Raw genomic sequence first — 144,179 nt, forward strand, 5'->3', positions numbered from 1 at the left:
GCACATGTGCACATGTGTGTGTGTGTGTGTGTGTGTGTGTGTGTGTGTGTGTGTGTGTGTGTGTGTGTGTGTGTGTGTGTGTGTGTGTGTGTGTGTGTGTGTGTGTGTGTGTGTGTGTGTGTGTGTGTGTGTGTGTGTGTGTGTGTGTGTGTGTGTGTGTGTGTGTGTGTGTGTGTGTGTGTGTGTGTGTGTGTGTGTGTGTGTGTGTGTGTGTGTGTGTGTGTGTGTGTGTGTGTGTGTGTGTGTGTGTGTGTGTGTGTGTGTGTGTGTGTGTGTGTGTGTGTGTGTGTGTGTGTTATTTTAAAAAAAGTACATAACAAAACTAAGTCATGGCATTTTGGAAGAAATTGGTGAAATTATTTATAAGAAAAAGGAATGGTTCAAACCTTTCTTATTAAGCACAAACATGCTTCTATTGAAAGTAATTTAATGTGAGTAGGTAGTTTATTTAAAAATATACAAGTCACAATCTCCAAAGTCAAAGGTGAACATAAGAAGAGAAGAGGTTAGTTGGTCGGAACATAGAAAGTAAAGTGTACCTCATGGTGCATGACACCATAAGTAATGCTTGGAGGTCTAAGTTCAAGGCATAAGAACTAACAACCAAAGTTGAAGTAAGCAAGCCATGATGAAGAGATGAGGTTAATATTTGCACAATCACCCATAATTGTGTTTTTGGGATGTAGCTATTGAAAGCTAATATAACTTATTATCCTTGTTGCCTCTTGCAAAGAAATGGATCTAATCATTAGGTGAATCTACCTTGTGTTGATGTTAGTGAAAAGTGTGAGTAGTTGGTTGGAACGTAACGAGTAAAGTGTAACCATGGTGTACAAGACCATAAGTGATGCTTTGAGCTCTAAGTTGAAGCACAAACACTAAAACAACCAAGTCAAAGTAAGCAATTCATGATAAAGAGCTGAGCTCAATACTTGCAAAACCACTCACACAATTGTGTTAGTGGGAAAGTGTTGAAAGTTTGACTAAATTACTATCCTTATCATATCATGCAAAGAAACTAATTTAGCCATTGGATGAAGCTATCCTATGTTGTTGTTAATGTTTCAAAGTAAAGAGTGGGAGTAGCATGTAATACCAACCAATGCCCCAAAGGAATACCAACCAACAACCGAAAACGAAAAGTTGATTTATTAGCTAAAGCAAAAGTCCAAAAGTATAAGATAGCAAATATATGGTATTTAAAATTATCGTGAATTATTGAAAATCATGCAAAGAATGGTTAATGGGTCTTAGCCACTAACAATTCTTAAACATTGTGAAGTGATGCCATAAAGGATTTGGAATGGTAGTGCTACATGGAAGGGGCCAATAGAAATACAAGTATGAGCCCCATCATGTTTAATAGCAAAGGTATCTTCTATTCTTATTATTCAAAGCTTTTGGGGGATGGGCCATGTGTCAACCTTTTGCATGTCCCCCTCCCAAAGCATTAGGGATGACACATGGTACCCCTGGCTTGCCTCGACCTCTTTCCTTCCCTCTCCCTCTCTCTCCCATGAGCACTACCTCACACACACACACACACACACACACACACTCTCTCTCTCTCTCTCTCTCTCTCTCTCTCTCTCTCTCTCTCTCTCTCTCTCTCTCTCTCTCTCTCTCTCTCTCTCTCTCTCTCTCTCTCTCTCTCTCTCTCTAATCTCCAATGTGTAGTTTGAACCCTCTCTCTTTTTCAAATTTCCCCCTTTGTCATCATCATCGTCTTCCTCCTCCTCCTCCTCCTCCTCCTTTCTCTCTCTACTACAACAACATCAACCATTACCACATTAACTAGTACCACTATTGCACCTTCAACATTAACAAGAGGATCAACATCACTGCTTATGTCCTAACTACTAAGCTCCATCATTGCAAGTGAGCCCCCATGATTTGCACCCATAATAAATGCTTTGTCCCCCTCCCCCTTCCAATCACACTCTTTGCCCCCTCAATACATGCCCTTTCTTCTGCAACAACACAATGCAATTGATGGCAATATTGATCTTCACATCCCAAGCACTTGGTTTGGGTAAGTTCAACCCTGCAAATATACCCTTTGCCACTTTTATAGAGGATCAGGATTGATATAGTTATATGTTGAAGGGGTTTCTTGACGCATATTAATATTGTGTTACATATAGGAGTTGGCACCTCCACTTGGGCCTCCTCCATCACCCCTTTTAGGTAGCTCATCAATATCACCAATATGGCTCCTCTCTCTCTCTCTCTCTCTCTCTCTCTCTCTCTCTCTCTCTCTCTCTCTCTCTCTCTCTCTCTCTCTCTCTCTCTCTCTCTCTCTCTCTCTCTCTCTCTCTCTCTCTCTCTCTCTCTCTCTCTCTCTCTCTCTCTCTCTCTCTCTCTCTCTCTCTCTCTCTCTCCATGTGGACCATTAGGATAGCACTGGCAGGCTTGATGGAATTGGTGGCAATGAGACTAGGGATAGCTACTACAAGTAGGTAGACAAACTAGACACCATCTCTCTCTCTCTCTCTCTCTCTCTCTCTCTCTCTCTCTCTCTCTCTCTCTCTCTCTCTCTCTCTCTCTCTCTGGTAAAGATTATACCAAATCCATTGGCTACATCGTGCAATGTTGTTGTTGTCCTTGACTACAAAATTTGGGCATGGCTTTTTCCCATGCTTCAGTTGCTAAAATTCTTAGAATTCTATGGAGCCACGGTCTAGGGCCAAGAATTTGTAGATGTGCATTGGGGGGGGGGGGGGGGGGGGGGAACTCTAACATGTCATTATCTAATGCAAAGTAGACCCAATTGGAGAAATGGAAGCATGTTCATTTGTAGGTATATAGTAAAACTGGGGAAGAAGAAACCATGAGCAATTGGTTCTTTGGATGCATGAAACTTTTCTGTCTGTACCTAGTAAAGAAGTGAGATGAAGGTGCAAGCTATTTGCTAGATCTTCAATTGAATAATATATACATAGATGATAAGAGAAAAAAGCATCTACGTGCTAATCAGCTTGAACAAACCAATGATTATTGGATACTAATCAATCATGCAAGCTTTGCACTAGACTAGATCTAAGTAGAAGAATGTTGTGTTAAATAATGTGGATCTAGGACATGACACAAGCTATGGTGGATCAAAGATGTAAACCAAGTTCATAATGACATGGACAAGTAGAGACAAACTATTACACAAGTGAATTAGGTTCCAAGGTAGATTAGCTTAGACTCATAAACACAAACTTGTGTAGAATCGACGACAGACACTTAACTGAAAGTACAAAGCATCATGATATTGTGTTCATTTCATAGTCAAGTACAATGCTTTATAGGCTTTGAGTTATTCCACTCTCCTCACTGTGCATATGGGATTCAGGACAGCTCCTCTTGGAGCATACATCATTTTTCTATTTCTCAACACCCCCCTCAAATGATGAGTCTCTACACTTGCTGGCTTTTGCCTCCCCTTCATGATAACATGGCCTGGAAGACTAGCTCATAGGCAGCCTAGTCAAGTTAAAGCTTGAGACTTTACATCTTGGCAAGGGTTGTACAAATCAAATTCACTAAGGAAAAGAAAGATCCACTATGGGAAAAACATATGAAAGATACAATGAAAGTTCTCCAAAACAATCTGTCAGAGTTGTTGATGGTAGTGGAAGCATATTCTTCTTCTTCTCCTTCTTCCATGAATTGGTTCTGGTGATGATCACTTTGCAATTGTTGGGCTCTCTTTTTGTGGAAACATTCACTGGCTACATGGCCAGTCTTACCACAATCGATCCTTGTTATTGTTATTGATGAATCCTCGACCTCTTCCTTTAGGTCCAGCAGCTCCTTTGGTGTACAAAAGATTGTCCCTAGATGATGAGACATTGTCTTTTGCATTCTTGGTTTTTACTTTGCCTTCTTCATCGATTAGTGAGTGCTCAATATCTTTAAGTGTGAGGCTTGGAACATTACTCAAAGTGGACACAAGATTTTCATATGGATCCTTGTTTACACTTGCAAGCAGTACGGCTATTGCTTCATCTTCCTCAATATTCTTTTTAAGAGATCCAAGTTGAGTTTTTAAACTCTTAAACTTATTAATGTGTATGGTCATAGAAGCATTGTCTTTGATATCCAGTTTAAAAAACTGCATGAGAAGTTTTACCTTTGAATTCTTTGCTTGAGTACCAAACATTTTATCAAGTTCCTCCCAGGCGGTTTTAGCATTTCTAATGCCAGATATATGATGTAGCACATCATCACTTAATCCCCAAGCAATGATGCCTAGTGCCTTATCATTCATCTTCTTCCATTCTTTGGATTTGAACTGGCCTTCTTCAACGAACTCGTCTTCATCATCTTCCTTCTTGTTATCTGCATCATCTTCAAACAAGTCCCATAAGTCCTTTCGCATCAGGTGGTACATGGTCTTTTCCTCCAAGGCATGGAAGCCTTCTCCATTGAACTTTGCTATTTGCTTAAGTTCTGCCATGTTGAGCAGCTCCAATTAACTGAGAAAAGACCAGCAAGGGGGATTTGTGAAGTGTCACAAGGAGGTTAGTGTCAACTGACACTAGTTGAGTATCAATGGATACTATTCTTGAGCTTAGTATTGAATGTCAGTGCTTGATCTTCTTCTTGCTTGTTGATTTGAAGTGTTAATCTTGTTGGGAACTGAGTTCAAACTCAGATAAGAGTGGCAGTGTGTGCCCTAAGTTGAAGGGAATGAGAAATTGAAGAAAAAATGAGCTTGCACCTTGATGGCTATGGCTTCCTGGATTAGGGTTTTGACCCAGGCCTGGTTTTTTTCAGATATCTAGAGCTAGATTTGATCATTTTGAAAACTTTTTTTTATGGAAATGTAGCTTACTCCATGCTCTACAAGAGCCCCATGAAAAATTGTCAAGATTGGGTACAGCAGTATGTGCGCAGATCAACGAAACGTAACCATGCACAGTTATGGCAGCGACGTCGAATTTCACCAATGCCAGGCTTGTAAGTATCCAATGTCAGGCTTAGATGTGATAAGTAGAAGCTCTTGAGTAGAAGAACAATCCTCCTGAAGAAAGCACACTGAAATATTGCCTGATTTGAGAGATATGAGAGCTCAAAGTGAGGTATGTCCTGCAGGCCACAAACTGGGGCTATGGTAGCAACTGACAATAGTGACAATGCTGAGGTCCAGATAGCCAAATCTCATGGATTGATGTGATACAAGTAAGCTTTGTGAGGTGGGGAACAACTTTCCAGAAGGAAGCTCAGAGAGATTTGGTATGTGGAGTGAGATACAGGAGCTTCAAGATGACACGGTGCTGCTGGCTATGGCTGCCACAAGGTCCAACTGAGATTTGAAGTTGAAACTGAGGATATGAGCTGAATGTGGGCTAGTTAGAAATCACCAGAGATGAAGGGAGACTAGAGATTCAGAGTGTGAGGTCTGCCATACCCAACTGGGCTCTAATACCATGTTAAATAATGTGGATCTAGGACATGACACAAGCTATGGTGGATCAAAGATGTAAACCAAGTTCATAATGACATGGACAAGTAGAGACAAACTATTACACAAGTGAATTAGGTTCCAAGATAGATTAGCTTGGACTCATAAATACAATCTTGTGTAGAATCGACAATGACAGACACTTAACTGAAAGTACAAAGCATCATGATATTGTGTTCATTTCATAGTCAAGTACAATGCTTTATAGGCTTTGAGTTATTCCACTCTCCTCACTGTGCATATGGGATTCAGGACAGCTCCTCTTGGAGCATACATCATTTGTCTATTTCTCAACATGTTGACCATCGTTGGATGTTTCTTTATGAAGCTCGAAGCCCTTGATGTTTCTTTATGGGGGGGAGGGGGGCTGTTGAATTGTTTGCAGCCCTTGATCTTTCATATAGAATTGCAAAACGGTTTGTGGCCCAATCTAAATATGATAAAGAGGTGGATGAGATTGGTCTTGAGCTAAGACATTTGTGGAAGTAGCGAGTACATATGGACCTCCCTCCTCCCTCCCTCCCTCCCTCTCTCCCTCATGGCTAAGGCCAAAAAGTGCACACAAGTGATGACGTTTTAATTAAGGATAGAAGTATTTACAACATCCCTTTTGGCCAATCAACAGGTACAAATGGAGCCACAAAGCTACATTAATGCCATCACTTGCCCAAGAGTAGATCCACACTCAACTAGACCATCTTGCACATCCTTGAGGTCCATATGAACATGTAGAGCCGTGTGTGTGTGTGAACTTTCAAGCTAATGTTGGTAATTAGGAATAAATATTTTTTCGAAAAAATAGTCCAACAAAAAACTATACCACATCAAAGTGACCTCAAGGCCCATATTACAATTATTCCCTAAGATCATGTCATTATGATTGTTTAGCTTTGAGCAACATGGCATTTGTTCAAAAGTCAAAAGTCTATGGTGAAGCACTCTCCATGATTAATGAAATGTATAAAACTTGACAAACCATGCTATATTCATTGACCTAGGACTCCATAGTGTGCCATAAGGTTTCAAGGTGGGCAATGTTTGCAAGGTTTGATTGGGGGATTTTATAGGGAAGTTAGAGTTGAAGATTATGTTAGGAGAAATGCATTGGATGCTAGGCTTAGGATCACACTCACTCACTCACACTTTCTCTCAATGCGAGTATATATTATGAACCAACAACAACCTCACTCATTATAAAGCTAACCTTTGCTTCTTAATCTACATCACTGTTGTGCCGCTACGCGGACACAGTGTGAAAAACATTGGAGTGCATCATTGTTCGGATTTTTAATTAATGTAGAGAGTCAATGTTATATTAGTCATTAGTGCTAGTGTTCATTGTATAGATAGTTCCAAAATACAAGATATTTGGATAGTGATATTTTGGATATTATTTCTTGTAAATATCCTCAAAAGGCATAGTAAACTTCTAGAATAGGGTGAATACAAAAGCAAGCTACTTTTCAACCAATTTTTGAGAACTCATGAAAAGAAAAGGACTCTCAAATTTGCAAGGCATGAGATGATGGTTTTCAAGTAGCAAACAACTCTTCGAACAAAAAGAAGGTGAATGAGTGATCCAAGAGAATTCTAAGCAGGTGTCTTAGGGTTTTACCCCCCATTAGGAGAAATATAGACTCCCTTTTTTTCCCCTTAAGGGGTTTCTCTCACCTCTCTCTCTCTCTCTAAAAAGAGATTCCAAAATAATATTAGAATAAGAGATCTTTTATAATCAAGCAAATCTCGTATTTGTATTTTCAATAGATTTCACCTATTATTTTATTCTCAAATTGTAGGATAAGGTCACTTTTTCTCAAAATCCTCATAACTAAAAAAATACAATTTTATTTTTTGTAAAAATGGAGCCAATCATTAATATACGACTCTTTAATACTCTCATGACTTCTCAACATGAAAATATATTAGAATCATTCTCATTCTTGCTTCTTAAAAGGGCGGAAGTTGAAAAACGATATAAAATGACGTACACATCATATTTTAAGATTATTTTTTACCCAAAGACACCTTTTTGACTTGAAAAGTTTCCTTGTAAATTTTTATTGTTTTTGCACAAGTATATGCCCATTTTTGGGCACTTCTTCATTCCCTCTCAAAGCTCTAGTTTTGTCTAAAATTTTGTGTACTCTTCTCCTTCCCTCTAGAATATTTTTTCTTGCATATGAATTCTTCTAAAGTAATACTCAATACTATCTACAACACTCTCTACCGTGCTACAAGCAATCTCCCTCTTCAGTACTGTGCTATAAGATATCTTCCTCTTCAACACTCTATACTGCAAGCAGTCAAATGATAATGGAGGTATCTTTATTTTTTTAATCTCTATGGTGTTATTATTCTTCATAGTTGTTGTTTAATCCTTAAGTGTCAATTGAGAGAGAGAGAGAGAGAGAGAGAGAGAGAGGGGGGGGGAAGAGAGAGAACTATGTGAGATGAACTAAGAAAATAAGTGATAGAGTGACAGATAGTAAATTAGGGTAGAAGATAAGAAGATGTTATTGTTCTCCACTAGCCCAAGCTTCTATATATAAATGTCTTTAAATATCTTTGATCAATTCTTATTTTTTTTCTGTGTGTGTGTGTGAGAGAGAGAGAGAGAGAGAGAGAGAGAGAGAATATTTTGGATAGAACAAAAGATAAGATTGGATGCTAATTAGAGGTAGATTAAAAGCTAAGATTACAGGAAGATTAGGGGTTGATTAGGGTCTATCATGACTGAAATCAAGAGAAAGAGACAAGATCCAACTGGGTAAAAAAGAACACAGATATGGTGAATCAAAGGGGTGTAATTGTGTTATTTGAGCCAATCCATAATTAGTTGCATGCTACTGGATTGATACTGACTTGCTGCTCCCAGATATTTAGACGTCCTTGCTATTGATCAGAAAATTGGCATCGACTCCTTAGCTTACTATTAATCAAAGGGGTGTAATTGTGTAATGTTGAAATTGGCATATATTTTTCTTTACAGGATACAGGTGCAAGACGCAAGTCACTTTCAATTGGAGGATGAATATGCACCAATGTTCAAAAGAACTATAGACAGGGATGATACAATTGTTGAGATATCGAGCTCCACTCGTGATATGCCAGGGTGACCGTTGTGCATTTATGTCACCGATGTGTCAGTTACGGATGCGGTTGGTACACCGCCCATGAATAATAGCTAGATGACAGCTATCCTTATCTACTCAAGTTCGTGGCTCAGTTAGTATGCCACCTTAGTTATTTGAGTTTGGTTTGAGACCCATATATAGGGTTCTTCTATTTCTTTGTATGAGAGTTCTTTTTGGCTTACACAACTAAGAAGAGGAAAACTGTTTTCAGCCTCCACCCTTGTGTGTATTCCCCCATTGTGCAAGCAAGAAAGCTACAAGTGAGACTCCTTCCTTCTCTCCCACAATCTTGACATGGTATCAGAGCCTTGCTCGTGGTAAGGAGCTCAAGAAAGCAAGCCAAGCTCGCGATGTTCTGGTAAGAGGAGCAGTGTTGCTTTCATTTTCTGTTTTGGGAGCAGATCTCTGCAGGTAGCACAGCCGAAAATTGCAAGAGTGCATTGTCTCACGTTGAGACGCCCTTCGCGGTGAAGCAAGAGGGCAGTATATGTTGCGGGAAAGGGCTTTAGCCCTTGGCAACCCAGTTTTTTTGATTTGAGGCCATTTTGGGGCCTGTTTTGGAGGCGGAAGTTTTCTGCATGCACTCAGGAAAAGGCCTTGTTTTATGCTGTGCGACCACTGTTCTACAGGTTGGTGAAAAGTTACCACAGAAATTGCATCGTATGCTTGTGTGCAGAGACATTGGGAGTTACAAAATCATCCTTGGTTCCTGTTTATGCAAAATCGTCACTAGGAAGTGACTGTGTGGTCAAATACCACTTTCGCCAGTTTTGCAGATTTGCCCTTGTGAGGGTGAAGCTGTGTTTTTTGCAGTTACAAAATTTTTTGCAGTGTTCTGTAATGGCATCGGATTCTCTTTCACAGATTGTCACTGAAAAGCTTGACAAGAACAACTTCCAAGCATGGAAGTTTAGAATGACGAATTTCCTTATGGAAAAAGGATATTGGGAATTTGTTGCGGGAAATGAAGAAGAACCAGTTCTTCCTGATGTTTCCAATCAACAGCAAATGCAGGCATTCAAAGCATGGCATGAGAGAGCCAGGAAATTTATGTATTGGCTGTCTATCGGCATTTCAGACTCTATGATTGTGCATATTCAGGATGCAAGTACGCCAAAGGAGGCATGGGATACTTTGTCAAAAATGTATAGCACAAATACGCAAGCCAGGAAAATGCAGCTCAAGCAAGAGTTGCATAATGTGCAAAGAGAAAATATGACCATCAATGACTACCACATGAAGGTGAAGAAGATTGCAGATGCACTTGCGTCCATTAGGTCACCAGTGGAAGATGATGATTTAGTTTCTGTGACCTTGAATGGTCTAGGAAAGGATTATGCACAGTTCCGAACATCCATTTCCGTCCGTGAAAGATTTCCTGATTTTGAGGAGTTGATTGCTCTTCTAATTTCTGAGGAGCAGAGAAATGGTGGTGCATCTTCTTCAGGAGGAACTTCAAAAGAAGCTGTCTTCTACTCAAATGCTGAAAGAGGTAGAGGCAGAGGTAGAGGAGGCCGATTTGGAGGCCGTGGTAGAAATCAGAATATGCAGTAAACTCAAGAAGACCAGTCCTATGGAGGAGGACGTGGTAACTCTAGAGGCAGAGGGAGCCAAAGAGGTCGTGGTGGATGGCAAAGAGGTCAAAATGCAAACAGCAATGTTGAATGCTACTACTGTGGTAAAATGGGTCATATGGCTAAAGACTGCTATAAAAAGCAGAATGACATCATGAATGGAAAACTGCAACAAGAAAATTATGCATCTTCTAGTAGACAGGGTGATGACAGAAATGAGCATTTGTTTATGGTGCAGCACATGAACAATTCTGTGACAAGTGCAGAAGAAAGCAACGATGTATGGTATGTTGACTCAGGTGCATCAAACCACATGATAGGTCATGCAGAATGGATGGAGGATGCAAGGAAAATGGAAAAACTAGGATTTGTGGAGACTGGTGATGATACTGCACATCCTATTGTGCAGATTGGAAAAATTCCCTTGTCTATGCAGGATGGAAAAAATAAATACTTGTCCGATGTATTTCATATCCCGAATATCACCAAGAATCTAGTTTCTGTTGGTCAAATGGTTGAGCAGGGCTTGCAGGTCAGATTTAATCCTCATGGATGCTTTGTTGAGGATATGAAAAATAAAGGTCGCTTGATAGCAAAAGGAAAGAAGAAGGGCAGAATGTTTACGTTGGATGCAGATATGCCTGAATTGAGTGCAGCAATGTTTGCACATGGGACCAATGTAGTTGCAGATATTGATATCTGGCATAAACGCATTGGTCATGTTAATGTACATCGACTTAAATCAATGCAGGCCCAAAATATTATTGCAGGATTGCCTAAATTCAAGGTTGCAGAAATGCATAAGGTATGTGAAGCCTATCAATTTGGAAAACAGGCAAGGAAACCATTTCCTAGACATGTTCAAGAGAGTAAGAAGCCATTGGAATTAATCCACTCTGATGTGTGGACTACTAAAGCTGCATCTCTTGGAGGCTGTCATTATTTTGTCACTTTTATTGATGACTATAGCAGAAAAGTTTGGGTGTATTTTATGAAAAAGAAAAGTGAAATTTTTGGGCATTTCAAAACTCTTAAAGCTATGGTTGAAAAAGAAATAGGCCTGCAAATAAAATACCTAAGGTCAGATGGAGGGGGAGAGTACCTCTCAAATGAGTTTGCAAGGTTCCTGCAGGAGCATGGCATAAAGCAGCAATATTCATGCAGTCATACCCCACAACAAAATGGAATTGCAGAAAGGAAAAACAAGCATATTGGAGAGGTATCTCGTGCCATGCTCAACGAAAAAGACTTGCCAGATTTTTACTGGGCTGAAGCAGTTGCTACAGCAGTCTATATAATGAACAGGACTCCCACTACAGTAATACATGGGATGACTCCAGAGGAGAGGTATACTGGTAGGAAACCAGATATTTCTCATTTGAAAATTTTTTGTTGCATTGCCTATGTACATGTGCCAGATGAGTTGAGATCCAAGTTGGATCCAAAAGCTGAGAAGTGCATCTTTATTGGTTACTCTCTGGAGCAAAAAGGGTATAGATGCTATAACCCTTCTACTCGTAAGTTTACAGTGAGCAGAGATGTTGTTTTTGATGAGATGAGTAGCTGGTATAAACCAGTAAATGTGATTGATGATGTAGATGCACAAAATGGTAATGCTGCACAGAATTCACAGCAGCAGTCACAAAATATTAGTGGACCTGGAGCGTCCTCTAGCAGTGGTTCACATTCTTTACCATGGATAGGCAGATTGAGATCAGGAGAATCTTCTCAAAGCAATGCAAATAGTGGTATGTAGGTATCACGAAAAGGAAAAGAGAAGGTAGATCAGCCCATGTTTAATGTGAATGCAGGTCACTCTTATGTGGATGGTGAATCCAGTGGCTTAGAACAGAGCATTGATGATGAGTTGGGTATTCCTTCTATTGTTACACCTGGAGTAAGGAAGACCAGGGATGTTTTGAGAGCACCTGGGAGTGAACCTATTTTGCACAGGTCTACGAGAGCTAGGTATCCTGTGGATAGGCTAAAATATGATGGATTTACAGCCATTCACTATGCATATATGGTCAAAGTGATACAGGAACCAGAACCCACTTCTTTTGAGCAAGCCATAGGAAAAGAAAAATGGGAGAAAGCCATGGATGAAGAAATGGATGCCTTGGAAGCAAATGCTACATGGGAATTGGTACCTTTGCCTAAAGGTAAGAATGCAATTGGCTGTAAGTGGGTTTATAAGGTGAAGCACAATGCAGATGGTTCTGTGAACAGATACAATGCAAGATTAGTAGTCAAGGGGTATGCACAAACATATGGCATTGACTATGAAGAAACATTCAGTCCGGTTGCAAGGATGGCAACCGTAAGAGCAGTCATTGCTATGGCTGCATCAAAGGAATGGTCTTTACATCAGATAGATGTAAAGAATGCCTTCTTGCATGGCGATTTGCAAGAAGAGGTCTATATGGAGCAGCCACCAGGTTATGTGCATGCTATTCATCCTGAGTTTGTTTGCAGGTTGAAGAAAGCCTTGTATGGCTTGAAGCAAGCACCTAGAGTATGGTCTGACAAGATAGGACAGTATCTTGTCACTATTGGCTTTCAGATTTCCAAGGCAGATTTCTCACTTTATGTGAGAAAAACAGAGAAAGGTATTATGCTACTTGTCATTTATGTTGATGATTTGATTATGACAGGTGACAGTGATGAAGATATCCTTCATGTGAAAATGCTATTGAAGCAGAAGTTTGAGATGAAGAATTTGGGAGAGCTGCGTTATTTCTTGGGCATTGAGGTGATTAGATCACCAAGTGGGATACAGCTCTTGCAGAGGCAGTATGGATTGGACATGCTGTCCAAATATGGGATGACAGGCTGTAAGCCTATTTCAATTCCTTTGGAGCAGAATGTGAAGCTGAGCGCAGATGCAGGTGAGCTTCTGAAAGACCCTACTATGTACAGACGCATAGTAGGAAGCTTGATTTATATGACTATTACCAAGCCAGATTTGAGCTATGATGTTGGATTGTTAAGAAGTCCACATTGCAGTATGGACTATTTTATGAGACTGGGGTTCAGATACAGTTGCATGGATACACTGATGCTGATTGGGCTGGTAGCATTTCTGATAGACGATCTACCAGTGGATATGTGTTCTCCTTTGGGAGTGCTGCAATCACTTGGAGCAGCAAGAAACAACCTACAGTTGCCTTATCTAGCACAGAGGCTGAGTACAGGGGCGCAGCAATGGTTGCATGTGAGGTAGCTTGGTTGCACAAGCTACTTTATGATATGCATCAGCCTACAGATGGGCCAGTTGTCATTTATTGTGACAACATGAGTAGTATACACTTGGCAAATAACCCAGTCTATCATGCTAGAACAAAGCACATTGAGGTGCATTATCACTATGTGCGAGAGAGGGTTTTACTAGGTCTTATTGATCTAGTTTATGTCAGCACAGAGGATCAGGTAGCTGACATATTCACAAAGGCATTGGGCGTAGAGAAGCTGCGCAAGTTCAGAGACCTGCTTGGTGTGCAGGAATTGGGATTGAGCTCGAGGGGGAGTGTTGAGATATCGAGCTCCACTCGTGATATGCCAGGGTGACCGTTGTGCATTTATACGGATGCAGTTGGTACACCGCCCATGAATAATAGCTAGATGACAGCTATCCTTATCTACTCTAGTTCGTGGCTCAGTTAGTATGCCACCTTAGTTATTTGAGTTTGGTTTGAGACCCATATATAGGGTTCTTCTATTTCTTTGTATGAGAGTTCTTTTTGGCTTACACAACTAAGAAGAGGAAAACTGTTTTCAGCCTCCACCCTTGTGTGTATTCTCCCATTGTGCAAGCAAGAAAGCTACAAGTGAGACTCCTTCCTTCTCTCCCACAATCTTGACAGCAATAAGATACAAGATGCAACGAGAAAGAAATGCAGGGAAAAAAAATATGGACCTTTGGGTTGATGGGTGCATTTATCCACTCGATCCAGTCACTCAAAGGCCACCACAATTTGAAGGTCTTACATCATTTGTAAAGTTTGTTTGTGAAGGCAATGAAGGATTGTATGAATACACATGCAAACTTGTCATACAAAGATTAGTAGGGGTTCACTAAGCCTTGACAAATATGCAAAAAAGATTACAAGGGAATATGCAGTCTTTGATGGAAAAGGATAGATTATTGGCTGAGAAGGATAGGGAGAACCATAGCCTACAACAAGCAATGTCTGTCATTGAAGATACTGTGTAGGCTACACATGTCCAAAATACAGAGTTACAGTCTAAAGTTATGGACTTGGAGAAGAGAATCGAAACATAAAGAGGAAGCTAAAAAAAACTTTGGAGATTAGGCCCAGTTTAAAAACCAAAGAAGTACGTTGGGTGCATTCGATTAGTTAAACCAATTCACCAATTAACAAAAGAAAGTTGACAGTATCATAGACGGATATATGCTCAATCTGCTACAATGAGAAATATGTTCTCTCATGCAGAGAATGATACTATTGCCAAATTCCTAAGCAAGGATATGGTAAAAAATGCATTGGAAAATCATAAATTTAGGGACATTGTAGATGGTGTCACAAGTGAACATCTTTGGGATGTGAGCAACTTGTTTACTGCTATAGATGCTCAGGGATTATGTGACAAGGTGGGAATGAATTCTGAGAGTCATATAGTATGCTCTATCAACAATTGGATACATGATTTAAGCAACTCTTCAAAACTAAGCAAGTAATGCCTCTGCCAAAACCATTTCACGTGAAGAAGGCTCGAAAACAACTAAATGAGAAATTTTTAGAACTAGTTGTTGAGCCAATGCATCTGGAAAATACACACATATTGAAGTATGGTTCCAAAGAAGTTACATTTGTATTGAATGCATCCAACAACTTTGTATTGGATATATGTAGGGTTCAGATTGCTATGGTCAAGTTCTACAATATGTCTATGGAAAAATGTAGAGGCAAGTTTGTCCTCAAACTTGATGATAGTGAGATTAGTAAGGGGCAAAAACTTGAACGTGTGAGTATAACACTTTTGAATCGAGCATTGGATCCTAACATGGATGAAAACCATCCTTTATACTTCAGTGTACAGTCAAAGAATAAAATATGGTGGCTTGTAGCATTTGAAGTACCAAAGGAGGACCATGAAGTACTTAAAGTTTTTTTAAGCCTCACTAATATATCCAGTGTTATTCAACAACAAAATAATGGAGCAATTTTACACATCGAGGGGTTTGGGGACTATCAAGTTGAATGGCATCTTGCATGTGATTTAAAAACATTGAAGTGTTTGTTTGGTTTATCAAATACAATGAATACAAAATTTTCGTGCATATACTGCATGTAAACTAGGAAGAAAGGGAAAGATGGAAAGAAAGAATGGCTTGCCAAGGCAGGACAACAAGGTGCTCCAACACGTGATCAAAAAGTCATGAGAAATGGAATACTAGTTCCAGTGGATCCAAACTGGCGCCCTATTTTGGAAATACCACTAACAAGGGTTCACCTTTTGCACATTGCATTGTTTGGTTAGAATAAATGAGAAGCTAGTATATGAATATATATGCTTTGCATACAAGATGCAACGTGTCAGAAGCTGATGCTATATGCAATAAGGTAGAACGAGTCCTCTTTGAAGTTGGATTGCGCGGGGGCCAAATAGAAATAAAAAAGAACGAGAAAAAATCAGGAAAGAGTGGAAATATCCCTTGTAAACGATGCGTTGGTGGATCCAAGGCTAGGAAGTTTATATCTCTATCTCGATATGAGGAAGAAGGCAGTATACTTGTAAAACAACCAGAGAAGTATGAAGCATGGAAAAAGTTGTACCTTGCTATTCTGGATTGGAGCAATGGGGGACGGACGAGGATTGCAAAGGCAGAAGTGTGGATATACCTAGATAGATTAGCAGCTCTCTTACAAAAGTTGAGGTTTAGGGATGATGATGCCAATACATTTAAAGAGACAGTTGCTAAATTTTATAAGTCCATAGTGGAGGCATGGACTACAAATAGTCTCAGGTAAGTTACTCATGAATATATGTGTGCATTATGTGGGTTCAAAATAATGTATTTTTTAAATACCAGTTTTATAACTTTTTTACATACATAAGGGTATAATATAAAGGGGTTATTTACAGATTGAATAAAAAAAGGTTATGTTTTATTCAAGAAAAATTCACAAATAAGGATATTTATAAATATGCCATGAACACACATGATGTAGATGATATACATAGAGTAACTTCCCCGAGAAAATAGTATAATACACTACATGGTCAGTATTGTCACCATTACAAAAAAATATCATCATTTCGAATTATTTTGTGTTTCTAATCTCTCTTCTTATGCAACATATGCTTGAAGCACATAGTCCATACTTTGCAGATCAATGAAATTTGGTAGTATGGTCAACTCAAGGCATGGAATGATATCATTGGCAAGCTCGCTGTGCTTTTCAAAAGGCAATTGATCATGGAGGTGGCATCAATGATTCCAATTCTATAAGACAATTATTACAATGGTGGTATATGAAATTAGAGATACGATCAATATATGAAGTGAGAAAAGCAAGATATGAAAACAACATAGCTAGACAACGCCACACAGTATGGTTGGCAACCCAAGAGAGAGATGGCAAGAAATGGAGACCTAGATAAAGATAATACTTTTGATGCATTTAGAGTCCACGAGAGAGCATAGGTACCCAGGATATGACACATCAGTACTCTTATCTTTAATATGAGATGTCTTGCAAATTTTGTTTAAAATTTTGAAGGTTTGTCACTATGTTTTTGAAAGTCAATTTCTAACTATGTTTTTTAATTTTAAATTCATTTACACCATAGTAAGTTTAAAAGTTTTGTACTTAAGTCAAGTCTCTCCTTTCATTTTTTCCCATTACTCTTCACTCTACCCTCCACCTTTCTATCCTTCATTATCACAACCATGGCACGTTCCAAGCTTCCTATCAAGAAGGTGCCTGCAAGAGCAAGAGCTCAACACTCTTCTGAATCTAGTGAGCGTACTGTGAGTGACAAAGGTCCATTGGTGGCCAACAACGGTGGCCCTACTGTAGCTAATAATGGTGGTGCTACTATGTCCAACAATGGTGGCCCTAGTATGGTCATCTCGACCTTCTCCTTTAGCTCCTTGTTCTCTTTTTGATACATGGTTACTTGACGGGTTCTTTCTAATTGAGAAGCTACCATCGTCTCTCTTTCGTCCTCGATCTTAGCAATGGCTATTTTCTTGTCTTCTTTCGTCCACTCTAGACTATCTTTTGCCTTTTGGGGTCCCTTCTAGATTCTGTATACGTAGCCTATCATTTTGCTTCTATCACAGGGGTTCCTCCATTTACGCCTTGAGTTGTCTCTTTATTGACCAAGAACTACACCCAAGCCACAAGATTGCTAGCATTCCCATTGTTGTAGAAGAGCCTTGGGTGGGTACAGTGACTGGGGTGGTGGGCAATAGGACGGGTGGGATAGGGTTGATTAGACCCTTGCCCTTACCCTTGATTACTGGGGGTGGAAGGTTTTTGGGTGCTTGGGAGATGGTGCTTGGGCCTTCGCATCTGGGTGGTGGACTCATGGTAGCCAGCTCTTCTTCCCTTGAAGGCTGCTCCACACTGAGAGGTAGATGGCGAGGGCTATGTTTTCTTCTTCCTTCCTCCTTAACTCCTTGGTCTCCTACTTTTCTTTCCTCCTCCTTTCCTCTTCAGCCTTCCTGGATTCCTCTTTTACTCTTTTCGTCTCCTCCTTCTCTCTTCTTTTTGTTTTTTCTTCGGCACTTTTGGACTCCCTTTGGGCTTTTGTCAGATCTACTTTTTCTTTCTTCCCGCCCTCTTCTTCGGCCTTCTTCTATGGAGCATTTTTCTTCGTCGATTTCTTGGCTCCTCCTTGACTAGATTGTTCTTGCTGCTCTCCTTCTTCCTCACTCACCATCTTCTTGGATTCCCCTTTTACTCTTTTTGTCTCCCCCTCTCTTCTTTTTCTTTTTTCTTCGGCACTTTTGGACTCCCTTTGGGCTTTTTTCAGATCTGTTTTTTCTTTCTTCCTGCTCTCTTCTTCGGCATTCTTCTGTGGAGCCTTTTTCTTCAATTTCTTGGCCCCTCCTCGACTAGATTGTGCTTGTCGCTCTCCTTCTTCCTCACTCATCGTCCTTTACTATTCTCTCATTGGATTGCTCTCACTCATGGTGGGGAGGCAACCTATTTGGTGCTTCATCAACTCCTTCTCCTTCTTCATTCTGTTCCTCTTGGATAAGAGCAGTCAACACACCACCATATCCAATGAACAAGCCTAGGGAGTCCACCTTATAGAACATGTAAGATACCATGTGAGTTCAAAAGAAAGGGTATATTTATTATTTTGACTTATAATTTTCTAAAAACAAAAGGGGATTATAAATGTGCCTAATGTAAATTCATATTATGGGTGTTTTTATTTGAAAATTCTCAGAGGCATAGTGGAGGGCGATTGGGGGGAGAGTGGGGGAGGGGGAGGGGGAGGGAGGGATGTGCCCAAGATGTGTCTATTTGAGAGCCCCAAATAAAATTCGTATCTCCTTTACCACCACTTTCTCTCTTGGTATACAAAGTGTTGATTTATTTTCAAATCACTACATGTTTTCTTGGGATCTCTGTACTTCATAAGGAGCCTATGCCTCTTTCAACATCCACTATTAGCTATTAGTTTATACCTTTCTCATTCAAATGAAAAGCATATGGTCTATAAGAAAAAAACTAATACTTTCTCTTTGTAAACTCCTCAATGGAAACTCTCAAATAGCATTGCACCTTCCCTCCACAAAAATACAAAAGAAAAATCTATGCCTACAAAATCCTACCATACGATTTTGTTGATGTAGACCTCACTTTTACCAATGGGTGGGTGCTTTCTCCTCTAATCCAACTCGAGATTTTGAAGAGCTCATAAAAACTACATCAACGCTAACACTTGAATTGGGCAAAGCAAAGTCTCAAGAGGAGAAAGGATCTCCTTTCTATAGAGGAGACTGCTCATGTTGTGGGACTTTTAAAGGCTTGTGCAAAGAAAAATGATCTATTCAAGGGCGCAAGTCTACATGAGGATATTTGCAAACTAGGGTTTCTTAAAAGAAGCCTCTATGTTGCAAACACTTTAACTATGTATGTTAAATGTTTGGTTCTTACAAAAGCACAACAAGTGCTTGACGAAGGTACTATTCATGATATATTCTCTTGGCCTACACTGATTGTAGGATATGCACAAAATTGCCATGGCAATAAATCTCTAAAATGCTTTGATGAGATGCGGCACAAAGGCCACTTTCTTGATTTAGTCACCCTTTACATTTGCATTGAAAGCCTATAATAGCATAGCAACACTCGATAAGGGCAAACGAATTCACGATGAGATTGTTAGATTAATGTTGTTGGAGAAATATGTTGTACTTGGCAATGCTTTGGTGAACATGTGTGCTTGTGTGGCGCATTGGGAAAAGCACAAGGAGTGTTGGATGAGCTCCCCGTCCAAGATGTAGTCACTTGGAATGCAGTAATTGCACGATATGCACAACATGGGCAAGGCAAAGAAGCAATGAAATGTTTTGATAAGATGTGACACGAGCAACACTCCCCCATTGCAGATAGCCACCTTATTTGTGCCTTGGATATAGGAGTGCTTGGCAAGGGCAAACAAATTTGTGATGAGATCACTAGGGTAAGGGGGCCGATAAAATGATGGCCCCCAATTTAGTGACAATCTATTGTTGCACAACAATGCCAATTCAAGGACATTATCACTTGTTTTTTTCCTTGAAACTAATGATGTGTTATTCACAGATTGGAGGAAGGGGCTTGTCAAACTATCACTAAAATGGTGCTTTTTTTTTTGCAAGGCTCACTACAATCACAATTCTCTAGGCATTTTTTGATACATGGAAATGCAGAGATATGCAATCTCCATACGAGCTACTCAGGTGCAGACAGTTGATGCCTTTGATGATCCTTTTCTGATCAATGGCTATCGTTTGAAGAAGTGCTTCCCTCCTTGGGGATCTTGACAATCATAGTCGACCTACCCTCTCTCTTTTGGGCGTCGCACTGTCATTCTCTTCGTGCTTCTGATAGCCCTTATGATCTTCCTCATGAGGCGGTCTCATTCTGCTAGCCTCTCATAGATACCTCTCAACCCTACCTTATTATCTCCTCGTCTGATCCAATAAGGTGGCGAGGTTGGTCTTAACACATGGAATTTCTACCATTCTCTTTATTAACAAAAAAAGAGAAAAACAAAACGAAAAAAACTGTTGTGGGAGAAAAGGAAGAAATTCCCTGTCATAACAGGCCTAGTTCCAAGAAAAGGTGCAAACACCCTTGGGCGGGAAGCTGACTGTGGAAAAGGTGGTAACACCCCGCAGTTCAAGATAGCTGGCCCACCAGCAGAACCTTTCCAGCAAGTAATTTGAAGCCACCTCCCTTGATGTGTTGTTTCTGCAATATTAGTCTGTCTGCCCTTCTTAACAGACAGCCTTTCTTACAAATCATTGAAGTACTAGACTTGTTGACTGCCTCCTTGGGTACGCCTCATTTTCAATATCTTGATGACAACAATAGCCAACACAATCTTCATCACCAACCCCTTTAGTGATGTGAGCTTTTATCCTAATAGAATGGGGACATGAGTATTGTCAAGAATCGCGTGGTGGGGGGACTTGCTTGAGCTGCTACGCCAAACACACACTGTATACACAAGAGGAAGCTCACTCAAGAACACAAGAAGAGAGATGGATGCCAAAAAGTTTTCTTACTAGTTTTTTTTTCTTCTTCCACACACTATACAATGTACACAAAGTATAGATAAGATCCAACATAAAGGAAAGTGGCCTACTAAGTCAAACAGTGCATAACCAACTATACTAATTGATTGGCGCTATGTCTTTGCCAACTGTAAGTAGGTGTAACAAACTAAATATAATAAGGGATAAGTTAGTGGCCATGTGAGTATCATAATGACCACCAACGTGCTAAGTGTAGACGTGCGGACCCATCTAGCCAGGCAGTCCATCATCAATGTCCACACCTGTTGAGCTTGCCATCTCAACAAGTATGGGCTGCCCTCTGTATCTATCAGTGAGCATGAGATAGAGGGTGGGCTGAGTGACTAGTCTTTCCCTTCAAATCAAATGAGAGATGAGATGTGGGACTTAAGTGTTGCATGCAGGGGATGGGCCTCTCAATGCACAATGCACGATCTGTTCCTATTCACTGTACCATAAGGCTCCCTAGCCTTCCTTCTTGCACTATATGCCGACACAGGGCGGGATGCACTATGGCACCATCAAATGCACACAAGATATACAACCTCTGCACAAGTGACAGTGAAGATTAGATCAATGGGTTTCAGGAACAGGTTGCCCTCCTACATCTTTCAACAAAGAGTGAGACAAAGGGTGGATTGAGTGTGACCGGTGTTTCTTCAATCACTTATTGAGAGTGAGGCTTGAGGGACATTACGACAATTGGCATCAGGTACGTTCCTGTTTCCCTATGCAACCACGGGATGGGTCTTTGCCATCATCACAGGACATGCCACTCTGTTCAGTGCACTGCACTACAAGGCTCCCTGGCCTTCCTTCTTGCACTTATGCAAGATGGGTGGAATGCATGAAGGAATGCATGAATGCACCATCAATTGCACACACTGACATACTCCCTCCAAATCAGTTTCCCCTTGTTTAATTCTACACCGGCCGTGAGTTATAGGATTTTATGCTTATTCATTAAGCGATGTGTATCATGGGGTGAGCGACTATTCTATCATCCTCTTGAGTGCCCGTGAGTTGAGTGACTATCCTTCATCAATGACACCTACCTCGACGGGCTTCATCAACCAGCTACCTCCCTGGGTGCTGCTGCATGGTCCCTGCCATGCTGGCTGAATGCTGGAGCAAGCTGTGGTACCTCTTGCAGTCGATTTCAACCCTTCTGTAGCAGTGATGGTTCCTTCGACCATACGCGAAACGGGCCAAGTCTTTCTAACCTTATCCTTATGATTGCAAGTGTATGTTATGTTTTAAGTGTGGGGACACCATAATCCCAGTCGGTTGATGAGTCCTACATTATGTTGTTGCATCTAACCCTGTCTATTAAGGTTTTCAATGTGGGAACGAGTCCCTGCGCGTCTATGATGCATACCCCCTGCATATTTCTCACTTTAGTCATGCATGTATGCCATGACCTGATTTTTCCCTGCTGGGGTCCCTTCCCCACCCACCCGTCCATGTTCACCCCACCTTTGGGACTATTCCTTCTCTTTTTCCCTTTCTCCCTTGTGACATTTTTTCATGTGAACGCCTCCTACATTCACCGAAACCCCCATCTAACCTGACAACCCTGTTCGTCCCTTCGAATGATACACTTTTCCTTTTTTCCAACCCTTGTTTCCATTGCCAGTTTTTGAGTTTTTAATTTCTAAAGCATTTTTCGTGACTTGGACGGTTTTCCATGTGAACACACCTTTATTATTTTAGACCTCCCTGTCCTTCCGATGCACGGTTCATCTGCTCTTACTTTTTGCGTGTTTCCCACATCATAGTCCACTCCCCCCGGAAGCTCCATACGAGCCCTCTTGAGAAACTATCTGCAATGCTAACACCCTTCCCAGATATGGGCTACATGGAGTGCCTTAACGTTACGGATCTAGCTCTCTACAATTTTCCCGCCTTGTCTCACTTCTTTGCCATGGCCTTTATCGCAAGGCCGTGCCTCTTGTAGCTCACGAGCTTTATGATGCACTGGGATAGGACCGAGCTATTCGTTTATTGGCCCCCTTGGGACAAGTTGCCCTTCCGTTGGGATCGAAGATGCCATGAAGCAGCAGATTGGTCCCACATGGTGGTTGATTGCTTCAAGCTCACAAGTGCTGCAATACTGGACTCGCCCCCTTGCCCACAATCATGATTGAGGTGGCCTGTGAAATTGACTCCATCGAGGAGGCCTCTCAAGGAATCCATGGAGTGACTCGAGATAGGGATGTGGGATCCTTTGATGAGATTCTCAAACAATACACAGATTTTACCGAATATGGATTGCTTCCACCAACTGTCCGCACACAACAATTTCTTTGTTGCATATTTCTCGACCTTTCACTAGCTATCACGCAAAGGTACATGGCAATTGTCACAATGCAGAGGCAACAAGGAGCTGACGCTCCAAGGGAACATTTAGCTCGACGTTCCCATCCCTCCCCAAGGCACCGAGACGCGAGGCTTCCACTTCTCCTCCAAGTACATGCCACCCTTCAATCTTCATACATGATGCGTTCTTGCTCTTGTTCAAGGACGTTTCCCTTTCCTTTCCTACATGCCAACAACATCATTGCTCCATCCATGATATGTCAACAAGCTCAAGTGCAAAAGAGATGTATCAAGGTATAGCACCCTTTGTCTCTCACATTGTTGGAAACTAAGTCTTGGTGATCTTTTTTTTAATGAGCGCAACAATGGCATTACACGCAATCTTTGGCATAACACCATGCTTTTGAATCCCACGGTTTTTAGGTGTTGTATTACCACAAAGCATCTATCGACATGCACATGTCCTTCAATAGTTCACCATGTCAAGTTGATGATTGAGACCATGGTAATTGTGCAACACACGCGGTCTTGCTTATGACAGCCAACTTGGGCATAGCACAACAGAGTATCGTCTTGGTGCCTTTATCATCTCAACCTCTAGCTCTTTGACAAAGGGCTTCCCTTATCATTTTCGTGTCTTTGGGTTGGTGTATGGGATGAGGAAATTTGATTTGTAGGGTGATAGTCGCTCTTGCCATGTACCATGCCATGCTAGATTTGATATTTGGGGTTTTTGCTCGTGTACATAATAGTGTCCTTTGAAATGTAAAAGCCATGCTTCATGGATCATGTTTGGGTGATTTTGCCAACCCCACCTAATACATACATTTGACCACGAAAACACAAAAAAAACAACACCACAAAAAACCCCAAAACCAAACAAAAAAAAAAACCACCACACAACCAACACCAAATCCCTAAACAAACACACCAACAACCCACAAATGACAAAAAACAACACAAAAGAAAAAAAAAAGAAACAAAACAAACAAAAGAAAAAACAAAAAAAGGGAAAAAAACCAAAAAAGAAGACAAAAAAAAACAAAAGAAAAAAACAACAAAAAGAAACAACCAAACAAAAAAAGGGAAAAAACAAACAAAACCCAAAACAAAAAAAAGAAAAAAAACCAAAAAAGAAAAAACGAAAAAAACAACAACAAGAAAAAACCAAAAAAAGAGGAAAAACCCAACAAAGGAAAAAACACAAAAAAAGAGAGAAAAAACAAAAAAAAAATGCAAAAAACAAGAAAAAAAACTAATAAACACAAAACAAGAGAGGCAAAACACCATTCAAAAAAAAAAAAAAAGCCTTACCTACCTGTCGAACCGCACGGGTCTCCTCCTCCTTTATGGGCCTTCCCTCCCTCTGTGTCGTGGTCCTCCCTTTCCCTCTGTGCCCATGATCATCCTCCTCCCCTTCCGCCGCGCCCTCCCTCCTCGCCCTCCTCCCTCTCCCTCTACGCCCGTGATCGCTCTCCTCCCCTTCCGCCGCTCCCTCCCTCCTCGCCCTCCTCCCTCTCCCTCTGCGCCCGTGATCGCCCTCCCCTTCCGTTGCGCCCTCCCTCCTCGCCCTTCTCCCTCTCCCTCTCCCTCTGTGCCCATGATCGCCCCCCTCCCCTTCCGCCGCGCCCTCCCTTCTCGCCCTCCTCCCCTTCTGCCATGATCTCTCTCCTACGCCCTCCCTCCTCCCCTCCGGCGGTGCCCTCCCTCCTGCGCCCTCCCTCCTCCCCTCCGGCCGTGCCCTCCCTCCTCCGCCCTCTCTCCTCACCCTCCTCCCCTTCCGCTGCGCCCTCCCTCCTGCGCCCTCCCCATGTCTTCCTCTTCCTCTGCTCCTGTTGCCCGTGGCGCCGCCGCCTTCTCCCTCCCTCTTTCTTCCCTTCCGCCGTCGCTCCTCCTGCTCCTCCTCCTCCTCCTCCTCCTTCCCTTAACCTAACCTCCCCTCCTATACCCAACCAAACCCCCCAACCAAACCTAACCCTCCTTCCCACCGATAACCAGTTTCCCCCACCCTAATCCCCCTTCACACTGCTACCCCATTACCCCCCTCCTAGCCCTCGTTCCCACCACCTCCACCCGTAGTCCCACACCCACACCTCCCGCCAACCCAAAAACTAACTTCACCCCACCACACCACCGCCCCCCACACGCAGGCCCCCTTTCTGCCCGGTGGTCCCCTGTGTGCGTGTGTTCACGTGGGCGTCGAGGTGTGCCTATGCGTATGTGAGCTGCTAGCGGGGGTGTTCATGTGCGAGGACACGCATTTGGTCCTATCCATGAGGTGGTGGGTGCCGTCCCTTAGCACACATAGCTAGCTGTTCACAGGCAGTCCAGGTATCTCCTTTGATTTTCCACAAGCCCACGAAAAATACCTAAAAATACCTACAAACACTTAAAAACATTAAAAATTCAATTAAAAAAATTATTGAAAAAATCCTTACTAAATTGAGTACTTTTCTTTACTAAATTGGGTTTTTTTCTGGTCTATCTTGCTGATTATAATACATAGAATTAATTGCAAAAAAATACAATCCTTTTTAAAAATTCACTAAAAATTGAGAAAATTTCATTAAAAATCCCTAAAATCAGAATTAAATTTAAAAAAATCACAAAAAATTCTATCAATACATTTGATTATTTTTGGAATATTTTATAAGCTGAAAAAGCCTTGACACATGATCACCCTATTATTTTCAGACCTAAATGATAAACTTTTAATCTAAATGCATAGAAAATTCATTTTAAATACCAAAAATAGGCTACAAAATTACCAAAAAATTATAGATCCATTGTTGAAGCTTGATGGTTCAATTCTCACTTAGGTTTGATTGGTACCCTAATAAATCAAACATTAATAATAATAATAATAATAATAATAAAAATAAAAACACACCTAAATTATAATTTAATAATAATAATAATAATATCACCCACACACTAATCAACATTACCTAAATCAAATGTGAGTCAATTAAGATTGCATTGATATTTCTTTTGTTTTTTCTTAAATAATAATGTGTTTTATTTTTTCCAGTCAGTGGTTTTTGCTTTTTTGTTGGATTCCTTGCATTTGGGACTACTTTGTGCCCCCTTAGTCTCTTGCATACACACCCCTACCAGGTATCTATCTTTCGTGCTTTATTTATTTTTGGTCTATCTCTTAACCACGATTAATTGTTAAAATGAACTTTATTTACTCACTTTTTCACGCGTGCTCGCATTAAACACACATTTTTCTAATAAATTAAAATCAACCTGTCGTTCACTTTGCACGCACTACGTGCGCTTCAAAGGCACTTTAATTTTAAATAAAAATGAACCAATCATCACAAAAATGCACGCACTGAAAAAGAAGAGTGCCTCAGACACATTAAATTTTTAATCAATGAATATGCATTTAGAGACCTGAGTCTGGGTATCGAAGTCCGGGCTTCGTTAAAACCACCATTTCACATTAATAAATTGTAACTAACAATTTAAAAATGAACTGTTGTTTTCTTATTAAGATTTACAACCTAATAAAATTTCAACTATTGTTAATAGTTTATTAAAACGAACCCTTCACTAAAATCATTCCCCTCACTGCACTTTTTTTCCCTTTTTAATAAATACGCTTCGTGGGATAAGCACATGCAGACCTTTAAGCTGTCATTGTTTATCAAAGTTCTGGTTGTCTTGATTAGGTTATTGAGAAATTATGATTTGATTGTGTGATATGATTACGGGTGCGGTCTGTAGTTTTCTTTTCTGCCTTTGATACAGGGTCTTGGGTGTCTTTTTGTTGCATAGCATGAAGTTTTCGGTCGCATATATGTAGGAGTTATGCTGAATTTTTTCTAGGATGTGGGTTGTTTGGGATGCTCAGTTGGTTAGTTACGTTTGTGTGTGCTTATTTTGATCAATTTCTTTTTTATAGATATTTTGTTGTTTTGCAGGCATTCACTATGATTGTATGTGTTTGTGGTATGTGTGTATATTCCATCTGAATGGCGTCTCAAGCTTCTCCTCCTGTTCGAAGTATGTTCCATTGATCAGTAGGGATTATTCTTCCCTACTGACTTTTGAGCCTATTCCGAAAGTTGATCTTGCATCTTTTGTGGCTGCTTCACTCCCTCTGATTCCAAATGACAAGTACAACCCTTAAACCTTAGGGTTGCTAGTGTGTGTTCACACCCGAAAGGTGTAAAACACAATAATTCCCCAAACTGTGTAACATAGGCACATAAAACAAAGAGAATAAATTTGGAGAAAAAAACCTCTCGTAAGGAGAGGCCTTTGTGATGAGTTTCTTGTGTCATACAGTAAGAAATCGGGCTTGGTGCATGGTACTTCCATGGTCCTGACACCTAGAGGGTTAGGAAAGGCTTTGTCTTTTCCTTACAAAGGAGAACCCTTTGTCATAGCTAGACAATTATTCTCAAATGAAGAGATTCTCAAGTTGTTGCAGAAGCAGACTAAAGAGGTCCTCGATGTCAAGAAGGTGATCAACACTTCAGCAGCGTCTTTCTCAATGATCATTGATCCTCTCTGGAAGCTAGTCTGTCAATTTCTCAAGGATAGGTTCATGCGTGCCAAGATACCATCTCACTATTTGTCCAAGGAGCTCTTCACAGCTTCCAAGATGGTTTTAAAAGGGGTTGCCATTGATTGGAGTACTTACCTTCTTACTACGAAGATGGACTAGCTTTTTGTCAAAATGACTAGAGGGAATGTTACCAATGTAATCTATGGTTCATATTTATATGCTTTCTTGACATATTCAGGCCTTAAGAAGGGTGTGTTACCTCCTTCTCCATCTGATCATGTTCCTCCCCCTCCACCTTCAGAAGATTCTGAACCCCTTGACATAGAGGATATTAACTCCCCTCCTCCATTGGTCATTCAGCGAAAGTGCTTGAAGTGTGTAGTAGAGAAAATTCCACCAGTTATTTCTTCAATGTCAGTTCATGCCACCTTTGGAAGTGACCTCCTTGCCTACCTCACATGCAACAACTTATTCAGGGCACATCGAGAGGGATCTTTGGAAATATCAATTCCTTTGTTGAATAGCTTAGTGTTACGGAATGCCATTCCTTTCCTTTGTCACGACATCGAGAGTTCTATTGAACTCTCAGTGACAGCTCATATTCAATAGTTATATGCTTCTTTCTATATGAAGAATTGATGCAATCCAAAGACCATATGCATAAGGCGACCACAGAGTTAGCCTATGCTAAAGACACTCTTGCCGATCTATTTAAGTACATGGAGCAGCAGTCACAAATGATTGAGACCCAGAGAGAATAACTATCTTCTTTGAAAACTCAGTTAGCAGAAGCTCGGTTAGAGGTCACTAGAGTTTCGAAAGAGAAAGAGAAAATGTCCAAAGAAGCTCAAGAGTTTAAGACTCTTTTAGATACGAAACTGTCAGCTTTGCAGAGACTGCTCACAATACAGTGGAATCCCAAGCTTCCTAGATTAAACAATTGAAGGACCAACTGGCACAATCACGTCCATTCCTCCAAGTCCTAGTGTCCCCATGATTCCTTCTATATCTCAACAGGACTTGGCAATACTCCAGAGACATGCCACATTATGTCCATTGTTTCAAGATAAAGTGGAAAGATTGCAGTACAGGATGGATTTATTATGGTCTACATTTGAGCAGTTTCAGGAGTATGTTCCTCCTGACCATTCCTTTTTTGTCCACTATCAACTATAGAAGTTGGCCTTGTATATTAATCTCTCAACGATGGATCTCCCTCTTCCAGAGGATGGTTGGAGTGGGGCTTGGTCTTCTAATTTGCTAATAGAAGTTTTTCGTATGGTCTTTGAAGATTCTGTGACAACGGATACCATGTTGTTGCCTTATATGTATCTACGAGGTGATCTGTTAATTTCAGATGATGTCGATCTGGCTTGGTATGTGGGGGATGTGGTCTTACAAGCTGTCTTATATGTCAACCATTTGGAGTTGAGGATAGATGAAATGTTCCAGTGCTATTCTTCTAAAGTGGCTACTTTCCCTGACACTTTATGGCATTCAATGATTGATTTTGTAGTCTTGAACCAATTCCAGAATACGGTATTCATGTTCACTGATACCCCTAAATGTATCTTCTATGCTTCTTAATGAGATATTTTTTTGGAGGTGCCATTCAGATGGTTGTGTTTGTGTTTGTGCTATAATAATTTGTATGTGATGAGTTCGTGTTAGTTGAATAATTTATTCGAGAGCTTTCTTTTCAACTATTGATGGTGATGGTGGATGGCAAGCCTACAATGCAAAGCTGAAGAACCTCTTACATCCTTTACAAATTTTTCATGACTTTCTATTGTTTATTAGATGTGTTAATGAATAACGAGGTTTTCCTTTAGTAGTATTCTTTCCTAGATAAAGGTGATAAGTTGGGGTCATGGTTTTGGGGTGATTATTAAAGATAATAAAGAAAATCAAATTGAGCTCTTTACTGAACTTACATTCTTCTTTTCCTTAGGTTGCGAGGACGCTTCCTTTCTAAGTGTAGGGATATGTTGAGAGTGGAAAAAGACTAAATTTTTGTTGTTTTTAAAGGTTTGAATGGTTGATTTTTGATGGATTTAGAGCGTTGTTTGGTTTTTTTTGGAAGTTTTTGAGAGTTTTTTGGATTATATTGATTATTTTTTGGAAGCTCATGATGATTCTTAGTGGAAATATGGAGCTCTATGATGTTCTGATAGGTTCTGTTGAGGTTCAGATTGGTTCTGATACCTTCTATATAGCTTCTATTTTGTGCTGATTTTCTTCTGTATGAAGCATGGATTGATGATTGATGAAGGATGAGTTCTTTTGGAAGTTTATTGAATAGTTTTTGATAATTTGGAATGGTTTTAGTATAAGTTATGAGGATCTGTTGTTCTTTGATGACCTTCTGTAACCCTCTATAGAACCTCCGTAGAGCCTCTGTCTCTGTTTTGTCTCTACTATGTTTCTATTTTGTTTTGTTCTATAGATCTTCTGTAAGTGTTCTATAGAATGAATGTGTGACTTTGGGAAAGTTTTATAACTTTTGGAAAGGATGAATCTAAGTTCAAAAGAGCTAAAACAAATGGAAGAAGTAGCTGCTGAAGGCTGAAGTGACAGTGATAGCAGTGAGCTATGAAGAGACACTGTAGTGGCTCTGATGCCCTTTCATACCTCCCATATCTCTTGGGATGTGCATCCACAACCTCAGAGGGATTATTAAGTGACATTCTTGAGTATTGTAGTGAGGAGATGATGTACTATTGAGAGAGAGAGAGAGAGAGAGAGAGAGAGAGAGAGAGAGAGAGAGAGAGAGAGAGAGAGAGTTAGAGATAGTCAATTCTATCAAAATAATGTATCTTTCTATGAGAGATTGAGAGGGAAAACTATGAAGACATTGAAGATGAATACTATGTGATTGATTTCCATTCAAAAGTAGTGTATTCTTTTATTTTCTTTGTTTTATTGATGGATTCTATGAAGATGTTAAAGATTATGGTTGATTCTATCAAATCCGTGGGAGATATCTACTATGATGATGCATGAAGAATTGTTGTTTTCTTTGTTTTGGTCATCAAAAGAATGAAACAAAAGCTTGTTGATGTTACAAGATAGATTTTCTTGCAGTAGAAACTCTTTTCCTTGGTGTTCCTCTTGGGGCTCCACATGATATAGCATCATACGGACCTTATCATGTATGGTCCAATTCATGCGCTTTGTAACTCCATTTTGGGGTGCATTATGAGGGGTAGTGAGCTCCCTTTTTATCCCCTTGCTATCACAAAATTCTTGAAAGGCTTTGGACACATGCTCCCCACCATTGTCAGAGCGAAGACACTTAAGTGTCTTATCAATTTGATTCTCAACCAATACCAAGAATTTCTAAAACTTGTCAAGCACTTCGTCCTTACTACGAATACGGTAAACCCATACCTTTTGAGTAGCATCATCGACAAACGTGACAAAGTATTCCTTTCCTCCTAGAGATAATCCTAGCATATGACATATATCGAAATGTACTAACTCTAGAGGCAAAGATTTCACTGAAATAGACTTTTTGTGAGATGTCTGCGGATGCTTACCATAAACACAATGATCACAGTGCTCAAAATCAGCATAACGAAGACAAGGAAAGTAACCCAAACGAGAAAGTACTTTCATTCTTGTTTGACTCATGTATCCCAACCGGCCATGCCACAAGGAAACACTTGGCTACTTGGTCACAGCAACAACATGGTCATGTACACTAGATACATGAAGTGGATACAAAGTATCACTCTTGCAACCTCTGGCAATAACCTTGGATCCCTTACAGATCTTTCATTTCCCATCACCAAAGGTGGTATGAAAACCATTGACATCTAGTTTTCCAGTACTAATCAAGCTCTTCGTGAGCTATGGTACATGCCTTACATTCTAAAGAGTGAAGATAGATCTATGCTGAAATTGCAGTTGCACACTCCCAATGCCTGCAATGTCACATGCATAATTGTCCCCAAGATGGACAACACCATGTCGACCTCCTGTATAGTCTGTAACCCACTCACGATGAGGGTTAACATGAAAATAGGCACCTGAATCCAAGATCCAAGTATGCATGTCATCATCCGTACAGCTATCAAAGCATGTGCACTGAAACATGAAGAGACAAAGGGTACATCATTCCAACTGTCACTCTCATGGCTGACTACATTCACCTCTTTGATCTTTACACACTGCTCTTCTTAGCAGACTGACTCTCTTTCTTCTCTTCCTTACTGTCATCTGTCTTCTTGCTCTTCCCTTTCTCTTTCTTCCATTTATAGCAGTCACGTTTGAAGTGACCCTTCTTGCCACAGTTGTGGGAGCTTTCGCTCAACCGCCAAGACCCACGGACCGCTTATTGTTTCAAGTGTTCCAAGCGAGCTCTAATAGCTATCTCTCACCTAGCCGACGCGCCATCGATCCTATGAGTGTAGTGAGCTTACATTGATGCCGATATGAGTTGCCTCCTCTCTCATACACACCGGTAGCTCCACGATCCTAGATGCAAGCTCAAGTATCCTCAAGCCTCCTCCACCTCTAAGCTCCATCCTCCATAGCCGCGCGTGCAAGAAAAGAGAAGAGAAGATAAGAAGAGAAGAGGAGATGGCGAAGAGCTTCACCCTCTTGATCCCTCACTCTCACACACTCACTCCCTCACACTCTCACACTCCCTCTCTCAAGAGCTCACCCAAGCAAGAAGATGAGGAGGAGAGAAGAATAAGAAGACTCTTGTTGCCACACACCAAAAGAATGAGCTCTCATTCACTTTTTGAACTTTATGTATACAAACCCTAAAATCCCATGGGCACCCATCCCCTTTTTTACATGACCGGCCCTTGTGGCAAGGTCTTTTTTCCATTTCCCTCTTCTAGTCTTATGCCTCTAGCCTACACCCAACTAGTATTTTACAATTGGCACAGGAGGGAGCCTGGCGCTCTTTTACAAGAGTTTTTCGAGTTTTTCGAGGGGCCCTTCATTTAAACTTGTGCTTTTTGCCTTGGCTTGGTTTTGGAGGTCGCATGCGTGTCTTTGCTATTTTTCCATGTTTTTCCTGCTTTTTCTTCCTTTTTCTGCCATCTCGACCTGGGGCCATGTCGATTTGGGGTTAACATTACCCCCCCTAGATGGGTGCCAGTCCCATGGCACTTTTGTGTTGTTGTAGGTTGGTAGGCAATTGGCCAAGTGATGCAATGGTGAGGGACACTTGGAGATTTAGGTGCTTGTAGGAGATGTGACATTGTTTGTCGGAGGAGCCAAATGGGCATTGCATGGTTGATGGGCCCTCCGAATTCAGTGGTTTTACTCTCTGATGGTTGGAAGGAGAAGGTGCAGTGCTATTCCTAAGGGGAGTGCTTATCTCAACGTGTTAGTGTCGTGCCAAGGGGGGTGCGGTGCAAGTGGCTTAGGGTGACAGGTCTAACCATAGGTGAGTGTTACCTCCCTAGGTGTGTCCTGCCCTTGATGTGCCCTAAGCGTGAAATGGGGGAGCAAAAAGGGCTAGGGGGTTGGGAGTGGAGCCAGTCGACTGAAGCCACCGGGCACGCCTAACTTAAGAACCCCTAGGTGCAGTGATCGTGCTTCATGTGGTGGTAAGTGCTTCTGCAAGTGGGTGATGGTGTCCCATTAGTTTTTTTTTTTTGCCACTAGTGGAATGAATGACAGCTAGGCCTAATCTTCTTCATCTGAACGAGGGGGGAAAGGAGGGTGGATGGATTTGCATAAAAATTGGTGGCTTTGCATGTACCCTTTCAGGTTCATGCGGACTTGAAGAGAGGTGGTGAAGAGGAAGGGGTGATTACACCTAGTAAATTGGCTGTCACTCATGTCCTTTAGGAGGGCTAGGCAAAAGGAGGGGAGTAGGCTAGCTCTCATCATTAAGCGTGCCCCATAGTGCAGCTATCAATAGCATTGGGATAAAAAAAGAGGGGGGGCAAGCCATTCTCCTACGGTGCCGGATCTTACTTGAGTAATAGCTTAAGAAGCCTAAGGTAATTACATGTAGTTATAAATGCGGGATCGGGACAGGAGGAGAAGTCTGCGAGAAAATGCATCATGGAGTCAGTTAGGATTCCTAAATAAAAAAGGAGAGCATTCTCGAAGGAGGTGGCATTGGAATTGTAGATGATGGGGAAGTCATGTCTCCCATGGAGGGTGGCCACAAAATCCACACCTACCCTCCGAGGATACGCCATAAATGTGGGGTCGTTCCTCTCGTAGGGTAGGGTGTTGCAAAATGCCATCCAGGCGAGCATGTTAATATCGCATAGCCGCCTTCTGCAGAGAGGTTGGCAGTTGTAACCCCTTACAGTGTGTGGCACCTCGAACACTTTGTCCTGTCCGTGCCCCACAGAGTAGGGGTCTTTGCCCTGTCTTCCAGCCATTTTTGGCCTAGTCAGGGCTAGCCGTGATCACCTCCTCCATTACTTTAATCGGGAGGACCCTTTTCAGGCTACTAGGCATAAGGAAACTGAATGAAAAAGGGTTCTTTTCGATTTCTTGCCATTCCCAGATCACCAGCTCTGTGTGGAATTGCGTTGGGAGGTCATTGGGGCATGGTGGGAGGGATGTGGATGGCCGCACAACTGGCTTGACTTGCAAGTACCTTCTGGCTTCTTCCACCAATTTTCTCCGTCGCTCCTTGAGCATGGCTTGTCTATCCAGGGGCGGGTCGAGTTGTTGCTATTCCTGATCGCGCGGCGAGGGGTTTTGTGGGATTATTTCTTCGCTGGTTCTTCTCATGATGAATTCAATGTCAGTGTCCTCCCCCTGCTGGTCGTCTAGCTGCACCCCTTCCTCGAAGCCGAGTGCATCCGCCTCTTGGGGGGTTAGGCCGGCCAATAGCAGGTACTTTCGCTGTTCTTCTAAGCCCAGCCTAACCTCTGCACGTTGGGGTGGCATTTGTAGCCCCGCATGTGATGCTCAGTTTCTTCTGCACCACCTCCAATGACTCCTTTTCCTCAGATTGGGTTGTGTTAAGTAGTGTGTTGAGGAAGGCCTGTTGCTGGGCACTGAAGGCTATCTGGGTGGCGTTTGCTTTGCTTTCTGTCGGGATTTTTTCTTTCTCCACCAAGGCGAGGTGCCGCGCCAGTGGCTTCACCCGTTTCTCATTCTGCGTGGCCCATTCCTCGGCCCTTTTGCGCATTCCTTCCATGCTCTCCCCCTTCTTTTGTGCCAGGGTTACGAGCTCCTACTCCTGGGCTCTGAGTTCTTTGCTTATGTTCTCTTTCTCTTTTCATTGTTGCTCCCTTTCTTGTCTTCTCTCCTCTTCTTTGGCGTTTAGTTCCTCCATCATCTGCTCAATGGTGGCAGTTTTTGCCTCTAGTTCCTTATATTGCATCAGGAGGAGCTTGTATTCCCGCTGCATTTGCACAAGTTCTTGATTCTCGTCCTCCAGTCGTTTCTTGTAGCTTTCTTCCGTGTCCTCTTTTGCTTTCAATTCCTGCTTGAGTTCAAATATTTGACGTTGTTGCATGGCGATGATGCGGGTTTTCTTTAGTTGAAAGGCCGCCACTGACTCTTTCTCTGCCACCAACTCAGCCATCGCCATTCTTTTTTTCTCCTTCACCCTCTTCAGTTGGGAGAGCAGCTCGGTGACGTATTCGTCGTAACTGGCTGGTGGCATCATTGTTGCGTGGGTGGGGGTGGTTGAAGCCTCCACACGCAGATGCTTCTGGTCCTGCCTCGATTCTGCATCTGCAGCAGCTGGCCTTTTTGTCCCTGTGGTCATGGTTTCCGTGCTCTTCCCTTGGGCTATTTCTTTACTGATGAAGTATTGCATCCATGCCACCAGGTTGGAAACTTCCAAGCTGGTGGGGATGCTAGGGGTGAGCATAGTGGGTTTAGCGGAGGGTGCCATGAGGGTGGGGATAGGATGGAGCGGCGCTTTGTCTTTTCCCTCCGGAACTGCGGGCGGTGCGGGTTCTGGTGCCTGTGTGCTGGAGCTAGGCCCCTTCTCCCTCGATTAGTTCCAGGTGTCTGGATCATCCGCCCTGCATTGCTGCTCGATGGACTGGTGTGTGGCCTCGGCCAAGTCCTCCTCTTCCTTTCTTCTTAACTCCTCTTCCTCCTCCGCAAATCTTCTTTTTCTTTCCCTTTCGGCCTTTTTGTATTCTTCCTCTAGTTTCTCTTTTTCTTCCTGCTCTTCTCTTCTTCTCCTTTCAGCCTCTTACTTTGATGCCTTTTTAGATCGCTTGATTTGCTCTGTTGTTTCTTCTTCTTCCTGCTTCCTCTTCCTCTCTCTCTCTCCTCGGCCTCCCTGAGGGATTGCCTTTTTGCTTTCTCCAAGTCTTCCTTCTCCTTCCTGCGGCCTTCATCCTGTTTCTTTTTCTTTTGCGCTGCCTTCTTCTTAGTTTCCCTGACCTGCTTTTTGCTTTTTAGTTCTTCCCCTTCTTCCTCGGTCTCAGTCCTATCACTGGACCTCTCCTGATGTTGATGAGGGGGTGACCTGTCAGGCGTTTCCCCCTCTCCCTCTTTTGCTTCCTGCGTCTCTTTCACAGCCTCCTAGATGAGCGCCGTTAAGATGCTCCCGTAGGCGATGAACAAGGCTTTGGAGGAGGCCTTCTTTCTTTCTACGGCCTTAGACGCTGGGGATTCTCCTCCTACGGGCATGCTTCTTAAGGCTAGCGCTCTAGCTGCTAGGTCGATGGTTTTGCACACGTAGCCATTCCAGTTGACTTCATGTAGGGTATGGGCCGCCGCATTCTCTAGTATCAGCACATTGATCCAATGCATCAACATGTTGTAGTGCTGGCTGGAAAATAGCATATGTATGAGTTTCACCTGCAACCTGGTCTCTGCATCGGGGACGTCTTGGATGCTGATGCCGTCGTTTGTCAGCACATCCTCCTTTCTCATCCCCAGCATGGCATACACATCCCTCTTCTGCTTCTTTTCCACTTTTGGTTCTAGTCCCAGTGCCTTCTCCACCAAGGCCGAGGTTAGGCAAACCAATACTTGCTTGGCATTCTGCCCCCTTCCCACTGTGACGGTGCTGCATTCATTGTCGGGGTCGTAGGACCTGAGAAATTCCACACAACTCGTGTGGTCGGGTTCTTGTGCGAATCTTTCCAGGTACTTCTTGAAGTTGCAGCTTTCAGCGATTCTCCTGGCCGCCTCTTCCTTGGCCACTAATCCTTCTATATTATAAATAGTTTGGAATTTTAATTGGTTGTAGGCGTGGCTCTCTAGGGTGATGCTGTACTGCGTTCTCTCCTCTTCCGTGAATGGGATCCGGTGGGCTCGGTCTTACTGCGATATTTTTTGTTCCTGTCATAAACCAAAATTTTCATTAGTGCTTTCCACATCGTAATTTGCTGACTGTTGAAAAAGAGAAACTTTATGCTTTTTGAATGAATTCATTAAGAACCATTGTAGATTTTCCTTTTCAGCCTTTTAATTTTTTGCCTGTTTTTCATAATATATGTTAATTTTTTGCCTGTTTTTCATAATATATGTTTATGTATTTCACTAATTTTGATTTGGTTGGCCTAATTTGATTCACCTCACTCATTCCCCCTCCCCTTCTAGCTTGAGAAGAATCCTTCTTAGGATTTAGGGTCAGAAAGGCAAGGGCGTTTGGCATGGTGGCGTAGGAGTTACTTGTGAAGGAGCCAATCACAGAATTGGGGGTTGTACTTTAAGTGAGAAATCCTAGATCTCAATGGTAGCCTAAGCAGCTGGAACCGCCGCCTAGGAATCGCCGCTCCTATCCTCATAAAACCAAAAATGCTAAATCTAAGAGGCCAGGACGCAGTCACAATAAGCGCCGCATGATAAAAAAAAGATGGGTTCCTAAAACCTCTTGCACGCGCAAGGCTACTACATAGGCAACACCTGGCTGTGGATCCCTAAGGCCTACACGGCCAAAGGCGCTACTCATATGCCACCCTCAAGCTTGATCAACCCAAGTCCCATAAACCCTCCAAACCATTCGCCGCAGCGCCCTCCAAAACCATAGCCATTCAACCCATCCACGTCTAAACCCAAGGAAGTCACGCAAGCCTATCGGCCCAAACAACAGATTCCGTCACATGAGTCATCACCCGACCAAGTCAACCCGACTCCTCAAATCCACCTTGAATGCAGCAACCCGTCCATCAGGGCTGCCCCTAATCTACCCATAATCTGAGCAGCTCAACCCTAGACTCAAAACATACACCCAACCGCAACTCATCGTTGCCACCAGCGCTAGTTCTAGTAAACCGCGACCACTCGTCGGCCTTATGTCCTCCTATGAACGCAAATCCTTTTTAGCACTGGCCGTTGACCTCACAGAGGACACCAGGGATGACGTGGTGGAATGCATTAAATGACTAGACACCACCTTCATGTCGTTAGCACTAAGCTACGACCGCTTGGACTTAGGATTATTGGAGGAACCCTTTGCAACTGAAGTTCAAACCATGCCCTGCTCCTGGGAAACCTTTGAATTCACGTTCGCAAATGCTTCTCGCTCTGCTGCTAAATTGCTCAACAGCGAGATATCTAGGGAGCAAGCCATCAAGCAGCGCCTCATCATGTCATACAATCAGCGAACCACTTCTGCGATCACTGAGTAAGAAATCACAGACTTATCAAAGCTCACTGATACCGACTCCCCATTCTTGAAGCATTGGTACACTCTTAGGCTACAATGAGAAGTCGAAGGGTGCCGCATAATGACCAACGCTGAGCAGTGCCGCGTTATCAAAACAGCGGAATACGACCCCACATATGTCGCGCCAACCTCATATCTAGTGTTAACCACTCTTCGGGGCTGTCCCATAGAAGAACACATCAAAGGACACCCCTACCTCGACCGCTTGTTGACTAAGGAAGAGTTACACATTGCTAGCCATGTCAACTCTAGTGACTTCCTAACAAATGCTCTCACATACATCACACAAGTGGGGATTAAACCCTCTGATGTGGACTGTGACATTTAGGTCTTGCTGTTGCGGCCTGTGATTCATGAAATCTGGGTAGTGGCGGTGGCGCACTGTCCCCCTCCTTGGTGTTGGTTGCAGACATTTCTACTAGTGGCATTGTGGACAGTGATGAGGTCGTGCAGCCCTTGCTGAAGGCTGTGACAATGCGAACGTTGCCCATTGTAAGGTGGATGTGCTGCAACTCATAATCAACATTGTAGTGAGTCTTCTTTTTGAAAGTTTGCCCCAACAGCGACTCCGTGCCTACGTGTTTAGCATTCGGCAACACGTAAAGAACCATTAGAACAGTCTCAGACTCGATAGAAATGGCGGCTCTGCACTTGCCGAGAAGTGCGTAGGAATGGGTCCCATATGGGCTTAATTTCGCATTAGTGGATTGAAGTTGTGGTCTGCCAAGTTGAGTCCAATGATCGTGAGTTAAGACATTGAAGTCTGCTCCCTTGTCGATCAAGGCATTGAAGGCGCATGTTTGTTTTGCCGTGATCGTAATATGGAGGTATGCTGGCTCTACGGCTTCCTCATCCTTATCATCAACCTTTGTGATTGCGGCCACTCATAATTTGACAGGCGGCTCTAGCATAGGGGGCTCGTGCAAAGGATGGGTGGGGGGGTAGTACTTCTTGATATACGACTGCCATTGAAGAAGCCTATGCCCTCACCATCTAAGGTTTCGAGCTCGACATTACCTGTGCGGCTGATCGCACGAACCTTGAAGGGTCCAAGACCTCTAAATTTCATTTTCTGCTTGTGCCCCTTAACCGAGTAGAGGAGCACTAAGTCGCCCTGTTCAAAGTCGCGCTGCTTGACATGCTTGTCAAACCAAGTTTTGCATCGCGCCTTCTCATATATAAGCACACGGGTGGCTAGAAGGTGAGTCTCTGAGAGGCGCTTGAGTTTGACCAGGCGTTGCGTCCATGCGTCCTTCCCTTCCCATAGTTCTTGAAGTGCTATTCTTAGGCTAGGAACGGATAATTCTAATGGTAGAACCGCTTCAATTCCATAGGTCAGCTTGAAGGGGGTTTGACCGACAGCCGTTTTATAAGCTGTGCGGTAAGCCCACAGAGCTACCATTAGCTTGTTGTCCCAGTCGCTGCGCGTGAGGTTGAGACCACCTTAGTCAGGATGTTGATAAGAATCTTATTCGTGGATTCTGCCTGGCCGTTTGCTTGAGGGTAGTATGGCAAGGATTTGCGATGGATGGTGAGAAAGGTGGACAGGAGATGTGCTATCACTTCGTTGATGAAGTGCGTGCCTTGATCATAGACCAGTTCGATGGGGCAGCCGAATCGTGAGATTTGATGAAGTGCGTGCCTTGATCACTGACCAGTTCGATGGGGTAGCCGAATCGTGAGATCACCTGCTCCCATAAGAGCTTGGCAATTGTCCTAGCATTGTTTTTTTGTGTCGCTCTTGCCTCTGCCCATTTCGTGAGGTAGTCCGTGGCCACAATGATGTACTTGGCCTGTGAATACTGGGCAGCAGGATTGATGGGTTCGATGAAGTCAATTCCCCATTTTTTGAAGGGTTGTCGTGTGATAATAGGGGTCAATTCCATCTGGTCCTTGCGAATCGGGACTTTTGTCCATTGGCACTCGTCACAATGCTTGACGAATCGGGTTGCATCGCGGAAAAGCGTGGGCCACCATAGTTGAGATTGCAACACTTTTCGTGCTGTTGTGTCTCCACTAAAGTGCCCTCTAGCAATGCCACCGTGTGCTTCTGAGAGCACATCGTGCATCTCATATTCGCATACACATCTGCGTAGCAATCTGTCTTGTCCCAGTCTATAGAGTTGGCCTGCGATCAGCTGATAGGGCTGGATCTTCAGGATTAATCACTTAAGTCGGGCTTTTTCTATCGGTCAATCAGGTAGTCCGTGTTCCAACACTTGGACTATATCATCCGCCCAATATGGAGTTAGATCAGCCTTGAATAATTCTCTCTCTCTACATGGGTAAAAAGATGGGCATCGGGTAATTTGTCAATAATGCCTTGTCCAACGGCCTCTCCTGTGGGAATGCGTGACATATGGTCAACCATGTAGTGCTATTTTCCTTTTCGTACAACCATGGAGAAGTCGAATTCCAAGAGCAGAAGGAGCCACCAAGCTGTGCATTCTATAGTGCAAGGTTTGTTTACTAAATAGAGCAGGGCTTGATGGTCCACAAAGAAGGTAAAAGGTATGACCAATAGATAGTGCCGGAATTTCTTCATAGCAAACACCATGGCTAACCCTTCGTCGTTCAGTAGTTCATCTCCATCTCAGTGAGTTTTGTGCTAGCAAAGCTCACGGGATAGTCTAAGTTGTGTTTGCCAGGTTGGCACAATACTGCCGCCCCCACGGCAAATTTAGAAGCATTGATATGCACGTGGAAAGTAATGGTCCAATCTGGGGCTCGTAGAATTGGTGCTGTGATTAGAGCCTTTTTCAATTCTTCATATGCTCGTTCGCATGCCTCGGTCCATTCGAAGACGATCAGCAACTTGTACAAGGGTCTCGTAATCAATGCATAGTTCAGTACAAACCACCGATAGTACCTCGTATGGCCTAGGAAGCATTGAACTCCCTTGTAGTTGATTGGGAGTGGAAGGTCGACAATAACCCAGACTTTCGAAAAGTCAGTGGCAATGCTGTTCTTCGACACGTGCCCTAAGATGCATCCATGCTTTACCCAAAACTAGCACTTTAAGGGGTTCAAGGAGAGACGATATAAGCAACACCGCTCAAAGACTACGAGGAGTTTGTCTAAGTGTTCGGTCCAAGTCGAGTGAACACAGAGGTCGTCGACAAGGACTTCCAACTCCTTGTGAAGCATGTCTTTAAAGATGGTGCACATGAGACGTTGAAAGGTGGCAGGGGCATTCGTCAAGCCGAAGGGCATGACTATGTAAGCAAAGACACCCCACTTAGTGGCGAAGGTAGTCTTGTGCCTGTCTACAGGATGCACTTGCATCTGGTTGTACCCTGAGAAGCCGTCCAGAAAATTGTAAGCTTCCTTGCCCGCCACTCTCTCAAGCATGTGCTCGGTGTATGGCAATGGATAGTTGTCCCTCTTAGTAGCAGCATTCACCTTCTTGTAATTGACGCACACTTGGATTTTTCCATTCTTCTTCATCACAATGACTATGGGTGACACCCAATCTATGTGTTCAATTTCGTAAATGAATCCTGCTTTCATCAGCTTATCAATCTCCTCTTTGATACCATGAGCATATTTTGGATTCATAGGGTATGGTTGCTACTTGACCGGCGTCGCGTCGGGCATCATGGGTATGTTGTGAGTCACCACTCGGATCTACCCCTTAAGCTCATCTAAGGACCTGGTGAGCACGTCTATGTACTCTCGCAAGAGAGTGACAAGACTCATTTCTTCTTCCTCAGTCAAGTCATCGGCAATGAATACCGGTCGGGGTGTTTCCCCTTCTTGGGCTAGGTTCATCTCCTTGACCTTGACTGGTCCCTCAATTGGTTCGCTCGTTTGCCCTTGATGCTTGACACCTAACAGAACTACTACCCTATCCCCTTTTGTGAATTTCGTAAATCGTTTAGGGAGGTCCTGCGGCTTTCTCTATTCTTTCGTTTGCATATCCCTAGGTTGTTTTGCTTTTTTCTGCCTTAATCGTCTGTGCCTCAGGTGGACGGGTAGATCCCCCTTGGTGTGTCTAGCCATAGGCGGCCTAGGGATTTCTGGATCACTATCCGAACTAATCTTTGACTTAGAGTTGAACTCCTCGCCATCGCTAGAAGAGGTGGTCTCCCCTAGTGGGCGTAGTTCGGATGATGACTCTGTCCTAATAAGCACTGATGTCGTTCCTGGATGGGCTAGGCCTGCTTGCTCAAGATCTATGGCCCCTACGTGTTCCAACTAGGCACGGTCGTATTCCATGCACATGACTTCTTGCTCTATCTTGAAGATACTCTTTTTCTGCGGCTTGGAGTCTGCTCGTATTTGCTCTATTTCTTGCCCCTCAGTGTCGTATTCCATGGTGTCTACCTCGCCCTCGCTTTCGTCACTGAAGGATTGTCAGTCTTCATATTCGTCATGAGAGTCCTCTTTGTCAAGCTGCTTGTCGTCTCCTAGGGCTTGGTATATCTCTTGTCGTTGGTCAGGAACTAGGGCCCAATTATACATGAGGTTTAAGTCATGCACCTTGGTCCATTGCCACTTGGATTCACCCAGGAGATCCTGGAGTGGTTTGAAGTTGGTAGCTGGATTGCTAGCTAGTTTGTCCGTCAAGTGTTCCAGTATCTCCTGGAGTTTCCTTTTGTTGGTTGGGGCTTGGAAGTTGACAGGTTTAGGTTTCCCCTGAAGGGTTCCTGCCATCATGCAGACTGGTGCGAAGGGTGTGTCATTAGGCTTGCCGATTGTTTTGATGGCTTGCTCATACGCCTTGTGATCATAGAACAGCAGGTCGATTGTAGCGAGAACGTGCATCCAATCCCACTCGTCCTTCTGGGCATGACATATACTTGGTCAGGGGCCCATAGGACTTCTTAACCCAGGTGTTACCCCTAAGCATAGCAGAGATGGCATCTAAGTTGATTGGTGAGGTCTCCCAAGTGTCCATCTCTATTCTTATGGCGTTTGTTCTATTGCCAAGGAAGATCAAGCCGTTACTCCAATCTTCGACGACTCTAGCGTTGCACATCTAGGGTCGGCCTAATAGGATATCCTAGTGCACTCCCTTCATGACTATAAAGTCCACAGAGAATTGGACACCTGCGATCTTCACTGGTCAACTCTTAAGCACCTTGAATGGCTTGACTCTCATACCATTTGCTAATGTGACATTAAACCTAGTAGTTTCGATAGGCGGGTTTTCCCAAGTCTGAAGCACCACGTGGCTAAGTACACTAACCCTAGCTCCCGTGTCCACGATTCCCTTTCTCGTTGTATCACCTAGGGCTAAAATCGGTAAGACCGCATGCATCTCGGAACCTTCCCAGAAGGCATTGACGTGTAAGGATTTAGGCATAGAGTGTACCATCAAACTCGGTATTTGCATCTCTACATCATGGTCATGAGGGTTTGCCGTGACCTGCTCTCGTCACTCGTCAACCCATTGCTTAAGATCTTGCCATAGGGTGGGGTGCTACCTAAGCAGATCTCCCAGGCTAAGTGTTATAGGGGTAGTTACCAACGTGGTCAGGAGATCGTTGGGTGCTCATCTCTCTCCTAACTTGGATCGTTCTGACCAGTGGCCGTGTGACTGAACCGCGGCCCCGTAGCACCAAGGCTTGGCCTTAGTGGCACTGCTTGTGATACATTTTCTTCTCCCAACATTGGTTGAGAAGGTGAGGTTGGCATGATTATGCTGGAGAGGTCATCAATTTCATCCTCTAGGATGGGCTCAGCGTCTTTTAGATGCTCTTGAGCCTCCTTCACCCATTCCTTCACTTTTTCTATGGCCTCTAACTATCACTTCGGATGCGGGTATTCCCCTACCTTAGCGCTTCCCTTTTCGGATGTCTTAGGGGCTAAAGTCTCCGCCTCTATGTCAGAGACTTTCTTTCCAGCAGGCAAAGTTGTGGCACTCTCCGTTTTTAGTGCGATTTTAGCTTTCGACCTCTTCTTCTTCCGCCTGCGACTTTTCTTCCCTATTGAAGCTACGTCAAGGTTGCTAGATCATGGCAGTGATATGCTAGCTTGCTTTGTCTGGGCACGTGTCGTGACCCGTAATGGAATAGGTGTTGCCTCCCCATCAAGGTTCTCGACTCCAAATAGCCCCAATGGGACAGATGGGATGTTGGTTGAGCTAGAGGACAGCTTTCGCTTTTTGGGCAATCGATGAAGAGATGGGTGATTTCGCACTCAGCACATCTTTGGTCAACCTTGTCTTTGTTTTGTTGCTCCCTTTCAGGGTAGCGTGATGAGACATGACCAGGGTGACCACAAGTCCAACAGGTGATTGGATCTTGCGTCTGCCCTCCTAGGCCTCTACCTCATCCTCTTCCTAATGCCATCACCGGCACAAGGCGATAATCCATGAGGACAACGTTGCCCTCATCGTCATGTGAGACATAAGGGTATATGTAAGCTTCTTCCTCATTTGGTTCTTCCACATAGTGGACTAGTGCATTGCTTGGTGGATGGGTCACGTAAGGACCAGGTGGTCTGGGTATGCCAGTAGGGTTTATGTCCATCCTAAGAATAGTTGGCTTAATGTCGTTAGGCGCAGGAAGGGCTAATGGGGCTCCCCTCCCGAAGAATGGCTGCGGCCTGGTTGATAGGTAAGGTTGGCGGTAGGGTTGCAAATACGAAAGTCTTCTTAGTAATCTACAATGCACGATGTCATGACCGAACCTACCGCAGTTAGTACAAGGTCTTGACCTAGGGTCTTGACACTCGGCTCGCAAGTGGTTTCCGCCACAATACACGCATTGGACATGTGGGCATGTTGGTCGTCTCAGTATGTCTTGCAACCTGGCTAACTCCATCTTTACATCAGCCAAGTCTTCGTTCGTCTCGATGGCCTTCCCCTTATCTTGGGATGATGGACCGATCACTCACTAGAGGCTGACGCTCTCTCTGAGCTTCGCGAGTTGGTCTCTTCTAGGTTTGCGCTTCTGGAGCTCCGCTCCTTTAGCTGATCATCGACTTTGATGGCTTCCTCAAACAATCTAGCTAGCGCGTCTCGCTGCAAGCTCGAATTGCTTGCCAAAGCCTTATATAACTCCTTATCTTGGATTCCGCTGATGAATACAGTCAAAACTGCTCTTTCAGTCAGTCGCTCGCCCATAGGGATTCTCTTAAAGAGACTCCTCACGTGGGTTACGTAGTCGCGAATATCCTCCTTCTCTTTCTATTTGACGTTCATCAAGCACACTAGCAGGTTGCCGGAGTATCCAGGCTTGGCAAATCTCTTAATGAAGAGATCCTTGAGGCCATTGAAGTTGGCTCGTTCTACGGAATCTAGGCTTGTATACCAAGTCCTTCCCTTGTCACCTAAGCAGAGCCCGAATGCTTGAGAGCATTGAGTCAGGTCGTTGAGGCCGTTGTCTTCGCATACTTGTTCAAATTGCTCTACAAAGTTGTATGGATTGTCGTGGGGTTGGTATTTGTAGAGCTGCTTGGCAATGATAGGGATTTTACACTGGCTCTTTGAGCCTTGGTTCGCTCCTAGTCCTGTGAGCAGAGATGTCGCTAGTGCCGTAGCACTTTGCTCTGCTGTCGTGTTATCTAGCAGCTGCTTCATGAGAAGCTCGCTCAACGTCAAGTCTCCTTCTAGGGCTCTCTCGTGATCTGTTCGATTTCTTCCTACTAGGTTCAGCACTCCCTGCGCCTCATGCAACTTCATGCTTTGCCTTTGGCTCCTAGCCTGCTGGTCCCTATTGTATTCGATTATGCTTTGCAAAGCCTTGCGGGCTAGTTTCCTCTCTTCTTCTAGGTCCGTGATGATAGCGTCTGCCATCCTGCCGCGGTGCTCGTATCGGGCAAGTGCATCGTAGCCCGCTGACTAGTTGCTGAATAGTCTCCGGGAAGATGTTCAAGTCGAGTTCCTCGTTAGACCTATGGTCTAAGCCTTCTTCTGCCATAGTCGCATTGTCGTGTTCCGCCAAGTTGTTGATCAGGGTGAGTGGATTTTCCAGATCCACGTCGTTGACGCCACCTGCTTGGTCCTACCTCGCGCGTTGATGGTTTGTCTACGTCTTGGGTCCTCTCCTACTGATGGGTTCCTTGAGTGGTTTATCTGAGTGAGTTCCTTCAGTTATTGAATACAATCCTCAATTTATGGTCACTTAGCGTGCGTGTCTCCCTTAGTGCACTTGTGCTCAACCAAGCTTTCAATTTCTTTTAGTGCATTCAGGTGTGGAAATTCAAGGTGAGTGTAGTAAACAATCTCGAAGCGTCTTACGCACTCTCACTTGTTTTGGGCCTGATAGGCTTATTAGTCAATTTTCTAGCCGCCTTGATAGGGTTCAGGGTTTTTCTAATATGTTGCCTCATTTATTCTTGGCCAATCAGATTTTAACTGCTCAGCGCTTTGCGTCTGGATCTCTGGGCCTTGCTGCTGCCTACTTCAAGCTGCCAAGTGGCTGCTCCCTACGATTCCGTCTCTTCCAAGTGCCAGAATCGACTTCTGAGCGTTCGAAGGACTTTAGACTATTTGCACTGCTGAGCTTCAGTTGGGTCAGGTCAAATTTCAGAGATTTTGATAAAAATTTTCACTCGACCCAGCTGGTCCGAATTGTAGGGTCCGAGTGGGTCACTCGACCGGGCTGAAGCACATGGACCGAGGGCCGAATTTAGGACTTGGATAGGGTAGGCTCGGATGGGCCGAGGCGCGAACTTGGACGAAGTCGCTCGGACAGATTGGCTCGGACAGGCCGAGTGGTCATTCGGACGAGGTTACTCGGAGGGTCAAGGCACTGGGGCCAAAGGTCAAATTTGACACGTGGCAAAGGGCTGAATTGGTCGATGGTTCGAATGGTCGACTTGGACGGACCGAGTAGGTTTGGTCGAGGGCCGATTAGGGTTTCAGGCCGAGTGGGCTGAGCGAAGTAGGGCCGAGGGCCGATTCTGGGACTCGGCCGAGAAGTGATCGCTCGGACGAGTCGAGCGCGGTGCATGTCGACAACGAGAGTTTGATTTCGATCGTTTCTTGGATTTACTCAATCGTATCAAGCACAAACCTCCAGATCCTATTTAGGGGGATAGGGAAAGGGATTCATATACCTGGATAGAGTGGCGGGCTCATCGATGGTGCGATCGGATCGAATCAAGCGGTAGCTCTCTCTCTCTCTCTCTCTCTCTCTCTCACTGGAATGGTCACAAATGAACTCTATCTTGGCCTCTTGGCTCTTATGCCCCTTCCCGGGTATGGTGTTGATGCCCCCAATCACTCACTTGCCGATCTTAGGCATCACAAGCAAGCTTTTTGCCAAGTTTTGCATGATTTTTGCCTTGCTTTGTAACAGTAAACCCTACCCTTCTCCAATGCGATTTCCTAATCCTAACCCACCCTAAATGCAACAAGAATCGAAAGCAAAGAATTGAACTACTTTCTCCATGTTTCCCAATCATGAAACAAACAAAATATACCAAAATACTTACTTGTTTTGAAGATTAAAAACACCCAAACTTCCTACCTATCTCAAGCTCCGTTTCGGGGATGAATCCCTTACTTCGATGCTCGATATGAGGCGCGCAAGTGCTCAAGCTTGAGTCCATTGGTCCCGATAACAACGGAACCAAAATGTGGGAGCTTTCGCTCAACCGCCAAGACCCATGGACAACTTATTGTTTCAAGCGTTCCAAGCGAGCTCTAATGGCTATCTCTCACCTAGCCGACGTGCCGTCGATCCTATGCGTGTAGTGAGCTTACCTTGATGCCGATATGAGTTGCCTCCTCTCTCACACACACCGGTAGCTCCACGATCCTAGATGCGAGCTCAAGTATCCTCAAGCCTCCTCCACCTCCAAGCTCCATCCTCCATAGCCGCGCACGCAAGAAAAGAGAAGAGAAGAGAAGAAGAGAAGAGGAGATGGTGAAGAGCTTCACCCTCTTGATCCCTCACTCTCACACACTCACTCCCTCACACTCTCACACTCCCTCTCTCAAGAGCTCACCCAAGCAAGAAGATGGAGAGGAGAGAAGAATAAGAAGACTCTTGTTGCCACACACCAAAAGAATGAGCTCTCATTCACTTTTTGAACTTTATGTATACAAACCCTAAAATCCCATGGGCACCCATCCCCTTTTTTACATGACCGGCCCTTGTGGCAAGGTCTTTTTTCCATTTCCCTCTTCTAGTCTTATGCCTCTAGCCTACACCCGTCTAGTATTTTACAATTGGCACAGGAGGGAGCTTGGCACTCTTTTACAAGAGTTTTTCGAGTTTTTTGAGGCGCTCTTCATTTAAACTTGCGCTTTTTGCCCTGGCTTGGTTTTGGAGGTCGCCTTGCGTGTCTTTGCTCTTTTTCCATGTTTTTTCTGCTTTTTTCTTCCTTTTTGTGCCATCTCGACCTGGGGCCATCTCATTTGGGGTTAACAACAGTGATGGCATTCAACATCCATACCACGCGATTTACTGTGTCCCTTGCTATCAGATTTGCCTTTCTGTTGTGATTTGCCTCTAGTATGCAGACTTACTAGATGCATTGTTTTGTCGATTCATTTCTTCCATGAGTAGAGCACTCTCTACATCAGAATACAAAAGCATAGCATTAGAATTGCTCATAACACTCCTGAAGGTATCCTAGCTCTTTGGCAGAGTGCAAAGCAAGAATGTAGCTTTGAACTCATCATCAATATTGAACTTCAAAGCGGCAAGCTAACTGAAAATGGAGTTAAACTCACTAAGGTGAGTAGACATTACAATACCCTCTTTCATATGCAAATCCATGAGTTTCTTTAGCCAGTAGACTTTTCTTACAACACTCTTCTAGGCATACAACTCTTCTAGTCGCTTCCAAATGTCCTAAGCAGGATCCAACCCTTCAATGTTAAACAACAAGGCATAAAAAATCAATAGCTCAATGGTCAAGCATGCAAGCTCATTTAGCTCATCCTAGTCATCTTGCTCTGTATCAACTGGTTTTGTTCCCTTTACTTTAATCAACTTTGCTTGCTTCTTCTACAACAAGATATTATAGCACTGCTTTGTCCAAACTACAAAGGTATGTGCTCCTTCAAGCTTCTTGATATGCATAAGATGATTGTCACTGCTGCTAGCCATGATTCACAGCCAAATAACTATATGACAGGAAATGAAAGCTAATGCCAAGCAATGAAAGCTCCAAAATCCACTTAGTAGTATGTTAGGAATATCCCCAAGTATGTACAGCAAGAACATACATCAGTTCATTGCCCAAAATGCTTCAAAATAATTCAATGATAGTAAACATACCAATTTCTTGACAAAAACAAAGTGCAGTCCTGAAATCCTTGCCAATACAGGTGGCTATCCTACAAATTCAGGAGTGCAATCCTAAAATTCTTGATATTACAAGTGGTTGTCTTGCAATTTAGGAGTGCAATCTTGAAATTCCTAACAATACATGTGGATGTCTTGTAATTTAGGAGTGCAGTCCTGAAATTCTTGATAATATAGGTGGTTGTCTTACAATTCAGAAAATTGTCCTGAATGTACACCAGTAGACCTGTAAGTAATGTTGATCCAAAAGTGAGCTCTAATCACTACTCAAATACATTTTAGAATGAAATCCAAGCATGTAACATCAACCATAATCATGAATACATAGTATAGAATGCTTGAGACCAAGTCTAGAAGCAAGACATAATGCATATCCATTCAAAATGGCATTCAACCCTGTTATTCTAGTAGCCAAATCTCTGTCAAAACTGAGTGAAATCTCAGTCAAAATCAATCCAAATGAACTTCAATACATAGGCATATCATTCCTCAGTGTCTTGGCATCACTTGAGCATGTATATGCATCAACATGCATGCCCAAGGACCAATGTCATTAAAAGACAAAGAGCTGCTTGTAAATTGTAGGTTATGGACTGTGTATTCCAGCCACAAGCATGTCTACAAACTGAGCCAAATCTTTGCCAAGATTAGCTCAAAATGGCCTCAAGACAATGCCACATGATTCCTAAAGTATCCAGCATCATCAAGATATCCAATAGCCATCAAATGAGCATCAATATCAAGAGAGAAGGTGATGCCCTGTTTATTATAGATCTAAATATTGTGTATTTCAGACCTAAAGTTAAATGTATATCAGTCCCAAGTGTAATACTACAGTTAAATGCTCAATGCTAAGCATTAGATGCAAAGTCTAGAGCACAACCATGATGCCAAATGAAGAGGAATAGTTGTTGTAGGTCTTGAGCATGTTGAAAAAACAGATTTGCATACACATGTTGATGGTGCCTTCAGTCTTGAAGGGATTAAAATGTTGGTCCAAGTTTTGGAGATGATGGGGAGGGTCCCTAAATGGCCAATGATGGCTGCCAATAAGCTCGAATGAAGAGGACAATTACAAGCTTCAAGAAGAAGCTTAAAACCTTGTTGCCCTGCACGCAGACTCTTCACACTGAACTCTTCTTTAACTTCAGGCTCTTGTACATGAAGAAATGACAAGCTCCTAATTGCCTAAACCAAGCTTTGATACCAGTTTGTTGAGGTAGTTGTAATGGAGCTTCTATGTAGAGATGCAAGTTGAGAGAGAGAGAAGAGATAGAGACACACAATTTGTGGTACTGAAGAGTGTTCCTCAATAATGTTTTAGATAGGTATATGTACTATGTATAGCCTGGCCCTTACAGGTGGACACGGGTACTACCCTTTATTCCAACACAATGGAGGCTTGTGTAGTGGGTGTGTGGGAGGGTAATACTTCTTTATTTGGCTGCCATTGAAGAAGCCTATGCCCTCACCCTCTAGGGTTTCGAGTTCTACATTACCAATTTGGCTGATTGTGCAAAATCTAAAAGGTCCTAGCCCTCTAAAATTCATATTCTATTTATGACATTTGATTGAGTACAACAGTACTAAGTCTCCCTATTTGAAATCTTATTGCTTGACATTCTTGTCAAACCAACTCTTGTATCGTGCCTTCTCACATATCAGTGCATGGGTGGCTAGAAGTCGAGTAAGCATTCTAGCTCGATTAGGCGCTCCATTTATGTCTCCCTTCCATCCCATCTCTCTTGAAGAGCTATTCTCAAGCTCAGAACAAAGAACTCTATGGGTAGAATTGCTTAAAATTCATAGGTCAAATTGAAGGGAGTCTGTCCTATAGTTCTTTTATAGGTTGTTCAATAGGCCCACAAGGTTGCCATTAGTTTGTTATCCCAATCACTGTGCAAAGTAGAGACTACTTTGATCAGGATGTTTACTAGAATCTTGTTTGTGGACTTAGCATGGCCATTCACTTGAGGGTAGTACGGTGAGGATTTTCAATGGATGATAAAAAAGGTGGACAATAGGTGAGCAATCACTTCATTGATGAAGTGTGTGCCTTGATCACTAATCAATTCCATGGGGCAATCGAATCGTGAGATGACTTGATCCCATAGGAACTTAGCTGTGGTCCTAGTGCCTTTTTTCCTCCTGGCTTGTGCTTTTGCCCATTTTGTGAGATAATCAGTGGTGGCAATAATGATGTACTTGACCTGCAAGCTGTGCTGCAGTACTAATAGGCCGAATGAAGTCAATCCCCCACTTCTCGAATGGTTGTCTTGCAATAATTGGGCTTAACTCCATTTTGTCCTTGCAAGTAGGTACCTTGGTTCATTGGCACTCATTGGCAGTACATCTCGGCCTTCCACACGAGGTATGAGATCTTCATTCTCACTTAATTTTCACCTCAACAGGGTTTTCACAGGTTGTGGGCAGCCATAGCTCACACCTCTTGGAGCTTCCTTCACCTGGATCTTGCTTCCAGCCTATCAAGGCTTGCTGAGGCTTGGTGTAGGCCTTCTTTGGCTCCCATTTATGCCCCCTTTGCACCCCATTGTTGACACGTGGGACAGCAGACCCCCCCAGCTAGCTCACGTTTTTTTTACACCTGTTTCAAAATTTGACCCAAAAATCACTCTTTTTGTCATATCTCGGGCGTTCGAAACCCGATTCAGGCAAGGTAAGAGTCTAAGTTGAGATTTTGGCATGCTCCGGACGGAATACTAATGTTGGATTTGCTAAATTTTGATGACAAAATATTCTACAATAGATTTCAGGTCTCAGACAGCATATATTTGTATGCCTATGGCTTATGTGATGCTTCTACTGATGTCTATTGATACCGGATCACTTGTGGATGTTATGCCTCTTATGTGAGACACATTTGGAGCTGATTTAGCTCAGCCATTGACTATTTTGAACAATTCCAGATCTGTCCAAAATAGGGCAGCCACCTGTTACTTCAATTTTATGCTTATAGGTCTTGGCATTATATGCCCGATTATGCTTGATTGGTGCCTATACATACGAGAATATATGCCTATGGTTTGCCTATGGATTTGAGCTTGGATTGAGCACTGAATTGCTCAGTTTATAGAAGTTATATACTGCTGGAAACTTCAGGGCTGAAGCTATTTATGCTATAGTTGGGTTATACCTATTAGTCACGAGGTGCTCCCGGCTACTCAGTATGATGTCATGATGTATTTGGACTATGCCACATATCTTGTTTATGCTCCGGAATGCTTTTGAGCTGAGATTAGAGATCGATTTGGATTTGACTGTCACTTATTTGCAGCTGGCATTTCATCTATGACATGGTTTATGCCTAGGCTACCCAGTACGGGTTATGATGTCTTGGTGAATGCTTTATGCTTTGGCTATGGATGGCAGTTGTTTGAGCTCGTCTCGACATTCATTTGAGTATTCCCTTGAGTAGTTGGACATTGAATCGGCTTTTTCCGTTACAACTTAGCTTTTTCCGTTGCGACCTTGGATGCTATATGGGATTTCATGCTCCGATTATAGATCTTGGCTATTACTTGGATGCACTTACAGGTATTGAGAAGTGAGCTGCTCCCTTGTTTTGGTAGTTGCCTATTGAGCTGTGATTGCTCGTTTGCATTTGATATGCGGGATACTTACTGATCAGTGGACTTGGATAGTGCTTGGGATTTACAGTTGTGGCTTTCTTGCTCCTTTGTTATCTAGCTTCTATGCTAGTTGGGCTCCTGTTGCCCATCCATGTTAGAGAGCAGATGGCTTACCCGTTTATGCACATGGTCTACTGTTGTATACCTTACAGAGCCACTTATTTTGATATTGTTGTATAGATGTTTGGGCTTCACCTGGAGCTTGACTCTTGCAGGATACTTTGCCACTTGTCAGTCTTTACTTGACTTGGATGTTCCTTGGTGGCATGATATACTATAGAGCTATGCGTATGCATATGGTTATGGGCTGATTTCATGGCTGAATATCATATGCTCTTATGACAGATGTCTTATGCTTTACTATATTGTGGTTGGTTATGCCATGCAATTGGCTACAACTCTTCTTCATGTGGGAGCTTTTGCATTCTTGATTGATGCCTTTATGTCCTCCCATCCATTGAGGTTTCATGAGCATTTGCAGCATGCTTCTACCACTGATATACTAGCAGATGATTGTCTTTATGAGCAGGTTCCCTATGTTGGGATAGCCCTCGACTGCTTGAGCTCCATGGATGCTATGGAAAGCCCTATTCATGATGACTTGGATTCCTTGTCATCTTCTACAGGTTCTTCTACTTCAGATGTTGTTTGCTTCCATTGTGGGAAGCTTGGGCATGCTCAAAGAAAATGCTTTATACGGATTAGAGAGCAGCAAAGACAGAGACTGGGGACTCGACATGAGCAGAGAGTCAACGATGCAGCAGGTATTACCACTCTTTCTAGTGGTGAGGTACATGTGCTTACCCATGATGATGCAGTTGAGCATGTCCTCTTGTCATCTAGTTTCCCTACAGCTTACTTGCTCAATGATCAGGCCCATGCCTTTGATTGGATTTTTCGACTCTATGGCATCTTATCATGTTACCCCTCATAGAGCATGGTTCTCTTATAATGAGGTTGATGGATGTATTGATCTGGGCCTTGAGTAGACTTATGCTACTGTTGGTACAGGGAGCATACACCTAGCTTTGCCTAATGGGACTTCTCTTATGCTCAGGGAGACTGATTTCTGTCAGTCAGTTGTATGATGCAAGTTACTCTGTTTCTCTTCAGGATAGGTCATGGAAGATCTGTCATGGTTGCTTGGTTTTGGCCAGAGGTTCTCGAGTTGGTTATCATTACCCAATGCATGTCTCTCATGTGGGAGATTCTATGGTTATAGTTATTCGAATACCACATACATTGTTATGGCATTATCGCCTAGGCCATATGCACCACAGAGAGATGGAGATCTTGTCTCGTTCAAACTCATTGTTGCCTCCTATGTCACTTACAGATCTTGATGCTTGCCCTGATTGTACTCTTGGTCCTTGCAGAGCCCCCTTGGCTTATGGCGATCATATGAGGCATTCTCCTCTAGATCTTATCGATTATGTAGTATATGGACCTATGCGTTCCCATTCACTTGGTGGAGCATCATACTTTGTGACCTTTGTTGATCATGCTTCCCATCGTGTTTCGGCTTTTCCCTTGACGCAGATTGAGGATGCTGCAGTTATGCTTGATAGGTTTATGGATTCTGCTAGTAGCAGGCCTAGGTGCTTGCAGATGGATTATGAGAGTCATGTTCTCTCTCCCAGCTTTCAAACCTCTTTTCAGTAGTATGGCATTGATTTCTTGTGCCCACGGTATTATGGGATTGCTCATGGCATGTCTCCTGACCTTACAGGCAAAGGTTGCTTCTATGCTTACCATAGCTGGGTTATCTTATGGCTTTTGGGCTGAGGCCCTTATGACAGCAGTCTGTTTGGTTAACAAGATGCCGTGCTTGACCTTGGATGGTATTACACCCCATAAGACATGGAGTGGCATACATCCCTCCTATGATTACTTGAGAATGTTTGACTGCCAAGCATCTATACAATGCCACATGAGCCTATGTCACGTAGATGTATCCTCCTTGGTTATGGAGATGGAGACTTTAAGGCCTAAAAATTATGGGATTTGGATGCCCAACAGGTCATACACAGCCGTCATCCTATCTTGTATGAGACACAGACACCTCTTAGCCCTCTTGATGAGCGTTCAATATGCTGATTTTACAGCAGCTACAGTGCCATTACAGCAAGCTATTTATGCTGAAAATGAGGCACTTATTGGCCCAGATGACGTAGCCATGCACAGTAGTCAGGGTCAAGATGTTTGTGGTTAGTTACTAGACCTCTTGCAGGCTTATGAGAGCCGTTTTCTTGTAGTTTTGCAGGCCAGACAGCCAGCCACATATCAGTCTTCTGCTTCGCTGAGGCCACATATAGTCTTGAGACCCCTTTGGACGAGTGTTCGCAATGTTGGCCCTCTTTCAGTGATTGACTCTGGAGAGTTTGACTACTCTCCGTTGTCTTATATGCGCCACGTTGATGCTATGCGTGTCTTTGATGCTTTATAGCCGTGCATTGATGAGTTGTGCTTGCTTCATGAGAAGCATTCTTGGATTACTCCATTGTGTATGGAGCTACGGGATCATTTATCTCGTGGATGTCATGGACTCGGGGATGCTTGACTCTTCTTCTGTAGAGGTTCCTGACACTTCTTGCACAACTCGCTTTTCGATTGGGTGTTGGGTGAGATGTTATGATTCCTCACCTTGTCTTTTTTTTTCTTTTCTTTGTTTTCACTCCCTAGCCACATTGGCCTTTTAGTGGGAGGTTGTTGGGGTAAAAGGCCTCTAAACCTACCCGTGTATACTGTGACCACCCATTCTTTATTCATATATAATATGATAGTGCAATACGGCTGCCAGTTCAGTTAGAAAGCACCTACATTGTGTGTGTTCTTCTCTCCCGCATCTTCCTCTTCTCCTTCTCCACTGCCATTGCATCCCCTTCATGTCAAAGTGCAATATGGCTGTCAGTTCAGTTGGACAGCACCTGCATTGTGTGTGCTCTTCTCTCCCGCATCTTCCTCTTCTCCTTCTCCACTGCCATTGCATCCCCTTCATGTCATTTGCCCAATATGGCATCAAGTGAGCTCCAAACAGATCTCGTTCACTAAATAGGTTAAACATATGTGCATCTGGCAATTCGTCCCCATAATGCCTTGTCCAACCGCTTCTCCAGTGGGTATGCAAGACATATGGTCAGCCATGTAATGTTACTTCCCTTTGCATACAACCACGGAGAAGTCAAATTCTAAGAGAAAAAGTAACCATCGAGCAGCGCAAGGTTTGTTAACGAGATAAAGCAAGGCTTGATGGTCAACAAAGAAGGTAAAAGGCATAGCCAAATGATAATGTCAAAATTTCTTTATAGAAAATACCATGGCTAAACCCTCCCTCTCTATCATTGAGTAGTTTATTTCTGTATCTGTAAGTTGTCTGCTAGCAAAGCTTAATGGATAGTCTAGATTGTATTCACTAGGCTGGCACAACACAGTTCCCATGGAAAAATTCAAAGCGCCAATGTGAATGTGGAAGGTTATGGTCCAATCAGGGGCTCATAAGATTGGTGTTGTGGTTAGAGCCTTGTTCAATTCCTCATATGCGCATTGGCATTCCTCGGCCCATTTGAAGATTATTAGCAACTTGTATAGAGTTCTAGGAATCAATGCATAGTTTAGTACAAATCTCCGATAATAACCTGTATGGCATACTGAAAGTTAGGATTATTGTCTCCCCTTCTTTAGCTAGATTTACCTCCTTGACTTTGGCTAGCCCTTCTATTTGTTCACTCACTTGCCCTTGTCATTTGGCTCCTAGCAAGATCACTACCCTATCGCCTTTCTTAAACTTTGTGAATTGTTTCGGCAAGTCATGTAGCTTTCTTTGCTCTTCGGCTTGCAGCTCCTTCGATTGTCCCCTTTGCTCCGCCTTCAATCTTTGGTGCCTTAGGTGGACTAGTAGGTCCCCCTTGGTACGTCTGGTCTTAGGCGGTTGAGGTATCTCAAGATCACTATGTCTAAGCTTATTTTTGACTTGGAATTGAACTCTTCATCTTCACTAGAAGAGTGAGTCTCTTCTAGTGGTCATAGCTCAAATGGTGACTCTATCCTGAATAATGAGACACGTCACTTGGTTGGGCTAGGCCTTCTTGCTCATAGTCAATTGCATCTATGTGCTCCAACCATATGCATTCACAATCCATGCACATGACTCCTCTCTCAATTGTAAAAGTGTTCTTCTTTTGAGGTTTGAAGTCTACCCGTATTTTCTCAATTACATGTCCCTCAGTGTCATATTCTATCGTGTCAATTTCCCTTTCGATTTCCTCGTTGGTAAAACAATAGTCTTCATACTCATCATCTGAACTATTTCCCTTTGACTGCTCATCATCTCCTAGGTTCTCGTCTCTAGCCTCACTCTCATCAGTGATGACTAGGGTCCAATTATAGATCAAGTTTAGGTCGTGCACCTTAGTTCACTTCCACTTAGGTTCATTCATGAGATCCTTGAGAGGTTTCAAGTTAGTGGCAAGGTTGTCAACTAACTTGCCCATCAGGTACTCCAAGAACTCATGGAGTTCTAGCCTACTGTGGGGACTCTCACTTGGGGTTTTCGATTACCCCATCTAAGTTTCAGGGTCTTCTCCTACCTCGTCTAAGTTTCAGGGTCTTCTCCTATTGGTGGGCTTGTTTAGTTTCTTAAGTCTGAATGAGTTCCTTGTTATTTACAAATAGTTCTCAATTAACCGTCACTGTGTGTGTGTGTGTGTGCATGTTCTCTTTCCCATGCACTATGCAAAATCAGGCTTTCAACTTTTCTTCAGGTGCACTTCAAGTGTCGAAAAACAATGTGGGGTGCAATGCAGAATGGTAAATGCAGCTTCAACACTCCCATCTACATTCTCCGCCTAATAGGGATTTAAGCTTGGTCGTGCTGGCCACTCTCACTGGTCTCTAGGGTCTGTGATGTGTCTAATTCACTGGTTCTAGCATTTCCTGCACAAGAAAGGTATTTTGTTTGTCTGTATCTCTCTTGAGGGTTTGTCCGGCTATAGTTCCCAAGTTAGTTAGGGTGTATAGATGTCAAATTTGACAACTTCTAGATTCGGCCCAATTGGTCCAATTTACAAGGTCTGAGTGTTAGATTCGGCCCATCCAAGAAGCCTAGGGCCGAATGATATCAAGGCCGAATCTGAGGGCGGAGTGTCCAAGGGCTGAGCGTAAGGCCATTGCATGAATGCCATGTTAGCTAGGTCGTCCGATTCGAATGGGCCAAATATTGTGATTCAAGTGGATAGGGCCGAGTGGGCTGAATGTAAGCGGTGGGATCGAGGGCCGGCTCTGGGGCTCCTCAGTCTAGAGTGGCTATTCGAATTTGGGACTTGGATAGGCCGAGTGTAACGGCACGTGTTGTGGGTAGGGGCAACGATTTTGGTTCAAATCAATCGATTCCTAGCATCCTAGGTCACAAACACTTACAGAATAGATCAATGGGCAAAGAATTATAGAATAGCATCCTAGGTCACAAACACTTACATAATAGATCAATGGTTCAAATCAATCGATTCCTAGCATCTTAGGTCACAAACACTTACAGAATAGATCAATCGATTGATTTGGTTCAAATCAATCAATTCCTAGCATCCTAGGTCACAAACACTTACAGAATAGACTTGGCATGCTCAAAAAGCTTTGAAACAAATTGATCAATCCACTACAAGGGTTTAGTCTCACCAAGATCTCTCTCTCTCTCTCTCTCTCTCTCTCTCTCTCTCTCTCTCTCTCTCTCTCTCTCTCTCTCTCTCTCTCTCTGCTACTATTGCAAATGAGCTCTCCCTTGTCCTCTTGGGTTTTAAACCCTTGCCCAACTAAGGCTTTTGACCTTCCCGATCACTCCCCTTGCGACATTAACACATCTAAGCACTCTTTTCCCCCATTTCTTCCTTGTTTGTGCCCTATTTGGGCATTTTTAATAGCAGCAACCCTAAAGCTTTTCACTTCAATTTCTCAATCCTATCCTACTCTAAATGCAACAAAAATCAAAATCGAAATACTGAAATGATTCCTCCTACTTGTCTAATCATAAAAATTTTGAAATACTTACTTGTTGGAAATATTAAAACCCCAAAATCTCCTACCTATCTCAAGCTCCAGTTTGGGGATGAAACCCTTACTTCGTTGCTTGATTTGAGGCATGGAAGTGCTCAAAGCTGGAATTATTTGTCCCGACAATGGAACCAAAATGTAATGGGAGCTTACACTCAACCATGGGGGATTCACTAGTAGTAATAAGGAGACGTCGCCTGTGTGCAATAAATATATGAAAATACCACTTATTTATCCCCTATTTATGGGACCTTAGCTTATAAAATGTGCATTCCTTCCCTTAAATAACCCCCCTCCCTTACACTCATGTGGTACCATACGGTAAACCCTAGTGGACCCCCCGGGCACTCAACTGCCAAGACTCACGGATTGCTTATTGCTTCAAGCATTTCAAGCAAGCACCAATGGTTATCTCTCACCTAGCTGACCTGCCTTTCAATCCTGCAGGGGTGTAGTGAGCTTACCTTGATGCTCGAACGAGTAGCCTCCTCCCTCAAGCAACCTAGTAGCTCCACAATTCGAGATGCGAGCTTGAGCAACCTCAAACCTCCACCTTCAAGCTCCATCCTCCATAGCCACGTGCAAGAGAAGAGAAGAGAAGAGAAGAGAAGCAAAGAGAAGAGAAGAGAAGAGAAGAGAAGAGGAGACTGTAGAGAGCTTCTTCTCCTTGATCCCTCACCTTCACACACTCACTCCCTCACACTCTCACACTCCCTCTCTCAAGCATACACAAGCAAGCAAGAAGGAGAGAAGAAGAGAAGAAGACGAGTCCACTTTACTCATTCACTTTTTGAGTTTATATACAAAACCCTAATCCCTTTTGGGTAGTCATCCCCTTTTTACATGGCTGGCACCCTCTTTCCTATTGTCCTCCTATCTTCCTAGCTTCCTTTTTACTGCCCATTTATCTTTACAATTTACACAGGAGGGATCCTGACGCTCTTTTACAAAAGTTTTAGGGGCATCTTGCATTTAAAAATGTGCTTTTGCCTTTGACTTAGCTTTTGAGGTTGCCCTTATGCTTTTGGCTGTTTCCCTTCCTGCTTCTTTCTTTATGTTCGATTCCCTTCTAGGCTGCCTCTTTTAGCTCTCGACTTGTGCTTTTCCACTTTTTTTGCTTTTTCTTGTGCTGAGGTTAACAATATTTAAAATTTTTAATTGATATATTTTTTACAAATTATTTAAAATTAATTAATTAAGTTTTAATTAAAATTAATAATTAATTTATTTACTAAAAATAAGATAAAATAAAATTGAAGAATGATATAAATGATGATGTTAGAAATTATTAATACATTTGTGTTAGTTTGCATGCATTCTCTGCAAGCACCAACTTGTTTAGGATATACGTTATATGTTGTTGTATATGCAATGAGGAGAGAAAACCATACTCACAACCCAACGAGTGAAAGCAAAGGAGCAATAATAGATCTATAGGCTTTGATTGAGAGAGGATATTATCAAAGAAAAACCAAATGAGTAACCCAACAAGGGTACTTGAGAATATGCCTTTAATAACCCAAGGTATCACTTTCACCTTCCACTCAATGCATGCTTAAGGAAAGTCCTCTTCCACAACTTAATTATCTTGACAAACAAACTTCAAGCACTCTATGCAAAACAACACTATTACTAGTACAAGAAGCTTTCAATTGCAAGAGTGCTTCAACCACAAAACCTAGCAATCGTTACATTGAAAACTCAAAACTTTGAAAGAAAGGTAAGCCTCTTCCTTCACTATTTAAAAACCTTTTGGTTGAGCAGAAAAGATGTAAGAGAAACAAAATATTTTTAAGTACAAACCCAAAAGTACCTTCCTAGCAATATATGTTGAAAACCTAATTTTTATTTAATGCCAAAGCAACCAAGAATGATAACTCTTACCAAGTTTAGTTCTATACCAACATCAAACTTCACAAATGCTCAGCAAAATAGGCACCAATCACCTTAAAGAAAACATCTAACAACAATGTGTATTCAAGTAAATAAACATTGCATAAGAAAACTTTCACCATGGTGAGTGGAGAATGAGTGGAGAACTTGCACTATGAACCAAAAAAAACTTATGATAACTGAAGGGGAACACTTTTCTTATTGCTTAGGCCCCAAGTAAGATATATTGCAACTATAGGCACATGGGGATGAACCTTGAATGTAAAAGACATATTCTAAGTGATTAAAACATGAGAGAGTAGAGAATATTTCCTTTTAAGTTGTCACTCTCTACTATGTGTTGTTCACCTAGAGGAATCAGATGTTTACAACAAGAAGGTTAAAACTTTGTTAGCTCTTATGGTGCTGAACAAACATGTTGAGAAGGAAAAGATTCTTAAGACTCTTACATGAAAGTTTAAATATTAAGTGTCTTAGTAACTAATGAAGATTTGAGACGTTGTAGGACATTTTTATGAAGGAAATTGAATAATTCTTATCAAAGGCTACCTTTACAGATATAAGAAGGGAGAAGAAAGTGATGAAGAAAAAATGGTGTCTGCCTACAAGAATGTTGCTTGCCTACACTTAAATTTCATGATGCTTGCACGCTACAATTTTTATGATGTTGATCTTGTCAATGTTGATTTAGATTTTTGCAAGGGAAGGCCTTTGTTTCTCAACTTGTTCTTCTATCGATGTACAATTAAATTAAGCCCATGAGAATGGAGATTTAAATGCTTTAAGAAAAAATAGGCATAGTATGAAAGATAATAAAACCTACTTGCCAAGTACAAGTTCCTCTATGTGAAAATAAGAAGAGTCTTCCAATCCTATGTGCGAGATACTTCAAACATTGATAATAAAATACATGGAAATCCCCAAGAAGAGTTTCGGGACTTTAAACATTTTTTGAAAGCACTTGTTTGAGATATGTGGTACACCTAATTAAAAGAATGTTGTAAAGATGTAGTTATGCTCAATCAACCATGATTTGCTTATCAATGCAACATTTGAAAATGATGTGATGCATGTCAGACACTAGATGTATGCATGAAAATTATGAATATATTAAAGATTGCACCAATTCTATCTCAAGTGGACATGCTGTTGGGGTAAAGGCCAATATGATCGGTTGCCCATCTTGCTCACTAACCCTCAGTATATATACACACACTCTTGCCTTATTCTTTCAGTGTAAGAGAATAAGATGCTATCCACAATGAGCTATTGGAGGCACTATTAATATATCACCCTGTGTGTGTGTGTGTGTGTGTGTGTGTGTGTGTGTGTGTGTGTGTGTGTGTGTGCGTGCGTGCAATTTCCATTATCCTTTTAGCTCCAACAACTAGTATCAAAGTGGAAGGGAGTCTCTAGCCAAGCATTGGCAACAAAAATCTTCATAAACTCCATTTTGGACAAGATTCAATATTTGTGAAGATGTTGAAAAATTATCACAATAACCTCTCAAGGGCTTAGTCTACTCTATTTTTTGATTGGAGGTTGGTTTAGGCTCCATTTTTTACATTTAAGAGTGGTGTAAGCTATTATGTGTGTTGAGATATTGAGCTCCACTCGTGATATGCTAGGGTGACCATTGAGCATTTATGTCACCAACTTGTCAATTGCAGATGCGGTTGGTACACTGCCCATGAATAATAGCTAGATGACAGCTATCCTTATCTACTTTAGTTCGTGGCTCACTTAGTATGCCACCTTAGTTAGTTGAGTTTGGTTTGAGAACCATATATAGGGTTCTTCTATTTCTTTTGTACTAGAGTTCTTTTGGCTTACACAACTAAGAATAGGAAAACTGTTTTCAGCCTCCACCCTTGTGTGTATTCCCCCATTGTGCAAGCAAGAAAGCTATAAGTGAGACTCCTTCCTTCTCTCCCACAATCTTGACATGGTATTAGAGCCTTGTAAGTGATAAGGAGCTCAAGAAAGCAAGCCAAGTTCGCGGTGTTCTGGTAAGAGGACCAGTGTTGCTTTCATTCTTCTGTTTTGGGAGCAAGTCTCTGCAAGTAGCATAGCCGGAAAGTGCAAGAGTGCATTGTCCCAGATTGAGACGCCCTTCGCGGTGTAGCAAGAGGGCAGTGTATGCTACGGGAGAAGGCTTTAGCCCCAGGTTGCTCTGTTTTTTTTATTTGAGGCCATTTCGGGGCATGTTTTGGAGGCGGAAGTTTTCTGCACGCACTTAGGAAAATGTCTTGTTTTGTGCTATGCGACCACTATTCTACAGGTCTGTGAAAAATTACTGTAGAAATTGCATCGTATGCTTGTGCGCAGAGACATTGGGAGTTACAGAATCATCCTTGTTGCCTGTTGATGCAAAATTGTCACTAGAAAGTGACTGTGTGGTCAAATACTACTTTCGTCAGTTTTGCAGATTTGCCCTTGTGAGGCTGAAGCTGTGTTCTTTGCAGTGACAGAGTTTTTTGCAGTGTGTGTAATGGCGTCTAATTCTCTTTCACAGATTGTCACTGAAACGCTTGACAAGAACAACTTCCTAGCATGGAAGTTTAGAATGACGAATTTCCTTATGGGAAAATGATATTGGGAATTTGTTGCAGGAAATGAAGAAGAACCAGTTCTTCCCGATGTTCCCAATCAACAGCAAATGCAGGCATTTAAAGCATGGCATGAGAGAGCCAAGAAAGTTATGTATTGGCTGTCTATCAGCATTTCAGACTCTATGATTGTGCATATTCAGGATGCAAGTACGCCAAAGGAGGCATGGGATACTTTGTCAAAAATGTATAGCACAAATACGCAAGCTAGGAAAATGCAGCTCAAGCAAGGGTTGCACAATGTGCAAAGAGAAAGTATGAGCATCAATGACTACCACATGAAGGTGAAGAAGATTGCAGATGCACTTGCTTCCATTGGGTCACCAGTGGAAGATGATGATTTAGTTTCTGTGACCTTGAATGGTCTAGGAAAGGATTATGCACAATTTCGAACATCCATTTCCGTCCGTGAAAGATTTCCTGATTTTGAGGAGTTGATTGCTCTTCTAATTTCCGAGGAGCAGAGAAATGGTGGTGCATCTTCTTCAGGAGGAACTTCAAAAGAAGCTGTCTTCTACTCAAATGCTAGAAGAGGTAGAGGCAGAGGTAGAGGAGGCCGATCTGGAGGCCGTGGTAGAAATCAGAATATGCAGCAAACTCAAGAAAACCAGTCCTATGGAGGAGGACGTGGTAACTCTAGAGGCAGGCGGAGCCAAAGAGGTCGTGGTGGATGGCAAAGAGGGCAAAATGCAAACAGCAATGTTGAATGCTACTACTGTGGTAAAATGGGTCATATGGCTAAAGACTGCTATAAAAAGCAGAATGACATCATGAATGGAAAACTGCAACAAGGGAATTATGCATCTTCTAGTAGAAAGGGTGATGACAGAAATGAGCATTTGTTTATGGTGCAACACATGACCAATTCTGTGACAAGTGCAGAAGAAAGTAATGATGTGTGATATGTTGACTCAGGTGCATCGAACCACATGACAAGTCATGCAGAATGGATGCAGGATGCAAGGAAAATGGAAAAACCAGGATTTGTGGAGACTGGTGATGATATTGCACATCCTATTGTGCAAATTGGAAATATTCCTTTGTCTATGTAGGATGGGAAAAAGAAATACCTGTCGGATGTATTTCATGTTCCGAATATCACCAAGAACCTGGTTTCTGTTGGTCAAATGGTTGAGTAGGGCTTGCAGGTCAGATTTATTTCCCATGGATGCTTTGTTGAGGATATGAAAAATAAAGGTCAATTGATAGCAAAAGGAAAGAAGAAGGGCAGAATGTTTACATTGGATGCAGACATGCCTAAATTGAGTGCAGCAATGTTTGCACATGGGACTGGTGTAGTTGCAGATATTGATATCTGGCATAAACACATTGGTCATGTTAATGTACAGCGACTTAAATCAATGCAGGCCCAAAATATTGTTACAGCATTGCCAAAATTCAAGGTTGCAAAAATGCATAAGGTATGAGAAGCCTGTCAGTTTGGAAAACAGGCAAGGAAACCATTTCTTAGACATGTTCAAGAGAGTAAGAAGCCATTGGAATTAATCCATTTTGATGTGTGGACTACTAAAGCTGCATCTCTTGGAGGCTGTCATTATTTTGTCACTTTTATTGATGACTATAGCAAAAAAATTTGGATGTATTTTATGAAAAAGAAAAGTGAAGTTTTTGGGCATTTCAAAACTCTTAAAGCTGTGATTGAAAAAGAAACAGGCCTGTAAATAAAATGCCTAAGGTCAGATGGAGGGGGAGAGTACCTCTCAAATGAGTTTGCAAGGTTTTTGCAGGAGCATGGCATAAAGCAGCAATATTCATGCAGTCATACCCCACAGCAAAATGGAATTGCAGAAAGAAAAAACATGCATATTGGAGAGGTATCTCGTGCCATGCTCAATGAAAAAGACATGCCAGACTTTTACTGGGCTGAGGCAGTTGCTACAGCAGTCTACATAATGAACAAGACTCCCATTGCAGCAATACATGGCATGACTCCAAAGGAGAGGTATACTGGTAGGAAACTAGATATTTCTCATTTGAAAATTTTTGGTTGCATTGCCTATGTTCATGTGCCAGATGAGCTGAGATCCAAGTTGGATCCAAAAGTTGAAAAGTGCATCTTTATTGGTTATTCTCTACAGCAAAAAGGGTATAGATACTATAACCCTTCTACTCGTAAGTTTATAGTGACCAGAGATGTTGTTTTTGATGAGATGAGTAGCTGGTATAAACCAATAAATGTGATTAATAATGTAGATGCACAAAATGGTAATGCTGCACAGAATTCACAGCAGCATTCTCACAAGATATTAGTGGACTTGGAGCGTCCTCTAGTAGTGGTTCACATTCGTCGCCATGGACAGGCAGATTGAGATTAGGAGAATCTTCTCAAAGCAATGCAGATAGTGGTATGCAGGTATCACGAAAAGAAAAAGAGAAGGTAGATTAGCCCATGTTTGATGTGAATATAGGTCACTCGTATGTGGATGGTGAATCCATTGGCTCAGAACAAGCATTGATAATGGGTTGGGTATTCCTTCTATTGTTACACCTGGAGTAAGGAAGACCAGGGATGTTTTGAGAGCACCTGGGAGTGAACCTACTTTGCGCAGGTCTACCAGAGCTAGGTATCCTGTGGATAGGCTGAAATATGATGGATTTACAGCCATTCACTATGCATATATGGTCAAAGTGATACAAGAATCAGAACCCACTTCTTTTGAGCAAGCCATGGGAAAAGAAAAATAGGAGAAAGCCATGGGTGAAGAAATGGATACCTTGGAAGCAAATGCTACATGGGAATTGGTACCTTTGCCTAAAGATAAGAATGCAATTGGTTGTAAGTGGGTTTATAAGGTGAAGCACAATGCAGATGGTTCTGTGAACAGATACAAGGCAAGATTAGTAGTCAAGGGGTATGCACAAACATATGGCATTGATTATGAAGAAACATTCAGTCCAGTTGTAAGGATGGCAACCGTAAGAGCAGTCATTGCTATGTCTGCATTAAAGGGATGGTCTTTACATCAGATGGATGTAAAGAATGCCTTCTTGCATGGTGATTTGCAAGAAGAGGTCTATATGGAGCAGCCACCAGGTTATGTGCATGCTGTTCATCCTGAGTTTGTTTGCAAGTTGAAGAAAGCCTTGTATGGCTTGAAGCAAGCACCTAGAGCATGGTCTGACAAGATAGGACAGTATCTTGTCACTATTGGCTTTCAGATTTCCAAGGCAGATTTTTCACTTTATGTGAGAAAAACAGAGAAAGCTATTATGCTACTTGTCATTTATGTTGATGATTTGATTATGACAGGTGACAGTGATGAAGATATCCTTCATGTGAAAATGCTATTGAAGCAGAAGTTTGAGATGAAGGATTTGGGAGAGCTGCGTTATTTCTTGGGCATTGAGGTGATTAGATCACCAAGTGGTATACGGCTCTTATAGAGGCAGTATGGATTGGACATGTTGTCCAAATATGGGATGACAGGCTGTAAGCCTATTTCAGTTCCTTTGGAGCAGAATGTGAAGCTGAGCATAGATGCATGTGAGCTTCTCGAAGACCCTACTATGTACAGATGCATAGTAGGAAGTTTGATTTATATGACTATTACCAGGCCAGATTTGAGCTATGCTGTTGGATTGGTAAGTCAGTTTATGCAGGCTCCAAGGAAACCGCATTTGGAAGCGGCTAGACGCATACTCAGGTATGTGAAGTCCACATTGCAGTATGGACTATTTTATGAGACTGGGGTTCAGATACAGTTGCATGGATACACTGATACTGATTGGGCTGGTAGTATTTCTGATAGACGATCTACCAGTGGATATGTGTTCTCTTTTGGGAGTGTTGCAGTCACTTGGAGCAGCAAGAAACAACCAATAGTTGCCTTGTCGAGCACAGAGGCTGAGTACAGGGGTGCAGCAATGGCTGCATGTGAGGTAGCTTGGTTGCATAAGCTACTTTATGATATGCATCAGCCTACAGATGGGCCAGTTGTCATTTATTGTGACAACATGAGCAGTATACACTTGGCAAATAACCCTGTCTATCATGCTAGAACAAAGCACATTGAGGTGCATTATCACTATGTGCGGGAGAGGGTTTTATTAGGTCTTATTGATCTAGTTTATGTCAGCACAGAGGATCAGGTAGTTGACATATTTACGAAGGCATTGGGTGCAGAGAAGCTGCACAAGTTCAGAGACCTGCTTGGTGTGCAGGATTTGGGATTGAGCTTGAGGGGGAGTGTTGAGATATCAAGTTCCACTCGTGATATGCCAGGGTGACCGTTGTGCATTTATGTCACTGACTTGTCAGTTGCAGATGCGGTTGGTACACTGCCCATGAATAATAGCTAGATGACAGCTATCCTTATCTACTCTAGTTTGTGGCTCAGTTAGTATGCCACCTTAGTTAGTTGAGTTTGGTTTGAGAACCATATATAGGGTTCTTCTATTTCTTTTGTACTAGAGTTCTTTTGGCTTACATAACTAAGAAGAGGAAAACCGTTTTCAGCCTCCACCCTTGTGTGTATTCCCCCATTGTGCAAGTAAGAAAGCTACAAGTGAGACTCCTTCCTTCTCTCCCACAATCTTGACAATGTGTGTGTTATTCGAAAATAACAAAATAGGTAGAGACATACATTTTCCATCATAGAGACATCATATATAGATTATGAGCATTGGTAACTTGTGAGAGAGTGTTAGAAAAAACCAGTTTCAAGATGTAAGTTGTTTAAAATAGATTATGGATTGTAAATTTCATAGTTTTGGATTTGTTGCTATTATATACATCATGTATTATTGAAATAGAGACTTTGATGCATGTGCTATAGTAATTATTGAGCTACATATTATCATACTCTCCATATATATTTGCTAATGAGTGGGCAAAAATACTATTCTTTGATGTAGTGCACTAGTTTCAAGGAGATTAGTCTTGTGATGTACTCCTAAATAGTTGGATGTTGTTATGCTACTATATCTTTGAGAAACATTGTAGGATCACTTCAGCTACATGTCAAATCTATACAAAAATATACATATCAATCATGCTACCTCTTTAACCAAGATATCTCATAGTTTCTTACCTCACAAGCTCTCTAATAGTCTAGTCCCACTTACTCGGCTAGTCTTGGACTACATCCACACAATCCAAAGAAAAATAAATCAAGTGAATAGTCAAATATGCAGAACTCACCAACTATTGTAGTCTAGGCATGTGTTGATGAGCTCCATAGCTTGACCATTCTATTGACCATGTCACAAGGTAGGCACTTCTTGCTTCTTCATCTCTTGCACACAAGAAGTTGACCTCCTCCACTTGTTTGTCCAAGCTATAGTGAGTCTATCCTCTCTCTCTCTCTCTCTCTCTCTCTCTCTCTCTCTCTCTCTCCCCAAGTCCTTTATCAAGAAGTGAATTGGAGAGAGAGAAAGAGGAGATATAAGACTGCAGAAGAGAGAGAAGTAGTGTAGAAGGGAGAGAAAGAGAGCGATGAGAGAGAGAAAGAATAGAAATGGAGAGAGAAAGATAGGAAGAGGTGAGAAGCCATTGAAGCTATGAGCAAGGTAATGAGCAAAGAAACAATAATGTATTAATGTTTCAAAAGATGAGAAAAATTACATATCCCTTCCTTTTATACCTATGTTAGTGTGACATGGTATTACCATTATTTCCACACTAAACCACTATTCTACCTAGCATCTTATAATCTATCTTGTCCCAAAGGTTTTGGCCCACAAAAACAAACTTATAAAGATTGGAAAAGGATTGTATGGAATAGAATTGGAAAAGGATTGTATGGAATAGAGTATTCCTCTTTTTTCAGCTATACAAATTGGGAAATGAATGAAAGATTAAAGACATATGGACTAAAATGAAGAAATGGAAGCAAGCCTCAGCTATATATATGATCAAGAGTGCTTCAAAAGTACTTGGAGCCTTAATTTCTTCAAATGATGGACTCAAAATGAAGTAGATAGCTTGCTATAAGAACAGACCCTATTGAATCAAATCTACCATAACTTCTGGTAGAAGTATCCAAATGAAGCATGCCACTTTTGCCATTTAACCAGATTAGGCCTTTCTAAGTTGATAATGCAAGTTATCTTCCATGAGACCTTGCTGTAATTTCTAAAAAATATGGCTTAGCTTTTCATCCAAAAGATAGGCTTCTTGTAATTCTTCAATCCAATCACTATGTAGCTCAATCATAGTTGAAACTTTACAAGCCCACATGATACGAGAAAGAGAAGCAGCCACTAGATTATCTTTGCCCCTCGTGTGAGTGATGTCAAAATCATAATTTTGTAGTGTAGCTACCCACCATCTACGCTGCTTAGGAGTAAGATTGGATTGAGTGAGGAAATACTTAAGGACCCTTTGATCACTTTGAACTCTAAACCGATTGACATTATAAATAATGGTGCCATTTCTTAATTGCATGTAAGATAGCCAACATCTCTTAGTCATAGGCATTCAAAGATATTTCCTTATTTGTAAGCTTGTGACTTTCAAAGACTATTACTCCATACTCCTGTAACAAAATAACCCCTATGCCGTGGCCACAAGTATCACACTATATGGTATATTTCTTCAAAAAATATGGGCATACTAGAATAGGAGCAGAAGTAAGAAGTTCCTTTAATTGGTTGAAGCTACTATATGCAAGAGCATCCTAAAAGAAAGCTTTCTTCTTCAACTTACCACTAAAAGGAGCTCCAATAGCCATATAATGCTTGATGAATCAGTGGTAAAATGAAGATAAATCAAGAAACCCTCTAAGCGAAGTAGTGGTAGTAGGTGTTGGCCATTCTTTAACACATTACACCTTCTTGGGGTTAGGCTAGACCCCTTTTTCATTGACAATATGTCCCAAGCATTTTTTCTCCTTAGCAAAGAGTTTGTGATGCCTCAATACATCAAAAACCTTCCTCATGTGTGATAAATGGTCCTGAAGGGTCTTACTATAAATCAACATGTCATCAAAGAAGACCATGACAAACTGAAAGAGGAAAGGTTGCAGAATCTTATTCATCAGATCTGTGGAAGGTAGTTGGAGCATTTTTAAACCCAAATGGCATCACTAAGTAATAGTAGAGCCCTCGATCATTCCTAAAAGAAGTCTTTATTTCTTCACCCTCTCACATCATATAAATCTGATGATACCCTAACTTCAAGTCAATCTTCATAAAGAATCTAGCCCCCTTGAGCTCATCAAGAAAATCATCAATTTTAGGGTATTGGGTACCTGTTCTTCACTATGATCTTGTTTAGATCCCTATAATCAATACACATCCTAAAAGATCCATCTTTCCTTTTAATTAACAAGATTGGAGATACATAAGGTGAAGAACTAGGTTCAATAAATCCCATTTCAAGAAGCTAATTGATTTGCTTGGCTACTTATTCACGCTCACACTTGGACAATCTATAAGGTGGCTTATTAATTGGCTTTTAGTTGGTCTCCAAATAAATTGGGTGATCTATTGCTCTCTTGGGAGACAATGAAGTAGGCACTTCAAACAAATCCTTGTACTCCTCAAGAAGAGCTTTCAAAGTTGGATGACTTGTTGAATCTCTGGACTGATCTTCAACCTCTTTATTCAAGTGCAAAATAAAAATCAGTGAGCGCTTCTCGTACTCCTTTTTGAGTTGTTGAATGGTGATAAGTTGAAAACCTAATCTACTAGGAATTTTCTATAAATGGATGAGCTGTCTATCAAAGATAAAATCCATATATAGTTGCAAAAAATCCGTATTAATTTTGTCCAATGTCATCAACCAATCACAACCGAGTACAATATCTATGGGGCCCATTTCCAAGGTTATCAGGTTTACTTTTGCTTCAAAATTTTCAGCTAGATGTAAAGAAACATGTGTGCATATTTGAGTATTGATTTCTTCTTCACCATTAGCTACCTGAACTCTTATGGGTTGCTATAAGTTAATGGAAAGACAATTTAGCTTATCCAAAATGAACGTATTCAAAAAATGAGCACAAAACTTTGTGTACTGCCACTATCTATCATAATGAACACATCCTTCCCATGAATATTACCCTTCATATGAAGTGTATTCGAGCTCTTAAAACCTGTTCAAGCATCCATGGAAATGGAACAACTAGTGGTAGCAAGTGGCTCATCATAGTTCCTCTCGGATTGAAAGGAACACTCCCATCTGGATCAAAAGGAAAAGTGTCGGCAATATCATAAAAATACTCTTACCCAACTTCTTCCTCAAGATCTTCATTTTCAATAGTAGATACAAATGTGTTGGCCTCATCAATGTCATCTTCAGAATCCTCAAAGACTAATATACAATGAACCTTGGCTTTTGCATTTTCTTATACATACTTTGTGGCATGATGAACTGTATACTTTTCTCCACATTTGAAGCATAAGCCTTTTTCTTTTCTTTCTTTGTAGAGGCCCATAAGAATAGACTTTGGATTCATATTGACTAAAATAGATTTAGGCTTGCTATCCCCTTGTTTGAAATCTACTCTTGGATTGTTTGCTATCTTAAATTTGCTTTAAGGTCTTGAAGCATTGAATTGTGGATAAGTTGGCACTCTTAAGCTTCCACTTGGTGTATAATTGCTACCATAAACATTGCCAACTTTTCCTTGTTTTAAAACAGTCCTTGGCTGTCCATAACTAGGCTAAAATGGGGATTCCCTTCTATATTTCCTTCCGTAACATTCCACAAGCTCAATAGCTTTGAAGAGATTGGTAGATTTTTTCACCATAACATCAACTAATAAAGACAGCTCTAAACCATACATATACTTATGGAATTCAGCTTCATCACTAATTCTCTCTACATACATGGTAAGATTGAGGAATTGGTTTGTATACTCCCATACACTTAGGCCTATTTGCTCTAATCCATACCATCTGTGTGCCAATTTCTCTTTTTCAAGAGGAGAGATAAATACCTCATCCATAAGTGTCTTGAATGCATCCCAATTCGCAATAAGTATGTTCTCCTTCTTAATGTATCTTCACCAAGTATGCGCAAATCCCTCCAAATGCAAGGAAGAAAACTGAATCTTTATATCATCAGTTCTAGGGAATATATCAAAGTAAGATTCCAATTTTGAAATCCATTCCTCTAGATCAGATGGTGAAGATGATTGACTATTGTACTTTGCCAAGATGATATTATCCTTTAGCTCTCTTTCATGAAAAGGTTGTTGTCCCAAAATAGACTGCTCATGTGAGTATTAGGCATGGAAGCCCAAAAATAAGATGGGACTCTCCCAGTAGGTGGTTGAGAACTAGTATGAAACCTTTCCATTGGTAGAGGACCTCTAGGAAGTTGGGTATTTAGCCCAAAAGCTTGAGAATTAGCACCATTCAAACTGCCCAAATAGTCATCATGCCTTTGTGAAGTCTCACCTACTTCATATTGACTATTTGGAATACCCCTTCTTCCAATGATACCATGACCTTGACCATTTTGGTTAGGTGACTAAAGTGAGATTGAAGGATCACTGTTTGAATGAGCTTTCTCCTTAGCTTCCTTGGTTCCCATTTGAAATTGCATCCATTGGGAGAATTGATCCATTATTTGAGCATTAGATTCTACTAACTTGTCATTTGATACCTTTGTTTGGGTAGTGGAATCCACCAACTTCTCAATGGAAGACTTTGTTTGACTAGTAGACAATACCAACTACTCCATTCTAGATAATAGCTCCATATGCCTTTGAGCATGCCTATTCTCATGTTCACACATGGTATTATTGAGTGCATTGATTTTCCCATACACTTGAGGCTCTTCAAGGCCCTCTTGAGATGTGTTATCCAACATGGAATCTTTGATTTGCTATGCATACTCATCTTGGGTCTTATTCTTGCCTTAATGACCAGCCATAGTAGTGTAGTCTTGCAATATCCCCTGTTAGAAAATTGGCTATAACTTGAGCTAGAAAACTCCTATTCCCAAATTTTTTAATTCAAATCAAATCCAATTATGTCCTCTCTTTAAGATGATATATGGCATGTTATAACAAGTTTAGGACATAAAATTTTACAATTTAATCTTTGAGTCTAAATTGTTTAGGCATGCACCCTGTTTAAACCTGTAAGTACCCTATTTTCACTTGTAAGAGTAAAATGGTAGTCCTAAATGGCTACCAAACCCTATAGAGGCTGAATAGGATATGTGGACACCCTATAGTACCTATACCTATACTTCAATAATGAAGATTGGACTTGTAATGACCTGTGTATACCCTCATCCATATAAAGTGCATTCAAAGGAAATTAAGAGATACCCTTTTTTTACATGCTATAAGGTCATAAAATGAACCCATTTTACTTCATTAAACTTATGGATTTTTTCTAAATTATAATTAGAAATCTCATTCTTTAAATATAAAATTGTAGATTTTACTAAATAAAATGCCCTTTCTTTTGAACTCACATGGTATCTTATATGTTCTATAAGGTGCAATCCTAGGAGTGAACCCCATGGCTCCATGTAGTAGAAGGTAGGGTTTCCTCTCTCTGTAGAAATAGCTCCACAAAAGGCTATTCAATCTTCATTGTTGGCTTCAAGGATGGGCCTCTCGCAGGAGTGACTGTCACCCCTACGCATAGCCTCATCATAAGTGAAAGGCTCTCCTGCAACTGTAACCAAGACATAATGCATTGAGGGCTGAAATCTATCAGGTGGACGTCTGTCTCTAGTAGACCGTCTCACGGCAGGCTCTGCTGCCTACCCATCTGCCTGTCCAACACCCTGACCATGAGCATCTACTGCAGATGTAGGTTGTCCAACTAGCGATGTGGGAGCTCTCAGCTCCTCTTGAAATATGACCCTGCGGATCTCAACAACTCTCTCAGGCTGCTGATGCATCTTGTCTTCGTGGAAGACTACATCATGACTGCGGATGACTTTCCGCGCCTGCGGATCCCAGAGATAGTAACCCATCTCGCCTGCATCCCCATAACCAAGGAAAAGGCATTTGAAACTTTTAGGATCCAGCTTACTTCTCTTGTCCTTGGGCACATGGCAAAATGCCTCACATCCAAAGACACGGAGATACGCATAAGAGGGAGGTTTTCCAGTTCATACCTCCTCTGCAACCTGGAAATCCAAGCCACTAGAAGGTGATCTGTTTATGACATGCATAGTTCTATTAGCTGCCTCAGCCCAAAAGATCTGTGGTAGGCCTGCATGGCTAAGCATAGTGCATACACACTCCTGGAAGGTTCTATTCATCCACTTAGCCAAACCATTCTAGGGGGGGTGTAAGGGGTGGTCAACTAATGCTTAATACCCCTCTCATCACATAACTGCTCAAAAGCACGTGAGACATACTCACCCCCATTATCTGTCCTTAGGCATTTTAGCCTATACCCAGACTGGTTCTCAACCAATGCAAGCCATCTCTGAAACATAGCCAAGACATCAGATTTCAACTTAATGGGATAAGCCCAAACTTTCCGTGAAAAATCATCTATGAATGTAACAAAATACTTTGCACCACCCATAGACTGACAAGGCATGGGCCCACAGACATCCAAATGTACCGATGCCAAGGGCTCACTTATGCATGGTCTACTAGACTTCTTATGCGTAGACCTAGTCTACCAGCCATAAAGACAATGCTTACATGAATCAAAACATGCATAATCAAGGGGCAGTAAGTACTGCAAACCAGAAAGCATTTTCATTCCCTTCAAAGACATATGGCCCAAAAGGGCATGCCAAAGAGATACATGTGGGATAGAACCCACAGACAAAACATGATCAAGGGAAGAAGCGGATACAATCAAGGGATAGAGGCTGCCAACCTTGGCACCTCTCGCAATCACAAGTCTGCCACGAGTGATCTTCCATGCAGAGTCTCCAAAAGATACATGATAACTTGCATCATCAAGCTGTCCAGCTGATAGGAGACTGCGTGTCAAAGCAGATACATGATGTACATCCTGCATAACAAAACTACTGCTAGAAGGAAACTGCAGCCTAAAATCACCAATGCCCACAATATCAAGAGAGTTGTCATCACCCAAGCGCACAGAATCCGAAACAGTACGATATGAATGAAACCACTCTTGGCAAGGTGTCACATGAAAGGACGCACCTGAGTCCAAGAGCCAACAATGTGCATACATAGAGTGTATCTCTGTCATCTGTGAAGCACTAGAAGAAGCTGCAAGGATATAATAATCATCATCAACATCCTCAAGCTACATAACATTGATCTCTTCAAATTTAACACTGGACTTTGCAGGCACTATTCTACAATCAGAAGACGTATCCTGCACTTTGTCTTTCCCCTTATCTTTGCGCCTTTCATTGCGCAGTTCATGACATCGTGGCCTAATATGGCCCTTTTTCCCACAATGGGGATAAGTAACATCTGCATTCCTGCCACAGGATTTGCTACGTGACTTTCCACGAGACTTGGACTGAGATTTTTGAGAATCCCGTCCACGGCCACTGCCACTACCATGCTTTCCATACCCATCATTCCTGCCTTTAACTGTCATAGCATGCGACACACGAGAGGCATCCAAATTCTTAGGATTAACCTCTTCCTGCAGAAGAGCACTCTCAACATCAGATAATTTCAAGGTAGCAGTAGAGGCACATAATGTAGTGCGGAATACATCCCAGGACTCATTAAGAGTACCAAGCAAGAAAAGAGGAGTGGCATCCTCTGCAAAAGTGATGCCCTGCGAAGTCAAGTTCTTGAGTATAGTATGGAATTAGCTCAAGTGAGCAGACATAGTCACATTCTCCTTCATGCGCAGATCCATAAGCTGCTTCAACCAATACATCTGACTCGCTGGACTTTTCTTGTCATAGACATTCTTGATTTTATCCCACAACTGCTATGCACTCTGTTCTTCCTTAAATACATTGTAATGAACCTCGTCTGTGAGAGATAATACAATAGTGGACTTGCATAACTCATCAAGCTCAAGCCATTCCTCATCTGGCATAGTTGCAGGCGGATGCCTGCTCAACCTCAATGGTTTGATCTACGATTTTTGCACCAAAATCTACCAAATCTGGCTCTTCCAATAAGAGTAATTTGTACCATCAAGCTTAGTGATGTTGAAAATAACATGATCAGTGGACGAACTTGCCATAATGCAGGCTAGAAGACTATAGACAGTTCAAAACTGCTTGTTATTTACCACAAAAAATGACCAAAAAAATCACCAAAATCGAGAGAAAATGGCGAGAAAAGTGTAACCAAAGCTGCTGCCCACCAAGTACTAGTGAAAGTACATCATTTCAGAATATTTCAGTATGAAAAATCCATGTCAGTCTGGAGTTATATGCTTGCAGTAATAAATGACAACAGGGTATTGTGAAAGGCAATTGCTGACCAAATCACTGCACCAAGTCAATAAATGACAGCCAAGACATGACCAGCCATAAACGAGCATAAATCAGCACCAAGCAGTCATCAAGACCTTGAGAAAACACCCAAACATGTCACCAAAGCATCCGTCAGTGAGTAGGCATACCCCCTGGACAATAGGGCAAAGTATACATAACTGTGGCAAGACCTGACACCAATATGTGTATGCTCACAAGAGTGCAAAGCCCAAGCTCAGGTCAAAAGCAACTCCAGGATATAAGTGCATGAACCATGCAACATTTAAGTGTAAGAGATTCCAAAGTCTCAAGTATATGCAAAATGCTCAAAATAGCATAAACCTCCTGCTCAATGTCGGTCAAGCATATAAGATGCTCCCACTGGCACAAAAGGCGAATAAACAAGCTCAACAGCTCAATCAAACCAAGTCAGAGTACCAAAGATAGGTAACCAAGAAAATGCCTCAATAGTATCCAAGATCGTAATGGAAAAAGCCAAGTTGTAACAGAAAAATCCAAGTCAATGTCTAACTACTCAAGGGAATATTCAAATGAATGTCAAGACAAGCTCAAACAACTTCCATCCACAGCCAAAGCATAAAGCATTCACCAAGACATCATACCCCGTACTAGGTAGCCTAGGCATAAACCATGTCATAGATGAAATGCCAGCTGCAAAGAAGTGACAGTCAAACCCAAATCAAGCTCTAATCTCAGCTCAAAATCATTCCAGAGCATAAACAAGACATGTGGCATAGTCTAAATACATCATGACATCATACCGAGTAGCGGGAGCACCCCGTGACCAATAGGCATAACCCAACTATAGCATAAATAGCTTCAACCCTGAAGTTTCCAACAGCATATGGTCCCTGTAAACTGATCAAATCAGTGCTCAATCCAAGCTCAAATCCATAGGCAAACCATAGGCATACATTCCTGTATGTATAGGCACCAACCGAGCATAATTGGGCATCAAACGCCAAGACCTTTAGGCATAAAATTGAAGTAATAGGTGGTTGCCTTGTTTTGGACAGATTTGGGATTGTTCAAAATAGTCAATGGATGAGCTAAATCAGTTCCAAATGCATCTCACATAAGAGGCATAACATCCACAAGTGATTCTGTATCAATAGACATCAGTAGAAGCATCACATAAGCCATAGGCATACAAATACATGCTGTCTCAGACCTGAAATCTGTTGCAAAATTTTATTTCAACAGAATTTTGCAAATTTGACATCACCATCGCGTTCGGAGCATGCCAAAACCCCAATTTAGACTCTTACCTTGCTTGAATCGGGTTCCGAATGCCCAAGATATGACAAAAAGAGTGATTTTTGGACCAGATTTTGAAACAAGCGCAAAAAAACGTGAGTTGGTTGGGGGGGTCTGCTGTCCCACGTGTCAACAATGGGATCCAAAGGGGGCACAAATGGGGGCCAAAGAAGGCCTACACCAAGCCTCAGCAAGCCTTGATAGGCTGTAAGCAAGATCCAGGTGAAGGAAGCTCCAAGAGGTGTGAGCTATGGCTGCCCACAACCTATGAAAACCCTGTTTACCTAGATCTATCGATTGAAGTAAAACTCTGAAATAATGAAGCAATACCTCAATGTCAATGCCCTGATAGTGTCTCAATAGGTTGGGAAGAAGCTAGGGAAGCCAGGGAGTGACGAGAGCTCAAGAGAATGAGCTATGGCTACCGAGAAGAAGACCCAATGCGAGTGGGGAGTCAATGGGAAGCTGAGAATGCCACAAGCCAAGCTCAAGAGTCAAGAAGCCGTGCTCTAATACCAGTTGAAAGGTGAGAAGGATTGAATCTTGCACTCGAGAGCTATGGCGGGAGAGCAAGAGCAAGAAAGAGAGAGACAAGAAATGGGAACTCCAATAGTCACAATGTGTGACTGGGCCTTTCTTTATTCAAACTGTCACTAAAAGAATAAAGAATAAAGTGACGGTGATGGGCGCCTGCCACCTGCAGTGTGCAGTGGTGGTGACTGTTAGTGTAGTAATACACGGGCAGCTAGGAAGAGGCACCTTTACCCCCAACATTTAGCCCTATTCCTAGCCCTTCTTTGTCACACCTTACTTTTGCAAGATTGTAAGCAAGCTCTTATGCTTCTCTTCTCTAGTTGTTCAATATTTTTCTTGGTTTCTTCCAATCCCCTGTCCTACAACTTGGTTAATGCTTCCAATATGGTTGTTCACTCCTCTTTGCTTTACAAGAGCTCCTCCTTTTCCTTGATTAACTTCTCCACTTTTTGTTCAAGGCACTCCTAGTTCTTACTAGATTCTTCTCATCGCTCTACCAATTTCAGAAACCTCTCCTTCATTTCCATTGTTTCATCTTCATCACATTATAGCCGATCGATTGGGTCTATTTGTTATTTTAGCTTCCCTTCTAATTGGGCTATGATGGTTGTGGCTTCCTTATGGCACACCTCCCATCTTTCCCTATTCTCCTTTTCTTGCTCGTACTAGTGCAACACTTCATCATACTTTTCATTTTCTACCCCTTTCCTTGCCAAGGTTGCTATTTCCATCTTAAGGGTGTAGATATCTCTTGCATAATGTCTTTGAAGGGTAATATAGGCTTCCTTTTTCTTCTCGAGTGCAACCACTACTTGCTTTCTTTCTTCTTCCTTGTGGTTTCTTTGTTCTAGGCTCTTGGGTGATGAGGGGCATGTGTGAGGATGTTCCTTCTATTTTTGGGGACCTTTTCTCCCCTCGTTTCTGATTTTGTCTCTTCCATAACCAATGTTTTTTATCTTGTGCTAATTCATCCCTCTGACTTGCTTTTGGACACCAATCAATAGATGGCATATAGCCATTGCAGTTGTTCTGCAAAGGTTGCATGCTTGTCTCCTTCACTTGCAAGAGGTGGTGGCAAGAGTGATGTGCTTGGTAGTAAGGTGGTGGGGAAGGAGTGATGTGCTTGGTAGTAAGGTGGTTTTTTCTACTAGTTGGCCTGGTTGGAATAGTGGTCATTAGTGGAAATATGGACTCAAAAAGGTTCCTCTAGCTTAAGAGTTAATGACTCTCCTAAAATGACAAGAGATTTGAGGTGGACCAACGGGAGAGGGGGTGGTGTGCATATTTTATCCACTTCCTTTTCCCCCTTGGGTCCACCAAAAGTAGGCTTGTCCCCCTATCTCTACTTCCCCTTCCCCCCCCCCCCCCCCCAACTGCCCAACTTTTACCTCTGACAACATTGTTCCCCATTCTAGGGAGGCAAAAACTAAAAATTTTCTCTCCTCTCCCAAAAGGCCCCTTCACTCAAAAAACTCATTTCATGTTGTGTATAGTCCATATAAAGCCTTTTTGGTGTGTTTATCTGAGAATTGCTACTTCTTTTGGCATTTTTCCTTTCTATTCCACTAATCCATCCATCAAATCTTTCCATTAACCCCTTCCTTCCACAACCATAGCCATTGCTACAACAACACCATTGTGTGTTGATACTCAAGAGCCACCATTTCTCCCTTTCTTGTAGTTAGCTCCTTGTCTTCCTCACAAGAGCTACAAGTTCCTTCTTGGCTGAATCATTCTAATGGCATTTACCAAGTCATCAACGATGTCTTGAAGATTACATCAAGGATGTCTATGTTCATAATACAAAGGATGAGCATGGACAATGGATAGGAGCAATGTTTAAGAAAGACTCAAAGAGTAACATGCCCTCATCGAGTAAGATGTCATGATTTACTAAAGAATCATTGGAAAGGTAGATTGCTTGGGTTTAAGGAGATTCAAGAAACCTCAAGTCTAGTCATGTTGTTACCCATTTCTTGATTTTTGAAATTGAATTTTTCCACGAGGTAAATTTTCTCTTGAGTTACTTTTTGCAAGCGCTCCAGTAGGTTTAGAGCCATGTGCACTAGCTCTATGGAAAGGGAAATCACCACTCTTTGTATATCTTCTCCTATTTTCATAGTGATTGTCCTCATCCTCTTTTCAGAATCATAGTTGGTTGGGAATTCTGTACACTTAAGATTGTCTAACCCTACCTCCAAACTTTTTCACATATTTGCTAAGTGAGTACATTTCCACTAGTTTCCAAGCTTTTTGCTCTCCGTCTGCAACTTATCTAAGGTTTTGGATCTACGTGTACCTTAGATTCCCATTCCTTAGGATGTATGTGTTCATATTGTACTTTGCTAGTTTTTCTTCTAGAGGTGAATCTGAGGCTTCCCATGCCCTTTTCATAGATGACCTTCTCATTGACTCCTAACTTTCCCAATGTGTAATGAGACATGTGATGAGAGAGCAAGTTCATGATACATAAACTTGCATATTTCATTTGTTCAAAAATTATTCGTTGCCTTACTTTTTTTTAAAATGATTTCTTATTACGATTTCTACTGATCCCCTCTCCTTCCCTAAAAATTTGCAATGCTTCCTAGCTTCTTCTAGGAGACATTAAATGTTGAGGTGTGATTTTCTTGGCTCAAGAATCCTTATTAAATAATGAAAACAAAATAAAGAAAAAGAAATGAATGAAGTGCATTACAACATGAATATAATAGATGTACAATTAAATTTAGACTAATTGGATGATGTAGGACTTTGTTGTAGAAGCCAATCATAAGAGTTAGGATTGTATTCTAGGATAGCATAATCACTTGGCATGATGTCCACATGAGTGTTGTATGTAAGGACATCCATGAAGAAATCCCCTATGCCTAGCCAATTGCCAATGTGAACTTCCTCCTCATTAAGTATTCAATCCAAATATGGATGTAGCAGAAGATCGTCCTCAAATTGTTGCTTCCATGTGATGCCTAACACATGGAGAGATGTTGGAATAGCATAAGTGGGGTCATACTCACTTCCTTTGATGGTGCAATGTTGTCGGGCATTTTCCATTATCTCACAACCGAGTCATTTCCACTGTGCACAGAGAGTGAACCACTTTTGCAAAAATAGGTACGTTAGATTTGTTGAGAAACATGCAATCACACTCCTATGATAGCCTCTTTGTATGGAGTAGTAAGGCAAGAGATATGCAACATCCTAGAAGAATTGTCTTGTATCCCATAAGCACAGTGCGACAAAAGTGGAACTATCCTACAACTATAAAGCAATGTACTTAACAATCATTTGACGAGAATGTTATTGTACTTTCTACTTTCAGTATTGTCCATGTCTACTCGACAATATTGTGTTTATGAGTCCAAGCCAATCTATCTTGGAACCTAATTCACTTGAGTAATACTCTAAGTCATCATGCTTCTTGTCTATGATTTCTGACCTCCATAACTAACCTTGCTCAAGATCTATGGTTCTCAACAAGATTTAGCTAGGTTCTCTAAGTCTCTTATTTCTTCTCTTCTTGTAGTTTCCATATGACTACACTTGAAGGATGTAATCAAGCGGATGTTGATAGCTTGCTCTCTGGTTATTTGTGTGGCAATTAAGTTTTTGACAATAGCAACATGCTTGGTTAAGATGAATTCAATTTATTTCCAAAATAATAAGAAAGACTTCTAATTGTTGTTATGGTGAAAGTATTTTCAAGATGGTAAATGTTATTGACTATACTATCACCCAGGTATCAACAACTATGTCTATAGTGAGTTCTACTATGGAGGGCCTAAAATACATAGGTAGCAATTTTGAGGGTGATGTTGGTTTAGTGTGACATACCTATAGAATACTTTGTTGGGGGTTTTTCTTGGTTGTTACTTAGTGTCACAATAGGCTCTATGATGGGCATGATGGTAGCTCTGGGTGGAGATTGGTGGTCCTACATTGGTGGAAGGAGATGTGAATTGGAGATGGCATGTGAGCCCTTTGGGGTTTGAGAAGAACTAGAATCCATGACTTGATTATGGGAAACTTCTTAAGTGGCTTGATTTGAGGTTGTTGCAGAGGATGTAGCTTCATGGTGCTTAAGCTCTCATGTTTGAGCAACTAGTGGAAGTTGATGGTGTTGCGATACTCATGTACTTGATTGTGATGGCATTGAAGCACATTTAGATGGTGCTAGACTAGCTGGTGTGCTGTGTAATCTTCTGCTAGAGGAAAGCATAGTAGTAAGTTCAATAGTAGATGTAATAGGGGTGTTAGAGTGAGTCAATCTATTCTCTTGCTATTTGAAGGGTGTCTCGCAATGGCCCTTGTGATGTGTGTGGTCTTGACAATGAGTGTTGTGGGACTCTTGGGAAGTGAAATCTAGTGGTTACATCCTTGTGCTTGCAATACGGCTTTGGAGACCTATCATGGCTTTGCGTGTGCTCATTTAGCATAACACCAACTCTTTTGTTTAGATTTATGATAGGAGGTTCAAAGTTTGGATCTTCTTGTAAACTGAGCTTCAAAGCGATTAGACTTGCCCTTGGAGACCCATTTGTTTGGTGCTTTTGAATGGTGGCCAACTTACTTATTGGTTTTTGTTACTCCTCTTAGCCTATTTCATATTATTTAGTACTTTTGTATCCCCTTGGTAGAGTTGATGTGAGATGTGGACATCAATGGTATTACATAGAATATAGAAGCTATTATGATCCTCCTGACATTTTCTAGGATGAGGTGGATGCATTTTGTCTCATAATCAACATTACCCTGAGTTCTTTCTAAGAAGCCTCATCCCAACAACATTCCCTTTTCCACCTCCTCAGTGTTTAGTAGTACATAAAAAATGATTGAAAGGCTCTTAATCTCAATGATAATCATGGCTTTGCATTTTTCTAGTATAAGAAGTAGGGTTTCCCCCATACAAGTTGACTTTAGTAGTGGTAGGGATCAATTGGGGACATCATATTTTGGTCCAAACCTTGTAGGTAAGGTCACTTCTTTAGTCAAAGTATTAAATTTGTGTATGTTTTTATCTGCCCCTTCATCAACTAGTATGTCAAGGACATGGTCTCTTTGGCTTGTGATTCTTAGCCTCAAATAGGCTGGTGCTATGGGTTCTTCATGTTTAAGTTCAATCTATATGATGGAGACTGCGTGTATATTTGTAGGTGGTAATATCATAGGGGGCTCATGCAGTGGGTGTGCTAGCAAGTAGTATTTCTTAATGTGATTTCCATTGAAGAAGTCGATGCCCTAACCGTCTAAGGTTTCAAGCTCCACATTACTGATCTTATTGATCTAACAAACTTGAAAGGGTCCAAGTCCTCTAAATTTCATTTTCTTTTTGTGGTCCTTATTTGAATAAAGCAACACTAAGTCACCCTTTCAAGATCACTTTGTTTGAAATGTTTGTCAAACTAGCCCTTTTATCATAAATTTTCATAGATTATGGCATGTATATCTATGAGTCAAGTATTAGATAGCCATTGCAACTATGCTAGGATAGACATGTATATCCTTAGGCCTTAAACAAAGAACTGAATCAACAAGTCCATTACTATCCTGTAGGTCATCTTGAATGGTGTTTGTTTGGTAGCTATTTTTAAGGCAATTTGATAGGCCAATAAGGGGGTCATCAGTTTGTTGTCCTAGTCACTCCGTGAGGCTCAAAGAGTTTTTAACAATACACTTACTAAAATTTTGTTTGTTGCTTCAGCATGAACATTGGGGTAGGGATAATATGGTGAAAATTTCCAATGTATTTATCCTTTCAGCTTGACCATTGTCTTGGGGATAATATGGTGATGATTTCCAATGGCATACTAGGAAGGTGGACACTAGATGGGTGATGACTTCATTAATGAAATGAGTACTTGATCACTAACTAATTCAATGGGGCAAATAAACCTACAGATCACTTGCTCTGAAAAGGAACTTAGCTAAAGTCCTTGCATTATTTCTCCTAGTTGCTCTCACACTTTAGCCCATTTTGTGAGATAGTCTGCAGGAAACTACAATTATGTACTTGACTTGTGAGTACTAGGCTGTAGGGCTAATGGGTCTAATGAAGTCAATGCCCCATTTTTTGAATGGTTGGAGTGATATCACTAGTTCAACTCCATTTTTTTCCTTACGTATAGGTATTTTTATTCTCTGGTACTCATCACATTGCTTGATAAACTTAGCTTCATCGTTGAAGACCATAGGCCACCACAATTGAGCTTACTAAAGAACTTTGCATGCAATAGTATCTCCATTGAAGTGTCCTCATGAATTCCCCCATGTGCATAAGTGAATACATCATGCATATCATTTTTAGACACATATTTTGAGTAAGCCATCTTTTCCTAATCGATACAACTGATGGCAACTAATTGATAAGGTTGAACCTTCAAAATGAGTCATCGTAGTTTAGCCTTCCCAATTGGGTGATATGGGATCCCTTTGTCCAAGATCTATACTCAGTAAGGTGTAACATCTACTTTGTAAAGATCTTCTTCACTAGAGATCTTGAAGAGATGAGCATCAAGTAGATAATCCATGATGCCTTGCTCAGCTTCTTTCTAGTGGGTACACGGGACATGTGATCATCCATATATTGTTGTTCACCTTTATGCACCACCACTAAGAAGTCAAATAAAAGCACTATCCACCTATCAATGCACCTTGTTGCACATGGCTTGTTCACAAGATAAAGCAATGCATGATGATCCATAAAGAAGGTGAATGTTGTAGCTAGAAGATAATTTCTAACTTTCTTAACTGCAAATACCATAGCTAACCCTTCTCGCTTTGTCATTGAGTAATTCATCTCAATATCAATCAATTTCTTACTTGCAAAGCTCACTAGAAAATTCATATTATGTTTACTAGGTTGGCACAACACTGCTCCCATAACTAAATTTGAAGCATCAATATGTAGATGGAAATTGATGGACTAACCTAGGGCTCTTAAAATGGGTCTTAAAGTTAGAGCCTATTTTAGCCCCTCATAGGCTTTCTGACGTTCCTCTATCCACTTGAACACAATCAGTAGTTTGTATTGGGGTCTAGCAATTAATGCATATTCAACAAGAACAATCGATAATATCTAGTATGACCAAGGAAGCATTGAATTCCCTTGTGGTTGGTTGGAGGTGGAAGATTCATGATCACTTTGACTTTTGAGAAGTCAGTGGCAATCCCATTCCTCAACACTACATGCCTTAATATGCATCTCTGTCTAATCCAAAAATGACACTTCAAGGGTATTGTTTATACCACTCAAAGATGATGCCGAGTTTTTCTAGGTGTTTCTCCTAGGTGGTAAGAACGCACAAGTTGTCGACAAAGACTTCCAACCACTTCCTAAGCATGTCATTGAAGATAACACATATGGGGCATTGGAAAGTAGCAGGAGCATTAGTTAGCCTAAATGATATAACTATGTAGGCAAACACTCCCCATTCCATAGCAAATGTCATTTTGTGCTTGTCATATAGGTAGTCTTGCACAGTTATATCCTGAGAACTCCCCTAGGAAGTTGTATGCTTTTTTCCTTGCTATGCAGACACTTAAAACTACTTGTTGTTTTCTATTGTAAACAGCCAAAATACCACCAAAACCAAGGAAAAATGACCATGAAGTGATAGCTAATGATGCTGCCCACCAAGTACCATCAAAAGCACATAAAATCAGGATGATTTAGTGTGAAAATTCCACATTATTCCATACATAACTGCTTGTTGTAATAAATTATAGCCAGGTACAATGAGAAATTACAGCCATGTATAATTAGAGTAAACTGTAGGCAAAATCAATGCACCAACTCAACCACTGACTGTCAAAGCATAACCAGCATCAAGCGGGCATAAATCAGCATATGATAGCCATACGGACATCGAGCAACACCCAAGCATGTCAAACAAATCCGTGGGTACACAACACTGGCAAGAACTGACACAAAGAGGTGTATTCTAAAGGAGTGCAATGTTGAGATATCGAGCTCCACTCGTGATATGCCAGGGTGACCATTGTGCATTTATGTCAATGACTTGTTAGCTGCAGATGCGGTTGGTACACCGCCCATGAATAATAGCTAGATGATAGTTATCCTTATCTAATCTAATTCGTGGCTCAGTTAGTATGCCACCTTAGTTAGTTGAGTGTGATTTGAGACCCATATATAGGGTTCTTCTATTTCTCTATACTAGAGTTCTTTTTTGCTTACACAACTAAGAAGAGGAAAACTGTTTTCAGCCTCCACCTTTGTGTATATTCCCCCATTATGTAAGTGAGAAAGCTACAAGTGAGACTCCTTCCTTCTCTCCCACAATCTTGACATGGTATCAGAGCCTGGTTCATGGTAAAGAGCTCAAGAAAGCAAACCAAGTTCGTAGTGTTTTGGTAAGAGGACCAGTGTTGCTTTCATTTTTTGAGTTTGGGAGCAAGTCTCTGTAGGTAGCACAGCTGGAAAGTGCAAGAGTGCATTGTCTCAGATTGAGACGCCCTTCGCGGTGTAGCAAGAGGGCAGTATATGCTACGGGTAAGGGTTTTAGCCCTTGGTTGCCCTGTTTTTTTTATTCGAGGCCATTTCAGGGCCTGTTTTGGAGGCGGAAGTTTTCTGCACGCACTCAGAAAAAGGCCCTGTTTTTTGCTGTGCAACCATTGTTCTACAGGTCGATGAAAAGTTACCATAGAAATTGCATCGTATGCCTGTGTGCAAAGACATTGGGAGTTAAAAAATTATCCTTGTTGCTTGTTGATGCAAAATCATCACTAGGAAGTGATTGTGTGGTCAAATACCACTTTCATCAGTTTTGCAGATTTGCCCTTGTGAGGCTGAAGCTGTGTTTTTTGCAGTGACAGAATTTTTTGCAGTGTTCTGTAATGGCGTCTGATTCTTTTTCACAGATTGTCACTGAAAAGCTTGACAAGAACAACTTCCAAGCATGGAAGTTTAGAATGACGAATTTCCTTATGGGAAAAGGATATTGGGAATTTGTTGCAGGAAATGAAGAAGAACCAGTTCTTCCTGATGTTCTCAATCAACAGCAAATGCATGCATTTAAAGGATGGCATGAGAGAGCCAGAAAAGTTATGTACTGGCTGTCTATCAGTATTTCAGACTCTATGATTGTGCATATTTAGGATGCAAGTACGCCAAAGGAGGCATGGGATACTTTGTCAAAAATGTATAGCACAAATACACAAGCCAGGAAAATGTAGCTCAAGCAAGAGTTGCACAATGTGCAAAGAGAAAGTATGAGCATTAATGACTACCACATGAAGGTGAAGAAGATTGCAGATGCACTTGCTTCCATTGGGTCGCCAGTGGAAGATGATGATTTAGTTTCTGTGACCTTGAATGGTCTAGGAAAGGATTATGCACAGTTGTGAACATCCGTTTCTGTTCGTGAAAGATTTTCTGATTTTGAGGAGTTGATTGCTCTTCTAATTTCTGAGGAGCAGAGAAATGGTGGTACATCTTCTTCAGGAGGAACTTCAAAAGAAGCTGTCTTCTACTCAAATGCTGGAAGAGGTAGAGGCAGAGGTAGAGGAGGCCGATCTAGAGGCCATGGTAGAAATCAGAATATGCAGTAAACTCAAGAAAACCAGTCCTATGAAGGAGGATGTGGTAACTCTAGAGGCAGGGGGAGCCAAAGAGGTCGTGGTGGATGGCAAAGAGGGCAAAATGCAAACAGCAATGTTGAATGCTACTACTATGGTAAAATGGGTCGTATGGCTAAAGACTGCTATAAAAAGCAGAATGACATCATGAATGGTAAATTGCAACAAGGAAATTATGCATCTTCTAGTAGACAGGGTGATGACAGAAATGAGCATTTGTTTATGGTGCAGCACATGACCAATTATGTGACAAGTGCAGAAGAAAGCAACGATGTGTGGTATGTTGACTTAGGTGCATCAAACCACATGATAGGTCATGCAGGATGCAAGGAAAATGGAAAAACCAGGATTTGTGGAGACTGGTGATGATATTGCACATCCTATTGTGCAGATTGGAAAAATTCCTTTGTCTACGCAGGATGGGAAAAAGAAATACATATCGGATGTATTTCATGTCCCGAATATCACCAAGAACCTGGTTTCTGTTGGTCAAATGGTTGAGCAGGGCCTGCAAGTCAGATTTAATCCTCATGGATGCTTTGTTGAGGATATGAAAAATAAAGGTCGCTTGATAGCAAAAGGAAAAAAGAAGGGTAGAATGTTTACGTTGGATGCAAACATGCCTGAATTGAGTGCAGCAATGTTTGCACAAGGGACCGATGTAGTTGCAGATATTGATATCTGGTACAAACGCATTGGTCATGTTAATGTACAGCGACTTAAATCAATGCAAGCCCAAAATATTGTTGTAGGATTGCCTAAATTCAAGGTTGTAGAAATGCATAAGATATGTGAAGCTTGTCAATTTGGAAAACATGCAAGGAAACCATTTCCTAGATATGTTCAAGAGAGTAAGAAGCCATTGGAATTAATCCACTCTGATGTGTGGACTACTAAAGCTGCATCTATTGTAGGCTGTCATTATTTTGTCACTTTTATTGATGATTATAGCAAAAAAGTTTGGGTGTATTTTATGAAAAAGAAAAGTGAAGTTTTTGGGCATTTCAAAACTCTTAAAGCTATGGTTGAAAAAGAAACAGGCCTGCAAATAAAATGCCTAAGGTCAGATGGAGGGGGAGAGTACCTCTCAAATGAGTTTGCAAGGTTCTTGCAGGAGCATGGCATAAAGCAGCAATATTCATGCAGTCATACCCCACAGCAAAATGGAATTGCAGAAAGAAAAAACAGGCATATTGGAGAGGTATCTCGTGCCATGCTCAATGAAAAAGACCTGCCAGATTTTTACTGGGCTGAGGCAGTTGCTACAGCAATCTACATAATGAACAGGACTCCCACTGCAGCAATACATGGCATGACTCCAGAGGAGAGGTATACTGGTAGGAAACCAGATATTTCTCATTTGAAAATTTTTGGTTGCATTGCCTATGTTCATGTGCCAGATGAGTTGAGATCCAAGTTGGATCCAAAAGCTGAGAAGTGCATCTTTATTGGTTACTCTCAGCAGAAAGGGTATAGATGCTATAACCCTTCTACTCATAAGTTTACAGTGAGCAGAGATGTTGTTTTTGATGAGATGAGTAGCTGGTATAAACCAGTAAATGTGATTGATAATGTAGATGCACAAAATGGTAATGCTGCACAGAATTCATAGCAACAGTCACAAGATAATAGTGGACCTGGAGTGTCCTCTAGCAGTGGTTCACATTCTTCACCATGGACAGGCAGATTGAGATTAGGAGAATCTTCTCAAAGCAATGTAGATAGTGGTATACAAGTATCACGAAAAGGAAAAGAGAAGGTAGATCAGCCCATGTTTGATGTGAATACAGGTCACTCTTATGTGGATGGTGAATCGAGTGGCTCAGAAAAGAGCATTGATGATGAGTTGGGTATTCCTTCTATTGTTACACTTGGAGTAAGGAAGACTAGGGATGTTTTGAGAGCACTTGGAAGTGAGCCTACTTTGCACAGGTCTACCAGAGCTAGGTATCTTGTGGATAGGCTGAAATATGATGGATTTACAGCCATTCACTATGCCTATATAGTCAAAGTGATACAGGAACCAAAACCCACTTCTTTTGAGCAAGCCATGGGAAAAGAAAAATGAGAGAAAGCCATGGATGCTTTGAAAGCAAATGCTACGTGGGAATTGGTACCTTTGCCTAAAGATAAGAATGCAATTGGTTGTAAGTGGGTTTATAAGGTGAAGCACAATGCAGATGATTCTATGAACAGATACAAGGCAAGATTAGTAGTCAAGGGATATGCACAAACATATGGCATTGATTATGAAGAAACATTCAATCCGATTGCAAGGATGGCAACCGTAAGAGCAGTCATTGCTATGGCTACATCAAAGGGATGGTCTTTACATCAGATGGATGTAAAGAATGCCTTCTTGCATGGTGATTTGCAAGAAGAGGTCTATATGGAGCAGCCACCAGGTTATGTGCATGCTGTTCATCCTGAGTTTGTTTCCAGGTTGAAGAAAGCCTTGTATGGCTTGAAGCAAGCACCTAGAGCATGGTCTGACAAGATAGGACAGTATCTTGTCACTATTGGCTTTCAGATTTCCAAGGCAGATTTCTCACTTTATGTGAGAAAAACAGAGAAATGTATTATGTTGCTAGTCATTTATGTTGATGATTTGTTTATCACACGTTATAGTGATGAAGATATCCTTCATGTGAAAATGCTATTGAAGCAGAAGTTTGAGATGAAGGATTTGGGAGAGCTGCATTATTTCTTGGGCATTGAGGTGATCAGATCACCAAGTGGGATACGGCTCTTGCAGAGGCAGTATGGATTGGACATGTTGTCCAAATATGGGATGACAGGCTGTAAGCCTATTTCAGTTCCTTTGGAGCAGAATGTGAAGCTGAGCGCAGATGCAAGTGAGCTTCTCGAAGACCCTACTATGTACAGACGCATAGTAGGAAGTTTGATTTATATGACTATTACCAAGCCAGATTTGAGCTATGTTGTTGGATTGGTAAGTCAGTTTATGTAGGCTCCAAGGAAACCGCATTTGGATGCGGCTAGATGCATACTCAGGTATGTGAAGTCCACATTATAGTATGGACTATTTTATGAGACTGGGATTCAGATACAGTTGCATGGATACACTGATGCTGATTGGGCTGATGATCTACCAGTGGATATGTGTTCTCTTTTGGGAGTATTGCAGTCACTTGGAGTAGCAAAAAACAGCCTACAATTGCCTTGTCGAGCACAGAGGCTGAGTACAGGGGTGCAGCAATAGCTGCATGTGAGGTAGCTTGGTTGCATAAGCTACTTTATGATATACATCAGCCTACAGATGGGCCAGTTGTCATTTATTGTGACAAAGTGAGTAGTATACACTTGGCAAATAACCCAGTCTATCATGCTAGAACAAAGCATATTGAGGTGCATTATCACTATGTGCAGGAGAGGGTTTTACTAGGTCTTATTGATCTAGTTTATGTCAGCACAAAGGATCAGGTAGCTGACATATTTACGAAGGCATTGGGCGCAGAGAAGCTGCGCAAGTTTAGAGACATGCTTGGTATGCAGGAATTGGGATTGAGCTCGAGGGGAAGTGTTGAGATATCGAGTTCCACTCGTGATATGCCAGGGTGACCGTTGTGCATTTATGTCACTGACTTGTTAGCTGCAGATGCGGTTGGTACACCGCCCATGAATAATAGCTAGATGACAGCTATCCTTATCTACTCTAGTTCGTGGCTCAGTTAGTATGCCACCTTAGTTAGTTGAGTTTGGTTTGAGACCCATATATAGGGTTCTTCTATTTCTTTGTACTAGAGTTCTTTTTGGCTTACACAACTAAGAAGAGGAAAACTGTTTTCAGCCTCCACCTTTGTGTGTATTCCCCCATTGTGTAAGTGTGAAAGCTACAAGTGAGACTCCTTCCTTCTCTCCCACAATCTTGACATGCAAAGCCCAAATTAGCCCAAGTACATGTATGCGGACCATGGCATATTAGCCATGCAACATCCAAGTGAAGAAGATTCGAGTCTGAGAAGACTCAAAGCTCAATAGCATAAAGCACTTGCTCAACATCTGTCAAACATCCAACGATGCTCCCACTATCACAAAGGCCATATGGATCAAGCCAAGAAGTTCAAAAAATGCATATGAGAGCACCAGTGATTAAAGATTCAAGATCAGACATCAGCAAGGCATCATGAGCATATAGGCTCTGTAGCCTCCAAATAGAGCATCCATAGACATCAACTGTATCCCAAATACAACTTTGGCAAGGCAATAAATATCCCAAGTTTCAGGAAGCTAGATGCAAGCCAAGACAAGGCACTAGTAGCAATCGGTTCCAAACAATGTAACTAGCATGTAGTAGTGGCATAGGCCAAGCATGTTAAGACCAGTCAGACATAGGTAACATACATGCCATATGTACATCAAAGATAGAGCATCAAATGCATTCCAAAGTTGATCTCAAGCTCAAATGAAGATTCGAAATCAAAGACAAGCTTGATGTCGTACCCCGAAGGTCAATATTTCATTGCATATCCCAAAGACATAGCCCGAAACCAATAGGCATAATGAAACATGAAGTAATAGGCTTCAACCCACTATTGTATATCAGTGCTTTACTATTCAAAATTGAGTATTTTCAGTGAGAAAATCAGTACAAAATGATGGCATAACATGTGCCTTGCATCCCCCAAACAAACGGGCATTAATAGGTACATAACCAGCTAAGTAGAAGTGCCCAAACATGCATAGCATTAGATGCCAATGTTAATTCTGCATAACATGGCTGTGGGACTATTGTAAACATTCCTAGGAATGTACAAATCAGACCCAAATCTGATGCCAATGATCAAGGAGGCTTCAACACATGTTAGAGATCATTGCTAAGTGCATTGCCAAGCCCGAAGAAGCATGACATAGCCATCACTAAGGAGTAGGTGAGCTGCTGTAGTATGCTGTCCAGATCAGCCAAAAAAATGGTGCAAATTTTATTATGTTTGCTTCTGCTATTGTGCATCCACATGGCCTCGATGGTAGTGGTTAGAGGCTCCAAGGGGTGCCCAAGGAGGCACACAACAAGCCTCAAGTGCCCAAATGCAAGAGGGAGCAAGATACAAGCTCCAAGGGTTTTGCATTGATTGACTGCAACCTGAGAACTGAATAAAAGCACTAAAAGAACACTTCAATACCTCTGTAGCAATGCCCTGAGGGTGCCTCAATAGGCCGGGAAGGTGCTCGGGAAGCCGAGGAGTGACGAGAGTTTGGGAAGGTCGGCTATGGCTACTAGGAAGGAGACCCAATGCTGTGGTTATTTGAATGGAAACTAAGAATGCCATGAACCAAGCTCAGGAAGTCGGGAAGCTGGGAAGTCGGGAAGCCTCGCTCTAATAATACCAATTGAAAGGAGAGAAGGATCAAAGCTTGCTTGGAAGTGAGCTATGGTGGAGAGCAAGAGCAAGAAGAGAGAGAGAGACAAATGGGAACTCCAACAATCACAATGTGTGACCAGGCCTTCCTTTATTCAAACTGTCACTAAAAGAATAAAGAATAAAGAATAAAGTGACGGTGATGGGAACCCACCACCTGCAGTGTGTAGTGGCACATACTATCAGTGTAGTAATACATGAGCGGCTAGGCAAAGATGCCTTTACCCCCAACAAGTCAATCATGCTCATTCATAGTCAACTACCTCCATGTGTTCTAGCCAAGACCAATCCTAATCCACCTTGATGACTCCATTTTCAATCCTGAACACAATAGCCTCTCTAGGCTTAGAATCCATAATAATATGCTCAATTTCCATCTATTGTAGTTGATGGGATCTACTTCCTTATTACTCATTTCACTCCTAGACTTTCAATCTACATATTTGTCATCAGAATTCACTCATTCTTCAGAGACCTCATCCTATACTTACTCATTGACTTTTAGGTCCTCATTGTCCTTGAGTAGAGCCCAATTGTATAAGAGATTCAGATCATGCACTCTAGTCCATATCCATTTTGAGTTCTCCATGAGGTCTCTAAGAGGTTTCAAAATTTTCCATGGGGTTGTTGGCTAGTTTTCCCACATTTAGTGGAATGGGTGTTGCTTCATTATCAAGTGATTGAACACTAAAGAGACCTAGGGGCACCAAAGGTGTGCCTACATTGTTAGATGATGCTTTCAACCTTGGATAATTTTCTATATAGATGTGTAAAACCACACTTTGGGCATCTAAACTTGGCTTTGTCTTTGATGGCTTGTTCCCATTCAATGTATCAAGAAGAAATGTGTCCAAGATGGTCACCGTTCTAACAAGTCCCTAGTTCCTATGAGTACATTCCTCATGATCATTATCCTCTTCCCCTACCCAAGGTCATTATTGGAATTTACCTATAGTACATAAGAACTAGGTTTCCCTCTTCATCATATGATATGTAAGGGTTCACATCTAGTGTTGCCTTGACATAATGCATAAGAACATCAATTTGTGGTAGCATTATAATTAGTGGAGGGGGGTGTAGGTACGCCCGTTGGATTAATCTATAACCTTGGTGTAGCTAGTCTTTGATTGTTAGGAGAGCTAGGAGTGATAATTGAGCTCCCCGTCCAAAGAGAAATTATTTGTTCACTGGATATTGTTGTTTGTATGGCTATTGATAAGGCAACCTTTGAGGTATTCTATAGTGGATGGCCTCATGTGACCATTCCTTCCATAGTTGACATTCTATTGGTAAGTGGCTACTGCTCTAGTGGACACACTGGACATTGGCTATAGTGGGTCTCTTCAAAGCTTCTTGAAGTTTAACTATCCGTAATTTGAGATTGCACATTTCTTGCAAGACATCAACCCCTTTCTATTTGTCATGAGATTTGGATGTTGCTTGTTCACTATGGATGGTAGACCTTTCACTATGAATGGCGACGATGCTTGGATAGCCTTTGCACTCCTTTCTTTTGATAGAAAATTAACTTCTATGGCTTTGTCAAACACACTTGTCAATATATCTGTTTGCAAGCTTGAGTTGCTTGCCAAGGCCTTGTATAGCTCTTCATTCTTTATGCCATTGATGAAGATAGTGGATGTTGCTCTAGTATTAGGTTGTTTAGTGGTAGGGATTTGTTTATAGAGACTTCTCACGTGAGTGACATAGTCTCAAATCTTCTCCTTGTCCTTTAAGCTCACATTCATGATCTTGACAATTAGATTACTTGCACATCCCACCTCTAAGAAGTGTTTTATGAACTTGTTCTTGAGGACATTTAAATTGTTCTTCTTGGTATCATCTAGGCTCGTGAATCATGTTCATCCCTTTTCACTTAGATAGAGCTTGAAGACTCTTTTGTCCACATCCATGAGGTTATTTTCTTCACATACCTACTCAAACTCTTCAACAAATTTGTAAAAATAATCCCGTGCCCTATATCTTTTGACTTGCTTAGTGATGATTGGTATTTTTGTTTAGCCTCTAGTTCCCAGTGCTACTCCTACTCCAGTCAAGAGTGTGGTGGCTAGAGCAACACTACCTTTTTCTATAGAATTTTGATCCAATAGCCACTTGTGAAGGAGCTCAAAATGACTAAGATTGGCATTTGGATGCCTTAGCCTTGTTTGCATCATCTTCGGTTGGCTAGGTCTAGGATTCTTTGGATTTGACCTAATTGTACATTCTTCTTTCGTCTTTCTTGTCTCTGATTTCTCGTGAATTGTGCCACTTGTCTTATGAGCTCCTTCCCAAGTTTTCTCTCAACCTTGACATTAGCTAGGATATTAGCTATGGGAAGTTTATGGCCTTCTATAGCTACATACATCAAATTTTTAGACAAATATGAAAGCTCTATTACATAAGCAACTGATTAGACTAGCTAGTTGTAGTGCTACTCTAGCTACTTTGGCACCTTGTTTGTCTTGAATGAATCTTATGACAACTGATTCAAATCTAAAAAAAGTTTAGATTTTTTCTCAAAAAATTCATAGTAAATTATAGCAATAATAATTTTGAGCATTCCATAAGTCAAAACTCTCGAAAATAACATGTAATGACCACTATTTAACTAGTAGTCACTGCAAAACTATTTTCATGCATATTTTTGCCCAAATCAATAAAATTTTGGAAATTTCACTATTTTCTCAAAGAATCCACTAAATTTTTTTAGCCAAGCATGACTCATGATTGACTCTACCAATTAGACTCGAAATCCTATTCTAAAAACAAAAAATGACTACAAATTTGTTCCCTTCCAATGCTCCCCTCCTAAATTAAGATGTGCAAGGTTTCTACATCGAGCACTTGAATTTAGTGAGTTTTTAAAAAATCTACTTTTTGAGCTAATCATCTTTGAAAATGATATGAAATACCTTGGCTTTTTTTAACACTTTTTATTTTCAACATCCAAAAATGGATAATTTTATGCTATTTTGTAAACTCTCACTTATGAAGAGGTCAAAGTTTCTTAATAAGGTGACATATTTCTAACCTTTCAAAATTTATTTCACTTCATTTGAAAATAGCACTTTGATAATTTTTAGTTTTAGCCCTTTGAGAAGAAATGTATGATGGTTCCTAGATTTTCAAGTGAAATATTTAATTAATATCCTTATGCACTCATTTTATACACCATGTTTATCGACATTTGAAAGACATTAATCTACATAATCAGTATTGTCTATGTAAGAGCTAGCAACTATTTAACTAAAGACAAATCTCTCTATTACAATAGCTTTGAAATTATAGCATATGCTATTGTGTCGCTTGTAGTGTTTTTGTTTAGGTACATGAGAAAAGGGATAGAGGTGGTCCATTTGCTATTAATATGTTATTGATGCTTCTATGAGTTGGGTATGGCTAATAAATGGAACCTCTACCTTATGCACATAACTTTGGAGGAAAAGGTTAACTTTAGAAGTAAACATTACCTTTTTTTTTGGTTACTAGGAAGCCTCATAATTTTCCTACAAATGAAAACTCTACTATGAATAAAGTCATAATAATGGATATTAGTTAACCTCCTATCCTCTCTTCTTGCCCATGAGCCTTGAGATTTCGCTAATGGATACTAGGTGCTCCATGCTGGTGCTTTGTGCTAGGGTTGGCACTATATGCTAAATTTTGAAGCACCATTGTTACTATTGGTTAACACATCTCTCTTGGTGCTTCCCCCGCTAATGTTGTCTCAATGCTTTATACTAAAGCTCAAAGCACAAATGTTTGTGTCCTATGTCCCCTTGGCAATTGCATTGATGGCATTTTTATTCCCTTAAAATTGAGAATATAAACACATAATGAGGATAAAGTCCAATCATTTGGTTGCATAATTGATTAATGTTTATAATTATATTTGTATTATAATACATTGACTATTAATGTATATATAATTATCAATGTGAATATTTGTGCGTAAGGAATGCATTCCTTGCGGCCTAGCATTCCTTGTGTGAATATACATCTCTCTCTCTCTCTCTCTCTCTCTCTCTCTCTCTCTCTCTCTCTCTCTCATTTTTCTCTCCTAATTTTCTCCCCTTTTCTTCCTTTTCTTCTTCTTCTCTCTCTCTCTCTCTCCATTTTTAATTTTCTCTCTCCTTTTTTCTCATTTTGTATTCTCTCTTTCTCTCTCCCTCCATTTTGCTCCTCTCTCTCTCTTCCCTGTTTGTTTTTTCTTCGTCTCTCCCAATTTTCTTTCCTTATCTTCTTCTTCTCTCTCCTATTTTTTCTCAATTTCTTCTTCTTCTTCTCTCTCTCTCTCTCTCTTTCCCCCTTTTTTTGCCCTTTTCCTGTCTCTCTCCCCTCTTGCTTTCTTTCTTTTTTAAACTTAAATATTTTGTCTCTCTCCTTTTTTCCAAAATGGATACTCTCTCTCTCTCTCTCTCTCTCTCTCTCTCTCTCTCTCTCTTCAGCATGTGCAGTTTATCCGAAAGTAAAAAGGGTTTTACACACAACCTCGGATGGCTAGGGTTATGTGGAAGTTGTCCATTTATTTGCTTACATGCTAAACTACACCCAAACATGTCACCAAAAGAGACTTGGCCCATTGGTATTGAGATTGAGGTGTGTGGGATTGGAAGAGTTCAATTGTTGTCATTCCATGGAGTTCCCTTTAGAATAAATGTGTTGTCTTCTTGTGCATTCGATTTTCAGAGCGGGGAGATCCCCCGCCTAGATGAGTGCGCCAACCGCGAAAGACACCTCTTTTTCCACCTCCTGTCCGTCCATGGCCTCGTAGGTGTGTAGCCGGCCTAAGTAGTCGCAAGCCTTAATGGCGTTATGTATATGTAGCCTCGCTAACATCGCTCCTAGTATGTTAAACTGTATGATGATGATCGTTTTGTCTGTGATCAGCGTTTCTTTTGCGAGTAGCACGAAATGGAGACATGGATCATGGCGGAGATTCTCTTGACGATGATGTCATGCACGATGGTGACATCACGGCTGACGATGGGGTCCCAAAGCTTTTAAGGCTTTAAGCCTCTCCCTAAAATTTAAAAAATATCAAATTATAGAGCTCTAAATAAGATCACTATTAAGAATCACTACCCTATCCCTAGAGACGACGATCTCTTAGATAAACTTCAAGGGGCTAGTATCTTTAGCAAAATCGACCTCAAAACTAAGTGTCGGTCCAAGTTCCAATAGCTTCTATTGACACTTTTTATAAGATGGTCTTTAGAACCAAGTTTGGCCATTATGAGTTTTTATCATGCCCTTTTCCTTAATTAATAGCCCCATCCACTTTTAGCCAAACGACGAACTGTATTTTTAAACATTTCAACTCTGTGTCATTAACTTCTTTGATGCTATTCTCATTTTCGTTGGAAATGAAGAGGATCATAGAGAGAGCTTATCTTTAGTTCTTAATCTATTGTAACAAAATTGATTGTATGTGAAGAAAAGAGTAACTTTGTTCAACCTAAAATTAAACATATAGGTCATACAGTTTCAAGAGACGCTAACAAAGCTGATCCAAAAAAGTTGAAGCATTTTAACAAGGAATGCTTTTAATGGCTAAAATTCACAATTTATCTAAAATTTAAATATTTCTAATTTGTTGTTTTGAAGTTGAGTAGATTGAGTTATAATCTTGTTATTTTATATTTGCCTGTATTTCTATGATCTAAGAAGCCTATGATGTCACCTTTTGCCACTTCCACACAAGAAAAAACTAAGTATAGTAAATTCACCTCAATATATTTATATGATCCAAGAAGGCTATGAAGTCACCTTCTACCACTTCCACACAAGAAAAAACTAAGTATAGTAAATTCACCTCAATATATAAGTTTTAGGATATGTGGATAGAGTTTACTGCATGATCCTATATTCAAGGATTGTATGTATTATGATTAGTTAAGTATGTGTGACTACAATCTCAAGATAATATCATCTCAAATGCTAACATAAATGTAGCTCTATTGACGAAAAGGCAAGTGATAATTTAGAATTCTTACAGTGAGCACCTTCAAAGTTAGAATTCTAGTTGGGATAAAGGTAGATGACTGAGGTTTGTATAGACAATGTAATATTGTACTCTACCTAATTAGTACATATCCATGGATTTTCATCACAAAAACATTTAGATTTGATGATTGTATATTTCAAATTTACTTTACTTCATCCATATATCTTCTCTTTTCATTATGTACTTGAGAAAGGGCAAGTAGCCATGCAATCTCCTTGGTTGACCGCCTTAAACTTGCTTGGATTGATTTTAGAATGAAACAACCTATCAAATTTTTGGTAGAGCTTTCACAACATAGTTGAAAAAGAAAAACAAATACTTTGATTTCTTTTCTTCTTGACATTCCACACCTTATACTCAATTAAGGCTATTGAGCTTATGCACTATACGAGGAAGGCAAGGATGAAGTGCTTTGCAAATGTGTCACCAAGGATTTGATTAGGATCATGATGAAAACTTTCCATGATGAGCCATGTGGTGGATATTTTGCAGAAGAAGCAACAACCAAGAAAGCTCTTCTTGCTGGATATTAGTGGCCTACACTACATAAAGATACCTATGATTACTATAAGTGGTGCAACACATGTCAATATATGGGAAAGCCTACCAAAACTCGTGCCATGTTTTTGCAACCCATCCTCCCCTTAAACCCATTTGAGAAGTGGGACATCAACTTTGTAGGATGCATTGATTCTCCAACTAAAAGAAATTAGGATAAATATATCCTGGTATGTATTGATAACGCAGCAAAGTGGTGTGAAGCCAAAGCTCTCAAGCGAAATGATAAAATATAAAACTCCAACTTCTTCCAATATGCATGCAAAATAATGCGCCTCTTTATATCTTAGGATAATGTAAAGGTATCTCTAGTCTTATAAGGGTATATACATATTCAAAATATAAGACAAAGTATACTAGTGCACTATTATAGGCGCTAAAACCTAGCACACAATGTGATGGATGGCTATATGGTAACCATGACCCGAACCCACATATTCATTGATCTTAAGTGAAATACACTGCAGCCATTAAAAGGTAGTATGCTAGCCCTAGGAAACCATCAAGTACATATAATATCAATGGAAAATTATAGAGAATAAAAACATTGAACCATGGTTGAATAAAAATCACTACTCCACTACAAAGATTGAAAACATGGATAAGAGAATATGTCAATGACACTCGAACATTTGCACCATTGTTCCAACACTTCATGCTGCTATACGTACTCAAGTTTTTGGAGTGCTTCCTCTTGTTGCAAAAATCTAGGTTCCTATAATCCTTCTTGTAAAACTGATACTTGTAGTAAACACAAAAATTATTGAATTGTTGAAATCTTTTACAAGCTTGAAAAATTAGTCTATGGGTAAAAAACCTTAAAAAATCTTCACACAAATAACTATAATATACTTCTAGCATTATCACCTAGCTTATTGGAAATAATCCTATCATGCGAAAACACTGATCAACATAACCAATATCAATCATTTGTGCTAAGGCACGTACATAATTTCATTTTCTCCAACTTCACTCTCTAATTGGTTAGATTCCTAAAATTTTTTAGAGATATTGCTATAAACCAAAACATCAAGAACACAATCATTCAATGTATATGAATCCCCCAAAATAATGTATTGACTTTACATCAAAGAATGCTAATTGAGCATGCAGATCTACAATTTCATTTTTCTTTTATAGAAAAACTTTCTCGAGAGCATTAATGATCCCAAAACAATGAGAAACATTGCAAATCCATTGCATTATGATTTGAAAAACTTATCTACAACAATGCTTTCTCTTTATGAAGGGGATTGATCAGAGACAAATCTTCAGCTATTGCAATTTATGATGCATGTGTCTCCTTTTCAATTTTAGAAGTAAGCCAATGAATCACCCTTATTTGGAGATTGATTGATGAGAGATACAACATATTTGTCTTCAAGAAAACCATACAAACTAACTACTACTACAAGTTTAGGCATTGTTGAGAAATGATCATTTGCTATCCAAAAAGTTATTATGCTAAAAATCCCACATAGAATAGAAAATTCAAATGTTTACAACATCTAAAAGATTGAATAGTGCAATAATTTAAAATAAGTATCATGCATGTTGGGTTTCCTAAACAAATACATCTAAGGGCTACAAGTAGTGGTGGTTTATGTAATTGCAAAGCCTCTTCTCTGGAATCCAACTGATGAGTTGCATTATCTTGCTCAAAATCAACAAAATAACTAAGAGAATAATCCACAATGACATCTTGGTTGAGAAAACCATGCTCCTAAAAGTTTCATCTACAAAAATATTCTTCTTCTTGACTACATAACTTATCTTCTTGGTCACTTCATTGATCATCTTCTTTGCTAATTTCCTCTTGATTACTTCTTGATTAAAGCTAATAAAATATTAGCTATGGTTGCTTGGAAAATATAGAACTATAGAAAATACCTTTCATTTGTTGATGCAATTATGTATGATCTCCACTCTTTCTTTGGCAAGCCCTTTTCTTGGGGTTGGGGAACTCGAGGATTCTTGGTTTCTTCATCTCTTGAGCCTCTCTTGCTCCTTTGCGTTAATCTTTGGAAAAATCCTAGGGCTACAATGATAGAGTTGTAGGATATGTTGAGTGTTGGCATGTTGATGCTCTAAGGGGGCCATTGGGACAAGCAACATTTAACTGAATGCTAGAGCAGGCACAAGCACAACCCCCTTCTTCTCCTCTTCTTCTTTGCTTCTTGTTTTCATGTTAGTGTTTGTGACCCAACTTTAGTATGCATTCCTCTTCCTCCTGTAAGTCATATTTAGTACTTGCACAATTGTAGCAAGTGTGGCGTCTCGTCCCTCCTCCCACCATTGGTAGGGATATCACTCACAACGCTAGTTTGATAGGAGGGTAGTGCATTGAGGGCTCATTAAGGGTCTCTCTTAGGATGCTGATAAGGCCAACGCATGATATCAAATGGTAGCGCACATGTGCCATGTTCTCCTCATGTTTCCCATAGGTTGAGATATTGGTGACATGAGGGAGGAGTATGGCTAGCTGTTGGTAATGCTACTAGATAGTGGGCTACACAAGCAAGGAATATTAAAAATTTCTTATTTATTAAACTTTATATTAATATTCATGTCCTAGTAGAATGCAAACTTGTTCTTCTTTGTCTTTCTTCACTACTTTTTCTTCTTCAATGAAGTTTGGCACATATTGAAAGACATCCATTTGCCCCCTCATCCCAAATGATAGGAGTCGTGCCCCCACAAACTCAATGTGGTCTAGCATATTGCTATGGCATCCATCCTTTTACTTTTAGTACTTTTTGGTTCTCTAAATATATTGCTTCTTCTCTAGTCTCCCTTTTCACTCTTCCATACTTCAAGGAGGATTGAATTTATCTACTAGTATTAGGAAACAAGGATCAAATATTTCACAAAAATAAAAAATATTATTAGTCTCTTACTTTCTCTAATTTGGGTCAATAAGATATTTACTATATTCTCCATCTATGTATGTCACAACACTAATGTTCTTTTTATACAAAGCAAAATAGTTAGCTCCATTTGGGGATGTTCTAGTAATATGCTCCTCTAATCATACCTCCTTATCTGTTCTTTAATCTTCTTTCCTACACTTTTGCAAATGCCTTGCTCTTAAATTCTTCACTTCTAGTGGAGTAAAATTGATATGGACTTCTCTTAGCTCTACATACTAGAGTTTCTAATGCATGGACAACTCATCCACTTACAGGGAGTTTTGCGATAATGCTGATTTTCAGCTAATCACAACAAAGCAACTCAAAAGGAAATTTGAGAAATGCTCATAAATCTTTGCCTTGCACTTGAATATAGAAAAATAAAATCAGCCCTCCAAAGTATCTAAGAGTTCAGTCTTGAAGACCTTACTAGAGGAGTATGATGATTTATTTTAAATTCCTATAGCCCTTCCCTCTAAGTGGCAAGTGGACCACCCACTTGATCTAGAGTCCCCTTCCAAGCCACTGAACAAGCCACCTTATAGATTCTCTAAGTGTGAATGTGAAGAAGTTGCAAAGCAATTCAAAGAGTTACTTAAGATGGGGTATATTGAATCGAGTTCTTCACCCTATACATCTCCAGTCCTACTAGTCAAGAAGAAAGATGGCTCTTTTCACATGTGCATTGACTATAAGGACTTGAATAAGCTCACAATCAAATTGATTATCATGAAATACATGTGAGGAAGGGTGATGAGATCAAAATGTCTTTCAGGATTGATCTTGAGCTTTATCATTTTCTAGTGATGTATTTTGGATTGACTTATGCCCCCACCACATTTTAGAGCATCATGTGAATAAAATATTATACCCCTTCCTGTTCAAGTTTGTGCTTGTTTTCTTTTATGACATTCTCATTTACAACAAATCATAAGAGCATCACTTGGCACATGTCAGAAGGGCATTTGATGTCTTGAGAGAGCATAGGCTATTTGCTAAGGAAAGTAGGTACATCTACATACAAACATCAGTGGAGTACTTGCGGCACATTGTTAGTGAAAATGGCATAGAGATTGACCCTAAAAGGGTGCAATGTATTAAGGACTAGCCCACACCATCTAATACTATCTCATTATGTGGTTTCATTGGTCTCTCTTTATTTTATTGACACTTCATCAAGCATCATGCTATCATTGCAACCCCTTTGATTGATCGGTTAAGAAAGGAATAATTCTTTTGGGATGTATTTACTGATCACAACTTTAACTATTTGAAAAAAATGCTTACCTCAGTCCCCCATCCCTATATGCCCTAACTTCTCAAAAGAGTTTACCATTCGGTGTGATGCTAGATGCCGAGGTATTGGTGCTCTATTGCTACAAGAGCATGGTATGATTGATTTTGAGAGCTATAATATTAATGAAAGGAGATATAAATGAATGTTTACGACCAAGAGATGTTGATCATCCTCCATAATGTTAAGAAAGCACCATTACCTATATGGCAACTGGCTTAGAGTAAAGTGCGACCATCAAGTCCTCTAATACTTCCTGACTTAGTCTACTTTGAATCCTAAGCATTGGAGATGGGTGGAAACTTTGCAAAAGTATGATTTTGACATCTCTTACACTAGGGGCAAAGATAATATTGTGGTTGATTCACTGTCGTGGTTGTGGACATGCAAATTGTCTACCATTTCAAAGTTGCACAGTGATTGAGGAGCTTCAAGAGGCCTATTTTTTGAATGAGGACTTCAACCACATATTTTAAAAATCATAGCATGGGATGATGGATGAAAACTCCAATATCAGCTCAAAAATGGTCTTATTTGGTCCCATGGCAAAATCGTCATCCCCCACACTTCTCCCTTCACACGGAAGATCATGGAAGAGATGCATTCTTGCCCCATTGGTGCTCATTTGGGTGTTTTCAAAACATATGATAGGATTTCCAAGAGCTTTCACTAGAAGGTCCTATGGAGGGATATCAAGGATTTTGTGGCTAGTTGTGTTTCATGCCAACAAAACAATGACATCACTCTTAGACCCATTGGTCTCTTGCATCCCCTACCTATTCCTGAAGAGAAATGGGGACACATCACTATGGATTTCATTATTGGCTTCCTTGCCATCAAGCACGGATGGAATAGTATATATATAGTAGTTGATCGCCTCACTAAGGCTATACACTTTACCCAAACTATGACCATGTATACTACCTCTCAGGTGGCCACTCAGTTTATGGAGCATGTATTTAAGTTGCCTAGGTTATGGCAAGTCATATTGCATGATTGGGATACCAAGTTTATAAGAAACTTTTGGTAAGCTGTTTTCACATCTATGGACACCAAGCTTGCTCCATTTGCTACATACCACCCAAGATGATGTTTAAAATCAAATGGATAAAGAAATGGCTTGAGGCCTACCTATGGCACTTTTGTTGTCGTGTAGATTGGATGTGAGACTTGCACGTAGCAAACAAAAGAAGCTCTCCCTCTCTTTTCTTATAAAATTTGATATGACTCATAAAACTCAAAATAGACTTAAAGAAGAGTAAAGTAAATTTGAGTGATAAACTATTGGGCACAATTTCTCCCCTTACACGGAGTGGGCATCTCATCCATGTTGTATTTATAATATTAAATTAAATATTTCTTTGCTCAAAGATAGGCCCTTTACAACCACTCTTTCACAAAAGAGTTTGAGTTAACAGAATCAATGATAACAATCAATTGCACAACCCACAACTGTTGAGAGCCATAAAATATTTCTAAAATATCTTTTAGAATCTCAAATATCAATAAATATTTATAAAAAGGATGTACGCACGCCTTAAAACAAATGGTGGTGTTGCGTTCATTTAAATAATTTAATGAAGAAGTCTTTGGAATAAATTACGCTTGCTGCATATATTCAATTTATCTTGCTCTACATATCAACTGTCAAAAATTCAAAAAATCATGTTTAAAAAATAATTAATTGAATAAATAAAGTTAGAAAAAATAAATCAATTAATCATTGAATTTTCATTAAACAATCAAATACCTAAGACATTATCACTTAAGATGTGAGTACTGTGGTATCACCCATATATGACTTCACACGTGTTCACACCTGCAAGTCTCATGCCCATAAAGGATAGGTGTCCCTATCAATCTTCTGTCCAAGAGAAGAAAAGTAGTTCTCTTTGTTTCCTCTTAAGAACATGCCCCGTTCTAACAAAGAATCATTTAAGACACTCATCCCTTCAATGTGCAAACAAGGGACAACCATTGAAGTCGCTCATCCTCTCGTGTAGATGTCACCTAGCAACATACCCCCAGGGTGGAATAACAATTATCCTCAATTGCTATTGACTGGATTTGGAGTCAATAAATGTGGATAACTATGCAAAGCACGCACAGTCATCCATTGAGCTTCCTCCATAGGATGGTGTTGAAATTTTACAAGATAGAGAGGATAAGTATTACCAATGCGAATGGTCATGTAATCAATATTGATAATAGATTTAGGAATTAAAAGCTCATTATCATCTTCAAGCAATGGCGGAGAATTATACATAGAATGGATAGGTAATAAACCTTTAAATGGATGAAGAAGACTAATACAAAAGGTATTATGAATTTTCCAATGTATAGGTAATTCTAATTGAAAAGTATTAGGATTGATAGAATGAAGATTTTTGAAGGGTCCATGAAATCTAGGGGAAAGTTTAACATTAGGATTCTTCTCAACACTATGCAATCTACCTTTCTCAATTTTCAAAACTAGTCATAATCACCTTTATTAAAATTCATAGCTTGGCATTTCCTACTGGCATTCTTAACATAGGATTTCTGGGCCTTAGCAATCAATTGTTTAACTTGTTCAAAAATAGTGGAATGAGTATGGATCCAATCATTAGTAGAAGGTACTTTTTGACTTAAATAAAATGTTGGTGTTGGCAATTTGTGACAATAGATAATTTCAAAAGATGCTTTGTTGGTGGAAGAGTGAGGTGTATTATTGTAGGAAAATCGTAAAAGATATAAATCTTGATTCAATGTGCTAGGTGAAGAGATAGTATAGACACAAATTAAATCAAGAATAGTGCTATTAGTAGCTTCAGTTTCACCATTAGTCTCAAGATGAAAGGCTAAAGAAAAATCAAATTTACTACCTAGGTTAGAGAATAAAGTTATCCAAAAATTATTGCAAAAACAAGAATCACGATTGGAGACAATAATGTTTGGCAAACCATGACATACAAAGATATGCTTAAGAAAAATATTAGCAGCTTCTTGTGATGCAGTGAGAGTTTTCTCACATGGAATAAACTATGCTTGCTTACTAAATCTATTGAAAATAGTCCAGAGCATATTATTTTACGAAGAAATCAATGGCAAAGTAGTAATAAAGTCCATTGAGATTTTTTCCCAAGGTGATCTAGGAATAGGTAAAGGCATTAACAAACTATATTTCTTACTATGATGTCATTTAATTCGTTGACAAATAAGGAATTAAAAAATAAAGGGATAAATATATTGATTGATATGAGGCCAATAAAAATCTTCTTGCAAATTACGGAGGAGTAGAAATGATACCATGATGACCCATATAAGGTGGATCGTGAACTTCTTGGAGAATAAAAGGATGAAAGGGTTGAGTAATGCACAAATATTTCTCATAAAAGAGAGTTCCATCAAAGACATAAAAATTATTAACATGAATCCATTGATTTTTAGAAAAATTTAACCAAGCATCATGAAAATCAGAGTTATGCATAATAAGTATTTTTCATAGCATCTAATGAAGATGTATAAAGCATAGAAATATTATTTACAAAAAATCTACAACTTAATGCATTAGCCACACTTTACTAGGCTGATGTTGGATTAAAGGATGGAAATACTAAATGAAAAATGTCCATTGTATATGTCTATCAGAAACTTGCAGTTGAGAAAGAAGGTATTTGATACTTTGTTGATTTGTCTTAATTATAAATTCTAAATCCACTAAATAATGTTTCTATATTTGTAATGCATGTACTATAGCTAAAAGTTCCTTGTCATATGTACTATACTTAAGTTTTTAGAAGATCTCAATTTACAACTAAAGTATGCAATATGATGATCATCTTGCATCAATATAGCTCTAATGTCAGAACCACTAGCATTTGAATGACTAAAAATAATGGTATATTGAAATCAAGGAGTTGTATGGCAAAGCAAGTAATGAAAAGTTACAAATAAATTTATGACAAAAACTGGCTAGTCCTAAAAATGAGCAAACTTCATGCACACTTTTGAGTGTAGGTTGTGTATTGATAGCCTCAATTTTACGTGGATCAACTTGAATTCCTTTAGCAAAGATAATATAACCTAAGTATTCATTTTATTTTTGAAAGAAAGTACTCTTTTCTGGGTTAGCAAAAAGATGGTTTTGTTTTAGTAAACCAAAGACTTTAGATAAATAATGTTCATGTTCTCTTTTAGATTTACTAAACACAAGGATATCATTAAAAAAGACAATAACACAATGCTAAAAATTTAGAAGATTTGATTCATCATTCTACTGAAAGTGGCAGGTGCATTTAGTAAGACTGAAGGGCATTACTAGAAATTTATAATGGTCAAATTAGGTCCTAAAGGCAGTATAAATGTCAAGGATAGCCATGCGTACTTGATGATAGTCAACATTAACATCAATTTTTCTAAACATAGTAGCACCTTACAATTTGTCTAACAGATCATCCATACGAGGAATTGGATATTGATTTTTAATAGTAATTTTATTTAGAGCTCTATAGTCTATGCATAAACAATAGGTTTGGTTCTTTTTCTTTACTAGAAGAACAAGGGCTCTAAAAGGTGAATTGATAGGCCAGATTGATTTCCTATTTAATAGTTCTTCAACTTTTTTTTGGATTTCTTTTCGTTCTACTTGATTATGGCGATAAAAAGCTTTACATGGAGGTTGACTTCTATATAGAAGGTCAATTTGATGATTCTCTGGTTGTGATGAAGGAAGTTGAAGATGCAAATTAGAAGAAAACCAATTAAAAATTTTATTAATAAAATTTTGTTGTCTTGCAGTCAATTCACACTTAGCAACTTTGACTTCATTAAGTAATATGAGAAAAGATTTAGATTGTTTTCAAATGGCACACTTCGCTTGAGTATAGCTAATTAATGGATATAACTTGGTATTAGTTAGTCCTTCAAGAAAAAGAGTTTTATCTTCATGTTGAATATGCATCGAATGCATGTCATAATCAATATTAGGATTTAATTGATGCTGCCAAGGCATACCTAAAATTATATTAGTAGATTGTAAAGGCGTTACTAGAAATTTTTGCTTTTCTCTATAAGGTCCAATGCAAATTTCTAATCCATTTACTTCTTTAGTTTCATTATATCGTTACCTTAAGAAGGCAGTCTTAATTTTATAAGTATAAAAAATAGTTTAAATTGCAAGTTTTTTACTACATTTTCTAAAACAAAGCAAAGTCATGCATACTTCCGTTATCATGGAAAACAATCATTTCATAATGAAGGATTTTACATCTCATTTTCAATGAAGCATGGATAGAAATTTTACCAGCAGGTTTGAGAATGTTGTTAGAGTTTTCACCCTAAGTGTAGCTTCATCAAAATCATGCATTTCTTCAAGGCCTTCAGTTGCTCTCTCAACTTCTAGATAATTTAAATGTGCGATGGGATTTTTTCAATCATGAGTGGTATCCATAGGATAAACAATATGACCAGAGCGATTACATTTATAACATATTGCATTTTTGGAATTGGTATTTGAGACACTTGGATTAACATTTTTAGGCTTAGATGACTTAGGCAGAGTAGAAGACAAATGAGAATTCTTGGGATTAGGATGACTTGCATTATTATGAAAATTTCTCATCTAAGGTCCACGATTAGGACAATTCTTTTCAAATTGAAAGTTGGAAGCACGAAAAGAATTAAAATGAGAATTGTTGTTATCCATATTATTTCCCATGGAAGCTAGAAGTTATCATTGATCTTTTTTTCTTTTCGACATCATGCACCAAAGAGATAGCCTCATCCAATGTATTAAGTTTAAACATGTTGACTTCAACTTGGAAAAATAGAAGAATGCCGGACATATACTTCCTTTTAAAAGTTGATTTAGCTACATGCTTGATCATTTGAAGTTGTAGCAAAGTATTCCAACATCTTTTAGTGTACTGAGAAATGGTCTCTCACCGCTCGTTGCATAGAGACGTCCCATTGTTATTGCATGCGAAGCTCAAATTAGGCAGGAAGAAAATTAGAAAGAACCTTCTTACAGAATCCTTTCCACGTAAGAGGATGATCAATGCTCTTGTGTGTGACATTCCACCATAAAGAAGCTTTTTCTACAAAATAATGTGAAGCACACTTGATTTTATCATACTTTGATCAATAACTGCAAAATGCAACTTTTTTCACCCATCGTAGATGGCCTACAAACTATGACATTCCCTTCCTCATTGATGGGTGCTAAGAGATACTTTCTAGCCTTTACTCCTCCAAAGCAAGGCTTTTTTGGCAAGTTACCAAATTTTCCTGATCTCTTCTCATCTTTTTCAATCATCACACTTGATGCTTGTATAGCCCAATTTCTGATAGCACTCGCTCCACATTCCTACACGTTACAATGGCTCATTTTTCTGGTTGCATCCTATAAGCAAAGAAAATGTATTCATATACAATTTTCTCCATGATTCTGACAAAAGCATGTAATGAAAAAATGTGAATATGATCCAATGAAATGCTGAAGATGGGCTTCCAAGTGGGATCTTCTCTATTGTTGCACGTCGTTGTAGCACTTGTCACCCTTTGCTAGTTCTTCTTTCCATCCTTTCCTTCCATCGTCTCTGTCAAGTAATAATATAGACATGGATTCTTTGTATTTGCACCATTGGAGATTCCACACATGCATTTTAAAGTTTTCAAGTCTCCTGCAAGATGCCATTCAACCAAGTATTGAGACCATACCATTCAATCGAGAGTATCTCACCATGTTCCTGATGATCGATGATGTTTGGAATTCTTATGTGCGTAAAGAATAGTTGTAGCACCTCAAATGTTTCCTTAGGAACTTCAAATGTAGCGAGCTACTATATATGGTGCTCGAATTGAACACTAAAGTTCCCTAGGTTGCTCTTGTCGAATTGTAAAGCTCTATTCATCAAAGTTACACTAACTCTTTCAAGGTTTACTCCTTTTACAACCTCACTTTGATCCAATTTTGTAACAAACTGCAGATTACCATTACATTCCTCAACAGACATATTGTAGTACATTACCATTACCAATTGTATCTTGTACAAATCTAAATCTAAATAATAATTGTTGAGTTTGGTGAACTTCACGTCATATGCATTTTTGGTCCCAACTGTTAGTGTTTCCATGCATTGAACATGCATGGGATATCCTATCAACTCCAAACCCCTGTCGGGCCTCTATTAACTTTGAAGTTTGAGGAAGAGGCACGATTCTATTTCTCTTCTACACATGACCAAACCTAGCCTTCACACCTTTGAATATCTTTGAGTAAGTTGCTTCTCGTTGTATCTCACTCCCATAACATCTAAAGCATCTCAAGATGAAGCATTTGGTATGTTGATTTCTTCATTTCTCTTGTACCCTCATAATGGCATCTAGGCCCACTTGGCTTTCGAGATTACAAAAAGTTATCCTCTCTTAATCCATTTATTACAAGGCCCTTTTCGAGTCCATATTTTTCCTAATGAGTGATTAATGTAGTATTTAAATAGTTACACTATTGCTTATGTAGAATGAAGAGAGAGTTTTATTTATTAGTATCTATTAGTTTTATAGAAATGAGGAGCCTACTTGGTTGTCACAGGAGGTAGGGTGGAGATGCACAGAGAGGCACACAAAAGTGGCAAGGGAAAGGAGGGTATAAGCAATTCACTCTGTTAATGAAGGTTGCATAAACATAGAGAAGATGTCACAATAGAGCCATGAGAGAGTATAGATATGGGGAAACATAGCTCAAAGAGTAGGGATGTCCAAGACTTTTTGTATTTTAGAAATTCCTATTTTATCTCCAAAAAATACAAAATTTGACCGATTGGTTTTTTTAAAACCAAAATCTAGAATATTAAAAATCCCCAAAATATCTTAAAAGGAACTTCCAAATTTTCATTTCCCTTGTTCTCGATTAAAGAATCAATTACCTCATATCTACTAATCATTTTGAATTGAAAACAAAGCACCACACTCTCGTAATAACTAACTCCTTTTTAATATTAAATTTGGTTGAAAAAGACTTCTTGAATGAGGAGAGAGAAGGAATTTGAGTATATCTTTGTAGATAATATAAAAAAGGTAAAATGAGATTGCAAAAGTGGAGAGAGATGATTATTTTACTATTCTTCTCTCCTATTTTCCTTATTTTAAGGAGGAGAGAGGGGGGACTAAAAGGCCCATTTGTGAGTTCAATTTTTTCCTAATATCAAGGTGTTGATTCCCTATCAAATTATGATGCTTCTTAAGGAAATTGAGATCAAAAGTTATTTGTCTATATTGTTCAGTGATCATATGTTACCGTGTTTCCCGCAGCACAGAGGAGTGAAAAATAGAAAAACCAGGATAAAAGCAGAAAAAGGCACCTTGACCGGTAACCAGACCCTGAAAAATCTAAATGTTCGGGCACGACCCTCAGAAAGCCTCGATGTTGCTTCGAGACAACAAAAGGATGTAGCGCACCATTTAAATGTGGGAGCATCCCCGAATCTTTGTAAAAGAGTGCTAGGCTCACTCTTGTGCAAAGTGTACGCATTAGTTGGGAATAGGATAAATTAGAATGGTGGGAAATGGGAAAAAGGGCCTAGGCTACGGCCGGCCATGTAAAAGAGGGAAAAGGGGATGACCGCCCAAAAAGGATTTAGGGCTTTGTATATAAAGTTGAAAAGTGAATGAGAAGCTCATTCTTTGGTGTGTGGCAAAAAGAGTCTTATTCTTCCTCTCTTATTCTCTCCTTCTTGCTTGTGTGTGCTCTTGAGAGGGGGAGTGTGAGAGTGTGAGGGAGTGAGTGTGTGTGGGAGTGAGGGATCAAGAGGGTGAAGCTCTTCACCGTCTCCTCTTCTCTTTTTCTCTTCTCTTCTCTTGTGCGCACGGCTATGGAGGATGGAGCTTGGAGATGGAGGAGGCTTGAGGATGCTTGAGCGAGCATCAAGAATCGTGGAGCTACCGGAGTTCAAGAGAGAGGAGGGTACTCGATCGAGCATCAAGGTAAGCTCACTATACTCGTAGGATCGACGACGCGTTGGCTAGGTGAGAGATAGCCATTAGAGCTCGCTTGGAACGCTTGAACAATAAGCGGTCCGTGGGTCTTGGCGGTTGAGCATGAGCTCCCACATTTTTGGTTTCATTGCCGGGACCAACGGATTCAAGCTTGAGCACTTGCGCGACTCATATCGAGCATCAAAGTAGGGTACTCATCCCCGAAATGGAGCTTGAGATAGGTAGGAAGTTGGGTGTTTTTAATCTTCAAAACAAGTAAGTATTTTGGGATATTTTGGTTGTGTGATGATTGGAAAGCATGGAGAATATATTTTAATTTTTTGCCTTCGATCTTTGTTGCGTTTAGCATAGGTTAGAGTTAGGAAATCGAACTGGAAAAGGGTAGGGTTTACTGTTTCAAAACAGGGCAAAACAGGGAAAAAATCATGCAAAATGTGTAAAATGCTCGCTAATGAGGCCTAGGATCGACAAGTGAGTGATTGGGGGCGTCAAGTCCACATTTGGGAAGGCATATAAGAGCAAGGAGGCCAAAAGAGAGCTCATTTGTGCCATTTCAATGAGAGAGAGAGAGAGATAGAGAGCTCCAGCCCGTGTTGATTCAATCGCATCACCGACGCACTTATCGGCCCGTTCAGGTATACAAACCTCTCCCTCTACTTCCCTAGATAGGATCTGGAAGTGCATGACCATGGCGCCGGCCTACATTGGGTGAAACGATCGAAATCGCATTCGTGCGGGTTACATATGCCCAATTCGGCCCGTCCGAGTGGCCTCCCTTGGGCCGAGTCCCAGAATCGGCCCTCGGCCCTTGTCACTCGGCCCACTTGGCCACAAACCCTAGTTGGCCCTCGGACCACGCCCTCGGACTGTCCGATTCAACCCACTCGGCTGTCCGAGTCAAAGCTCTTTGCCACATGGCACATCCGAGCTCGGCCCATCCAAACGACTCGTCCAAGTCTCAAATTCGGAAGTTCGGCCACACCCGGGATTCGGCCCTTAGCCAAGCACCGTTCGGCCCGTCCGAATTACCCTGTCTGAACCCGCCATTCGGCCCGTCCGAATCAAAATCGTCTGAGTCAAATCCAGAAATTCGACCCTCGACCCCATGCCTCGGCCCGTCCGAGTGACCTACTCGGACCCTGCAATTCGGACCAACTTGTCCGAGTGCAACTTTTTGTCAAATCTGTCAGAAATTTAACCCTACCCGGCAAATACACATTAGCGCAAACTGTCGAAACCCTTCGGGCGCTCAGAACTTGATTCTGGAACACGTGACAAGAGGGATTGTGGTGCGCAGCCGCTTAGCGACTAGAAGTGGACAATTACGGGACCCAAGGACTTGGACGCGAGCAACTGAACCATAAAACCTGATCGATCGGAAGCGAACAAGGCAACATACTAGGAAACCCTAAACCCTGACTAAACGGCCAGAAAAGGGACCTACAAGCCTATCAGGCCTGAAACAAGTGATAGTGTGTAGGACGCTGAGGAATTGGTCGTTGCACTCACATTGAATTTTCGCACTGGAAGTACACTTAAGAAAGTTGAAAGCCTGATTGGGCACAAGTGCACGAAAAACAACATACTCACTGAGTGACCATAGATTGAGGTATGCATTCAATAACCAAAGTAACTCACTCAGATAAACCGCTCAAGGAACCCACCAATAGGAGAGGACCCAAGATATAGACAAACCGTCAAGCACAGGGTAGGACGAAGCAAGGAGCGCCAACGACGAGGATCTGTCAAGACTATTCAACCTGATCAACAGCGTAGTGGGGCGCAAGAATTCAACCATGACGGAAGAAAACTCAGACCATCGGTCTAATGAGGAGCTCGATTTGAGCGTATTCCCAGATGCTATACAGCAGATGGTGAGCAGTTACGACGCACACGCCCGGTACGAGCACTGCGGCAGGACAGCGGACGCAATCCTTGAGGATCTATAGGAGGAGAGAAGGCTAGTCTGCAAGGCATTGCAGGGAATAGTGGATTATAATAGGGATCAGCAGTAGGCAAGGAGCCAAAGGCAAAGCATAGAGCTGCATGAGGTGCAGCGAGTGTTGAACTTGGTTGGCCGAAACCGAACGGACCACGAGAGAGCACTAGAGGGAAACTTGACATTGAGCGAGCTCCTCATGAAATGGCTGCTCAATAACACCGCAGTAGAGCAGAGTGCCACCGCACTAGCGACATCATTGCTCGCAGGATTAGGGGCAAACCAAGGCTCAAAGAGCCAGGCCAAAATACCCATTGTTGCCAAGCAACTCGATAAGTACCAACCTCATGACGACCCCTACGACTTTGTTGAGCAGTTTGAGAAAGTCTGCGAGGCCAACGGCCAAAATGACTAGACTCAACATTCACAAGCATTTGGGCTTTGCCTAGGCGACAAGGGTAGAACATGGTATACAAGCCTGGATACCGTAGAGCGAGCCAACTTCAATAATCTCAAGGATCTCTTCGTCAAGAGATTTGCCGAGCCCGAATACTTCGATAATTTGCTGGTGCGCTTGATGAACGTCAAGCAAAAAGAGAAGGAGGACATCCACGACTACGTGACCCATGTGAGAAGTCTCTTTAAGAGAATCCCTCTAGGCAAGCGATCGACTGACAGAGCAGTTTCGACTGTATTCATTAGCGGAATTCGAGATGGGGAGTTATATAAAGCATTGCCAGGCAACTCAAGCTTGCAGCGGGATGTGGTGGCTAGAGTTTTCGAGGAAGCCATCATAGTTGATGACCAGCTGAAAGAGCGGAGCTCTAGGAGCTCAAATCTAGAAGAGACCAACCCGTGAAGCTCAGAGAGACCATCGGCCTCTAGTGAGTGGTCAATCCCATCATCCCAAGATAAGGGGAAGGCCACCGAGACCAAGGCTTGGCTGAGGTCAAGATGGAATTAGCCAAGCTACAAGACATATTGAGACGACCAACGCGCCCGCACGTCCAATGCGTGTACTGTGGCGGAAACCACTTGCCGGCCGAGTGTCAAGACCCTAGGTCAAGACCTTGTGCTAACTGCGGTAGGTTCGGCCATGATGTCGCACATTGTAGATTACCAAGAAGACTTCCATACTCGCAACCTTACGGCCAGCCTTATCTAGCTAACAGGCCACAGTCATTCTTCGGAAGGGGAGCCCCATTGGCTCTTCCCGTGCCTAATGATATGAAACTAGTCGTCCCTAGAATGGACATAAATCCTACAAGCATTCCTAGACCGCCTGGTCCTTACGTAACCCACCCATCGAGCGACGCTCCAGTACACTACCTGGAGGAGCCGAATGATGAAGAGACCTACATATACCCTTACATCTCGCACGACGAAGAGGGCAACGCGGTCCTCATGGATTATCGACCTGTGCCGGTGATGGCGTTAGGACGAGGACGAGGTAGAGGCCTAGGAGGGCAGCCACAGGATCCAGCCACTTGTTGGACTTGCGGACACCCCGGTCATGTCTCATCACGATGCCCTGAAAGAGAGCAGCAAAATAGGGACAAGGCTAACCAAAGGTGTGCAGAGTGCGGAATCACCCATCTTTTCATAGACTGCCCAAAGCGGAAGTCGCAATCTAGCTCAACCAACTTGCCATCCGTCCCATTGGGGCTGTTTGGTGTCGAAAACCCCGATGGGGACGCCACACCTATTCCCTTGCGGGTTATGACCTGAGCCCAAACGAAGCATGCCGACATCTCTCTGCCAGGACCTAGCAATCTTGACTCAACCTCGATAGGAAAGAAAAGCCGCAGGCGAAAAAAGAAGAGATTGGAAGCTAAGTTCGCACTAAAGATCGAGAGTGCCATGACTCTACCTACAGGACAGAAGGTCTCAGACGCAGAGATAGAAACTTCAACCCCTAAGACATTCGAAAAAGGAAGCGCTAAGGTAGGGGAATACCCACATCCGAAGCGACAATTAGAGGCCATAGAAAAGGTAAAGGAATGGGTGAGGGAGGCTCAACAGCATCTCAAGGACACTAAGCCCATCGTAGAGGACGAGATCGATGATCTCTCCAGCGTGAGCACGCTAGTATCACAGCTTCAACCTAAGTCGGCAGAAGCAACTATGCCACAAGCAGAGCCGCTAAGACCAAGCCTAGACGTGACAGAGCCGCAGATCAACTGCGGCCATTGGCACGAACAATCTAGGCTAAAGGAAGGACGAGTATCTAATGACCTCTTGACCATTCTAGTGACCACCCCTGTAACACTTAGCCTGGGAGATCTGCTTAAGTAGCACCCTACCCTATGGCAAGACCTTAAGTAGTGGGTCGAAGGATCACAAGAGCAGGTCACGGCAGAGCCTCGAGACCAGGATGCAGAAATGCAATTGCCAAGTTTGACGTTGCACTCTGTGCCTAAATCCTTGCACATCAACTCCTTTTGGGAAGGCTCTGAGATGCACGCGGTCCTGCCGGTCCTAGCCCTGGGTGACACAATAAGGAAGGGAATCATAGACACGAGAGCTGGGGTTATTGTGCTTAGCCACGCAGTGCTTCAGACTTGGGGAAACCCGCATGTCGAAGCTGCTAGGTTTAATGTCACGCTAGCAAACGGTATGAGAGTGAAGCCATTCGGGGTACTGAAGAATTGGCCAGTGAAGATCGTAGGTGTCCAGTTCTCTGTCGACTTTATAGTCATGAAGGGAGTGGACTACAATGTCCTATTAGGCCGACCTTGGATGCGCAACGCTAGAGTCATCGAAGATTGGGGTAACGGCTTGATCTTCCTTGGCAATAGAACGGACGCCGTAAGAATAGAGATGGACACTTGGAAGACCTCACTAGTCAACCTAGATGCCATCTCTGCTATGCTCAAGGGGAACACTCAGGTCAAGAAGCCCTATGGGTCCTTGACCAAGTATATCCCATGCCCAGAGGATGAGCGGGACTGGATGCACGTTCTCGCTACAATTGACCTGCCATTCTTAGACCATGAGGCGTATGAGCAGGCCATCAAAACGATCGGCAAGACCAATGAAGCACTCTCTACACTAGTCTGCATGATGGCAGCAAGCCTCCATGGAAAGCCTAAGCCTATCACTTTCCATATACCTTCCAACAAAAGGGAACTCCAGGGGGTATTGGAATACCTAATGGACCAGCTAGCTGGCAACCCAGCTATAAACTTCAAACCACTCCAGGATCTCTCAGAGGATTCCAAGTGGCAATGGACTAGGGTGCACGAGTTAAACCTCATGTATAACTGGGCCCTGGTTCCTAACCAACGACACGAGGCATGCCAAGCCCTAGGAGACGACGAGCAGTCGAATGACAAAGATTCTAGCGATGAATATGAAGACTGCCAATCCTTCAGTGATGAGAGCGAGAGTGAAGTAGATACCATAGAATACAACACTGAAGGACGAGAAATTGAGCAGATACGTGCAGACGCCAAGCCGCAGAAAAGGCAGGCCCTTAGAATAGAGCGAGGAGTCATGCGCATGGAATGTGATCGTGCTTGGTTGGAATGCATAGGATCCATAGACCTTGAGCAAGAAGGCTTAGCCCAGCCAGGAACGATGTCAATGCTTAGGACCGAATCGCCATCTGAACTGCCGCCACCAGGGGAGACCACCTCTTATAGCGAAGATGGAGGGTTTGACTCTGAATCGAAGGTTACTTCAGATAGTGACCCAGAGATCCCTAGGCCGCCCATGACCAGATGCACCAAGGGGGACTTACCCGTCCACCTGAGGCGCAGACGGTTAAGGTAGGATAAGGCAAAGCACCCCAGGGATACAAGATCAGAAGAACAGCAGAAGCCGCAGGACCTCCCTAAACACTTCACAAAATTCAAAAAAGAGAATAGGGTAGTAGTTCTGTTAGGTGCCAAATGTCAAGGGCAGGCGAGCGAACCAATCGACGGACCAGCCAAGGTCAAGGAGGTAGACCTAGCCTAGGAAGGGGAAACACCCCGACCAGTGTTCATTGCCGATGACTTGACTGGTAAAGAAGAAATGAGTCTTGTCGCTCTCTTGCGGGAGTACATAGACGTGTTTGCCTAGTCCTTAGAAGAGCTACAGGGGGTAGATCCGAGTGTTGTGACTCACAACATACCCATGACGATGGACACAACGCCGGTCAAGCGATCGTACCCTATGAATCCAAAACATGCTCATGCTATCAAATAGGAAATTGACAAGCTGATGAGAGCTGGATTCATTTACGAAATTGAGCACACAAACTAGGTATCACCCATAGTCATTGTGATGAAGAAGAATGGCAAAATTTGAGTGTGCGTCAATTACAAGAAGGTGAACGCTGCTACGAAGAGAAACAACTATCCCTTGCCGTACACTGAGCACATGCTTGAGAGGGTGGCACGCAAGGAAGCCTACAGTTTTCTGGATGGCTTCTCAGGGTACAACCAGGTGCAAGTGCATTGTTAACCCCAACACGAAGAGAGCGAAAGAAAGTGGAAAAGACGCAGGGCAAAGGCGGAAAGAAGGTAACCCAACGGAAGGAAAAGAAGGAGAAAAGGCCAAAAGCTCAAGGACAACCATTAAAGACCAAGGCAACTACGAAAAGGGAAAGGCACATAAACCCTAAAATCTTGTAAAAGAGTGCCGGGCTCTCACCCGTGCTACTTGTAAATATAGAAGGGTAGTGAGAAGGAAGCAAGGAAGATAAAAGAACAATGGAAAACAGGGCCTGGGCTATGACCGGCCATGTAAAAAAGGGAAAAAGGGAATGACCGCCCAAAAGGGAAGTAGGGTTCTGTATATAAAGTTGAAAAGTGAATGAAGAGCTCATTCTTTGGTGTGGCAAAACTAGTCTTCTTCTTCCTCTCTTCTTCTCTTCTTCTTGCTTGTGTATGCTCTTGAGAGAGGGAGTGTGAGAGTGTGAGGGAGTGAGTGTGTGAGAGAGCGAGAAATCAAGAGGGTGAAGCTCTCCACCATCTCCTCTCCCCTTCTCCTCTTCTCTTTTCTTATCTTCTCTTGCGCGCGCGGCTATGGAGGATGAGGCTTGGAGATGGAGGAGGCTTGAGGATGCTTGAGCTAGCATCAAGAATCGTGGAGCTACCGAAGTGTGAGAGAGAGGAGGGTACTCGATCAAGCATCAAGGTAAGTTCACTGCATTCCTAGGATCGACGGCGCGTCAGCTAGGTGAGAGATAGCCATGAGAGCTCGCTTGGAACGCTTGAAACAATAAGCGGTCCGTGGGTCTTGGCGGTTGAGCGAAAGCTCCCACATTTTGGTTCCGTTGCCGGGACCACGGATTCAAGCTCGAGCACTCGCGCGCCCCATATCGAGCATCGAAGTAGGGCATTCACCCTGAAACGGAGCTTGAGATAGCTAGGAAATCTCGTGTTTTTGATCTTCAGAACAGGTAAGTGTTTTGGAATAATCTGGTTATTAATGACGTGAAAACCTGGAGAAATTAGTTCAGTGTTTTGCTTTCGATTCAGGATGTGTTTAGGATAGATTAGCAGTAGGAAATCACACACGAAAAGGCAGAGGGCTGCTGCTGTGAAACAGGGGAAAAATCACAGGAACAAAGGGAAAAAAATGGAGCAGATGTAAGGTAATGGCATAGGAAACGCCAGGGAAGGAATCTGTAGTGTGTAGGGCAGAACTAGTAGGGTATAAAACTCTGGGAGGGCAAGAGGACCCCATTTCCAACCAACGGAGAGCGAAAGAGACAGAGAGTGAGAGAGTGAGCGAGCTGGGCAGCTGTCCGATCGATTGGAGCTAGGAGGACATCGCATTCGGCGATTTCAGGTAATCGATCTCATCTGCCCCACTTCAACTCTGTTGCAGGGTAATCGCACGACCAATAGGATAATACACTTAGGGAAAATCAAGCAAATTGGTGTGCGTGACCCATCGGACCGGCGGAATCAGACGGCCGAATCAGTGTCCGATTCCCAGAATCGGACACTCGGACAACCGTCCGATCGGAACAACCCGTTCAATCACTAGACTCGGACTAACTGGTCCGATCGGACGTGCCACGTGGCACTCGGACCGACCGCCCCCTTTTGTTAGAATCGGACGCTCGGACCAACTTGTCTGACTCAACTACTCGGACCACTCGGATGCTCTGACTCGGACCCAACCGGTCCGATCGGACGGAGTAATACACATCACTAGTTGGACCATGTCCGGTCCGATCCCTAGAATCGGACCCATCCATAATCGGACCTCTTAGAATCGGACCTCCTAGAATCAGACCGATTCCTCGCACACTCACCCGTCCGATTCTTGAGAATCGGACACGCGGACCCTAAGACCCCCACTTCGCCCTAACATACCTGGTCCGATCCCCACAATCGGACCATTGGTAAATCGGACCACTGGTAAATCGGACGTCCGATTCCCAGAGTCAAACCAAAACAAAACCTGACCCATCCAGGGACACACTGGGGCACTCCCCCAGTGGCCCACCCCCACGTGAGCAACAGGAAGCATCATAGGGCCCTGTGACCCATAAGACGGCCAGGACTAGAGTAGCAAAGCTTGTCAGGCCCAAAACGAGCAAGAGTGAGCAAGACACAGGGAAAGCACTCACAGCACTCTGATTGAATTTCCGCACTTGAAGAACACTTAGGAAAGTCGAAAGCCTGTTTGAGCACGAGTGCACTAGGGACAGCACACTCACGAGTGACCCTAAGTTGAGCACTGCATTAAAGAATTAAAAAGAACTCACTCAGATAAATTGCCAAAAAAAAAAACCACCATTAGGAGAAAACCCAAGCATAACAAACGCACAGAGCGCAGGGCAGGATCAAGCAAGGAGCGACAACGACAAGGATCTGACTTACGACCAGGCGTGAGAATTTCACCATGACAGAGGGAGGCTCAGATCATCGGTTTGCAGGGGAGCTAGATGTTAGCGCATTTCCAGAAGCCATACAGCAAATGGTGAGCAGTTACGATGCGCATGTCAGGTACGAACACCATGGCATGACGGCGGAGGCAATCATTGCGGACCTAGAGGAAGAGAGGAGGCTAGCCCGTAAGGCATTGCAGGGCATAGCAGACTATAATAGGGACCAACAAGCCAAGAGCCTAAGGCAAAGCATGGAGCTGCATGAGGTGCAGCGAGTGTTGAACTTGGCTGGCCGAAACCGAACGGACCAGGAAAGAGCACTCGAGGAAGACCTGACACTGGGCGAGCTCCTCATGAAACAGTTGCTCAATAACACCGCGGTGGAGCAAAGTGCCGCTGCGCTAGCAACCTCGCTACTTGTAGGGCTAGGGGCAACCCAGGGTTCTAAGAGCCAAGCCAAAATACCTATCGTCTCTAAGCAACTCGACAAGTACTAGCCACCGGACGACCCGTACATTTTTGTCGAGCAGTTCGAGCAGGTCTGCGAGGCCAATGGCCTCAACGACCAGGCCCAACGTGTGCAAGCATTCGGACTTTGCTTAAACGATAAGGGTAGGACGTGGTATACGAGCCTAGATGCTATAGAATGAGCCAACTTCAATAACCTCAAGGACCTTTTTGTCAAGAGGTTTGCCGAACCCGGATACTCTGACAACCTGCTAGTGCGTCTGATGAACGTCAAGCAGAAGGAGAAGGAGGGCATCCGAGACTATGTGACCCACGTGAAAAGCCTCCTTAAGAGAATCCCCTTGGGCGAAAGACCGACGGACAGGGCAGTGTCAACCATGTTCATCAGCGGGATTCAGAATGAAGAATTGTACAAAGCATTGGCAGGCAACTCGAGCCTGCAAAGGGACGTAGTGGCTAGGGTTTTTGAGGAAGCCATTAGGGTCGATGACCAACTGAGGGAGCGGAGCTCCAGGAGCTCAAACCTAGAAGAAATCAACCCACGGAGTTTAGAACAAGCTCCAACCTCTAGCGAGTGATCCAACGCATCATCTCACGATAAGGGGAAGGCCGCCGAGACGGACCACGGCTTGGCCGAGGTCAAGACAGAAGTGGCCAAAATACAAGACATGTTAAGGCGACCTACGCGTCCGCACGTCCAGTGCGTGTACTGTGGAGGAAACTACCTGCCAGCAGAATGTCAAGACCCTAGGTCAAAACCCTGCGCTAACTGTGGAAGGTTCGGCCATGATGCCGCACACTGCCGACTACCACGAAGACTACCGTACACGCAGCCCTACGGCCAGTTCTACCCAACCAACAGGCCACAGCCATTCTACGGAAGGGGAGCTCCTCTTGCCTTACCAGCACCTAACGACACGAAGCCAACGGTTCCTAGGCTAGACATAAATCCTACCGGTATACCTAGACCGCCTGGTCCCTATGTGACCCACCCACCGAGCGATGCTCCTGTGCACTACATAGAGGAGCCCAGTGACGAAGAAACCTACATATACCCTTACGTCTCGCATGACGATGAGGGCAATGCAATCCTCATGGATTACCGACCAGTACCAGTGATGGCACTAGGACGAGGATGGGGTAGGGGCCTGGGAGGGCAGCCACAGGATCCAGTCACTTGTTGGACATGTGGACATCCCGGTCACGTCTCATCACGTTGCCCAGAAAAAGAGCAGCAAAGTAGGGACAAAGCTGACCAAAGGTGTGCAGAGTGCGGAATCACTCATCTTTTCATAGATTGCCCAAAACGGAAGCCGCCTTCTGGTACAGCTAATTTACCGTCTGTCCCGCTGGGACTGTTTGGTGTTGAAAACCCCGATGGGTAGGCCACACCTATCCCCCTACGAGTGATGACCCGAGCACAAACGAAGCAGGCCGGTGTCTCTCTGCCAGGACCTAGCAATCTCGATGCTACCTCAGTAGGAAAGAAAAGTCGTAGGTGGAAAAAGAAGAGGTCAGAGGCTAAGGTCGCACTAAAGACCGACAGCATTATGACCTTACCCCACGGAAAGAAAGTCTCAGATGCAGAGGCAGAGACTTCAGCCCCTAGAACTGCCCAACAGGAAAGCGCTAAGGTAGGGGAATACCCACACCCCAGGCAGCAATTGGAAGCCATAAAAAAGGTGAGGGAATGGGTGAGGGAGGCTCAACAGCACCTCAAGGATGTCGAGCCCATCATGGAGGATGAGATTGAGGACCTCTCCAGCATGAGTGCGCCGTTATCGCTACCCCAACCTAAGTCTGCCGAGGCTGCTACGCCACAAGTAGTGCCGACAAGGCCAAGCCTAGACGTGACAGAACCACAAGACAGCCGTAGCCATTGGCCCGGACAGTCTGAACAAAGGGAAGGACGAGTGTTTAGCAACCTCCTAACCATACTAGTGACCACACCTGTAACGGTTGGACTGGGAGAGCTACTCCGGCAGCACTCTACCCTATGGCAGGACCTCAAACAGTGGGTCGAAAGACCACACGAGCGAGCCCTGGCAAATGCTCAAGACTAGGATACGGAGATGCACTTACCAAGTTTGACGCTACACTCAGACCCTAAATCCTTGCACGTCAACGCCTTCTGGGAGGGCTCGAAAATGCACGCTGTCCTGCCAGTCCTAGCTCTGGGGGACGCAATAAGAAAGGGGATCGTAGACACGGGAGTTGGGGTCAGTGTGCTTAACCATGCGTGCTACAGAAGTGGAGAAACCCACCTGTCGAGGCTGCTCGGTTTAACGTCACGCTAGCAAATGGCATGCGAGTGAGACCATTCGGGGTCTTGAAGAATTGGCCAGTGAAGATTGCAGGAGTCCAGTTCTGTGTCGACTTCATCATCATGAAGGGAGTGGACTATGACATCTTATTGGGTCAACCCTGGATGCACAATGCCAGAGTTATCGAAGACTGGGGTAACAACCTGATCTTCCTGGGCAACCGAACTGACGTGGTGAGAATAGAGATGGACACTTGGAAGACCTCACCAGTCGACCTGGATGCCATCTCTACTCTACTCAAGGGAACCACCCAGAGCAAGGAATCCTATGGGTCCTTGACAAGATATATCCCCTGCCCAGAGGATGAGTGGGATTGGATGCACGTTCTCACTACACTTGATCTGCCGTTCTCAGATCATGAAGCGTATGAGCAGGCTGTCAAAACAGTTGGCAAGCCAAGAGAAACACAGCCTGCACCTGTCTACATGATGACAGCAAGCCTCCATGACGGGCCTAAGCCTGTCGCCTCCCAAGTGCCAACCAACATGAAAGAACTCCAGGGAATACTGGGGCACCTAACGGACCGACTGGCGTGCAACACAGCCGCCAATCTCAAGCCGCTCCAAGACCTCTTGGAGGAACCCGAATGGAAGTGGACCAGAGTGCACGAACTAAATCTCAGATACAACTGGGCATTGGTCCCCGACCAACAAAATGAGGCAGAGCAGGCCTTGGGGGACGATGAGCAGTCCAGCGAGGCGGATTCCGGCGACGAATACGAAGATTGCCAACCCTTCGATGAAGGAAGTGAGGGTGAGATGGACATCGAAGGGCGAGAGCATGAGAAAATCCGAGCAGATGCAAAACCGCAGCCGAGGCCGGCCCTTAGACTGAACCAAGGAGTCATGTGTGCAAAATGCGATCGTGCTTGGTTGGAACAGATGGGAGCTGTGGATTTTAAGTAGGCCGGCCTGACCCAACCAAAAATGGCAGCCATGCTTAGAACCGAGTCGCCATCCGAACTGTGGCCGCCAAGGGAGACCACCTCCCCTAGTGAAAATGGGGAATTCGACTCTGAATCTGAACTTACTTCAGAGGATGACCCAGAAATCCCTAGACCACCCATGACCAGACGCACCAGGGGAGACTTACCCATCCACCTGAGGCGCCGACGGTTATGACAGAATGAAGCAGAGCGTCCCGACAATGTGCGATTGGAGAAGCAAGGGAAGCCACAAGACCTCCCTAAGCGCTTTTCGAAATTCAAAAGAGGGGACATGGCAGTGGTTCTGCTAAGTGCCAAGCGCCAAGGGCAAACCCACGAGCCCATCGAAGGGCCAGCCAAGGTCAAGGAGATAAACCTAGCCCTAGAACGAGAAACACCCCGACCAGTGTTCATTGCCGAGGACCTGACCATGGAGGAAGAATCCAGCCTCATCACTCTTTTGCAGGAGTACCGGGATGTGTTCGCTTGGTCTTTAGATGAGCTACGTGGGGTAGATCCGAGTGTTGTGACTCACAACATACCCATGACAACGGATGCAATGCCAGTCAAGCAGCGACCGTACCCCATGAATCCAAAGCAGGCCCATGCTGTCAAGGAGGAAATTGACAAGTTGATGCGAGTCGGATTCATTTACGAAATTGAGTACACGGACTGGGTATCACCCATAGTCATTGTGATGAAGAAAAATAACAAGATTCGAGTGTGCATCAATTACAAGAAAGTAAACGCAGCGACAAAGAGAGATAACTACCCCTTACCGTACACTCAGCACATGCTTGAGAGGGTGGCAGGTAAGGAAGCCTACAGTTTCTTGGATGGCTTGTCGGGATACAATCAGGTGCAAGTGCACCCTGCGGATAGGCACAAGACCGCCTTTGCCACTGAGTGGGGAGTCTTTGCCTATGTGGTCATGCCATTCGGGCTAACCAATGCCCCCACCACCTTTCAACGCCTCATGTGCACCATATTCAAGGACATGCTTCGCAAGGAGTTAGAGGTCTTCGTCGATGATCTGTGTGTCCATTCGGCCTGGAACCAACATCTCGAAAAACTCCTCGCGGTCTTCGAACGGTGCCGTTTATATCGTCTCTCTCTCAACCCCCTGAAATGTCAGTTTTGGGTAAAGCACGGATGCATTTTGGGACACGTGGTATCCAAGAACGGCATTGCCACGGACTTCTCAAAGGTCAAGGTTATCACGGACCTCCCACCCCCAAGTAACTATAGGGAAGTTCAATGCTTCTTAGGTCACACAGGATACTACCGGCGGTTTGTACTGAACTATGTGCTGATCGCTAGGCCATTGTACAAGCTACTAATTGCCTTCGAGTGGACCGAAACTTGCCAACGAGCCTACGAGGAACTGAAAAAAGCCCTAACCACGGCACCTATCCTACGACCCCCAGATTGGACTATGTCGTTTCACGTACACATCGACGCCTCTAAGTTCGCCGTGGGGGCAGTGCTGTGCCAACCTGGTGAGCATAACTTAGATTACCCGGTGAGTTTTGCGAGCAGGTAGCTCACTGAAACAGAGATGAATTATTCGACAATAGAAAGGGAGGGATTAGCCATGGTATTCACCGTGAAGAAGTTCCGGCATTACCTGCTAGCCACCCCCTTCACCTTCTTTGTAGACCATCAAGCCCTGCTCTATCTAGTCAACAAACCTTGTGCTACATGACGTATAGCCCGATGGCTTCTCCTGCTCCTGGAATTTGACTTCTCAGTGGTAGTACGGAAGGGCAGACAACACTACATGGCTGACCATCTGTCCCGAGTACCCACAGGAGAAGCTGCTGGACAAGGCATAATGGATGAATTACCGGACAGCCACTTATTTCGCGTAACCGACGAAAAAGACCTATTCAGGGCCGACCTGACACCATACTGGGCAGACGACATAGTCCAAGTACTCGAGCAAGGGCTGCCCGAACGACCAATGGAACGGGAACGGCTTAGGCGATTAATCCTAAAGATCCAACCCTATCAGTTGATTGCAGGCCAGCTCTATAGGCTGGGGCAAGACGGTCTGCTACGTAGATGAGTATGTGAGCATGAGATGCACGATGTGCTCTCAGAGGCGCACAGTGGCATTGCAGGAGGACACTTTAGCGGGGATACGATAGCACGGAAGGTGTTGCAGTCCCAGCTATGGTGGCCCACGCTCTTCCGTGATGCCTCACAATTTGTCAAACACTGCGATGAGTGACAACGGACAAGGGTCCCGGTCCGTAAAGATCAGATGGAGTTAACCCCGGTCATCGCTCGCCAACCTTTCGAAAAGTGGGGTATTGACTTCATAGGCCCCATCAGCCCTGCGGCACAATATTCGTAGGCTAGATACATAGTGGTGGCCACGAACTACCTTACCAAATGGACGGAGGCGAGGGCCACACGGAAAAATGATGCTAGGACAACTGCCAAGTTTTTATGGGAACAAGTAATCTCGCGTTTTGGGTGCCCCATCGAATTGGTGAGCGACCAGGGAACGCATTTCATCAACGAAGTGATAGCCCATCTCCTATCCACTTTCCTCATCATCCATCGCAAATCCTCACCATACTACCCTCAGGCTAACGGCCAGGCTGAGTCAACCAACAAAATTCTCATCACTGTCCTGACCAAAGTCGTCTCAGCCTCACGAAGTGACTGGGATAACAAGTTGATGGCAGCCCTGTGGGCCTACCGAACAGCTTATAAGACGGCCGTCGGACAAACGCCTTTTAGGCTAACCTATGGGACCGAAGCTATTCTTCCATTAGAATTCTTCGTCCCTAGCCTGCGGATAGCACTCCAAGAACGATGGGAGGGGAGGGAGGCATGGACGCAATGCTTAGTCGAGCTAGAACGCCTATCAGAGGTATGTCTACTAGCCACCCATGCGCTTATTTGTGAGAAAGCTAGACGCAAAACCTGGTTTGACAAGCACGTCAAGCAACGAGAGTTTGAGCCGGGCGACCTAGTGCTCCTCTATTCAGTTAAAGGACACAAACAGAAGATGAAATTCAGAGGTCTTGGGCCCTTTAAGGTCCGCACAATCAGCCGAACTGGTAATGTCGAGCTGGAAACACTGGATGGAAAGGGAATGGGCTTCTTTAACGGCAGTCGAATAAAAAAGTACTATCCGCCCACGCACCCACTGCATGAACAACCAATGGTGGAAACGCACGTTAAAATACGAGTAGCCACACTTACGGAAATCGGCGAGAATGAGGACGAGCTTGTAGAACCCGCCTACCTCCGCATCACGGTCACGGCCAAGCAAACGTGCTCCTTCAACGCCCTGATCGACGAGGGGGCGGATTTTAACATTTTGACACATGAGCATTGGACCCAACTTGGCGCACCAACACTTCATCCCACAACAGCTAGATTGAACCCATATGGGGCCCAATCCTACCCGCTCCTCGGCACATGCAGGGTTGCCGTTTCTATCGAGACTGAAACTATTCCCATGCTGTTCTATGTCCTACCCGATGCCAGGGAGGCAGGCACAGAGTCATTGCTCGAGCGAACTTTTAAAAAGCAGACCCGTTGCAATGTTGATTATGAGTCCCAACGCATCCACCTAACAATCGGGAATGTGGCTATTGTCACGACTTTCAACCAGTGCCTCATAACCCCAGCATTGCTCAACGGGCCACCATTAGAAATAGCCGCACCCAGGACTAAGAAGGAGGGCCGTGCATATTTACTACACCCAGATCCCCATGCACCGCAACCCGCCAAACCTAAGGCAAAACCCCAACAGACTCGCTTGCATTGGGTGCCGAAGAAGCCTCGGGATCAGCCTAGAACTAGACGCGCGGGTCCGCGAAACACTTACAAACCTAAACCTAGAAGACCAAAACGCCATCATCACAAGCGCCGCGTGGTTAAGCAAATATGGGTCCCTAAAATCCTGCTGCGTGCACAAGGCTACTATGAAGGGAATGCCTTGCTGTGGGTCCCCAAAGTCCCAACTGACACGGGCCCTACTCCTACATCAATCGCAAGGCCTTGCCCTCTGACACTTCAAGACCACGAACCGCAGAATCCACCCCAGTCATCCGACTCCTTTGCGAGTCACCCCACAGGCATCATACACGCCCAACGGCCCAAGCACTGGCCACCACCACCGGTGGTATCACCCAACCACCCTAGCCCGCAACCCAGCAGCCCTGCCGACCGCCCTAGCATGGTCCCTAAGATCAACCCCGACCCATCCATCCGACCATTGGCCGAGTTGCTGACTCAAACAAGCCCCCAGCAGCAACTCTGTGCCGACAGAACCTCTAGCCCCAGCAAACCTCAACCACCCGCCGGCCTTAAGCCTTCCTATGAACGGAAGTCATTCCTAACGCTGGCCGCTGACCTCGCCAAGGACATGGGGGATGACGTTGTGGACTGCATCAAACAACTCGATGCCACCTTTGTGGCACTGGCCCTTAGCTATGACCGCCTAGACTTGGGACTGTTAGCGGAACCCCTTGCAACGGACGTGCGCACCATGCCTTGCTCTTGGGAGACTTTTGAATTCGCCTTCGCACAAGCTTCACGCTCTGCCCACTGAGCTACTCGCTCGTGAGGTCTCCAAAGATCAAGCCATTAAGCAACGCCTCATCCCATCGTTTGACCAGCGTACGACGTCCGGCCTCACTAGCCAAGAAACAGCAAGGTTGTCCCACCTCGCGGACACCGAATCTCCCTTCTTGAAGCAGTGGTACACTCTTCAATTAAAATGGACAATGGAAGGATTCCGCATAATGACCAACCCCGAACAACGTCGAGCCATCAAGACAGCCAAGTATGATCCCACATACGTCGTGCCTACCTCGTATCGAGTGTTAACCACTCTTCGAGGTCGAACCATGGACAATCATATCTTAGGACACCCCTATCTCGATCGCATCCTGACAGAAGAAGAGCTCCACATCGCAAGTCGGATCAACTCCGGAGATTTCCTCACCGATGTCCTCACATACATCACCCACGTAGGCATCCGACCCTGTGACCTGGACCACTCTGCACACCTCGAATATAACCCCAACTTCTACGATTGGCTCCTCCACAAAACAACCTAAACGCCTTGGACCCACACCCCAATCCTGGGACAGATTTTTCTTTTCCACAAGGGGGATGGGGCAGTAAATCTAAAAAGCGAACCAAGCATGAAAGTTAAAACTAAAAAGTGAACCACGCGTGAAAAAGATCCAAATTAAAATGCCATGCAGAAATAGGTGATAGAAGTTTGAAAGGAAAAAAATCATGATTATAAATGATAAAATTTGCTATGGTTGTCCTACGAATTGGTTGCCAAAAATACTAAGGAGTGAATTGACTGAATGTACAGGTAGCGACCATGGCAGGTCAAGACAAAGCTGGCAAACTCCCTTTCTCGGAGGAGGAACAGGTGTGGTACGGCCTCACGGTGGAAACCAGAGCATTCAATCAACTGAAGTTCCGCCACATATTCAACTTGGAAGATGTGGTTATTGAGGAACCAGCGGTGCGATGAATCATGAAGCAATGCCACTTACAACGGTATCTGGAAGCGGTGGGCCGGAGGATAGACTATACCCTGTGCGCCGAGTTCCTACGCACCTTCAACAAAAACAGGGGCACCATCACAGTACGGGACGTGGGAGCCACCAAACAGGTGCAGGTTGAACTGACTCCCGAACTGGTAGAAAGAGCACTGGAGCTTCCGAACAAGGTGGAGAAGAAGCCGAAAAGGGATGTCTACGCCATGTTGGGAATGGACAAAGTGAAAGTCCACACCAACGACGGAGTCAACTTGGCAGACATCCCTGATCCAGAGATCCAGCTGCAGGCAAAAATGATGCATACCCTATTTTCAGGTCAACGGTACAATAGCATCATGTCTAGGATAAATGTGCCTTTACTCGAAAGCATCGCAGCTCAGGCACTGGATGAGGTGAACCTCAACGGGTTCGTGAGAAGGACGATTGAGGCCTCAGCAAAGGCCCTGGCAACAGGAGGAAGGGCCGTAGCAGGAGAGTCCCCCTCACCTCGATCAATCCGCAAGGCCTCATCCTCCAAGGCCTCCACCGTAGGTTTTGGAGGTGTCCTCACTGCGATCCTCCACGAGGCAATAGGGCAGGGACATGCGGAAGAGGACAAACAAGGAGATGGCAGAAAAGGAGGTGAATCGCCATCGCAGTCCCAGCCCCAGGCAGAGGAACAGTCGGATGAAACAGAGACGGACACCGACAAGGAGGAAGAACGCCAGGCTGCACCAGAAAGGAAAGCGGAGCAACGGACCAAAGCCCTGCACGGAAAGAGAGAGGAGGAGCGAAGGAGAAAAGAAAAGGAGGAGCTCGAATGGGCCCGAAGAGAGTCGATAAGAGAAGAAGAGGAAAGAAGAAAAAGAGCTGAGGAAGAGCTGAGGAGGAGAGAAGAAGAAGAATTGGAGCTGGCAACGCGTCGCTCCATCGAGGAACAGCGGAGGAAAGACATAGAGGGAGCGGGCAGGGCATACCAATCCGAATCTGAAGCACCCGGCCCTAGCACTGGTGTGCCGAAACCTGTGGCGCCGCCTCCTACAGAAGGGAAGGGAAAAGACCCAGTCAGACCTATCTCCCCTCTCCTCGCACCAACCATGCAAGCCACTCCCCTCAAGGTGACGCCCCCTGACACAGCCGCCCTGATGCACACCCCAAAGGTCGATGAAAGAAATGTAGTCACATGGCTGCAATTCTTGGTGGAAAGAGAGTTGGCAAGGGAAGCAGCCGGGGCCACCCCAGTCGCAGGGGCCAAAAGGGCAGCGACGGCCGAGCTGGAGCCAGGGCCAGAGGAGAAAAGACAAAAAGTGGAGGAGAGTGCCACCACTATGATCTTGCCCCACTCCCCACCCCCAACAGGCCACTATGATGATTATGTGAAGGAGCTGCTCGCGCAGTTGCAAACAGCCAGGCAAGAAAGGAGGGTGGCGGTGGAAGAGTTGGCAGTGGAGCGCGAATCGCAAGCTGCCCTCCAACTGGACAGAGTAAGGCAAATAACAGAATATCAAAAAGAAATTGTTGTGCTTAGGGAGGAGGCCAGCACCAAGGAGGCGGAGGAGCTGAAAACCCTGAAGGAGCACGACACTACCTGGGAGGGACGAAGGAAAATCCTAATGGAGCGTCTCACCAGGGAGAGGGAGACAAATGCCCACCTTCAGCGCAGAAATGACTAGCTATCTGCAACCAACTTGGAGGCGCAGAGCCAGCTTGAAAAAATTAGACAAGAAGTTGCAGAGCTGGATCAATTGAGGGCAGAACAGGTGCGTAGGTTGCAGGCGACGCGGGACCAACTCAACGAGCAGATGGCAGAGCAGCACCAAGAGCAGTCCCACTTGTACCAGGAGCTCAAAGCCCAGCAACAGCAGTTTATGGCAATGACCCTCCGACAGGGGAAAAGCCTGGAAGACATGGAGAGGCGGGCAAAGGAATGGTCAAATCATAACGAGCAGAGAGTGCGGGACCTAGCACGCCGGCTGGCCAAGGCGGAGGGCGACAAAGTGATGGCTGAAAACCAGGCAGAGGCAGCCCAACTTGCTATGATGGCTCAGCAGCACACCTTCATCAACACACTGCTCCACACCACCCACTCAGAAACAGAAGAGGCCAATGATCAGTTGCAGAGAAAGCTAACCATTGCGCGCAGGGCCCTTACAGCAGGCCTGCACGTACCACTGTAGCTAGGAGGCCCTCTGCAGAGCCTGGACGAACAAAGGAAATATCTGGCACAAGCAGGACTGACAACACAGGAGATGGATGACCTGGGGTTCACTGAGCAGAAAATACAGGAGGAGGAGCAAGCGGAAGGGGGTGAGCCCGAGCTTGAACTAGGGCCTCAAGATGAGGAATATGCCTCGTCACCCCCTCAACCCCAACAAATTGAAGTGCCACCCCATGACGCACCCGCCGAACGAAGAGCGGCCCACACCACCCGAAGGAAGGAACTGGTGGAGAAGGTAAGAAGAAAACTCAAGGCCAGACCCGCCCTGAAACAGCCTGCCCCTTTCCCGCTGTGCACCCAAGACTGCCCCGCTGAGTACCGGGCTGAGATGATTATCTGGGAGCAGCAGGAGTATAGCCGAGACCCCTTCGACCTATGCTTCGAGTTTCCCACCGCCTTGAATAGGGTGCTGCCCATTCAGTTGGTGGAGGATGTCATCTCCATGGGGGCCCGGCTCAAGGCTAGATGGTTAGAAGAGTGTGAGGCCCACCCAACTGCTTGGGGGACCGAGGACCGCGACTGCAGTTCGAGCTCGATATCACTAATCATGTCTATCTATCACTTCAAAAAGACAATGAGGGAAGAAAATAAGAGTAAAAAGAGGATAGGAGGAAGGAAGAGCCAGAGAGTAAATAACAAGAGCCAAATATCAAGGAAGAGAAGAAGAATCAAGCAACGTACCAAGGGAAGGGTGAAGGAGGACAAGGAACTTGCAACCTAGTCACCACCCATTGGAACAAGCAAAGAAGGTGAGTTCTTCTTCTCTCTCTTAATCTTCTTTGCTTTCTCTTTGTCTATTTCACACACACACACACACTCTCTCTCTCTCTCTCTTTACATACTTCAGACTATCATCTATGGAGGTTTTTTGAGTGTTTTTTATAACAGTTTGGAAAATATGATCCGACTTTGCATGTCTATAGGTGCATCTAGATGACAGTCTAGACTCATTTTTTAGACGGGTACATAGACATGCTAATAGATGTGGGTATAAGCACTTTTGGCAAGACAAAGTCCTCCACATACCTCGCACAGTGGAAGGCTATAGTCCCCAACCCACCTGGAGGCAGCGCATTTTCTACGTCAACCTGGAGGTGTGGATGGCGTTTTGCAACACCCTCCCTTCAGAAAGGAACGACCCCACCTTTATGCCGTTTCCTCGAAGGATAGGAGTGGATTTTAACCCGTCCATCCACGGTAGGTTTGACTTTCCCGTTATTTATAATGCCAACACCACTTCCCATAGGAACGCTCTTCTCTTCACCCTGCCCGACTTGTACGGCTCCATAAATAAATTCCTTACTGAATTCACTTCTTGCCCTGACCCAGCCTTCATCACCACCTATAACTACCTTAGATTAATTAGAATCCTAGTACACCAGGAACCTGCACCCCAGGAGCGCCACCTTCCACCCGTCTATTTTGACCCCAATGCCATAGACAGCACCACCATGATTCGTCTCATGATGCGTGCTGCTCTTTTGCCATCCTTCTGTGGTGCACTGCTGGAAGACATGAATGACAGCAAGTTCACACAGTGCAACCACCCCTTTCTCTCCACCACCACCCTTAAAACCCGCCTCCACACTAAAGGCTACTTGCTAAGCCGAAAATTCCTCAACAAGGCCCCCTGCCCTCCGCCCACCCTTCCCCACCATTCGGGTGATGAGGGGTAGAACTCCGGTTATCCCTTGTACTGCTGCCCCCATGTAACCATGGCAAAGAAAAAAAGAAAAAAAAAGAACAAAACAAGAAAAGAAAAGAAAAGAAAATCAAGCAAGTCCTGAACACAATGGAACACCCTTAACGACGCCTCCAAACAAGAGTCAAAGGCGTACTTCATCTCCCCATTACCACCCTTCTGCTCCACACAGCCTCCCGCCGCCCAGTCTTCTAACTACGTAATATTTAAACATGCACATGCACGGCACTCATATAATACCTACACAGAACTAATTCACAATTTGGGTCCTCAAGTGCAGGACAACACTCTCAGCTTGCTTAGAGTTCGACCTGTCTCCCAAACTCAGTCTTGTGCACAATACGGAAACTAGCACTACCCCTAGGGAGAGACCACCCAACAAGTTTTCAATTGCAGGTGTCGACAACCAAAACCCAAGTGGCATTCGTTCTTCATCGACCTCCAATGCTAATTGCCCACCCAGCATCCAGCGAGCCGGCAAAATCATCCTACGTGGCATCCCCAACCAACCCCCACGTAACCGGTCACCAGTGCAGACCCCAAGCCCCTGTCCCCCAGAAGTCTTCAGTGCCTACCACCACTTGCTCCCTGCGCCAGTAAGTGCCATGGGACTAGCACTTGTCTAGGAGGGGGGTAATGTTAACCCCAACACGAAGAGAGCGAAAGAAAGTGGAAAAGACACAGGGCAAAGGCGGAAAGAAGGAGAAAAGGCCAAAAGCGCAAGGACAACCGTTAAAGACCAAGGCAACTACAAAAAGGGAAAGGCGCATAAAAAGCGCACCCTAAAATCTTGTAAAAGAGTGCCGGGCTCTCACCCGTGCTACTTGTAAATATAGAAGGGTAGTGAGAAGGAAGCAAGGAAGATAAAAGGACAATGGAAAACAGGGCCTGGGCTATGACCGACCATGTAAAAAAGGGAAAAAGGGAATGACAACCCAAAAGGGAAGTAGGGTTTTGTATATAAAGTTGAAAAGTGAATGAAGAGCTCATTCTTTGGTGTGGCAAAACTAGTCTTCTTCTTCCTCTCTTCTTCTCTTCTTCTTGCTTGTGTATGCTCTTGAGAGAGGGAGTGTGAGAGTGTGAGGGAGTGAGTGTGTGAGAGAGCGAGGAATCAAGAGGGTGAAGCTCTCCACCATCTCCTCTCCCCTTCTCCTCTTCTCTTTTCTTATCTTCTCTTGCGCGCGCAGCTATGGAGGATGAGGCTTGGAGATGGAGGAGGCTTGAGGATGCTTGAGCTAGCATCAAGAATCGTGGAGCTACCGAAGTGTGAGAGAGAGGAGGGTACTCGATCAAGCATCAAGGTAAGTTCATTGCATTCGTAGGATCGACGGCGTGTCGGCTAGGTGAGAGATAGCCATGAGAGCTCGCTTGGAATGCTTGAAACAATAAGCGGTCCGTGGGTCTTGGCGGTTGAGCGAAAGCTCCCACATGCATCCGGTAGACAGGCATAAGACCGCCTTTGCCACGGAGTGGGGTGTCTTTGCATACATAGTCATGCCCTTCGGGTTGACCAATGCCCCCGCCACCTTTCAACGTCTCATGTGCACCATCTTTAAGGACATGCTTCGCAAGGAGTTAGAGGTCTTTGTCAACAATCTGTGTGTCCATTCGACCTGGATCGAACACTTAGACAAACTCTGCGCAGTCTTTGAACGGTGCCGCTTATATCGTCTCTCCTTGAACCCCTTGAAGTGTCAGTTTTGGGTGAAGCACGGGTGCATCTTAGGACACGTGGTGTCGAAAAACGGCATTGCCACTGACTTCTTGAAGGTCAGGGTTATTGTTGACCTTCTATCCCCAATTAATTACAAGGGAGTTCAATGCTTTTTAGGCCATACAGGATACTATCGGTGATTTGTACTAAACTACGCGCTGATCGTCAGGCCATTGTACAAGCTGCTGATTGTCTTCGAGTGGACCGAGGCATGCCAACAGGCATACAAAGAATTGAAAAAGGCTCTAACAACAACACCAATTCTACGGGCCCCAGATTGGACCATTACCTTCCACGTGCACATCGATGCTTCTAAGTTTGCCATGGGGGCAGTTTTGTGCCAACCTGGTGAGCATAACTTAGATTACCCAGTGAGCTTTGCTAGCAGACAACTCACTGAGACGGAGATAAATTACTGAACAGTAGAAAGGGAGGGATTAGCCATGGTGTTCGCCGTGAAGAAATTCCGGCATTATCTATTGGCCAAACCTTTCATCTTCTTTGTGGACCATCAAGCCCTGCTCTATTTAGTGAACAAACCTTGTGCTACAGGGTGCATAGCTCGATGGCTCCTCCTGCTCCTAGAGTTCGATTTCTCCGTGGTGGTACGAAAGGGAAAACAGCATTACATGGCTAATCACATGTCACGCATCCCCACAAGAGAAGCCGCTGGACAAGGCATCATTGACGAGTTACCTAACGCCCACTTATTCCACCTGTCCAGCGAGAGAGATTTATTTAAGACTGATCTAACGCCATATTGGGCGGACGACATAGTCCAAGTGCTCGAGCACGGACTACCGGAGCGACCAATAGAAAAGGCACGACTTAGGCTCTTGATCTTGAAGATCTAGCCCTACCAACTGATTGCAGGCCAACTCTATAGGCTGGGGCAAGACGGATTGCTGCATAGGTGCATGTGTGAGCATGAGATGCACGATGTGCTCTCGGAGGCACACAGCGGCATCGCGGGAGGACACTTTAGCGGAGACACGACAGTATGAAAGGTGTTGCAGTCTCAACTATGGTGGCCCACACTTTTCCGCGACGCCATGCGATTCGTCAAGCATTGTGACAAGTGCCAACGGAAAAAAGTCCCGATTCGTAAAGATCAAATGCAGTTGACCCCAATCATTGCTCGGCAACCCTTCGAAAAATGGGGAATTGACTTCATAGGACCCATCAATCCTGCGGCGCAGTACTCACAAGCCAAATACATCGTAGCGGCCACCGATTACCTCACGAAATGGGCAGAGGCAAGAGCCATACGAAAAAACGATGCTAGGACGACCGCCAAGTTCTTATGGGAGTAAGTGATCTCACGCTTTGGTTGCCCCATTGAACTGGTTAGCAACCAAGGCACACACTTCATCAACAAAGTGATAGCACATCTCTTATCCACCTTTCTCATCATCCATCACAAATCCTCACCATACTACCCTCAGGCTAATGGCCAGGCAGAATCAACTAACAAGATTCTTATCAATGTCCTGACTAAAGTAGTCTTAACCTCACAAAGCGATTGGGACAACAAATTGATGGCAGCCTTGTGGGCCTACCGCACAGCTTATAAAACGGTTGTCGGCCAAACCCCCTTTAGGCTGACCTATGGGACGGAGGCCATTCTACCATTAGAATTCTTCGTTCCTAGCCTAAGAGTGGCACTTCAAGAACGATGGGAAAGGAAGGAAGCATGGACGCAACGCCCGGTCGAGCTGGAACGCCTATCAGAGACTCGCCTTCTAGCCACCCACGAGCTTATCTGCGAGAAAGCTCGAAGCAAGAGCTGGTTTGACAAGCATGTCAAGCAGCGCGAGTTTGAACAGGGTGACTTAGTGCTCCTCTACTCAGTTAAAGGACATAAGCAAAAGATGAAATTCAGAGGTCTCGGACCCTTCAAGGTTCGGGCAATCAGCCGAACCAGCAATGTCGAGCTTGAGACCCTGGACGGTGAAGGAATAGGCTTCTTCAATGGCAGTCGTGTCAAGAAGTACTTCCCTTCCACTCATCCTTTGCATGAGCCACCAATGTTAGAATCGCCGGTCAAAATACGAGCAGCCACAATCACTGAAATCAACGTTGATGATGAGGAAGCTGTAGAACCCGCTTACCTCCGTGTCACGGCCACTGCCAAGCAAACATGCGCTTTCAACGCCTTGATCGATGAGGGAGCAGACTTCAATGTCCTAACCCACAAGCATTGGATCCAACTTGGCAAACCACTACTTCAACCCACAACTGCCAAATTAAGCCCGTATGGGGCTCAATCATACGCACTTCTCGGCAAGTGCAAGGTCGCTGTTTCTATCGAGTCTGAGACTAATCCAATGCTTTTTTACGTGTTGCCCAGTGCTACAAACGCAGGCATGGAGTCACTGCTGGGGCGAACCTTCAAAAAGCAGACTCACTGCAATGTTGATTATGAGTCGCAGCGTATCCACCTAGCAATAGGCAACGTGCGCATCGTCACAGCCTTCAGCAAGGGCTGCGCGACACCATCACCGTCCGCAAAGCCACCGGTAGAAACACCCGTAGGAAAGATTAAGGAGAGGGGTAGTGCATGACCACTACTCCCCGACTTCCATAAACCACAGCCTGCAGTAACCAAAGCAAGGGCCCAACAACCTCGCTTTCAATGGGTGCCTAAACAGCCGCCACAACTGCCTAGGAGTCGACCCACCTATCCGCATAAGACCCAGAACTCTAAATCGAGGAGGCCAAGATGCAATCACAGGAAGAGCCACGTGATTAAGCAAAGATGGGTCCCTAAAGCCCTCTTGCATGCGCAAGGCTACTATGAGGGAAATGCCTCACTGTGGATCCCTAAGGCCCCCACGGCCAAAGGCAATAGTCATACGCCACCCTCAAGCTTGATCATCCCACGTCCCCCAACACCTCAAAACCATAGGCTGCAGTGCTCTCCAGATCCCCAGCCATCCGACTCATCTACACTTCGGCCGAAGAGAGTCACACAAACCTATCTCCCTAACCCACAATGGGAGGTTGACGAATGTCGCATAATGACCAATGCCAAGCAATGCCGAGCCATCAATGGGAGGTTGCAATGAGAGGTTGAAAACAATGGGAGGTTGATGGTTGTCTCGCAATGGGAGGTTGACGGCTGTCGCAATGGGAGGTTGCAATGGGAGGTTGACGGCTGTCGCATAATGATCAACGCCGAGCCATCAAAACGGTCGAGTATGATCCCACTTACGTCGTGCCTACCTCGTATAGTGTTAACCACTCTTCGGGGCCGACCCATGGACGAGCATATCAAGGGGCATCCCTATCTTGACCGCCTCTTAATAGAGGAAGAGCTCCACATTACAAGTCGGGTCAACTCCGGTGATTTCCTCACAGATGTCCTCACATATGTCACACACGTAGGAATTCGACCCTTTGATCTAGACCACACCGCTCAACTGGAATACAATCCAAATTTCTACACTTGGCTCCTTCACAAGTAACTCCTACGCCAACAGGCCCAAAGCCCCTAACCTTTTGACCCCCAATCCTAGGAAGGATTCTTTTCTAAGACGGAAGGGGAGAGGGTATGTGGTGAAGGTGAAAGGAATCAGAGGGGAAATGAATCAAAAGGGATACAGTAAAGTAAAGATAGTGAAAAGCATAAGCATATAGTATGAAAAAATGGCTTCCTAAGAAATTCATTCAAGAGTCTTTATTTTCACGCAACCAGCGAAGTGATATGTGAAAAATGCTAATGAAAATTACGAATTATGGCAGGAGCATAAAATGTCGCAGCAAGACCGCACCCATCAACTCCCATTCATAGACGAGGAAAGGGAGCAGTATCGCATCCATCGAGAACCACGCCTTCGGCTAGCTCAAGTTCCGAACCATCCACAACATAGAAGTCGTGGTGGCCAAGGAGGAAGCAGCCAGGAGAGTGGTGGAACAATGCAACCTCACAAAATATATTGAAAAATTCTCTCACGAGCCAGATCACCTAAAGTGTGTAGAATTCCTCAGAACATACAGCCCAGACCAAGAGGGTGGTATTGTAACAGTGGGCCGAGGAGAGGGTGCAAAGCAGGTACAAGTCCGATTGGATCCAGCCTTGGTGGAGAAGGCTTTGGGATTGGTGCCAAAGACAAAAAGGAAACAAAAAAGGGATGTTTATGCCATGCTGAAAATGAAGAAGGAAGAGGTGCTCACAAATGATGGCATAAGCATCTAGGACATCCGTGACACAGAAGCAGGCCAAGTTGGTGCATGTGCTCTTCTCCAGCCAGTGTTACAATTCCTTAATGCATCGAATTAGCGTACCAGTGCTGGAGAATGTAGCAGCCCGTACCCTAGACGAAGTAGATTGGAATGGGTACGTGCAGAAAACGATTGATCAAGCGGCCAAAGCGCTAGCCCTAGGAAGTGCACAAACAAGAGGAGAATCTCCGGATTCTAAAGTTACGGGAAGGAAGAAAGCCTCCTCCAAAGCCTCCTTCATTGGGTATGGAACTAAAACATAAGAAGAAGGGGAGGGACAGACTAGCAAAAAGACAATCAGGAAAACCAAGAAGAAGGTGACATAGAAGAAGAAGAAGGATGACGAAGGCAGGAAGAAGGAAAGAGAAGACTTGGAAAGGGCGAAGAAAGAATCCCTGAAAGAAGCAAAGGAGATGGAGAGGACAAAGAGACAGGAGGAGGAGAGGGAAAAGGAAGAGTTACAAAAAGCAAAGGAGGCGTTGAAACAAGAAACAGAAGAGAAGAAAAGGAGGGAAAAAGAACAAAAAGGGAAAAAGAAGGAAGAGCAGAAAAAAGCGGAGGAGGAAAGGAAGAGAAAAGCGAAGGAGGAAGAGGAAGAGCTACGAAGAAAGGAGGAAGAGGACCTGGCGGAAGCCACCCGCCGGTCCATCGAATAACAGAGCTGAGCAAATGAACTGAGGAGCTTGAGCCTGCGTAGAGAAGAGGGGCCAGGGTCGAGCACGCAGGTGCCAGAGTATGTGCCACCTCCAGTCCCTGAGGGCAAGGGCAAGGCCCCGCTCCATCCAATCCTTACCCTCCTAATGCCTTCCGCCAAACTCACCACCATCACTCCCAGCATCCCAACCAGTGCAGATGTGTCAAACTTCGTCGCGTAGATGCAGAATTTCATCAACAAGGAGATGGGCCAGGGACAGAGCACAGAGACTATGGCCACAAGACAGAAGAGGCCAGCCACAGATGCGGAGTCCAGGCAAGAGCCCAAAAAGCAAAGAGTCGAAGCCTCAACCTCGCCCATCCACACAACGATGACGCCATCGGCTAATTACGACGAATACATAGCCGAGCTGCTCTCCCAATTGGAGAAAGCTAAGGAGGAACGCAAGGTAGCCGTGGTTGAGTTGGCAGCCAAGAAGGAATCAGTGGCCGCCTTCCAGCTGGATAAAACAAGAATGATAGCCTTGCAGCAGCGGGAGATTGCAGATCTCAAACAAGAACTGAAGGCTAGGGATGAGAGGGAAGAACACTGGAGGCAGCTACTCGAAAATGAGACACAGGAGTTGGTAAAAATGCAAAGAGAGCACAAGCTCCTAACAGTGCAATACCAGGAGCTTGCTTCGAAATCTGCTCAGATTGATGCGCTCATGGCGGAGCTGAATGCCAGGGACGAAGAAAGAAAACGAGGCATGGAGGAACAACAGGAGAAACCCGAGCTCCTGACAGACCAGCTGACCTCTGAAAGAGAAGAACAAGAGAGGCTAGTCAGGGAACTGGAAGATTATGAGCAGAAACTTATGATGCTAACCCTAAGACAGGGAGAGGGCTTGGAAGTGATAAACAAGAGAGCAGAGGAGTGGGTTGCGCACAACGAAAAGAGAGTGAAGACACTGGCACGGCGCCTTGCTCTGGCGGAAAAGGAGAAGATCATTGCAGAGAGCAAGGCAGAGGCATCCCAAGTGGCCTTCAGCACTCAACAGAAGGCCTTCCTCGACACCATCCTGGACGCCACCCACGCAGCGCAAGGAGAGCCATTGGAGGTCATGCAAAGAAAGCTCGGCATGGCACGAAGAGCCCTACACGCAGGATTGCAGATGTCACCATTACCTGCGGAGGTTAGGCTGAGCTTGGAGGAGCAACGGAAATACCTAATGCTAGCCGGCCTAACCCCCCAGGAGATCGACGCCCTCGGGTTCGAGAAAGAAGTAGCACATGCAGAACGACAGGGGGAAGAAGTAGAACTGGAGATCGATATAAATCGATTCAGGGAGGATGTGGTGCCGCAACCCCCCCTCGCCGCAGACAGAACCGCCACAAGAGGATCCCTCTACGGAAAGAAAAGCCGCCTCTAGGGAAAGACGCAAAAAGCTGGTGGAGGAAGCCAGAAAAAAACTGAGAGCCAAGCCAGCCGTGCTACCGTCCACACCTCTCCCACCGTGCCCTGATGATCTTCCCGCAGGATTCCACGCAGAATTGGTGTTGTGGGAGGTACAGGAACTAGGAAAGGATCCATTCCCCTTTAGTTTCCTCCTACCCAACAGTCTACGGAGGGTCCTGCCGCTCAAGGTGATGGACAAGGTAATTGCGGTCGGTGGCCAGTTGGGGCAAAAATGGCTGGAAGAGCGGGAAAAGACCCCGACCTCTTGGGGTACAGAAGCGGCTGACTACTGGCAAGATAAAGTTTTTGAAGTCCCACACTCTGTACAGGGCTACAAAAGCCAACCCCTGTGGAGGAGGCGAGTGTGCGACATCAGCATGCTCGCCTGGATGGCGTTTTGTAACACCCTACCATTCGAGCAGAACGACCCTACCTACATGGCATACCCTCGAAGGGTAGGGGTAGATTTTGATGCCACCCTCCATGGGCAGTATGATTTTCCCATTATTTATAACTCCACTGTATCATCCTTTGAGCATGCCCTTCTTTTTACCGCCGAAAGCCTAGATGCATCTATGATGCGCTTTCTTGCGGATTTCTCCTCATGTCCCG

Source organism: Lygodium microphyllum, chromosome 11 (genome assembly GCF_053477565.2).
Source record: "Lygodium microphyllum isolate KBCC chromosome 11, Lygodium_microphyllum_v1.1.10, whole genome shotgun sequence".
In the NCBI taxonomy this organism is placed as follows: domain Eukaryota; kingdom Viridiplantae; phylum Streptophyta; class Polypodiopsida; order Schizaeales; family Lygodiaceae; genus Lygodium; species Lygodium microphyllum.